The sequence below is a fragment of the Microchirus variegatus genome (assembly GCF_963457635.1).
Source record: "Microchirus variegatus genome assembly, chromosome: 14".
NCBI classification, from domain to species: Eukaryota; Metazoa; Chordata; class Actinopteri; order Pleuronectiformes; family Soleidae; genus Microchirus; species Microchirus variegatus.
The window spans coordinates 15,799,844-15,944,022 of NC_139815.1; the positions used below are offsets into that span (position 1 = coordinate 15,799,844).

The 144,179-nt window shown below is 40.5% G+C and overlaps 3 protein-coding genes across 4 annotated transcripts; all 3 read right to left on the reverse strand.

The window, feature by feature from the left end:
• Positions 1 to 29,349: 29,349 nt before the first annotated feature.
• Positions 29,350 to 47,585, reverse strand: cyld (cylindromatosis (turban tumor syndrome)). Of its 2 annotated transcripts, XM_083900371.1 has the most exons (17): positions 47,420 to 47,585; positions 45,122 to 45,664; positions 43,416 to 43,724; positions 41,733 to 41,838; positions 40,895 to 40,996; positions 40,275 to 40,391; positions 38,676 to 39,064; positions 37,412 to 37,577; positions 37,186 to 37,327; positions 36,063 to 36,185; positions 35,469 to 35,560; positions 35,063 to 35,129; positions 33,866 to 33,998; positions 33,009 to 33,117; positions 32,654 to 32,772; positions 32,040 to 32,256; positions 29,350 to 31,556 (listed from the first exon to the last, which is right to left on the reverse strand). In XM_083900371.1, exons 2-17 carry the CDS (start codon positions 45,611 to 45,613, stop codon positions 31,372 to 31,374), a joined length of 2,868 nt encoding a protein of 955 aa, XP_083756497.1. In that variant the 5' UTR covers positions 45,614 to 45,664; positions 47,420 to 47,585; the 3' UTR covers positions 29,350 to 31,371. The 2 variants fall into 2 exon arrangements, with proteins under 2 accessions (XP_083756497.1, XP_083756498.1); XM_083900372.1 differs by lacking the exon at positions 40,275 to 40,391.
• A 1,283-nt stretch (positions 47,586 to 48,868) lies between these two features.
• nod2 (nucleotide-binding oligomerization domain containing 2) lies at positions 48,869 to 53,114 on the reverse strand (the record flags this gene model as incomplete). Its single annotated transcript, XM_083900770.1, is given in 11 exon segments — positions 48,869 to 48,941; positions 49,055 to 49,138; positions 49,246 to 49,329; positions 49,468 to 49,551; positions 49,625 to 49,708; positions 49,800 to 49,883; positions 49,978 to 50,061; positions 50,225 to 52,004; positions 52,148 to 52,274; positions 52,594 to 53,090; positions 53,093 to 53,114. Coding segments are annotated over 11 exon segments (3,003 nt in total).
• A 13,982-nt stretch (positions 53,115 to 67,096) lies between these two features.
• nkd1 (NKD inhibitor of WNT signaling pathway 1) lies at positions 67,097 to 94,693 on the reverse strand (the record flags this gene model as incomplete). Its single annotated transcript, XM_083901147.1, has 10 exons — positions 94,592 to 94,693; positions 94,450 to 94,482; positions 94,093 to 94,244; positions 77,518 to 77,575; positions 71,500 to 71,603; positions 71,312 to 71,407; positions 69,655 to 69,802; positions 68,710 to 68,791; positions 68,127 to 68,254; positions 67,097 to 67,623 (listed from the first exon to the last, which is right to left on the reverse strand). Exons 1-10 carry the CDS (start codon positions 94,614 to 94,616, stop codon positions 67,097 to 67,099), a joined length of 1,353 nt encoding a protein of 450 aa, XP_083757273.1. The 5' UTR covers positions 94,617 to 94,693.
• Between the last annotated feature and the right edge of the window lie 49,486 nt (positions 94,694 to 144,179).

Below are 144,179 nucleotides of genomic sequence, written 5' to 3' on the forward strand. Positions count from 1 at the left end.
GTTTCCTCTTTCCCACCTTCCAGCACCAACAACTTCGTCCTTCCTCACAGCCCTGTCCCTCTGCTCCAAGTTTGGACGGCACATTTACATATAGGTACGACCGCTTTGTTCCTGTGATCATCAACACTGTTTATCATTTGATCAGCTTTGATTGATGCTCTGTTAATACAAATTTAACTTAGCGTGTTTTCCCTGCCAAGGGACCCATGAAGAGGTTCAATTACAAAGCAATCTCATTAATTCAAGGGCTTGTTACAGAGAGAGGACAGCAGGCTTTTTTTAAAATTCTGGAATGCAGATGTGTAAGGGACATAATTAGTAGATAAGAGTCCTAATTGGATCCTGCTGTGTGGCTGCAGAGGGTGTAGCCCTCGCTATGTTTTACAAGTTCCACAGTGTGGAAGTGCACTTTTTTATAACCTGCTCACACACGCACCATCCATCACGCACAAAGTGGGAGGGGAGTCCTCGCTCCCTGATATTGTTAACACCAGATCATCACTGCAGACATACAGTATGATATATGACACACTTTGCCATCGATTGTGTCACAAAGAGAGGCAGCTCTGTGTATATTATTTGTATTTACTCACGCACAATAATGCTTCAGGCTCGAGCACTTTCATTTTTCATTTCATTTGGATCCCTTTTTTCTGACAAATAATTCAGGAGTAAAAACATCACACAGTGCTGTGTGGCTATTTTACAGCACTGCTGTAATGTTTTTATGACACGGGTCCTTTTTCCTGGCCTTGTCTCCCAGGCCATGTAAAATGTCAGGGAGGTGGACACCTGAGTGAGCCCACAGCGCTTCTCCACAGAGGCATATCAACAGGCCACCCACCCTCTGTCCAACTCATAGAGCCAGATTCAGTGGCCTAGTTAGATGTGTGTGTTATTTAAGCAGGCCTGTCTCTGTGGGCAGACACGCTACGTCAAAATGGGCAACTGCCCTTTATTCTCAATTCACTGAGGGCATAGATACGAGCATGACAGTGATCATCACGGTGGTCCACTCGTGTGTAGAACTCCCAGAGAGTGCACGGTGCAGCAGACTGAAGACACAGCCCCGGCAGTTGTAAGAGCAAGGCTGGCAGGCTGGAACATAGGGAGGAGGCAGCAGCTGGGTGTAGAGAGGAGGGGAGGAAAGGGGAGTAACCCCAGTTCTGGGTAGTGGATGTCCCCCAGCTGTGCCCATCTGAGGGGAAAAGCAGCCCAGAGGAAGCACCATTAGTTCTAGAGCGGCACAAGCCCTGAGTGGCCGATGGCAGCAGCAGAGAAGACACATGTTCTCCCTCTCTCCCAGCATCAGCAACCCACACTCAATTACTTCACAGGGAAAACAGGTCTGTGGACAATGAACACAACCTCTGGAGGATAGATTTATTCTAGCACAAGTTTCTTCTTGTTCTTAATGAAATAAGCTGTGGAAAAAGGTGTTGCATCTGAGAGCAATTTTGTATGTGTTCCCCTTTGATGTGCAGTGTCAAGTATTATATCACTGAAAAAGCAGGGAAGGAAAAGAACAACAGAAAAGGCCAACCCATATCCATATCACTGTTAATTACACATCTCTCTCTCTCACATCCCCGACCTTTCCAGTGTGGCCACATCTCACACATAAAAGGACAAGGACCCAGACTTGTGTCCAGCACTGTGGCCTCTCTGTGACATGGACAGCTCTTATCTATAACATCTGTCTATCCACAATGGAGATGATGTTACAGGATTTTCCTGTGTGAGAAATAATCATTTAAGACGATGTTGCCTTGTTCATGCTCGATATTATGATTTTAACTGCATCTTGTTACTTCACCCCACGGAGTAAGATGGCTCTGTGCTTCTGCACTTGCACTTAATGCTATGATCAACAGAGGCCGCCAGAGGCTTTTTGCGTGAATGGGGTGAAGTCTGCCATTTCTGATTGCCTTGTTTAGTTGTAAATGCACCAAAATGCCTTGTCATACTTTAATATGTCGTCCAAAGTTTGACAAAAAAAGTCATAGGTTAGTATGTCGTCCAAATTTTTTACAAACAAGTCATACTATAGTACGTCGTTAAAAATTTGACCAAAAAAGCAGCACAGTCATTCTTTGGTATGTCGTCAAAAATTTGACAAAAAAAGTCATACTTTAGTATGTCGTCAAAAATTTCACAAATAGGTCACACTATAGTATGTCGTCCAAAATTTGACAAAAAAGTGATACTTTAGTATGTCGTCCAAAGTTTCACAAGAAAGTCATATTTTAGTATGTCGTCCAAAATTTGACATATACACGTGTCAAAGTGGGCATGAGCTCCAGTGGCCTAATGGTTTAGAAACTGAACTCTAAAGCAGGGGGTCGTTGTCTTAAGTCCCATCTGAGGCAGCACTTTCGTATGTTGTCCAAAATTTCACAAGGAGGTCATAGTTTTGTATGTCGTCCAAAATTTGACAAATACACGTGTCAACGTGAATACAAGCTCCAGTGGCTTTATGGTTTAGAAACTGAACTCTAAAGCAAGGGATGGTGGTTCAAGATCTAAAGCGGCACAGTCAAACTTTAGTATGTCGTCCAAAATTTCAAAAAAAGTCAAACTTTAGTATGTCATCCAAAGTTTCACAAAAAAGTCATACCATAGTATGTTGTCCAAAATCCGACAAAAAAGTGATACTATAGTATGTCGTCCAAAATTTCACAAAAAAGCCAAAATCTGACCATTTTTTGAAATTCTTTTTTTAGTCAGAAATCTGACCAAAACATCATACTTTGCCATGTAGCTGTTATAGCTCAGTGGTAAAGTCCTCAGACCTTTCTATGGAGGACTGGGGTTCATATCCCAGTCACTGCAGAGAGAAAAGTTTAGTCCAAAATTTGACAAAAACGTCATACTATACTATGTCTACCAAAATCGGTAAAAAGAAAATTTAACCCAAAATGTGACCAAAACGTCTAACTATACTATGTCGTCGACCTCAATGTCATACCACACTATTTCGTCCAAAATCGGACCATCTATTGAAGTAAAAATTTTGGTCCAAAATTTGACAAAAACATCATACTATACTATGTTGTCCAAAGTCTGACAATTTTTTGAAATTCTTTTTTTAGTCTGAAATCTGACCAAAACGTCATACTTTACCATGTAGCTCTATAGCTCAGTGGTAAAGTATTAGACCTTTCACTGGCGGGCTGGGGTTCAAATCCAAGTCAGAGCAGAAAAAACAATTTAGTCCAAAATTTGACTAAAACGTCATACTATACTATGTCGTCCAAAATCTGACAATTTTTTGAAATTTTTTTTGCCCAAAATGTGACCAAAACGTTATACTATACTATGTTGTCGACCTCAATGTCATACTACACTATTTCGTCCAAAATCTGAAAATTTTTCAGAAAAAAAAATGTTGGTCCAAAATTTGACAAAAACGTCATACTATACTATGCAGTACGTCATACTATACTATGTCGTCCAAAATCGGACGATGTTTTTGAATTTTTTTTTTAATCGCCCAAAATGTGACCAAAACGACATACTATACTTTACTATCCTTTACCAGGAAGCTGTTATAGCCCAGTGGTAAAGTCCTCAGAACTTTCTCTGGAGGGCTGAGGGCTCAAAACCCAGTCAAAGCAGAAAGAAAACTTTATTCCAAAATTTGACAAAACGCCATACTATACTATGTCGTCCAAAATTGGACAACTTTTTTGAATTTTTTTTCGCCCAAAATGTGACCAAAACTTCATACTATACTATGTCGTCGACCTCAATGTCATACAACACTATTTCGTCCAAAATCGGACAATTTTTTGAATTTGTTTTTAGACCAAAATGTGAGCAAAACGTCAAATGATACTATGTGGTCGACCTCAATGTCATACTACACTATTTAGTCCAAAATCTGACAATTTTTTTGAAAAAAAAATGTTGGTCCAAAATTTGACAAAAACGTCATACAATACTATGTCGTCCAAAATGGGACGATGTTTTTGAATTTTTTTTTTAATCGCCCAAAATGTGACCAAAACGACATACTATACTTTACCATCCTTTACCAGGAAGCTGTTATAGCCCAATGGTAAAGTCCTCAGAACTTTCTCTGGAGGGCTGGAGTTCAAAACCCAGTCAAAGCAGAAAGAAAAGTTTAGTCCAAAATTTGACAAAACGCCATACTATACTATGTCGTCCAAAATTGGACAACTTTTTTGAATTTTCTTTTTGCCCAAAATGTGACCAAAACTTCATACTATACTATGTCGTCGACCTCAATGTCATATTACACTATTTCGTCCAAAATCGGACAATTTTTTGAATTTGTTTTTAGACCAAAATGTGAGCAAAACGTCATACTATACTATGTCGTCCATCTCAATGTCATACGACACTATTTGGTCTAAAATCTGACAATTTTTTAGAAATAAAAATGTTGGTCCAAAATTTGACAAAAACGTCATACTATACTATGTTGTCCAAAATCGGACGATGTTTTTGAATTTTTTTTTTAATCGCCCAAAATGTGACCAAAACGACATACTATACTTTACTATCCTTTACCAGGAAGCTGTTATAGCCCAGTGGTAAAGTCCTCAGAACTTTCTCTGGAGGGCTGAGGGCTCAAAACCCAGTCAAAGCAGAAAGAAAACTTTATTCCAAAATTTGACAAAACGCCATACTATACTATGTCGTCCAAAATTGGACAACTTTTTTGAATTTTTTTTTCGCCCAAAATGTGACCAAAACTTCATACTATACTATGTCGTCGACCTCAATGTCATACTACACTATTTCGTCCAAAATCGGACAATTTTTTGAATTTGTTTTTAGACCAAAATGTGAGCAAAACGTCATACTATACTATGTCGTCCATCTCAATGTCATACAACACTATTTGGTCTAAAATCTGACAATTTTTTAGAAAAAAAAATGTTGGTCCAAAATTTGACAAAAACGTCATACTATACTATGTTGTCCAAAATCGGACGATGTTTTTGAATTTTTTTTTTAATCGCCCAAAATGTGACCAAAACGACATAGTATACTTTACCATCCTTTACCAGGAAGCTGTTATACCCCAGTGGTAAAGTCCTCAGAACTTTCTCTGGAGGGCTACGGTTCAAAACCCAGTCAAAGCAGAAAGAAAAGTTTAGTCCAAAATTTGACAAAAATGTCATACTATACAATGTCGTCGACCTCAATGTCATACGACACTATTTCGTCCAAAATCTGACAATTTTTTGGAAAAACGTTTTTTGGGTCCAAAACTTGACAAAAACGTCATACTATACTATGCAGTACGTCATACTATACTATGTCTCCAAAATGTGACCATTTTTGGAGAAAAAAATGTGGTCCAAAATTTGACAAAAACGCCATACTATACTATGTCGTCCAAAATTGGACAACTTTCTTGAATTTTTTTTTTCCCAAAATGTGACCAAAACTTCATACTATACTATGTCGTCGACCTCAATGTCATACTACACTATGTCGTCCAAAATTGGACAACTTTCTTGAATTTTTTTTTTCCCAAAATGTGACCAAAACTTCATACTATACTATGTCGTCGACCTCAATGTCATACTACACTATTTCGTCCAAAATCGGCCAATGTTTTTGAATAAAAACATTTTAGTGCTAAATGTGACAAAACGTCACCTATACCATGTCGCTGTTATAGCTCAGTGGTAAAATCCTCAGACCTTTCTATGGAGGGCTGGGGTTCAAATCTCAGTCAGAGCAGAAAGAAAAGATTATTCCAAAATTTGACAAAAATGTCATACTATACAATGTCGTCGACCTCAATGTCATACTACACTATTTCGTCCAAAATCTGACAACTTTTTTGGAAAAACGTTTTTTTGGTCCAAAACTTGACAAAAACGTCATACTATACTATGCAGTACGTCATACTATACTATGTCTCCAAAATGTGACCACTTTTGGAGAAAAAAAGTGTGGTCCAAAATTTGACAAAAACGACATACTATACTATGTCGTCCAAAATGGGACAATTTTTCGGAAAAACGTTTTTTTGGTCCAAAACTTGACAAAAACGTCATACTATACTATGCAGTACGTCATACTATACTATGTCTCCAAAATGTGACCATTTTTGGGGAAAAAAATGTGGTCCAAAATTTGACAAAAACGACATACTATACTATGTAGTCTAAAATCTGACAATTTTTCGGAAAAACGTTTTTTTGGTCCAAAAATTGACAAAAACGTCATACTATACTATGCAGTACGTCATACTATACTATGTCTTCAAAATGTGACCATTTTTGGAGAAAAAAATGTGGTCCAAAATTTGACAAAAAACGACATACTATACTATGTCGTCCAAAATCTGACAATTTTTTGGAAAAACGTTTTTTTGGTCCAAAACTTGACAAAAATGTCATACTATACTATGCAGTACGTCATACTATACTATGTCTCCAAAATGTGACCATTTTTGGAGTAAAAAATTCGGTCCAAAATTTGACAAAAACGACATACTATACTATGTCGTCCAAAATCGGACAATTTTTTGGAAAAACGTTTTTTTGGTCCAAAACTTGACGAAAACCTTATATTATACTATGTAGTACGGCATCCTATACTATGTCTCCAAAATGTGACCATTTTTGGAGAAAAAAATGTGGTCCAAAACTTGACAAAAACGACATACTATACTATGTCGTCCAAAATCTGACAATTTTTTGGAAAAACGTTTTTTGGGTCCAAAACTTGACAAAAACGTCATACTATACTATGCAGTACGTCATACTATACTATGTCTCCAAAATGTGACCATTTTTGGAGAAAAAAATGCGGTCCAAAATTTGACAAAAACGACATACTATACTATGTCGTCCAAAATCGGACAATTTTTTGGAAAAACTTTTTTTGGTCCAAAAATTGACAAAAACGTCATACTATACTATGCAGTACGTCATACTATACTATGTCTTCAAAATGTGACCATTTTTGGAGAAAAAAATGTGGTCCAAAATTTGACAAAAACGACATACTATACTATGTCGTCCAAAATCGGACAATTTTTGGGAAAAACGTTTTTTGGGTCCAAAACTTGACAAAAACATCATACTATACTATGCAGTACGTCATACTATACTATGTCTCCAAAATGTGACCATTTTTGGAGATAAAAAAGTTGTCCAAAATTTGACAAAAACGACATACTATACTATGTTGTCCAAAATCTGACAATTTTTTGGAAAAATGTTTTTTGGGTCCAAAACTTGACAAAAACGTTATACTATACTATGTAGTACGTCATACTATACTATGTCTCCAAAATGTGACCATTTTTGGTGAAAAAGAATTTGGTCCAAAATTTGACAAAAACGACATACTATACTATGTCGTCCAAAATCTGACAATTTTTTGAAAAAACGTTTTTTTGGTCCAAAACTTGACAAAAACGTCTAACTATACTGTGCAGTATGTCATACTATACTATGTCTCCAAAATGTGACCATTTTTGGAGAAAAAAATGTGGTCCAAAATTTGACAAAAACGACATACTATACTTTACCATCCTTTACCAGGAAGCTGTTATAGCCCAGTGGTAAAGTCCTCAGAACTTTCTCTGGAGGGCTGCAGTTCAAAACCCAGTCAAAGCAGAAAGAAAGTTTAGTCCAAAATTTGACAAAATGCCATACTATACTATGTCGTCCAAAATTGGACAACTTTTTTGAATTTTTTTTTTGCCCAAAATGTGACCAAAACTTCATACTATACTATGTCGTCGACCTCAATGTCATACTACACTATTTCGTCCAAAATCTGACAATTTTTTGGAAAAACGTTTTTTGGGTCCAAAACTTGACAAAAACGTCATACTATACTATGCAGTACGTCATACTATACTATGTCTCCAAAAAGTGACCATTCTTGGAGAAAAAAATGTGGTCCAAAATTTGACAAAAACGACATACTATACTATGTCGTCCAAAATCTGACAATTCTTTGGAAAAACGTTTTTTTGGTCCAAAAATTTACAAAAACGTCATACTATACTATGCAGTACGTCATACTATACTATGTCTCCAAAATGTGACCATTTTTGGAGAAAAAAATGTGGTCTAAAATTTGACAAAAACGACATACTATACTATGTCGTCCAAAATCTGACAATTTTTGGGAAAAACTTTTTTTTGGTCCAAAACTTGACAAAAACGTTATACTATACTATGTAGTACGTCATACTATACTATGTCTCAAAAATGTGACCATTTTTGGAGAAAAAAAATGTGGTCCAAAATTTGACAAAAACGACATACTATACTATCGTCCAAAATTGGACAATTTTTTGAAAAACGTTTTTTTGGTCCAAAACTTGACAAAAACGTCATACCATACTATGCAGTACGTCATACTATACTATGTCTCCAAAATGTGACCATTTTTGGAGAAAAAAATGTGGTCCAAAATTTGACAAAAACGACATACTATACTATGTCGTCCAAAATCGGACAATTTTTTGGAAAAATGTTTTTTGGGTCCAAAACTTGACAAAAACGTTATACTATACTTTGTAGTACGTCATAGTATACTATGTCTCCAAAATGTGACCATTTTTGGAGAAAAAAAATTTGGTCCAAAATTTGACAAAAACGACATACTATACTGTGTCGTCCAAAATCTGAACATTTTTTGAAAAAATGTTTTTTGGGTCCAAAACTTGACAAAAACGTCATACTATACTATGCAGTACGTCATACTATACTATGTCTCCAAAATGTGACCATTTTTGGAGAAAAAAATGTGGTCCAAAATTTGACAAAAACGACATACTATACTATGTCGTCCAAAATCGGGCAATTTTTTGGAAAAACGTTTTTTTGGTCCAAAACTTGACAAAAACGTCATACTATACTATGCAGTACGTCATACTATACTATGTCTCCAAAATGTGACCATTTTTGGAGAAAAGAATGTGGTCCAAAATTTGACAAAAACGACATACTATACTTTACCATACTTTACCATCCTTTACCAGGAAGCTGTTATAGCCCAGTGGTAAAGTCCTCAGAACTTTCTCTGGAGGGCTGCAGTTCAAAACCCAGTCAAAGCAGAAAGAAAGTTTAGTCCAAAATTTGACAAAATGCCATACTATACTATGTCGTCCAAAATTGGACAACTTTTTTGAAATTTTTTTTTGCCCAAAATGTGACCAAAACTTCATACTATACTATGTCGTCGACCTCAATGTCATACTACACTATTTCGTCCAAAATCGGACAATTTATTTGAAAAAAAAATTTTTTAGACCAAAGTGTGAGCAAAACGTCAAATGATAATATGTCGTCGACCTCAATGTCATACTACACTATTTAGTCCAAAATCTGACAATTCTTTTGAAAAAAAAATGTTGGTCCAAAATTTGACAAAAACGTCATACTATACTATGTCGTCCAAAATCGGACAATGTTTTTGAATTTCTTTTTTAATCGCCCAAAATGTGACCAAAACGACATATTATACTTTACCATCCTTTACCAGGAAACTGTTATAGCCCAGTGGTAAAGTCCTCAGATCTTTCTCTGGAGGGCTGGGGTTCAAAACCCAGTCAAAGCATAAAGCAAAGTTTAGTCCAAAATTTGACAAAACGCCATACTATACTATGTCGTCCAAAATTGGACAACTTTTTTGAATTTTTTTTTGCCCAAAATGTGACCAAAACTTTATACTATACTATGTCGTCGACCTCAATGTCATACTACACTATTTCGTCCAAAATCGGACGATGTTTTAGAAAAAAAAATTTTTTAGACCAAAATGTGAGCAAAACGTCATACTATACTATGTCGTCCAAAATCGGACGATGTTTTTGAAAAAAAAAAATTTTGGACCAAAATGTGACCAAAACGTCATACTATACTATGTCGTCCAAAATCGGACGATGTTTTTGAAAAAAAAAAATGTTTGACCAAAATGTGACCAAAACGCCATACTATACTATGTCGTCCAAAATTGGACAACTTTTTTGAATTTTTTTTTTGCCCAAAATGTGACCAAAACTTCATACTATACTATGTCGTCCACCTCAATGTCATACGACACTATTTCATCCAAAATCTGATAATTTTTTGAAAAAAATATTTTCAAATTGTCCGATTTTGGACGACATAGTATAGTATGACGTTTTTGTCAAATTTTGGACCAAAATATTTTTTTCAAAAAAATGATCAGATTTTGGACAAGTTGTGTAGTATGACATTGAGGTCGACGACATAGTATAGAATGACGTTTTTGTCAAATTTTGGACTAAACTTTTCTTTCTGCTCTGACTGAGATTTGAACCCCAGCCCTCCATAGAAAGGTCTATCCAAAATCAGACAATTTTTTAAAATTTTTAGTCCTAAATGTGACCAAAACGTCATGCTTTACCATGTAGCTTTTATAGCTCAGTGGTTAAAATCCTCAGACCTTTCTATGGAAGGCTGGGGTTCAAATCCCAGTGACAGCAGAAAGAAAATTTTAGTCCAAAATTTGACAAAAACGTCATACTATACTATGTCGTTGACCTCAATGTCATACTACACTATTTCGTCCAAAATCTGACCATTTTTTTTTCTTTTAAATGTTGTTCCAAAATTTGACAAAAACGTCATACTTTTTTATGTCGTCCAAAATCGGACAATGTTTTTGAAAAAATAATTTTTTAGCCCAAAATGTGACCAAAACGTCATACCATACTATGTCGTCGACGTCAATGTCATACAACACTCTTTCATCCAAAATCTGATCATTTTTTGAAAAAAAAATTTTGTTCCAAAATTTGACAAAAACGTCATACTATACTATGTCTACCAAAATCGGTAAAAAAAATAATTTGGTTCAAAAAATGACAAAACGTCATACTATACTATGTCGTCCACCTCAATGTCATACTACACTATTTCGTCTAAAATCGGACAATTTTTTAGAAAAAAAAATGTTGGTCCAAAATTTGACAAAAACGTCATACTATACTATGTCATCCAAAATCGGACAATGGTTTTGAAAAAAAACATTTTTTGACCAAAATGTGACAAAAACATCATACTATACTATGTCTACCAAAATCGGTAAAAAAATGTTTTAGCCCAAAATGTGACCAAAACGTCATACTATACTATGTCGTCAACCACAATGTCATACTACACTATTCCGTCCAAAATCTGACAATTTTTGAAAAATGTCGGTCCAAAATTTTACAAAAAAGTCACACTATACTACTTCGTCCAAAATCTGACCATTTCTTTGAAAAAAAGATGTTGGTCCAAAATTTGACAAAAAAGTCATACTATAGTATGTCGTCCAAAATTCGACAAAAAAGTCATACTATAGTATGTCGTCCAAAATTCGACAAAAAAGTCATACTATAGTATGTGGTCCAAAGTTTCACAAAAAAGTCATACTATAGTATGTCGTCCAAAATTTGACAACAATGTCATACTATAGTATTTCGTCCAAAATTTGACAAAAAGTCATACTTTTGTATGTTGTCCAAAATTTGACAAAAAGTCATACTTAAGTATGACGTCCAAAATTTGACAAAAAAGTCATAGGTTAATATGTCGTCCAAAGTTTGACAAAAAGTCATAGGTTAGTATGTCGTCCAAAATTTGACAAGAAAGTTATACTTCAGTATGTCGTCCAAAATTTCCCAAAAACGTCATACATTAGTATGTCCTCCAAAATTTCACAAAAAAGTCATAGTATAGTATGTTGTCCAAAATTCGACAAAAAAGTCATACGTCCAAAATCGCACCAAAATGTTATAGTTTAGTATTTCATACAAAAAATCATCAAAATGTCATAGTCCCTTCACACGGAGTGGAATATTGTTTTTAGTGGCTCTGTGTTCTGTCTGTCAGTCCGTCTGTCTGTTTGTTTGTGCTTCCACACTTGACCAACAATATGACCAACAGAGGCCGCCAGAGGCTTGTTTCGTAAATGGGGTGAAGTCTGCCATCTCTGATTGCCTTGTTTGACTTGATGTTGGCTATTTGTTTCATTTATGGAGCAAATCAAGTACAATGTGTGTGTGCACATGTATTTGTATTTTGTGAGGTCCAAAAAATATATAAAAACCTATCTTTGTGGGTATATTTTGTCTGGGCTTCTCAAGGGTCAAGGTTTTAGGTTTAGCATTAGATTTGGGTTTAGGTTATGGTAATGGTTCAGGTTAGGGGCTAGGGAATGCAATTTGACAATGATGTGTCCTCACTAAGATAAAAAGAAGTTTTTGTGTGAGTGTGATTCCACCTGGTTTGGCTTTGTGTCCGCATCTCCATGCTAACTTGGTCCGTGTGTGTTTGTTTACGTGTCGCGTAAGTCTTGACCAAGCAGTCTTAGCCGGGTTGTGCCTGCTGTGCTGCCTGTCATTCTTGCTTCCATTGACATTCAGACTGAGCAGCAGTGCCTCTTCATGTTTTTCAATTAGACATCACTTCAAACCAGCCTATTTGGAATTTAAAGGGCTCACTTTCCTTGTTTATACACTACAGGAACAGGGGAAATAAAATGCTTTTCATGTTCTGATAAGAACTACATCATATATATAAACAATTATAAGCATTAATTAATTACTGTTAGCCCAAACATGAGTGTAACATCTACTGTTTTGGTGGAAAGCCAATACATATCATAACTTGGGAATTACATTTTGAAAGGGAAAACAATCTTATGATTTTGTAGAAGCAAATATCAAAAGATACAACTTGTCTCAACAGGTGTCGCGTCCAGGTGCTGCAGAGTAAAAATAGCCAAGCACCCAGGAGTGGGACTAAATAACCCAAAAGGGGTTTGCATTTTTTTTCCAATCACAACAAAGGTGTCATTTACGTCCCCGTCACCATGACCTGGACCCAGACTGAGCTCTGAGGAGACACACTATTGATCCACATGCACAGCCAAGAAAGCCAGCTGCCATTAAAGCCAAGACAGTGGAACGTGGAACTGTACAGCGATCGATCGGCCATGCTGGGTCCCCACCATATTATTCATAGAGGAGAGCTCCATCTACTACTCTCTCATGTCTGATAATTGATGGCAAATGGGGCAAATGCTTTCTCCCCTGACCCTGACAAACTGAAAGTCAGATGGATTACATCTAACACAATTATGATTGATATTATCAGATTACACCATGCACGACAAGGCATGCTGGGTGAGCTGAACTGAGTTATTCACTCTTTCGGGATGTCTCGCTTAATTCCTCCAGTGGGAAAAAATCCTGTCTTGGGTGGATGGGCAAAGGTGCATGTGGCTGTGTGTGTGTGTGTTTAATGTGTGTGGTCAAGTGGGAAGTTATACAAGATATCCCAGTAAACGAGATAAAGCTCAGGAATCTGTAGCCTCATTGGTCCTGTCCAGCAGCCTCGCTTATCCATGAGGCTAATACAAAATGTCAGTATCACTACTGTTGTACTACTGAGTTTCCATCAGGTGTGAAAGGCTATGTGGTAATACTTCTGACTCCCCTTCACAAGCTGTAAAACATATTCTGGCTGTTTACATTGCTGGACTCAAACAAATTAAGGGATTTTTTCCTAAAATCCAAGTTGATGATTCCCTCAGCGACGAAATATTCTGTAGTGCAAGATGTAGTCAGATAAAGAGGTCAGCCTCCTTTAGCGGTCATTTAATTATTTCATCTAATTTTGATATCTTCTCTCTGTGGGAATAAATACATTAGTGATACTGCTGTAATAATATTAGCTTAAATTTGGGTCCGAGCCAAAGAGGAAACACAGAATCTAAAGTCGATGCTGAAGGTTGCATGTTTTCATTTTCGGTTAGAGCGTGATTTATGTTTGAGTGCATAGTGTGCAAGCTTGTTCGCGCTGATTTGCTACGAAACCACTGTCGTAGAAGAGATCGGCTTAAAGTGGCTCATTCAGAGAGCTACAGAGGAACTGTCTGTGCCACCGATGAGCAGCCGACTGCTCTCAATCCATTTCTTTATACTGTATGTTATTATTGTGTGGTTTGCTTGCATCTTCCGTCTAATCCAGTTACTCCGAATGACTATAATGCGATTAAGCCATAGTTTATTATTCAATTACAGAATATATCTGTCCCTCTCAAACATGCAATGCTCGCCCTTAAAGCCGCTCCTTATGGTTCAGATGTTTCTGCGTTCTGTGGGGATCATTGTGATTGGGAATTGAATTAACGTGACAGAAGGAGTAGCTCCTTATTAGACTTAAACTGTAACGACAAGCCCGTTAAAATTCATTTTCCACTCTGATTAGATTTAGCGTTATTATCATCGTTTGACAGATATGTCTGTTCTCGGTTCATATTTGAGAGAAAAGGCATAAATCTCGCAAATTGGTTCTTGTCTGTTCTTGTTAAAATGATGGAGATTTATGGCTCAGCTGTAGCTCAGGGTCTCAACCATTTCCCTGTGCTTGCCAACGTCGGTTCCATAACTGCACCAACGAAAAAAATGTCTCATTCGCAAATAGTCAAAGCAATTGTTGTGAAATTAAATTAAATCTGCGTCTGACTCCTGCTGGATTTTTATGTCCAATTCATTAGCAAAACCAACATTCTTATTAGACACTGAGCGAGGATGATTTGCACAGTGGAGCACTGACTAAATGGCTGCTGAGTGTTTTACTATGAAGCGTCTGCAATACTGTAAGTATTTTCAGCAGATGTTCCTTCCTTCCACTTATTATGAGAATATACCGTTTTTTTCTGGATTCTATAGTTTAATACCAAGACTTCTTTAAAGCACGCATTATAAATGTGTATTTTTAAAGGTCCCATATTATACCCTATTTCTCCAAGTTAAAGTAAAACTTAAAGGTGAAGTAAGTAGTTTTATAGTGCCATGCTAGAGGAGAGGTTGAAATTTACAACAAAGAACTGCTCCTCTGCTCATCCCCTCCCTTACCTGAGCGATACGGTATCCTCAGACGGTCAATCGTCGTCCTCGTCGTCTTTCTCCGTGTCAGCAGATGAGGTTCGTGAGGCGAGGGAGAGGGCGAGCTACCGCGGCCGTAGCAGATGAAGCGGAGAGAGAGGAGGCGGGACTTCCGCTACAAGTAAAACGACGCTTGATTTGTTCTCTCGCGTTTGTCCTTACAGGCTCCGGTAGAAACATGGCGTCTCGCTGCTAACAGTGGCAATGCAAGCGCGGCCCGCGACCATGTTATTTTACATGACTTTTTGAAACACTACGAAAATGAAACAGAAAATATTATACAGCGACTAGACAATGCAGGATCACATAATATGTATAAAAAAAGTGGATTTTGGGTTATATAAACCCATAAATACTACACAGTGTCCCTTTAAGGGACAGGAAATCAGCCACAGAGGCTACTGGGAGCTAACAGCAGTTAGCATTTGGAAACGTGATCATTTGCAGGCTCTAGCAGGCACATTACATATAACATGTATCCACTGGACAGATAAATCCTCTGAGGCTGGAAATTTGTGTAGGACTCTGTGCTGCACTGTGGAGCCACGAATAGAACTTTTTTCAGACTGAGCGATCTCCCGTTTGCCCTCGCCAGCACTCTCGCGTGTTTTATGGACAAAGCGGAGCTCCGCGAGACAACAATTCCAGGAATTTAGCATCTTGTGACGTCCCAAGGAGCACGGAAGTCAACATCGCGTTTTATCTCCTGTACTTAGACTGAAAAAAAAGTTGATTTTTGCATAATATGGGACCTTTAATATTCTCTGGTGTTAGGTTTATTTAGAGTAATGATTTTTTACAAAAAAATCAGGCGATGAGCTTCTTCACAATTAAGAAAAACTACAATGACCTTGAGGTCATGTAAACCCATATCCATACACCTTCTATCCTCTTTAGGTGGCGCTGTGCCAATCTCAGCTGACATAGGGTGAAAGGTTTGGTCACACCCTGGACAGAGCGCCAGTCCATCACAGAACCACATATAGAGACAAACAACCATCCACTCTCACACTCACGGTCAATTCAGAGTGTCCAGGTTACCTAATCCCCATATTGCATGTTTAAGGGAGGAAACCGGAAGACTAGTATAATATAATAAAAATAAATTAAATGGGTACACACAAATGCTTTGTGTGTAGCATTTGCGGTGGAAGTAAATTAGCTTGACCATAAGGCAGACATTGGGTCAGTATTTGGTCAACAGCAAAGAAGTATGACCAACTGCAAAGCTGCCTAAATCGGTGTGTCTGGGATAAAACTGTTGCACTGTCATTGTGCTGGTGGCGGTCGTCTGCATTCATCACTGGAAAAGTGAGGATCTATTTGTTTGCCGGTGCATTTAAATTGCAGCATTTATCTTGTCCCTTTGTAATCACGTCCAAATGTCCAAATTAAATAAGGGAGCTATGGATGGAGATTCATATATATGAGCCCATGGTGTGTGCCATTTTGTTCGCAGGTCATTTCCCTTCTTTTTCACTTCTGTTTCCTCCCATCATCTTGCTAAACAGCCCCTCACAGAGATCTCTCTCACCGATGGAGCATGTGAAAAAAAAAAGTGGAAAGAATTAGTGAGGAGGAGCAGTGTGGCAGACTAAACTCTGCTGCTGGTCGGGGCCTTTTGTCTTAGCCATGTGCGTTTTAACACCTGCAGTCCTGGCTACTCCCTCTCCAGCCACCGCACTCTAATGAGTTGTTCAGGAGCTCAATAGGAGCAATTCACCTGATGAAAAAGAGAGGGGGGCAAAAACCAACGTGAGATATTGAGTGTCAGCCAAAGACAAAAAAAATGACTCACTCAAAGGACGGTGTGCGTTACACTCCAGTTAGCCTTCTACCATCTTAATTTAATGGCCTCCTCTAATTTGTGATATTTGATTTCATTTTTCACATCAGCGAAGGCAGAAGGCACTATATGTATGGTCAACATATGGCACATATTAGATTACTCATATATTATGTGTTTTGTTTTGGCAGTGTCATCTTTCTCATGCAGTGGCTTCATGCAACATATGTTCTCTTCCGTCCCTCATATCAGAGGCCATTCAAGCCGATTTGGTGTCTGATAGCAGCTTAAAGTACTTCATATCTGAATGAAAGACCACTGTAGGGAACTAACTGGTTTTTAGAGGTTCTTTGGAAAAACCAAAGCACATGTAATGAACTCGAGTACAGTTGCAATACCTTTTAGAGTTCAGAAGTTATCATTACTGGAACCAGTGGTTTGCAAAATAGTACTAAGTTGCAGAGGAAGAATGGAAGACACTCATTGAGATATCTATGTGTTACATTATTCAGTGTGTATTGCAAGATGTTTTTTTTTTTTCTGTAAATTTTAAGAATTTTATTGTAAATTTTATCTTCTCTTCAGTGGTCGGTTGAATGCAAATGAAGATGAATCTTCTATAGCAAATTTCCAAGTCAATTTTAAAGGGACAATGTGTAGTATTTATGGGTTTATATAACCCAAAATCCACTTTTTTATATACATATTATGTGCTCCTGCATTGTCTAGTCGCTGTAAAATAGTTTTTGTTTCATTTTCGTAGTGTTTCAAAAAGTCATGTAAAATAACATGGTAGCGGGCCGCTGTTGCATTGCCACTGTTAGCAGCGAGACGCCATGTTTCTACGGGAGCCTGTGAGGAACAAACGCGAGAGAACAAATCAAACGTCGCTTTACTTGTAGCGGAAGTCCCGCCTCCTCTCTCTCCGCTTCGTCTGCTACGGCCGCGGTAGCTCGCCCTCTCCCTCGCCTCACGAACCTCATCTGCTGACACGGAGAAAGACGACGAGGACGACATTTGACCGGCTGCGGATACCGTAGCGCTCAGGGAAGGGAGGGGATGAGCAGAGGAGCAGTTCTTTGTTGTAAATTTCAGCCTCTCCTCTAGATGTCACTATAAACTACTTACTTCACCTTTAACTGTTATCACGTAGCAATGGAGCAACATGGACAGAAAAAATGATAATCAGCTCTTAAATAATTATTAGGTCCTAATATTTTCAATTATTTATCAAGCAGCAATGAAGCAAACTGGTGAAATTGGTGTTTTGCACTTTGGGTCACACATTTCTGCAAATTCATTGATTAGAAATACAGTAAATAACCATGGCCGTAAATAACATGGCACTATTAGCATGGGACTGCTGTTGCTGTTTCCAAAGTGGGAAAAAGGGGATGATGACTGCAGGGAAAGCCTATATTTGTCAAACGCATAGCCGGTCAGTTTGAACGTCTGTTGTGATTTGGCAACAGTGCAAAATCCAGGCTGTCAGATATAAGTTAAAACACTTTCATATGTGATGTTTTTATTATTGTTATCATGGACAGATTCAGGTGATTCTTGTTTTTATACATGGTGGCTGAAATGAGATGTCCCTCTCGCTTCCTTTCTGCTTGATGTACCATCCTAAATGAATCATCACTTGTCTATGTCTTCATCTAAATTGTATTATGAAGTCAAAAACGCAGGGCAATACATTTTCAGACCGGCTATTGTGGCAAGTAATTGAACATATCTGTTCACTGAAGACCTAGTTTTGCGACGCAGGAATTGTACATTGACAAACTGATTGCATTTACCTCTTGCTGCCCCGCTTATTATCACTAGCGTGTAATATAAATATGCAAATCTGCTGCTTGAACTTTGCAATCCTCCGTTGAGCCTATTCATCTCCTTTAAAGTGTTCATTTACATGTGGAGAGGCGCCATACATCAAGTCGTGTCATTTTGAAAGCAAATATTAATCAATTTTGCATAGTGGATTGCCCCAGAGCAGTTGGTAATACATGCAGTGTCTTTGCCAGGATGGATGTACATCTCTGCGCGTCTGCACTCAAACTTCTAATGATAACTGTGAAGAGGCTCATTCACTACAGCCAAGCTTTATCATCTTAGGTGCACACACACACACACACACACACACACACACACGCACGCCCCTGCAATGACCAATTTTAGGCTGGCTGCCTCTATAAACTGACATAAGAGCAGAACATGATTTTACCTGCATGCTTTGGAAATTCACCAAGAAATACTGTTCTATTCTAAGCTGTTGGTGTGACATTTCCATGTGATAATTACTGAGCATTTGAAGCACCAGCTGGTTTGTTGGCTCACTGGCTCAGTGGCAGGCAACTGTAAACGGAAGCATCCATATTGTCCACGGAAGACTGATCGTGATACTTCAAACAAAACACACGGAATTCATTCCCGAGTCTCTCTCTATCAGTTGCTGTGGTCAGTTAACACCAGTCATAACACACGAAACCTCCTTCTGCTGGTGCCAAAGCATAACTACTCAGTTTCACAGGAAGTGCTTTTGTCGAGTCTAATGCATTGGAATAATACTGTGATTTCCTGCTCTAATTTGCTCCTTGGTATAAATATGTTGCACTAACGAGCTCCCGGCGTTATGTCCTGTTTTCATCTGGTCGTAACCGAGTAACAGGGTTTTCTGTTTGGTGATGATGAGACTATTATATTTGGCCTTAATCGCTAGAGCATTATCAAAATGAACTCCCCTTTTCAATGTCGTCTTTAATCAAGCAGCAACAAAGGGACGCCTTGTTAAAAATGTAAAAAAAAGTATTTGAGGAATTTTAAAATATCTCAACTTCCACTGCACTCATTGACATAGAAGTTTGTGGACATTAAAGGTACAGTAGGTATAATGTTTTTGACAAAGTCAGCTGAAGTCGTGCAAAAAGGACAAGTGGACACAATTCTGCGTGGAAAAAAATGTAAACGCATCAGTCAAAAGGGGTCAAAGGTCACAAATGTGACTCACTCAGGGAGCTTAATTAGCGCCAATTCACCTGTCATCATCGTTCACTGCCGAAGTTTCCACTGCATTTATTTATTTATTAATGTTTAAATATAAATTCAGGCCAACTTTTTTTTTTTACTCAGTTACAAATGTGTGTAATGTCAATTACAGTAACGTGAGTAAATGTAATTCATCACTTTCCACCTCTGGTGCTGGATGTACTGAATGTGCTGCAATAAAACCTGAAATAAGTAAAGAGTATAAAGAACTGTTTCCATCAAGGGCAACCAAAGCTACAGCGCCTGGTTCTGATAAGGGATGGAACTACAAACACAGTCAGTACAGTCTCTTGATTTATGTGACGTCAGAAAGAGGAAAAAAAAGTGGTGTTTTTCAGTGCAGCCTGCAGCCTTCTGTCAAGCTTGTAGTGTTTTACTTTATTGATGTAGCTGACAAATATTATGTAAATAGCTTGTAATTTCGGTATCCAGCCCTCACATGTCTAATCAGAGCGTATCTTTCAAAACTGTCCCTATAGAGTACGCCCACCTGTTCTCATCTGTTACGAAAGCTCATTTTGATATCTTGTGAATAAAACTCAACAACAGTTTATTCTTCTAGTGATCCCACATACTGCAGCTTTAATGTTTCCCACACACTTTATCTCAATATGACTTTGATTGTGCTGGTTTGATTACCATGAGTTTAACGTGTGCAGTTTTGAGTGAAATGCTTAAAGACTAAATGCAAAACTGCAAATTCATGTTCATGCCATTGTTAGTTTTGTTTATTTTTCTAATTGGGTTTTATTCTTATCATATGAAAAATGTACTTGTCATAGAAAGTGTTTCTCTCAAACATGTATTATTGTCTTCACAGTCCTAGAAATGGACATTTTTATTATTCACCCTATTATTATAATAGATTAGATTATTATTGTCATCCTGCCATTTCAAGTACTTGAAAGTAGCAGCTGTGTGTTGGTACATATCACTCTAATGCACTTTGTGTATATGTGTGTGTGTGTGTGTGTGTGTAAACTGAACAAGGTCCCAGGAGGAAGAAAGAAAATCTTGGGAAGATAAATCTTTTTTTTTTTTTTTTTACAGTGCAGTAAATGATAAACAGCTATCCAGTGAAAATCATACACACCAGTTCCGCGTGGTAATATTTGGTGATTGTGCGCAAACGCGGCCCCAATAACCCGTCAAAGCCTTCAAGCCACAGATTCCTTGATAAGCCATCAGCCATCATACTGAGTAATTCCACAGTCCAGGCTGTTGGTTTTTGTGAGCAGTGTCACAAACCTTAGCAAGCACTTTGACAGGCTGCAACAACAATTCTGATCAAGACAAGCCAGTAAAAAAAAAAAAAAAAAAAAAAGCACATACAGCAAATACAGCAGCCTGGCCCCCATTTCCCTAAGGGCTCCCTCCTACTCAATAGCATCAGACATGGCAGACAAACGATGATAAAGTGATCCTCTCGTGACTTTGACAGGCACGACAGACAGCAGCAGGGCCGGCCCACGCAATAACGCCAGTCAACCAGGCGCTCAGTCAAAGCGCCGCATTGAGATGCATTTCAACTTAAACAATGCGGTCAAACAAAACACCTCCGCTCACAATCATGTCTGTAATTATTGCCATCAGCATCTCGGCTAATAAAAGCACACTGCCACTGTCAGATCAGTAGCACATGGCCTTCATTTATTTATTTATTTTAATAAACCATGCTATTGAAATGGGTTTGGCATGTCAAGTTAAGGTGCAGATTTTTGCTATATGTGAACTAAAAGAAATAAAATAAATGAGTTTTTTATCATCATACCCGTTACAGGTTATTATTATTAATAATAATAATAATAATAATAATAATAATAATAATAATAATAACTATGTATCCCTACAGATGACATCACTTCGCCATCAGCACTGGTGATAAAAGAAAGTGATTGTTGTATTTTTCTTCCTTTTCAGGTAATTGTATACCAAGTATTTACATGAGGAACTACTTTCTCTTGATGATACGTTGGGGTTCCTCATGTCTCACTACCTGCTTTTGACAAAACTAGTGTAATGTAGATCCAAAATGGTTTTCAATTAGCAAAGACATGTCTGTTTCACACAAACTGTAACTGTACCGCATGATTTTGACATTAAAAAAAAGGGAAGAGGAACTCAGTGTGATCAGGAAAAAAAAAACCACACAGAAAGTAGGAAACTATAGCATTCAAGCAAGTGAGAGACAAGTTAATGTTCTGTTGCAGTGGTTAAGATATAATTCAGTGTGGTATTATTGCTACTAGAAATCCAACAGCAACAACTATACTTTCTGTCCTTTTTTTTTTAATCAAAGTTAAATACAAGAAAGCGTCATTTGAGCATCTGCAAGGACAACATTTTAATAACCTCTCAAACTGCAGCTGGAGAGTGACAGAGTCAAAAAGGCTAAGCATGTAAGATCAAGGAGACCGCACACTTGACTCCGGCGCACGACAGCCTCCGAGAGCAGACAACCTCGAGCAGTCTGCACACGGGGCCATCCACTTCGGGGCTCCATTCTAATTATAGTCATATTGCTGTTTTTGAAGACCAGTGTTCCTTAACATATTCTTTGTTCTGGGTGCTTTTCCGTGGCAGGTAATGGAATGCCAGCTCAGTCTGATTCCTGTGTGTGTGTGTTGCAGAGTGTTGATCAAAGTGACCTCTGCACCCCCTCTGCTCTCGCAAATCAATACGCACAGTCAACGGGAGCTGACAGGGCCAGGCACAACATATAATAAATGACAATTCGCCATCACAATGGCCAGAGCATATCTGACAACTACTGCTCATGGCAGTTATTTCCATGTGATGCCACGCTGTTATGTTCAAAATGGAATTCATTTGCCAGAACTGTCTCACACAGATGCTGATAATACAAGGCTGACTTGTAAGCACCACATCCCCCCCCCCCCCCCAGTCGTATATACAATGCCGCCGAAGCTGTCCTGGCCAAGTGCTGACAGAAGCAACGGTATTACAGTTGTATCTTTTTTATTGTTGTTGTCTTTCAAACGGGAGCTCACATTGAAAGCAATTTTCCTCTTAAGGGAGCAAATTGTTCTTTCAGAAAATTGTAACTGCCATTGCTTGGAGATGATTGGCTGCATCTTTTCGTGTTGGCAGCCAAGATTGGAAGGATTTCATATGCAGGAAGAAAGAAAAGGGGAAGAAAAAGAGAGAGAGAAAAAAAGAGCACATATTAAAAGATGTGCTGTGAAAAAGATGAGTGTGAAACTTCACATGCTCTGAATGATGAACGTTTGCCAAAGGGGGAGGTGAAATAGAAATCTGATGTGTTTGTTAACATGCAAAGAGGTTTAGTCGCCATGTTAGGAGATGCAGGTTTAGTTATGAACTATACTTTTTTTTTTTTTACCATAGGTTTGCTCCTGCACAAAAAAACTGCAACATTCTGAGGGTGGCCTTTTCAGTTCAGGTTGTGCTGCTTTGTGGGGATCAGGAAGATTTGTCTCTCCTGGCAGCCTAGCAAACACAAAAGACAATTTAAAAGAAAAAAAAAAAGGACTTCTGGATAGTGTTGTGGCCTTGTAAAGTACAACTACTGCACAAATAACAAAGGTCTGCCGCTTAGAGTCGGATACAAATACATGAATTACATAAATTGTACATAATATGAAATGTGGCACATGGGATTAAACGAGTCATGTGTTGTGATTAAAAGAAAAAAGTGTGAAGAAATAAGATGTACAAACTTTATTATTACCGTAGTTTAGTGGCACTGTAGCTGTCTCTGCTCCTGCTCCACGCACACACACACACACACACACACACACACACACACACACACACACACACACACACACCATCCCCACTAGCAGCGACAGGTCCCTGCAGCTGCTGCTAATTACCCAGTTCCTGACGTTTCTCCTGCTATGGACATAATGAATTATGAAAGTGCCAGATCAGGCACGACCTCCCTCTGGAACACACGCGCACACAGGCGCACACACACGGACACACGGACACACACACCTACCAATAAACCTGTTTGTTTGGAGCCCGCTTGCTCCATCCATTAGTTGTCCATTGTTTTCTCTAACCATGACATTGATTCAATTTAACACCAATCAATTTCAAATGATTCTGACATTCAGATATGACCTTAAAGCCAGACAGACCGGGAACTATGATTACGATTAAACTTTTGTTAATGAGGTGATTTCTCTTCACGTCGGGGGGGAGGCGTGTGACACGATCCAACAGGAATGGTCAGTAAAAATTAGATCAATTATTGTGAACAAAAGCGCTTTAACTTGATTACCCTTGCACCCGTTAATTTGTGTAATTAATAACCTCCTCTCAGCTGCAGAGAGCAGTTTATTAATAACAATTTATATCTGTGCTCCTTAATGAAATGGCAGCGGCTCAGGCCATCCGTTCTGCAGGTAATGTCATAATCAATGGTGTCCAGCACACATGTTAATTACCATAGTTATTAATTGTTACAGTTGGACTTGAATGCTACACGCTGTCAGCCCCTTTTGTCCCCGCTATGTATAGCAATCAGTGAATTGAAAATGGCAAATCTAATTAGCCATTCAGCAAGCAGGCTGGGAATCCAAATGAGACAGTATCAGCCCTGACAGCTGGCAGCCGAGGCGCCGTTCACACTGGGCCGCGAACAAAACCGGCATTATCCACTGCCCCAGGAACAACAGGAAAAGGCATGTATCGCAAACTAATAAATACATTCACAGCAGCGGCCTGCCATATCACACAATGGTCTAATGAAATGCCTGCTTGATGCCTTTGTTTGGGTACAAGGAGTGTTTATGCATTTATCTGTACAGGGTGCACCTTGTACACCCAGCAGGCAGCGGAGAGGCTTTTCTCACATTCTGTATCAATGCTGCTTCTGGTGAAATTATTAGAAGTGATAAAACCTCCTCGTCATATGGGAACTGAGAGAACTGTCCCCCTTAATTTGGGCTATTATTGTATTTCTGAAGATATTAAATAATGTGTCTCTAACCATGTATGTTTTCTTTATCTTTTACTTTATTTTACCTTTGAGACCTGGGCTTTGCAGCAGCACAGTTCGAGTAAAAGTCACCTTTATCCAACAACAAAGTGCATGCGTTTGAGTTTCTGATTTAAGTGTGCGTGCCGGACAAACTAAAAGCCCGCATTACTAATGAATGCTTTCATGAGCTATAACATGTCCGCTGTTGATCGTGAGAAAACTGAAGCGCCCCTGTGACTTATGGTCGTTTTATAGCTCTTTGATCGACACGTGATTATTTGCTTTAAATCACTTCCACTCCCCTCCCTGGGACGAGTCAAGGGCCAGGGTGCCCCTGAGCAAGGCACCCAATCCCCCCCCATTGCTCCCAGGGTGCAGATAAGTGCTACGTCTGGTTTGTGCGGACGGGTTAACTGCAGAGGGCACTGATTGTTGGGTGTGAGAATAAATAAAACTAATTGTAATTCTTCAAACAAATCTGACCATTGCTTAGTTTGTGGGGGGGGGAAGGCCTTTGATGGTCAGGATTATTTAACCCCCACAGTGACTGTGCTCATCACACTAGATGATGTATATAATTCACAAAATTACACATATTTAGTGTCCATCTAAGGCCACGCCCTGCATGTGTTGTCTACATAATGTTGCATATTGTATCCTGTAGTGATTGGGCTTTATTATGGTGAAAGTGATGGGACGTTACTTCACGGGTAACGGAGTAAATAAAGTTTAGAGGGGCGGGGGGGGGGGGGGGTGAAGTAGCAGTGAAAAGGTCAGAGATACACTTCCTACTGTTTGTCCTTCTGTTCAAAGAAATGACTGCACCGGCCTCATGGCATGTGTAGACAGCTGGCTACGATTATTAGTTATGATTTATAGTTCGGCAACTGAAGTTGAAAGAAAGAAGTCAGGTTACGTGATAGGGATTCTCGTCTGACAAAACACAGAACATCTGCACCGAGTCCTGTTCTTTCACCGTGTGATGTCAATAATCAACATTAATTATCTCTGACTATATAACCCTCACGACGATGATGACCTTAACCGTGAGTTTATTATCGCCGCAGTGAGACGATAAAGGTCAGGTCTCACTATCCGAGGTTAAGGACAACCAACCTGTTGGATGTGATCGTTAAGGATCGGTTCGTGGTTAGGAACAAGCCCCTCTCGTGTTATCATGTAAGTAATCTGATATTCTATAGTAGAAACACTTGTTATTATGACATTTGATCTCAAGTGGGCCAGACCAGTAAAATAATAGAACTCGGACATATATACTTAGACATTATACCATAGACATCAGATATAATATTAATATATCATAATACTAATATTAATAGATATAAATAATAATTGAGTATTTCTCAAAGTGCATGTTATCCACCTCTGGTTCTGTCCTGATAGGGTTACCGTGATTAATCTCAATCTAAGCCTCACAAACACCGATCATCCCCTGACATTTATATGTATTTACAGAAGGATGAGAAACATTAATCCTACTGTTTTGACCACTTGGTCGGTTTCAGTCCATAAACGGACATTTCCTGAGAAAAATACGTGCAATTTCAGATAATATTATGCTTAATTTATCATTTACACATAATATGCATTCCAAATTCCAAGTCCGGGACAAAATAAGTGCTCAGCGCAAGAGTTAACATAATCAGACACTTGGTGGCTTTGCTGTTGGAGGCTCAAAGGTCAAGTTTGTGAAAGGAAGGACAAAATCCCTATCGTTTCAATAAGCAGCCTTTTCCTGGAGCCACTGCACAGCGCGAGTTCAGCAGTTTCAGAAAGACGAGTGACCCAAGAAAACTGGGACAGCCGTCACTGGAGACACACAGCGCCGTCTCTCACACTCTTAAACAAAGCGTCACGCACACCTACACATCCATATTTAAAGCAGACAGCAGCTTGTGCCTCCATCAACAGAGCACCTGTAAATAATGCAGTGTTAAAGGTGACAGCCAGGAGGGAATTAGGCAGCGACCAGGTGGATGAACCTCCCCTTACCCCCTCCTCTCTGCACTGACTCACCCACCCATGCACTATTCCCACTTCTATGCAAAGTCTCTCGCTCTGAGCGTCGCCGTGTGTCGTCTTAACACCACAGGTGCTGAGCTCCAGCATGGCAGGCCCAGGGGGGCCGCCGGCCTTTCCTCTTGACATACTCAAAGCAGTGATGGGCAATAAAAACACTTCACACCTTAAGTGAAAGATACGACTTTAAATATTTTACACACATTCTGCATATGCAATTTATCCACACCTGGCTCTTAGGAGCAACAACATCTGGTTGCTGTTGGTTTAGTGGCAATTAATTCTTCATCCGAGCAGTCAGGGTCCTTTCTGAAAATGTGGGAGAGGGACTTACGTAGGTGTTACTTAGATGAGTACAAATGTTAGCGCTGCAGTTCAGTTCGGTGTCATCAAAACAATACAGAGCGGGGACGCGATGCTTATTACGGTTGCCTTAACATACACAGCATACAAGAAGTGTTTCTCAGTTTTTAATTTTTTTGTTCCACTTTATGGATAAAAAGTTTGGAATTTCACAGGGCTGTTTGAGAACGGATAAAACTCTTTGTATCCTGACAACAGTAGATTGGTTAAATGAATGTAATTTAATAAATGGAGTAATTTCAGATCTCCTGATGCTCCGAGAAAAGACTGAAGCAAATAAAAGAATAATGTGGTTTGTAGTGACTGAGCTTATTCGCTACTTTTGTCTGAATAAAACTGGGTTTATCATGATGGAGTTTAAACAACTCTGAAGTAGTATATTTGGTTAAGAGTGATTGGCTTAAAAACATTCTTTTTCAACTCTGTTTCATCTTTAGTTCTGGAAATCACTGCTACAATTCCTTTGTTTACTGCCGTCTGTTCCCATGGGAATGAGAGTAGATTTGGAGTTCAATGCTAAGTGAGAACTGACCTGCATTCCCATGCAGCATTAACAACAGGAAGGGACACCATATTACTTTGTGAGATGGTGTTTACTACGACCATACTGCCACCCAAGGTCTCTGTCCGTGACATAAATGTGAGAACCACAGCAATGAAATCTTGACAAGGTTACAAAAAAAAAAAAAGAACAACATAGGCCTTCGTGAGTGAGAAAGAACAGGGAAGTCAGGTGTTTCTAAATCGGCACCAAAATAAAAGTTTGTTTTGAGAGAATTTTACAGTTTAAGGTCACTGGCATAAAAAGGGGACATAGAATAGTGTAAGTCATAATGTACTTCCTGTCCTGTCCTGTCGTCTCGTCTGTTTGGGTTTGGCTGCTCTTGCGGTGAATAGAAAGTCGAAGCCCAGAGCAAGTGAGGTTAAACTACTGTAATCCTGTTACCACTTAGTTTGCGTGGAGGGTGGGGTTAAGGTGTTAGATGGACAATGGTTGCACTGGCTGTTTATCATAAACACAGCCTAGCCCAGAGAGGTCCATCTGCTTTGATTTTATTTAGTGATTCCCCCCAGGGGCCCAGAGCTGGAGAGAGAATAACAATACTTGAGCCCATCTGTTCCTGTAGAACCAGCCCCAGCTAAATTACCACGCACTACGAGCGGCTGGCATATGCTGTGGCATAAAGCTACAAGAGGGCATTGTGTGCCAGCTGTTCTGTTGACAAATACTTATCTGGCACTTCTGAAGTCAGCTTGCTAAGCTGGTTTCAAGTTTGACTAAAAACTAAAAAGGGGTAAGGTGTGGAGTGGGGTTTCTGTGGGGGGAGATACATGCTAATACATGCTGATTTATCCCAGAGTATCTGTTTGTCAGAGGCTGTCGGCAGAATTAGGTCACCGGACGGATACTTAATCTGAAAAATAAGGCAGAGAGAGAGAACACTGAAACCGACCAAGTGGTCAAAACAGTAGGATTAATGTTTCTCATCCTTCTGTGAATACATATAAATGTCAGGGGATGATCGGTGTTTGTGAGGCTTAGATTGAGATTAATCACGGTAACCCTATCAGGACAGAACCAGAGGTGGATAACATGCACTTTGAGAAATACTCAATTATTATTTATATCTATTAATATTAGTATTATAATATATTAATATTATATCTGATGTCTATAGTATAATCTCTAAGTATATATGTGGCAGGTTTAAATCCCTTTGTAATCACTTATCACTATTTGCACTAAGAGTGCAACTTTAAAAACAAAAACTTGCTGCAGCTACTGCATAGCAACTTTTTGAAGGGAGGGTATGAAAAAGTACAACTGAAAACTTTCCAAATCTCCCTTCATGATAACAAGAAAGCTAGTCTGCAAACCAACAATGTGTATTTAGGAGTTTCCATTTTGTAATCACTCACTATTTATAGAAATAATAATTAAAATTTAAATAATTTGAAGTTGTAGATGCTTTTTAGTTGTGTACAGTCAAGGCCACCACACTCAAAATATGCATCGTGCATCCTAATATTTTATTTTACCACTAATTCATGAAGTGTTTGTCAGTATTTTACGGCTTTGCAAGGAGGAAAGAAATTGATTTATTCGCAAGACGCTGCATAGCCTTCAAAATGGGCTTTATTTCTGTTAACATTTACAGGAACATCACTGACATTACAGTTCCACCCGTTACATACTGTATGTCTTTACTGTACAGATGCAACAGAAAAAAAACGAAAAAAAAACTTCTCCTGTTCTGAGACTTGTCTCACAGTCAGTGACGAGCTTCAGCAGTGCACAAAAACGACGGTTCTCTGTCAGAATCCCTGGAAGAGTGGAAACCAAACAGAGTTGAATGGAAGTTGTCACTTGGAACGTCTTCTATTGAATCTCTTCCACTTATTTCAAGCACTCATCTAAATCCACGATTAAGATGAGATTTAGGAAAAAAATATATTGTTATGTGTGCTATTACCAACAACTGCATTTGATAAGATTGTATCCAATTTTGTGGGCTATTATGCAAAACAACACCCAAAAACTTTGTCATATCTCAATCCACTGTATGATTGGTGTACTTAAAGTATTCTGTAACACTGGGATACAATAGAATTCAATTTAATTTTTAATCATTATTTTGTCTTTACATACATAAACACGTTGCCCCAAGGTTAACCAGCCTTGTGTCACTTCATTCTCCATCCTCTATTAACGCTACACTGTGCCATCGTTCACTATTTAACATTCAGTAGTTGCTATGAGACAGCGTAAACTACACAAACTCACTTCATTTTACAGTGAAAAGAGGACGAGGAGTACCCAAAACATACAGTGTCTTCAAACCCTGTGTCTTTTTTTTCTAACACGAGTTTGTAATATGATAAGATTATAATAAATAATATTATTTGAACACAGTTCTTAAGTTATCTGATGCAAAGCTGGAAACATGGCATGTCGCATCATCATGAAATGCAGCGAGAGTCAACATTTTCTCCACTTATCACACAGGAAAAAAACACACCATTACAAAAAGGCTTCATAAACATAAAATATAATTTAGATTTAGTCATAAACACAGTGTGTCAAAGACTAAAAAAAACACTGCATGTGAATTTCTTCATGTCACCCACACTCTTACTTCCTGTATTTCACCTCATTGACCCTTTGAATGCATGGAGTGCTTCGGCTACCAGCGTTACAACAGGAGCCATTGTACAAGTCTCCCTTTATGCATTTATCTGGCAACTACCCTGCATTAGCAATGCAGCTCATTCTTTACAGCTTACAGAGGAGAAGCAAATTTGTATTCTGCAACACAAAACTCTGATGTCTCCACACCAACAAATGCGCACTCACTGCGACTTCCAATGGGAAAGAAAAAATAAGAGCAAAGCCTAAATGTTTCCAATAAGTCCACTTGGGGGTAGAACAACAGTGCAGCATTGGTTGAGTTGGTATGCAGTAAAAAAGTGAGACTTTTACAATGGCTACATCTGGTTCTGCAAAGTATATACTGATACTGTTAAGACATTAACACAGTGTGATGGGGGGGGGGGGGGGGTTATGCAAAGCAGTTCACAAAGAGCAGAATGGTCGGAGTACAGTTTCGAAAACCGGTGAATTACTACCTGGAGAAACATACGCTACTAACAGAATCCACACACGTTTTGCAGGACAGTACACGCTTTGGACAAGGGTTTGTGCGCTGAAGTGCTTCCTGAACATGGCGTCTGCAGTCTTTTACAGTGATTAAGAATAGTAGGACTCCTATTTTCTTAAGGTATATGAGGTGGCCGAGGTTCTCCCACAAACTCATCTTGTTCGTGTTGCGCGTTCAGTTCAGTCAGCCACAATGTCACGTGCCTTCTCGCCCGTCACCTTCTCCTCTCCCTTCCTCCCGGAGAAGAGAGCGAATTTTCATGAGGCATCGCTTCACCATCATCATCATCCACCACCAATGCTCAGCTGTGAGACACGGGGGAAGCTACATAGGACGACATGAAGTACACAACACTTGAACTAATGCACAGTGCAAATAGGCTTAATCCCCTTATTTCCATCTCTCAATCTTCCAGAGATGAGCAAACACTGAGCAGAGGTGGGGGGGTGCCGATAGGTTAACTGCAAAACAGCGCCCCTGCTGGCAGACAGCTTGTTTTTCTCTTAGATCATTTTTAGAGTTTTGGTCTTTCCTCCCAGGGGGGAAGGAGGCCATGAATGAAGAGACAGGAGTTTGTGGAGAGGATGTTTTACTTGTACAGGCTCATGGTCGGGCTCTGGTACATGCACATGTAGGCATCACACAGCAGCCGTCGGGCCTGGCCTTGGATGCTCTTGGGATCTAGTGCGTGTAACTCCTCCGGGGTCATTTTGAGGTAGGCCTCAACCTCCGGACAGGGGGACACCTGGGGGATGTTGAATCCATTCTGTCCTCCTGCAGAGTCAGATAAATAGTCGTTACAGATGACGGTTTGTAACGGCAAAGTCTCAGTTGTATCACATACAAAACTACACTAATTATGTGTGTTTGGACCACAATAGGACGGAAGTGAGTTCATTTTCAAATGCTTTAAACCATTTTTCCTGTTGCACGTAAAATGTTTAAATAAAACAAAACAAAAACCCTGACTGAATTTCTTTTCTTTTAAAATGTAAGCAAAATTTCTAGTTCCATCTTTTTGTTCTTATAGATTATCATTTTTTTTATTCAGAATTTTCCATTATTTCACTAATCAAACAATTAATTAGTGGGAATTTTTTTGTATGACTGCTGCCAATTAATAAGTGATAGACTGTGTCTTCCTGCTTGGTTCATAAGCAGGATAACATAATTAAATGTGTAGTGATTAATGGACCTTTTTTGTAATCACAAGTTCCCAAACTTTGATGTCATCATAACCAAACACATGACACCCACCATCACGGTCTGCCATGCTGTCAAAGAAGAGCCAGGCCGAATCTGCGCTGCCATACTTGACGAAGGCCACGTAGTGACTGGTTTCGATGCAGAGCACGGCGAACAGCTCCATCCTCTGACGGGGAAAACTGCCCTGTCGACCCATACCTTCTTGTAGCTCCTTGGGAACAGACAGTTTGCCGTGCCGGTGGGTTTTCCTCTTCGGGTGGAGGTGAACCTAAATAGACAGAAGCAGACACACAATCACACACACGCTTTGTCACTATGGTCTGTTTAAGGGTTCCATAACATGTGTTAAACATATTTTATATTAAACACAGAAAATAAAAGGAACTGAAGAGAAAATGAACGTACATTTGAGGATTCATACTGCCAGTAGGCAATGTAGATTAAAATCAAATTTTATTACAATAAACGTACTGATTTGCAAATAAAAAAATAAATGGACCATTTGTTGCAATCTGCTGTTGAAGCCAGTGTTCTGCAACATAACCTCTGCATTCACATAGAATGATTCCTTTGGATTTGGCGCCCCCACATGGATAATCCGGACAGTGTCTTAAAAATCTTATTTTTGTTCATGTGGTGTTACTACAGCGCCCTCTGTTGCTTACCTGTGTATTGCACTTTTCACAGAACTGTTTAATCTTGCCAGCAGTGATATCCCCGTCCTCGTAGCAGTCTCGACACTCATAGAGCGCCAAACCTCCGCAGATTCGACACTCCCTCGGAGCTGGATAATGAAGACACAAACCTTTATTGCTGCTGACATACTGCACAGTGTAGTTCTTCAGTTAAGAGGTTTGAAAACAATAAAAGAAAAGTGTGCCTTCAACTCAACTGAGTTGCAGTGACACATCAGTGAAATTCCATTATCCAAAGCCACACACAGCTCTGTATCAACACTGATGGGTAAAAACACAACGCACATGTACACTGGAAACAAAAAAAACTCTGGCCAGAACTCACTGTCTTCAAGAAGGTCTGTGATGTCTAATTCCAGTGAAGGGAAAATCTTGTTAAACATTTTAAAGTCCTTGCCAAAACGGGGCATCTGGATGATAAGGCAGGAGGGAGCCTGTGAGGTAGGTTGAACAGAGAGAAAACATCATCAACATGTGCTGAAGTCACACAGTTTATTTAATGTCCACCACATTGCAACTCTAAACATAGTTTGAATACATAAGAAAATATTCATTTCTAATTAGCAACTTAAATTCTACCATTGATATTTGAAGCTATGAATCACAGCATTCAACAGCTAAAAAACTGGCTCATAGTTAATGCTTTGTAGTAAGCGTATAGGTGGCAAAATAACACAAATTTTAAAAAAAAAAAGTAAAATGTCAAAATAATAATATTCCATTTTGTAAAAGGGAGTAGGGTGAAAAAAGAAAGATGAAAAAAGAAAGTTTATAAAAAAAATAATAAAGAATAAATCAATAAAAAAACAAACAGAAGTCAGTAAAAAACACATCCACTTAACATCCACTCGTTCAATAACTAATAACTGACACAAGATGGAGCCAATACTATAACACAGACAGGAGACACTAAAAGATTTATGTATTATCAGACATATTAAGAATCCCAAAGCCCAGACTGAACTAATGGCAATTAATATTCCAAGTTCCAAAGTAACAAGTAACTGTAACATCAGTAGGAAATTGAAGAAGGAATAGATATCAGATGTCGTGAGAATCTATGAGCAGTAAACTACAGAAATAAACGGTAATGCATAATTATCTATGAGCTCAGTTTGACAAATGATTCTAAAGCAGTGTATAACCATACCATCTATTTTGAAATAAAATTACAATAATTACCTCGGCAAACTTTAGGTCACTGTTGATGAAGGACCATTCAAGGAGCTGCTGAATCGTAGGAACTCCAACCTTGTCCTTTTTGTCCATGAAAATTTGGTAAAAGTAACAGTCCTGGACCTTCTGTCCCGCTGACCTACACAGTTTCATTCACAGGACAATCACAACAGTTACATGTTGCTTCTTAAAATCAATAAAGTTTATTGTTCCTTTGGAAGCAGAACAAGTGGAAGCTTAAATTGACATTTGACAAATATGTTTACATTTGCTCTATTCCGTTTCTGAGAAAAGTAGGATTTGCTCTCAGGTCCCCCTTCAGTTACTAAATGTTGGATTCTTGTTTGTTTCAAGTGCTGTAAAATATATGTACAAACTTAAATAACTAATGTACAAACAACCATGTCTTCAGACCAGGTATAGCAGCCTACGGTATAGCAGCCTACGGTATAGCATTTTATACAAAAACTAGACCTCAGAAAACTTTGTGTTTTCAACCAGGCTAACATAAACTATGAATGCACATTATTTAAATTACTTAGATTTATGAAAGAGATGGGTGTGTGTGGGGGGGGGCAGCTGTGACGTATGCTGCAAACTACAATTGTGTTGTTCTTTTTGTGGCATTGAACCCAAAACCAGAACCACAACACTGTTAGTAAGTAAATAAGTTGATGTACCATCAAAACAACTTTGGAGACCAGTTGAAGGTTGAGTCACATGGTGGTGTAGTGGCTAGCACTGTTGCCTTATAGTCTGTCACTGCTTGCCTTTAGAATCAAAGGGTGAACTAAGGTTTACTCAAATGTATGCCCACAATCATTTCACAGTGCTGCCTGCTCCTATTATGTAGAATATATGAATGATGCAATCCAGTTTTGCGAGACATACATTTAGCTCATTGGATTGCAACTAGGGAGTTTTCGTTGTTTGACCAAAAGATCCCCTACAGTTGAACCTCTCTGCGCACACAGTCAACCACTTAGTTTCCAAAGTAAGCACTGCAGCAGAAGTGAAACTGTATGTGACTGTATTAATATATAACCATTACAGATTTAGAATCAGCCTGTAGTATTTCAGTGATTTTCAGTGATGTGTTTAAAGCTGTATTTGCAGTCTGGCAAGTAGAGGCATTTAACTGTTTCAATAACTGCATGCATTCAAGCTTGAGTTTAAGTGTTATACTGTAATAATGGTCCTTACCTCAGCTTGAGTAGTGGATCGACCCTCAGTATATGATGGAAAAGAATATTGAGGAACTCTTCTGGATCTGCAGTACAAGATAAGCTCATGTAAATAACACTCCTGTACAAATGCTGTCATAAATCACACATTTAAGTTAAGTTAAAAATTATTTATTTCTCTTTTTGTTTTGGTAACTTACAGCCGTATTATTTAGCCTTCTTTCAAGTTGTTTTATCTTTGAAAAGTTATTTTATTTAACAAGAATAGCAAGGTATTCAATAATAACCACATCACAATTTCACTTTCTGAAAGGAAAACAGTAATTGTAAGAAACAAATTGAACAAACTGAAACAACATCAATGCCCAAACTCATGATAGTGTGAAACGATGAAACACTACTGAAAGGCGTTCTCATTCTCCTACCTTTTTCTTCAGATGTAAACCCAGAGGCAGCTTCTACCTTCTCCAGTATCCTCCTAAGCTTCATCACTTTCGTGGCACACACATACCCATGTCTGGAGGGCAAAGATAGAACATAGATAAATAGCCACATATACTATAGTGATTTGAATTTTGCCATCATTCCATGTGCAAACAAGGCAAGGCAAGTTTATTTGTATAGCACTACTCATACACAGGGCAACTCAAAGTGCTTTACAAAGGCATATAAATACAATAAGAAAATCACAGAATAAAAGCAAGACATTTTCAGCAAAGCAATCAACATTAAAATAGTCATTAACATCACGAGATGTTGTGTTATTTGCCAATACAAAGTGCATTCAAAAGACAAGAATTAATTGATAACTAAGATGCTTAACAATTGAAGAACAATCTGCAGTAAATACTGTTTTCAGGCCTGATTTGAATGAGCTGACAAACAGAGGTTAAACAGCTAAATACAACTGATAACAGATAGTTCAAACATATGATGGCAACATGGAATCAACATCTGTACCAATACTGTATGTATAAAAACCTGCAAAAAAGTGTATGCATTTGTTTTTTGTGACTTACATGCGAAGGGGGTTCACTATCTCTGTGCGTAAAAGCTCTTGAGTCTCTCTGTAATACTCTACATCCGTCTTTGATCTAGGTCTGAGAAGAACAGTGTCCAGGACAGAACTGAAGGAGAAAAGACTGCAGAGCAGAATACAAATAAAAAAAGATTAAAATAATGTCTTTATGAATACATTCTGGGTTTAATTTACACATGGGAAACTGATGCCACTACTTGGCTAATTATAATTTCATTTAAAACAAAAACACTCAGAGCTGAAGTAGGGCTGGGCAATATGGCAATATTCTTTTTTTTTTACAAAATTCAATATCAATATATGCAATATTCTATAATACAAAGCTGCAAACAGGATTTTTCTCTGGGCTCATGAAAAGTTTTAGTTTGAGATGCTTGCGCTTCTCAAATTAGAGTGACAATACACTGTAAATACACTAAAATAAAATATCTAGTGTTTATGTTCTGTTCTGTCATTTCAGATAACATTTCTTTGGCTTTTAAATGTTAAATGAAGGATATTAGCGTGCGTTAGAAACAATGAAATTGACCATAAATATTCTGCAATACTGTAACACAGATAATTAGGCTTAACATTAAAGTATGTATTTTTCAATTAATAAATATTATATTAATTTATAATATTTAGTGCATATCACTAATTTATTCAGTATAATAAATACGATGATTATCATCGCAACAGCCTTTAAAGCCGGGAAGTCATCACGGATACCTTATCACAATATGACGATATCCAAAAAAAAAAAGAGTAGGGTTAGATTTAGGGTCTGATGTCACAATAATATCAATAGATCGCTCAGCCCTAATTTCAAATTATAATTCAAAAGCTCCAATCAAAGAAAATTTAAAAGAACCTCCAGAAGTTTGGGTCAAGCACTTTGTTCAATGGCCCTTTGGCAGCGATAGAGACAATATCAGAGCTGTAAAACACCCTCGAGTCAGCTTTAAAACAATTTACTGATAACCTTCTGCCTTTGGGCAAACACAGCAACATGGCTGGCTGAGGAAGCACCATATAGTCAATCACTGTGACTGCAGATGTCATATTTACCAGCGACACAAACACTGTATCTCATCAAGTATGGACTGTAAAAGAGCACTGACCAGAAGAGGGTAGAATCCAGGTAGCAAGAGTTGTAGTGGCCTTGGATGCCTTTCTTTTTTCCCACCATGACATCCAAACCATCATGTTCTGTGCGAGGAGGCGTGTTCTCATGTACTACTTCACTCAGGTAACCCCCAAATGCTGCATAAACAAAAACAGTAGCAATATAAACACAAAGTATGAATCTAATACCTTTAGTAGTCTGTAGGCCTCAAACTGACTCACCGATGGAGTTACACCTCTCTATGGGATTGGAGGAGTGGTGCAAGGACGGGAAGCGAGAATCAGGTCGGCAGCACTTGAGCTTCACAAACAAGGCTTTTTTGGGTGGACAGGTGAAGTACCGCGTGCCTTTGAAGGTGCCATCAGTGCAACCAGGACACTCTTCTTCCTGGAAGAGAAGGTCAATTACTGGTCATTACTACTATATGACTACAGATGTATACAAACAATATTAAAGTATGAAAGTAAAGGCCTTTATTTATTCGGCTGTAAATACACTCTTAGAAATAAGGGTTCCAAAAGGGTCCTTCTACAAGGGCTGAGGTTTTACCTGGAACCACTTGCTTCTGAAAAACCCTTTTCCAAAGGGAGGGTTCTTGGTAACACTAATGGTTCCAGTAATAACCATTTTGATCCAGAGAACCCATTAAAACCCTTTTCCTGAATAAAGGGTTTTTTAAAGGGGTTCTTGGTGGAACCTTTATAAAAAGGTGGAGCCAAAAAAGGGTTCTCCTATGAGGACAAGCCGAAGAACCTTATATGCTCTACTTATCACTTTAATTTCTAAAAGTGTAGGTGTGCATGATCAGGTGTCTGATATTTTGGAACCAACTTTGTTTACTAATTTGTTTTTGTCGAGTCTTGTGGATACAACAAAATTAGCCAGCAGCAGAGAATCCATAAAGTAATTTATGAATTTTGTACAGATTAAAGGAGAATCAATAAGGAGAATCAATTATTTAGTGCATTTTGAAGGTCTGGTAGGCAGATTTTGTGCCTACTAAAAGGGTTTACACAGATGTTGTAATAGTATCATTTACGTGAGAACCGCAGCGTATTTCTTTATTGAAGGAAAGCACAGCAAAAAGTATGGTACTTTTCTGAAATGGCTTGGGCAACTGAGACGGTGATGGACAGATGGTTTAGTCAATCACCTGCCGAGCAGTTTTTGAAAATGCCAACCAAGGCATTGTCCCTTTTTGATGTCCTACACAGCATTCCCAGATGGTTCTGTATTGCAAAACATCTGGTGTGTTCAGTCAGCATTTAGGATTAGAAACTTAAATAACTGATATATGAACAAAAGCACTCCGGCGTCCAAAGAATATTGTACATTGAGTGCACTATTAATGGTCTGTAACAGACGGTCTCCTGAGGCATGTCTGTGTGTCCCACAGGTACGACACACAGCATTTATCCATATGTCATTTTTGTTCTCCACTAAGTGATACTAAAATAAAATTTTATCATAGCCACAATATCTCACCAGCTCCAGTCCAGCTAACGGCTCCGACAGGCCAGGAGGCAGACCCACCCAACGGATGACACCACACAGAGGAGGGTTCTCCTTCACCTCCACCAGAGAGCCCACCTCCAGGCCCGGCAGCCCACGAGGAGGCGTTGGAGGTCGTGGTGATGGAGGTGCAGCAGGGGATGGGGGCTCAGGTTGGTCTCCCATCACGGACTGGACGGATAGGGAGAGGGGCCCATGGCTCATATTGTCAATAGGCCCGGTTTTACGGTTCAGACTAAAGGGCAGAGAGTGGAACTTGTTGTCACTGGACAGCGACACAGAGGGTGGGGCTCTGGAGGGCGGGGAGGATTGATTGAAGTCGGGAGGCGTGTCAGTAAGTGACTTGGCGGGGTCTTCCCCAACTGCAGGAGAGAAACCACAAAGCAAACCAAATAAGATTTTTGCTGATAATTCATTAAATTTGTGCATTTATATACACGACAATGCTCATCCTCAATGTGACCTGAGTAAAGAGACTTGAACATTCAGCATTATACATAGATGTAAAACAGTGACATGAGCAGTGAAATTTAAATTAAAATAACAAACTTGTGCCCTGACACCGATGGGAATACAACACCAATGACATGATGTGCTGACTGAACCGGTCAGTCCCCAAACACCAGACATGAAGGCTTTTACTAATGCTTTGGTCCACAAATAGTATCACACAGATGTTTTTTTTAATGATATTTTTAAAATGCATCTTCAGCCAGAAAAGGGAAAAATAGCCAGTTAAAGAGTGATTTGCAGCAGTGAGCATCATTGAAAGCCTTATGCAACACCAATTACTTCATGCAGGTTGGATATGACAAGGTGATGAAAGACGAGACCAGTGGAGAGAGTTTTATAGCAAGCTACTGCAACAAACTACTGAGATGGTTTTTCTCTGACAATTATGTTTGAGATAGTGAATAGTAACATCTTCCTTCTCCCAGAATTGTATATCATATAAGATATGAAAGATATATAAGTACTTCTATGTGTAACCAACATACTGTATATTTATTTTAGGGAAATATACAGCTAATATCTACAAATATGTTCTACATATGTTTTACAACTGTCAAGTATATTTACCGGGTTTTGTGTTGGTGGTATTTCTGCCAGCATCGTACAGACTACCACTGTTTCAACTCTGTGCCAAACAAATACATAACAACTATTATTTTACAATTAGAATAATTTTAACTTGCATAATAATAATACCTCCAAAAAACTGACAATCATCAAAAAATGATTATGTGCCAGTGTCTTTTGGAAAGGGAGAAAATTGTTCCCATACACAACACAACTGTACCAATTACTAAAACTACATTATATTGTATGCTACTTAGAGAAACCCTGTAGAACGTGTACCTTTTACAATGGGAATGGGGGAGGAAACCCCAGAGTGTTAGTATATTAAACCTTTATAGCACCAATCAATCAATCTTTATTTATATAGCACTTTTTCATACAAGGCAATGCAACTCAAACATGTGCCAGAGCAAAACCAATTAGTATGTTGCTTGTTGTGAACAGGAGCTTGCTGGTGCGATGGGTGGCATCCCAAAAGTACCCATGTTTTACCTTCATCAATGTACCATGTGCTTTTGGATTTGGACTGGGCTGGGGGATCAACAGAGCTGCCATTTAAAGTATAGTAAAATTCAGACTTGCTCCTACTGCCACACTGATGACCTATTCCTGTAAATAACACAAGTACACGGAAAAGAGACATAGGCATTTGTGTATATGTCTCTGCAAGTGTGTGCATGTGTTTCTCGTTTTAACAGCAGATCAAATGAAAAATATAAAATCCCAAAGAACTAATCAGTTCATCACAAAATGAAGACGCTACTTATCTCCTAAACAAAATAAAACACACATAAACAATCAGGTTAGTGACATGCTTAATTTTTTGTTTTGTGTAAAACTGATTTAAGAGTTCCCGGTTATGATCTTTAAAATATTATCTTTCTGATAAAAGTATCTCATGTGTTGTTGTTCTTTTGTGCTAAAACTGATCATTACTTTTACAAAGGGATTCTATTTTAGCTTATGCTACAAGGATGAGAATGAGTTTTTTTTAAATATTATTCAGAATTACAACCAGACAATTAATTGGAATGCCCCTTCATATCATTATATCATACTGTATGTAAGTATGTCAATTAGGTTTGTATTGCAGTATATATGCAGTGCAGTACCTTTGCTCTTTGGTTTGCTTTGGCCAGAGGACAACTTGTCACTGTTGGTGGCTCTGGGGGCAAAACTGTGCTTCGGAAGCCTTTGGTCCTGCATGGAATATTCTGTAAACACATGCCCATCAGATACACAAGTAAATTAGGTAACGATCACTCAATGCAAAACTTGTTTGTGAATGTAACCATGTCAAAAAACAAACTCCAAAACAATAAACATGTTACAGATCCTAAAAAAAGTGTCAATACTTTTTGTTAAGCTTTCTTGTCAAAGAAATATGTTTATTTTTATGACACTGGCCATGTATGTGTTTTGCTACAGCCAGTGGAGTCATAATGTGACAAACAATATGTAGTCAGTAAACATGTACCAATATGAAGTTTTCTTTTCTCCCACTTTGCACAAAGGCCGAGGCTCACAGAGGACAACATTAACCGTCTACCAGCAGCAGCATGACAAACTGAGAACCAATGATTAGCAATTTTAAATTGGACTATAGATATTAATGCAGCTCCATGTGGTGCCATCCATCTAAAGTGTGCAAACGGAAGGGTTTGTCAAAGATGTTGTGAGATGAAAAAGTTGCAAAATTAATAATCAATGCAGAGGCACCAGTAGCATCCATAAACATGTCAAAACACCAATGTGGAGAACAAAGAGCCTGAGTATCTCACTCGATTTTCAAAAACAAGTGCGCCAACAACACAAAAGGCTCTCTGTTCCCACTGTGAGCAAAACACAAACTCAGAATGCTCAGTGGGAGTTTAGCGCTGGTCCGAGAAATGAGCTGCTGAATATTTTCAGTTCACACTCGGACACTCAGACAAATATTTGATGACTCACCTGGCATTACGTCACAGATGGGGACAAGTCGAGTGTGTTCCAAACTGGCAAAATTACACAGCAGCTTCCCGTCAATCACACCATCCCAGTCCCCGATAGGATTGTCCTGAAAGAATTGGAGTCATAAAAAAAAAACTCTGTAAAACTAATCGAACCTGGCGCCACATACACTTCTTCTCTGAGTATCTTCTTGGTGGTTGATCGGGTATTTTGGCTTATCTAAAACACAATGTTTTGTTTTTAGCCTTTGTACCGGGATGATCCAGTTGCACTCTCATCTCCTTCACCAAAACAACAGTCCTACCACCCAAACACTCTCTGGTCTCTGCAAGTGTAGTCACACAATTTTCCTCTTAAGTTTAGAATCCAGGATTCTGCATGAGCGGGATAATCTGAAAAAAAAAAGCATGAGGCCAGTGCCACCTGCTAAAGAAGATAGGGCGAGGCTGGACGCAGAGTGAGGCAGAGCAGTGGGCTCTCCTCAGCTGCCTGCTGGCCTCTTGCCATGCTGTTGGGTCATACAGCACTAAGTCTTTACCTCACTCCCCGCGTGACTGCCTTGCCTTTGTGTGGGTGGCTCAGATGCACTGAGTGGGCTGCTGCTGCTGCTGCTGTTGGTGCTGTTGCTGCTGCTGCTAACGATCAGCAGTCAAATGCCTCAGTTATGTGTTTCAATCTCTCCATGACTACAACACCATACTGGGCTGACAACGGTAGTCATAGATACGAGCTACTGTGATCCTGGCAACAAGTCTCGTCCCCCCCAACTTACAAAGAATAACCGAAAAAAACAAAAATCCTGACAGAAAAGGTGCCATCAAAACCAACTCCCAATAGTCTGTCTCATTCCATTAAAGAACTCTGCATTTTGGCGCTCTACAAAGTGACAAGGACATGATATTCAAACTACAACAAAGATAAGGGAACATGGGAGGATAGTGCAATTTGTGCAAACATAGACAATGGTCAAGCATATGACATGTTTACCACATGTTTTCTAAACATAAAAAGCCACATATTTTAACTTGAAAGCTGTAGTGCATAATTGTTATTGTTTGTTCTGTTTGGTCTTTGTGAACAAAAAAGATGTAACGTTATTTGTATGCTGCACCCTTCATCTGAATGCAGGCTCTGTCAAGCAAAACTATCAGGCCTGACTAAGGCTGCCTTTGCGCATATAAGCGTTTGCACTGTCGAACTGCCAAACGGCTGGGTTTTAAGAGCAGTAGAATTCCCTTCCTTTCATGGGTGCTTTTTGTGTTTTCAGTCATACTCCAAAACAGTTTGCAGCCCTCTCACTTGACTTTCACAAAATTGATGTTGCCTCCATCTGTCTTAACTTTCAATAAATGACTTCCTGTGTGCAGTGCAGGATAGTCACAGAGCAACACAAGATCTGAACACTGCTACACTGAGAAACACAACGAGTCTTGATGCGATAAGGGGCTTAATCAGCATTCTGTGAAGTCCTGTGACAATGGTTTTAATCTAACGGACAATTGTTGTTCAAAAGTTATGCACTACATCTTTAGGGTATACAATTGAATGTGTTTTTGCTTTTAAATACACCTTGCATGTCAGAGAACTAGACTTAAAATAGAACTTTCCAGATGGTTTAAATTGGTCAGATAGAAACCTGTTCCTGCATCTATGTGGACATAAATGTGCTAAAAATACACTTACCATGTCAACTCCAACATAATAACCCAGGCTCTCATTTCCTGGTAGCAAGTCACAAAAAATGATAGTTCCTCTCTCAGGTCCGTCCCTGGTCTGCACCAGAACCCTAGAGTTTATCTCTAGAGGAGGGAAGTCGTGTTCCTCTTCCACTAGATTGACATGGTCCACCTCCAGCTCGCCTGTTACGTCATCATCATCCTCCCAGAGTTCAAGTTTGTCCAGGGCCACAAACACACCACATTCATCCTCGCAGCGGAAAAGTTGACGGCCCTGGTAGGAACCCTCCGTGAAGCCCTGGCCCCGGCCCTCCTCCTGGGAGAAGCAAGTAAGTGAAGAAGGGTGATGAGAGAGTGAGACAGAGATGGCGGAGTGATTATCATAAGAAGGAGGGCAGTAAGCAAGGCTGCTTGCTCAGCATTTCCAAGTGAAGGGAAGTCAACATCGTAGACCTGTGAGAGAATGTGATCGATCACTGCAGCCTGAATACAGCTTGACTTACTGTGATCATAAATACATCAAACAATCTAGCATGGCACAAGATGTTCTTATAATCCGTACTGTAACATATTGTGCTTCGTCTCTCCGTTCTGTGCCAAAATCCCTATACCTGCTGGGCCGGCATACATTAGCAAAAAGAACACAGTGCTCTCTATTTGTTCGGTACAGGGCACAAAATTAGAAATGTGTCTGACACATATGTGAAAACTCTGAGCTGTTTATACTGAGCTACAGTTTGAATGCCTGAGCTCCATCAGCCCACTCAAGAAGACTACAAGACACAGAAGAATAAAAACAACATTGTGCTGCAATAAGCAATCCTTTGTACTGTGTCACTTGCTGTAGGGTGCAGAATGAATGGTGTTACATCAAATTTGGTGTTGAGTGGGGCAACAATTATTTCAAAGGGTTACATTTGTGGAATATAACCCAAAATCCTTTTTAATCTAACTTCTGTGAATAATAGTCACTAAAACAGTATTCTTTGAGCACTGAGTTGTTGTTGTGCTTCCAACTTTCAGCCCAAATAAGCACAACATGATTAGGATCTTTATGGGCAAACTGGAGAATTCAGATTTTCAATGGGTAAGTGGGAAAGTCCAATGATCTTAAAATAGAACTTCTCACCCCAGAACAAAATAATGTACTTCTCTATATTTCTTACAGTAGAATTAACACTTTAATTACTATGAATAAAGGCAATGTGATGCTGTTCTCAGCACCTAAATAACCTTTTCACTTTGGTCACACAAAATCACCTGATTTTAGAACACTCTTATGAAACAGTCCCTGCTACTTTCGTTATTACAAATGAGACAAAGTGAAACTTAACGTGCAAATGATCGATTCACAACAGGCCCCCTGCCATTATATCAATTCACTTCAGATTACAAATGTGATAAGTTCAAAAATGTATCCTCTGTACCTCTTAGGGTCCTTCAAACAATAAACACAATCATTGTCTGTGTAAACTCATTGATGACTTCTATGTTCAGTTGTACGTTTACTTTAGTTTCCTCTTTTCAAGCTGTGGCACAAATGGAAGCTCAATCCGTTTTGTGTGCAAGAAAAAAACAATAAGTTTCCTGTCGAAACTGGTTATCATTTCTACAATGAAACGTAGCACTTTTCTAATCCTTGAGTTACTGTCTATGATAGGACTTTCATTCACAAATTTTTGAGAGATAGAGCAAACAAACAAGAGTACTCACCAGCAGCTCGACTCCAAACCATATTCCAGAGAGAGCCCTGTCAGGGAGCAACGAGCCCTTGAAACGGACCACGCCAGGCAGAGGTTCATCCCCAGAGCGTAGCTGAACATGAACCTTGGAGCCACAGTCAATTTCACAGCAGCGTGCTAGCCGTGGGTCATTGCAGAGCAAGGCATATCTCTCCTCACAGTTGGTAATTGGGAACAGTAACTCAGCCAGCTTCTCATCCAGTTCCTGAACATCCCGCTCATCCAGACTCAGCACCACATTGGTCTGGTCTAGAATGCGAAGACTCTTCTTGCCTTTGCAGGGGGGCAGTGTTCGTCCCAGGCTATTGCGCTCCTGGCAGGCTTGGCCAAGACTGCCACGGGGGATCCTCAGGGTCTTCTGGGGAGGCTTCTCCACTGTACACTCCTTCACCACCATGTAAAAGCGCCAGTCCTCCCTGAAGCCCCCACTGGGCTTCTCCTGGCTCCATAAGACAGAGCTCATGGCTGCATGCTAGACAAGAGGTCCAACATCAAGGTAAGTCTGACCAGCGATCTGTGGTAAAGAACACACACAACTTAAAAAATATATATTTGACCCAGTTGAGGTCAAAGTCAATAGGTCCCACATTCTCAGTCAGTAACTAGATACATAAATATTCCCAACCACACACAAAATACTCAAATGCAATGTATACATGAACACAATAACATTCGGTGGTTTTCAAAAAACAAGGAACAACAAAGGAAAGGAATGCAGGAAAAAAGTTCTGAATGCAATAGAGTTGACAGAGTATTTTTGTTGGTAATACTGCATATACCTCTCCCTCTCACACTGGACAGCTCAGAGCTAAGCGCACACAGTGACAGCATCAAACAGTATGTTTCCAGGCAAAAACTGAACTTTTCTTCCACCAAACACAACTACAGGGGAAAGTGAGAACCATTAAATGTTGTGCTCCTCTTGCTGCCTCTACAGATCAGAACAGCAAAAATGGCGGATGCTGATGTTCGTGGTGTGGGAGCATGAAGGAGAGAGATAGAGAAACAAAGATTGTGAATGCTCCAAAACCTTTCAAATCTGATAAATTTAATCTGAGTGGTAGATTATTACAAGACTGTTTGCTTTCATTATCCATCCATCATCTACTGCTTTATCCTCCACATGAGGGTCAAAGGGCTGCTGGTGCCATTCCAAGCTGACAGAGGGCGAAAGGTGGGTTACACCATCGCAGGATCAACACAACCATTCACTCTCACATTCACACCTACAGTTAATTTAGAGTGACCAACTAACATCTGCATGCTTTGGGGCTTTGGGAGAAAACCAGAGAACCCCCACTGCTTCCATATCTGTAGCATTACTACTATTGTTATTATTATTATTATCACTACTAATACTACTTGATATCACAAAACACTGGGTGCGGTATCGTGGACCTGTATATTGTACCAGTATATTGTTAGACAGACTAGAGTGATCATGTAACTGCTGGAATAAACAGTGCCAGATACTGGAGAGTGTATCTTACTTTGTGGATCCAAGATACTACACTGAGTGTACCTATTTTAAAAAAGCTCTTTGTTGTTGTTTGTTCCCCCTTAACATTTAATACCCAATCTATAACGAAGATAACTGGAGGTCTGATTTTTTTCCTTTTTACCTGACATGACATGGGATGTCTTGATACTGAGCTGTTATCACATTGCGAGATACTGATATTGTTCCCCACCCTAAATGATCTACTGATTCAATAATTCTAAAATCTGATGATGAGCAGACATGCGTTTCACTCACTCACACCCACGAAAGCACTGGAACCAGACGAATGGATTTCACCCTGATGACACCTCTGATGAGGTGATCATCCACCTGACAGTCAAGAATTCACACAATAGGCACACAACAGAAGCGGATTCACTGTTTTGAGTCAGATGTTTAGTTTTAGATGTGACATTTAAACACCCGGCAGTGTTGTTGTGGCTAACGCCAAACCGAGCTAAATATCAAAATGTAAGTCATGTCAACTTGACTGGCTAACGCTTGCCTGACTGGACAGATATTTTAGCCCGGCTTCAAAGATGACACACACAGACGTATTAAGGGGTTTGTTATCTGTCTGCCACGGTCACTGACAACACGACCATGACTCGTTTTAATGAGCATTTACTCTGACAACCTGAGCTGCGGTGTGTCATCACCGGACAGGAGCTGTCAGTCAAAGGCCCTTCGGAGAGAGGGGAGTAGTTAACTTAACGTGGTCTTAAAATGCTACAAACAGAACCAGAGTAAACAACACATTGGTCTTACCTTTGCCACCGCGGTTAAAGGCTGTATACGCGTGTCATTTCAAATGTCACCCTCCGTTTGACACGGGCTTCAGAAAACGAGCTGGGTTCCTACCGCAATGCCAGTTAGTCTTTGATTAGCTAAATGGCTAGCTAGTGCTAACCAGCTAAGTTATCACGCTAAAGTCAGCTCGGTGAGCTGCTTATGAGCGGGCAGGTTGGCAGTAGAGTGCCGCCCTGTGCAGTACCCTGACAACAGTCACATACATCTGTTCTCCATGGCAAAATCAGTGAAACAACACAGTGTGCCGCTACAGCTATGTGGAAGATGTATTATTTACAGGAGACGACCTCACTAGACTCAATTCGTGACGTCATCGAGCTCGCTGACAGTGATTGGTCATTTGCTCCCTTCTCAAGCGCTGATTGGCTGTTTGTCGTGTCTGTACAAAGGTCCCGCTCTGTGGGGTTTTCCCACGGATGGCAGCTCATGTAGTTAGGTTGCAGATGAGGGCAGAATTTTAAAAAAACGGTCTGGAAGGAGTTTACTGTAGAATTTTTAATTTTAAAACAATTAATAAATTATGAATATATTCTGTAACAGATTAACAATTGAAATGTTGCATAGCTAAAAAAAATAAATTACAATAATCAACAGCTTGTCAGGGTTAGGGTTAGACAAAACATGGACAAAATGGTATGTTGTTTGATAGTACATGTGACAGATATAACAAATGTATATTTATTTATTTATTTATTTATTTTAACTTTACTTATCTTGCTCTCCTTCACTGACCTATTTGATCTCTGTCTTTGACATGTAACATAATACTTTTTTTGTGTGATGGGGTCAGCCACCGATGTTGTGTTTCTGGCCAAGTGTTTCTATCTGTGTGTGTCATTTTGGTGGTGATCCAGATCCAGAATCAGAATTTTTGTTGTTAACCTTAACAGATTGCATTTAGTTTATTGGCAATGTGTAAAATTTTGCGACCTTGGCACTGGCAGAGGCTTGTGCACTCTTAGCACATTCTGTAGTTTCTGTTATTGTATTATAGTGTGTAATAGTAACATTTCCATGTTACCATCAGTTGAGGCAGTGCTGTTTACCACTCCTTCATACACGGCTCAGGGTTTTATGAATGATAATACTAATGTGTCATGCAGTGTATGTTTGAAGATGATCGTATGCTTTGAGTAAAACTTTTAACAATAGCTACCACGTGGCACAATAAGATATACTTATATACTTTAAAATATAAATATACTTTACCTCTTTAAAAAAGTGCATTATTACTACATTGTTATTTGTAGTGGTCATACCAGTGCTCACCGTAACAGTAGTGATACAAATGATATGTGACAAACTGTAGGTAAATACACATATTTTGTGTATTAAAATAAAGTGTAAAAAGCAGCATCTACATTTCACATTTAATATGACAAAGCAATATATTTTCCCTGGACAAAATCAGAAAACCAGTCTCGATTCACGTTGTTTCATCTCCTCTACCTCCTCGGAGCTGAGATCATTGTTTCTCAACCTGTAGTGTAAAGGGAAAAGGCAACATCAGTTAATAACAATGCACAGGCAATTTGGAATTAGAAAGGCAGCCTAAATAATGAAATTCAATATTTTGATATATTACTCACATACCATACTGACTTCACATGCTTATTGTGTTCTAGGGCTTGAATCAGACATTCCACTCCGGTTCTTGTTATGCAGTTTTCTGTCAGCCTTTTACAGGAAATGAAAGAGGTGGGGCAGTTTACTGTATAGTGAGCATTCAAATGTCAGATTAACCATTGAGCCGGTTTAAATCTCCAATTTCATTAGACACTTACCAAATATCTTTCACTGATGTGCAGTGCTTGATAATATTAGCAAGGGCACATGCTCCTGCACTCCCCACACCATTACCTACCAGGCTGATAATAGAAAAAAAAACTGTTTTTTAAACGGATACACACATTATTTGTACATTTTTTGTCATATTTCAACATTTATATTTGTAATATATCATCTACTCTGTGTTTAAATCTACAAATATTTACAGAAAGTCCAACCTGAGCCATGACAGAGTTTTGCTGTTTGCTAGTGCACTGGCCAGGGCCTCTGCTCCTGCATCACCTATCTTATTCCCCCAAAGCCTGAGCATGCAAACAAATGTTAGTGCATTGAAGTGCAACATGGATGCATGGATGTTTCATGGGATGTTTTTACCCTAATAACTGCAGCGAATGATTGAATTTCAGCCCCTCTGCAAGCTGTTTTGCTCCTTCTGCAGTTATATTATTGTTACCCAACCTGAGAGAAAATGGAAACGTATATGGACCACGTTATTAGTGTCATTTCATATTAGTACCACATGTGATGACTGTTGAAATGTGCTTCCGACCTTAGAGCGAGGAAATTCTGCTTGGTCTTGAGAAGATGACAAAAGTGCTGTGTGCAAGCATCGGTCAGCTTGTTGTTGAAAAGTCTACATAGAAGAGAAAATATATAATTTGTACTGTAACAATCAATTGTATGTAACTTATTATTTACTTTATTAATCAGCTTAACAGTATACATACGCAATCTTCTGGAAATTGTCACACTGGATAACTTTAACAATCAATTTGCCGATGCCCTTGTCTGTAATGTTGTTATTTCTGAGGCTGATGGAGGAAAGATAAAGGACACAAGCATAATATATATTGTTTGTGCATTATTACCCTTGATAAATGCTGTTAGAGAGACCTTGTTCACTATACTTCATACAACTAACTGTTTAACAAAGCAACATTGACATAATAAGAATAATTTATAGTTTATACTCACTACAGGGAATTGCAAATGTGCATGCAGGGAAGAAGCTGCTCCACTCCAACATCGCCTACAGTGTTGTTGTCCAGCTGGAGGCCTACAGGATTCTTTAAATGCTGGAGCACGTAGGCTAGTGCAGTGCACTCTACCGGGCCGATGTTACAGTAGGTCAGTTTCAGGTGGTCCACCTCCAGGTTAGTGATAGCACCTTTAGCGATTCTGATCTCCTGCAGCTCATAGATGCATTTGATTAGCCAGACAAAGCCCGGCATTGCATGCATGCTCTTCTTCTCTCCTGCTACAGGTTGGGGGATAGATTTAAAGTGTCTCTGCATGCCTTTGGACAGGCACTTTGAAACCTGCTTGATCTTCTTCTCCATCGTAGTTCTGGGGCAGCACTGAAGCCACATGCTTCGATAGCGTTGGGACAGCAGTCCAGACACAAAGGTGGCTGTGATTTGCAGATTGGGTTTTTCAGCTGCTGAAGCTTCACCCTTCAGAAGCTGCTCTTGTTGGTTAGTGGTGGGCAAACAGGCCCTGAAGCATTTGTTACTCTGACTCTGACTGTCACTCATGTCCTGCAGCTCGAAGAGCTTGATGATGGTTAAGCGGTCAGTGTCAATCGACAAAACAATGTACAGAGCAGCAAAAAAACACTGCAAAGTCACATGAAGGAATTCATATTGTTTATTGTGACAGGAGGACATACCTTTGCTTTGAACAAGAAAGCCCATACAGATATCATTGTGAGTTACACCACATGTCTCCAGGTGGGTACATGAGAAGATATAACAGGTGGTTCCTATCCCATCAAAGGCAAGCTGTCCAAGATGCAAGACGGTTTCAAGGTGCTTCTGAAACCAACCTATCTCCACAGAACTCTTCAGGGGGCAGTGGTGCTGTAAAAAGTGCTGTAAGATCATCATGTAAATGTCTGTGATTGTTTGTTTACCCTCTTCACAGCCCAGAAGTTCCTTATGGCACTGTGAGACAATCCAGCAGAGGACTGGACTGTGACACAGTCCAAGTAAAGCTGTGTTTGTTTGTAGGGACTCCAAAATCTTAGCAGCCACAGTGGAGTCACTGTGATGCTTCTTCACAAAACAGTCAATCTCATTTGGGGAAAATCCTTTCAAGAGGACCTCTTTGCGGAGGTGTTTCCTCAGTAGAGGCCCCACTGCCTCTGGACGACTAGTTACCACTTTCCACACCCCCTTCATCAGGGAACCTTGAATTAAATTAAATAATAGTATGTGAGCAGGTGCACGCTGGGTTGGGCAGCAGAGTCTCTGCTCATCTGAAAAGCTCTGCTTGAGCTCATCCAGGCCATCAAAAGTAAAAAGGATGAGATGTGGGTGGTCCAGCATGAACTGAAAAATCTCTTCCTGCTCCCTGTCTGGCCAGCAGCAATGTTGAAACAGCAGCTCTTGAACGGACAGTTCCCTGTGTTCTGAGTTCAGCTTGCGACAACTGAAAGGAAACAGAAAGAGAAAGTCCCGGAGAGCTGTCCCCCGAGCCCAAAGCAAGTGCAGCCTCTGGAGTAAGGTGCTCTTCCCGCTACCTGCCTCCCCAGAGACAAGCACAGTGTCAGCCTCCTCGTTCACGGTACCTGCCGTGCCAACTATGTCCTCCACGCCCAAAGGTGTGTGGGCTTCAGCACAGTCATGACCTAGTTCCAGCTGGACTTCAGTGTAGATGTCATCCAATGGCATGTGGCTTGTCCCTCCATAAGTACTGAGAAAGTGGGACTGAGCAGATACAGAACTGCTCAGCTTCTTCTGATACTTTAAGAACTCTGTAGTAGAAAGCCCACACACTTGATAAACGTCAATAAAATGAATGGAAATAAATACTGTTCATAATTCACAATCAGCCACAAAATCCCCATTCACTGCTATTTATAACAAACTATTTTTAAGCCTATGATAGGGAAATTACCTTTTGAAAGAGTCAGTTTTTCTCGGGTCAGTGATGATTCAGTTTCCTCATCTTGCTGAACGTAATAGAGTATCACCTTCGCTGCTGACTCGCCTTTTGAGCGGACATGATCCAACAAACGCCTTGCCTGAACGACACGTGAATGACAAAAGATTCATGTTAAGCTGCTTGTACCACCACCACAACTATCTATGTGGTATATCCAAAAATTTAAACTATTTCTTTGAATATATAGCTCTTATTAAAATCCAGTTGTGTCATGAATCACGTCAGAGGAATTTAAAATAATGGCATGTTGCCCTGTGAGATTGAAAATTGGGATGAATTGCCACGAGCATGAAACCAGAAGCAGTTTCCATCATAACCAGATCGATTGCAGTTGTAATGTTGTCAAGCCAAAATGCGTGATTGTAATACTATGCATGAACATGAACTATTTACTGTACCTGCTGAGAGGGAGTATATATTGGAATCCGTACTTCATCGCAGTCCCCTGATGTGAAGTGTCCTGACACCGTTAGAGCCTCTAGAGCACCATCAATGCAGCCTTGTAGCTTCATGATAAGGCTTGGTCTATGAGTCAGAAGAGTCTGAGTAGATGGGCTCTGAGTAGCGTTGTTCTTTTCTGGACTTTCACAGCATCCCGAAAATGTAATGCCAGCGACCTGCACTTCTGGCAGGGCTTGTTTGAGAGCAGAGAGAAAGACCTCACAGGTATCCACACCCTTTGTATAAACCAGGTCAAGCAACTGTCGGGCATTGGTATACAGTGCCCTACCTGGGACTTGGATGCTCTGGTACTCTTCCCATATGAGCTCCCTGTGGGCCAGCAGTATATCCAGAACTCTTTCCAGATGTTCAGCTGACCCACTGCTGCATAATGCATGCAGTAACTCTGTCCGTTGTTTCAGTACAAGCTCCTGGGCAAACATGCTGTCTAATTGCCTGCTTCCGTTTCCAGAGACATCCAATGTGATCATCTGCTGCTTCATTGTCACCTGTCACATATTATCATGTCATTACCAGCCTCCTCCTTCAGTTTCACTCTTGTTGTGCCTTTGCGCGTACAAATTACATCATAGCTTTTTTTTTTTTGCTGTTACAATGTATTGACCACTTTTAGGAAAAGAAATTAAAGAACAGACACCCAAAAAACTACAAAACGGCTATTTTACAGTTATCACTTACGTTTCAGTCGCCACAGCACAAAGGTTTCCCCGCTCCATTTGTCATTTGGCAACAGCACTGCACTACTTTAGACTCGCCTCTTCCTCATTCTACAGCCGAAAACAAAACTTGTTCTGCTACTTAGTCCCAACTGTAAAATGGAGACATAATCCTTCCAGTAAAGTGAACTAACTTTCAAGATCAACTGGACTATCTTGTCATACTCTGTGTGACATCATAATGCAATTATTGACTTCCTTTTTTTTTTTTTTTTTTTTTTTTTTTAAATAGATTTATATTCAGCCAGTAGCTTCTTAATCTTCATATACAAATCTAAATATAGCTTATGTTGCCTCAGTGGTCATTGTTCACTAAATTGCCCTTCCTCTTTCTTAAGGCATAAAGTGAAGTGAATAATTCACTTCACTTGAATTAAAAATTGTCTCTGTTGATACTTCTGCTATTTAGATTGTATAATTATTATACAATCTAAATAGCAGAAGTATCAACAGAGACAATTTTTTCTTTTCTTTTCTTTTTTTTTTAAGAACTGCCTCTAGAAATACACTGAGAGAGAAAGATCCATGTTCGCATAGTAGATCCTTAGAGGTTGTAATTTGCTCATGCAACCACTTGATGGAACTGTTACTTAAATGAACCGCCCTCGTCTGTTCAAAGTCTGGTCTGTCTTGTTGTATTTGCTCCACACAGAATTACAGATGCAGAATTATTCAACTTTTTGGGAGATTTGTTTATTTCCTGGTCTTACCCACACCCCAAGATCTCTATGTGGACACTGACACTGACAATGAGGAATAAATGTGCTGTTTTACCTGTTTTGAAAGTAAGAGAAACTTGTTGAAGATAATAATATATATATATATATATATATATATCCTATTTGTCTGTAAGCCTGACCAGTATCACTTGCTGAAGTGTCTGTGTTTGGGTCCTTTACACACATGGTTCTCCTCATCTGTTCACCTATATGAGCCATGACAGTTTCTTCACTGTTCCTTGTGGAGTAAAAATCCTCAAACACATATGACATGCATAATCAAAGACACATAGGAATAAATCTTTTTTTTTGAGTAAGTTTCTTTGTTTCTTTCGTCTTTTCATGCCTAAGAAACAGCTCTACCATGGGGACCGCAACACAAAGTACTCTCTGCGAGGCATCCTGTACAAAGCTCCAACATTAGGATCTGTCATCCAAATCACAGTAGGGGCTCCAGACAATTTGGATGGATGAGAAAGAAGAAGGCAAGAAATTGTTGATTAAGAATAAATACAGATATAGTCCCAAAATACACTTCTAAGTATCCCTGCTCCCTTTGCAACTACATTTCTAACACTTTGTCAAAGGGGGGAAAAAAACATAGCTCAAACTTCATGTATTTTGACGATATAACCTCCTTCACTCTGACACTCTGAAATATTTGGACTCTTCTGATGGTAGTAGTGAGTCTTCACTTGTGAAGTGAAAAATGTGACAAGAGACACACTCGCACTGAGACTCAGCTTGTTGGATCTACTTCTCAGCTTGTCTTTTATGGGGCTTGTTTCAGTTCAGCATCTCACTAAAAGTGCTGCACAACACTCCATAACCTGGTTTGTACTGCATGTCATTGCAGGTCAGTGCTGGTTTCTTCTCTATTACAAATATATACTACATTGGCTCCAGCTATTTCATCACTGTGGCTTTTGTTTCTGCAAAAACAAAAGCACATGTAATGAGTCCAGGTGCTCTGTACACATAATGCACTGATTGGTTAAATCTGCAAGTGAGTTTAGGTATGCTTTAAATATCCTTCTTGCAACCAATATTTTACACTAAATAACACAACCAACAAGCAAGCCAGGAACACTGTTTTGATCCATACTCGAATGGTAACTTCAAACAAATATTAACCCAGGTGTGCATAACATAGAAATGGATTTTTATCTATATTAGGTGTTGAAAATGTCCATTAATTCCAGCATTAGATGTAGGAGACATTGAGAAAATAGACACCACCCATGTTTATTTCAGTAGTCTATCAATCGTCTTTCCCATTAATCCTTCTCAAACTTGGGACAAGTTATAGAACGTTATCTGTTGCCTCTTTAAGGTGCTTCATTTGCAGAGTACAGTTGAAACAAAGAGAAATAATCGTTTGGCCTTTGTGTATAATTGCTTAAATCTAATGGCGAGACTGCAGATACACATAGCAAATATAGGACTTCTTTATTCCCCCCTCCCTTTCCCAAGTGAGTTAGTGAACCGGGATGCCCTTCACATACCAAAAAGTATGATGTTCTTCTTAGTTCAGAAAGCGTCCACTGCAAAATATTGAAGTGTCCTTGTGGCTGATTGCAGCCATTATCCTGCTGCTGTCGTGGGGGAACCAGTCGGAGACACAGTCCCTATCAGTCGGCACTGATACCTGGCTGTCAGTAGGACACAGAGAAAAAACAGATTGTAGCCACTTAACAAAAGACTCACCTAATAAAACCTGTAACTGCATAATCTCCACTGCCTTCTCACATCATTTGTCACTTAAACCTCACACTTCCTACACCAAAGTCCACCGTTCATCCACTGCTGTGGCCATTAGTAAGGTTAAATGTATTGTTTTCTGACTGTGGTATATATAAAATCCTTCATTGGGGTTTAAATAAGTGACACAAAGACAGCTCCTGTGTACAAGCGAGGCTAAAGACGCTGATTCTCTTTCTTGACTTTGGTGCGGGAGAGTGAGTGGGTTACAGAACTTCAGTTTCTGAGTGGTAAATCTTGTGCCAGTACAACAAATGCCATACGTTAAAGGTCACATAGAGTGGTCCTGTTGCACATATATGTTAGTTATGGAGGTCTACTTACATACATTAAGTTGTTTTTATGGTCAAAAACCTAGTTGCTGTAAACGAGCCGATAGAAACCCTCTTTTCTGACGGTGTTTCCCAGCCACGAGACTTGAGACTCAAATCTCTCAACCCGGAAGTGACATATCAGCACACCAGCTCTCAGAAGCGCAGCTCCCCCCTCTGGAACGGTGGATGCACTGCTACTCATTATCAAAACATTGTTTTAACAATGTTTAAAAATAGCTTCTTCATGACTCCCCGCCGCAGTCCCTTTTATGACTTAAGTGTTTACGTAACTATAACGGGATTTTCGGAGATCTCGCTGAGCCCGAGATTACAATAAAACACAGCGTTCTCAGCAATGGCTGAACTGTTTGTTTCGATACTTCCGGGCTTCATAAACAAGGTAATGACGCAGATGCACACTAAAAAACAGCGTTAATTGGAACTTCCGGTATAGGTCCGCTTTAACAATCTGTTCTCTTACATTACTCTAAAACAGCTGGAATGACGAATAAAGGTAGATTATTTCATTTGATTAATGGAGACATTAGAGGAAGATCAGTATGTGCTATGCAATCCTGTAACAATGAACCATTCACGGCGGAAATCGGAGGATGATAAAAAAAAAAGAACCTCTCGACAGCCAGATAAAGAGGCTCTCAGCAGAGGAAGTGGATCTCTTTTAAAGGTAACTGACTAAAGGGAGCGCGCGTGTGTGGTGTGACCATGTGTGCATGGGTGTGTGTGTCAATCAGGGTTTAATTGACAGGTAGATTAAAGCTCACACTTCTGAGAGCGCCCCCACCCATTTTTTTTTTCTTTCAGGAGAGGCAAAGTTGGTTGGAGCCTGCTCTCCGATATGTGCCTGAGGTTTGGGGGTGCTGCGCTCAAGGTTAGCAGGGGCACCCCCACTGAGTGTGCGCTGTCTGAGATGGGTCCTACTTGTTGGACATTCATTATCAAACTCTGTTTGCTCCTTTCATCTGCAGCTCCGTGCAGCACTCAACGTAAACTACAGAGGCACCTTGCAGCTTGACATCTCTCCATTCGCTCTGTACCTTAAACAGCATGCTGCCACATCAAAGAGCCGCGGCTCCTTTTGATGTTGCAAAAAGAAAGAGCTCCAATGATCTACTAAAAACCAATGCAACTTTCCAGAGCCTTGTTTTATTCATTTTCCATCACTAAAAAGTCTGGAGTCAGTCTCTAGAAGTTCAGAGGGGAGATTTGAAATTTGGAAAGATTGTGCTCTTTGAAAGATGAAGTGAATGGGCAACTGGTGAAAAGAGTATAACTAACTTTGGTGTTGGACATGGAGGAGTTGGAGGTGACATAATATTAAAGAAAAGTTTTTATTAGTGAGTTTTAAAGCATCACACTTCTACGACTTAACTATCGGAACAACAGCGCCCTCCGTACAGGGCGCTCCGTATCATATTAAATCATGTAAAGGCAAGCCTCGACTTCCTGTTTCTTTTTACCCAATGTTTCCTCAGCCACAACTAATTAAACCGTTGAAAGTAAGGTGACTTAAGAGAATTTGACGGTTGTTGGTGGCAGACGGGCTGGTGTGAGACTGTGAGTATTTCAGAAACTACTGATGTACTGGAATGTTCATACACAGCCATAGTTCCGAAAAAAAAGAGAAAACACCCAGTATGCAGCAGTTCTCTGGAATCTGGATGTTTGATGATGCCAGAGGTCAGAGAAAAATGGCCAGAAAAGAATGAAAAGTCAACTCAAAATAACCACACTTTACATCCAAGATACGCAGAAGACCATATTTGGAAGAAACATCCACATTCCCTCAAATATTGATAGTGATATGATCCCAAGTTAAATGTGTTTGACTGAAACCTTAAGTATTATAAATGTGGTTTCTCTATCTCTGACAAGTGGCCTGTTTCAACTCACTCAATGTAATTTTATGGGAAATTAAAAGGTAAAAAAAGGTACAAACTGGAGCAAAGAGAACATTGTATTGAACGGAATCGAATATGCATATAAACGTATAAAATGTGAAAATATTTGAAATATTATTTGCTTAAAGTAACAACGTTTCCTGCAGATGACTATTGTGTTATTGTATCTTCTCTTTCCTCGTTAATATCAGTGATATTTTACAGTAAAACATGAGAAGTCAACTCTCCTTATTCAGGTGCTTGTCCTTATTTTAGAATGCATATTAACGTTGTGTACCGGCGTTTTGAGGTCCTCACTTGCTGATACTTCCTCGTTCACGTCTTGATGATATCGCCTCCACCTCCCTGTCCCCAGCCACCACGATATCAGAGCTGAACAAAGAGACCACCCCACCCCCCATCACGTCAGTGTGTGAATTTTTAATCCTAATTATAATTTCGTCAGACATAACACAGGGAGATGTTGATGGTAAAAAAAAATAAAAAAAAAGTCACATTAAAATGAAAATGTGTCGTACGTAGTGAACTTTAGCACTCCGTCAGCTTGTTTCCAAAACGAACCAACTTGACAATAAGTGAAGAGTTTTATATTCGCCCTTCCTTCCACACATAAAAGACTTCCATGCCAATTGGCTTTAACTGGTGCTCTTGAGGAGGCAGGAGTCGGCATATTCTGATCATTTGCATTATCCAAAGTAAATCTGCTTTGAAGTTTCCTAGATTCTGTAAGAAAAAGGATCCACTTATCCCACATGAAAAAAATGTTCAAAGCTCATAAATTCACTGGAACAGATGTACATTATCATTGGATTTGCCTCCCCCCCCCACCCCCCCCCCCCCCACCCTTTGCTCCTGTATTGGTAATAGACTACCTGATGTCCTTCTCATCCCTTAGCATTTAGAATCCTGCCTTTGCAGAAGCTCGCACCCTGCTGTGCCAGCCCACACTTCAAAGCTCCCTGCCTATCTGCTAGAAACAAAGCACACATAACACATTATGGCAGCCTCTCATTTCCCCATATTTAAGTCAGTATCATTGCTTCTTTTTTTTTTCTTTTTTTGCCAGTGGTTACATACACACAGATTATTTATACCCGAAAGAACATTTGGCGTTACCAGTGTCTCCAAACAACGCAAATGCATCACGCAGAGGCGACTTATGCGTTATAGTTTTCCCTGATGTTGGATTTTTCCATTTTTCCAGTCACAGAGATTTTCATGGGTCTAAATATGGAAAATAAGGAAACATTTTATTATTCTCTAAAATTACAAAAAGGGGGGCATAAATCTGAATGTAAAAAGGTTATTTGTTCTGTGATCATTTCCCATTTCCAGTAGTCTGCACCAATCACACCATCAATAAATGTGTCAAGGTTGGGTCAGATAGGACAATGTTTATGAGAGGAACACTAACCTCATCTCCATCCATCCATCTTCTACCGCTTTATCCTCCACATGAGGTGTCGTGGTGGGCGTTGGTAACAATCCCATCTGACATAGGACGAAAGGCGGGGTACACCCTGGACAGGTCTAACCAGTACTAACCTCATCTCTAATGACGAAATAGTGAAATATGACCACATTATATGAAAGGCATGCCAGTCAACACAGCAGGAGGATTTTGGAGGATAAGTATGACAGTTGCAGCTGGCCAGAAAATATTTTTAAAAAAAGTTAAAAGTGGCTGACTTTCTTCTTGTTACTTTTGATACTGGTTCATATAATAAGATCAGCCATATGTGTAAATCTAAAAAAAAATGTCCTAAATCCAACGCTTAAGTCAGTCAACCATTTTGAATTTATTGTACAAATGTCTTGAATTGCAAATCATCAGATTGAAGTATTCACAGGTTAAAAGTTTAAGAGTTTCTGTGCTTGGTAAGGGCCTCAAAAGTGTGTTATTGAAAAGAAAATTGACACAGAAAATAAATGATTTCCTCACTCTCTGCCTGCTACGGAGCCCCTAAAGGGACGTGAGTACAGCCCACGAGATAGTTTCCCAATTTTTTTTTATCAAACCTATATCAATGATTGATATTCTACTGTTACACTTTGTGTCTGCTTTGACACAGTTTTACTTTGTGCATGTTAAATAATAAATGTACTTTTTTTTTTTGTAACTCGTAATTTGCTGTTTTTTAAGACATTGGTGCCCCAGTGATAACATCATTTCTGCAAAATGACACAAACTGCACAAAATACTTTCACGTTTAAAAGAAAAAGAATGTCTGAATACAAACTAGTTATTCTGGTTCTGTAGTATGAAGGAGTTGTAAGGAATGTATAGGGTTCCATTTTTTTGTAGCTTCTGAAGTGGAACCATATAAGGTTCTTTGGCTTGTCCTCATAGGAGAACCCTTTTGGAGGGTTCCACCAAGAACCCCTTTATTACCCCTTTATTCAGGAAAGGGGTTTTAAAGGGTTCTCTGGATCAAAATGGTTCTTACTGGAACCATTAGTGTTACCAAGAACCCTTGGAAAACCCTTTTCTTCGGGAAAGGGTTTTTCAGAAGCAAATGGTTCCAAGTAGAACCTCAGCCCTTGTAGAAGTTCCCTTATTTCTAAGAGTGTCTCCTGTTGAGCATTTGTGGCTATAATTAATATATAAAATAAATACACAAGTTTACCTAAAACTGTTCTGTTTGAGGAGATAAAGCTCTGCTGTACAGCAACAAACTTTGGTTTTAAAAACATTAGAACAGGTTCTACACCTGTTACTTCTTTTTACAGTGCTGAACTAAAGCGAGTGAGCAGCAGGCTTAAAGACGAGAGGAAGGACACCGTCTCCAGTGCTGTCCTTTCAAAAAGCGTGAATGCATACAAATCAAACCGTTACCGTGCGGTGGAGGAGAACATTTCCATGAACACCAAGGCTATTACCGACACATGTGGAGAGTTGAAGGAGCGCAGATCAAAGTCAGGGTGAAAAAAAAATTAAGAACATGTTAAGACAGAAAAAAATGTACCATGTTACAGAGAAAAGAAGATTTTTTGTTGTTTTTCTTTTTAATCACCTGTTTAAAGATCAGCCAAAAGGACAAAGACGATATTTTCGCTTCGCAAAGGATTGAGTGCATAATCTGGTATTTCACACAACAAAAAACTGTGATGAGAGAAAATCCATCCATTCATTCATTTTCTACCATTTTCACCTCCACATGAGGGTCACGGGGGGTGCTGTGCCAATCTCAGCCGACCTAGTGCGATAGGCGGGGTTCACCCGGGACAGACCACCCTTCCATCACAGAGAAACATTCTTACACCTATGGTCAATTTAGAGTGTCCAATTTACCTAATTCCCAAATCTGGATGGAATGTGGGAGAAAACCCACGCGCGCAAAGATAAAATGTTTATGTAGAAACAGCCACAATGCTTTCATAGTTTAAAGTTTAAAGTCATATTTGTTTGCAGGGCTGAGCGATTTATTTATTTTAGTGCTTTCACATATTTAGGCAACAGGGACGTAGTTCTGAAGGGTGTTTTATCTTCACCTTTGGACTAAGCTGACATGACTTTCAGTGGTTATAGTAAATATAGCAAAGCAGTTTTATACTGTACAGAGTGATATATAAGGTTCGCCAAGTTCTAATGAAACTGTGCTGCTGATTAAAACTGTTAGTTTACAGACAATGAGCTGGAAGACAAATACATGTTTTTTTAATCTTCAGCATTAGCTCTTTTTTAAGTGCTTGTAAACACATCGTCATATGAGGGTTTATTAAAACATGTATTTGAAATTCCCATGCATTTACATTTGCAGACACCTGGATTAGTTTGAATCCCAACTAATAACTAATAACAACCGTTCCCATATTAGTTTAACATTAGATATATTCATTATTTTTCACTGTAATCTTAAAGAAGTGTAAACACCATGTGATTATGATTGTAACCGCTTACTTCACACCAGTGATAACAAATTCTTTTAATAGCTGAAAATGTGTGAAGCAGTATAGTAACAACCTGGTAAGCTGCGTTACGATCGAAATAAATTGTAATGACGATACAAGGCCAGCGCTGGCCCGCTTACACAAATAGACATGTTCGTGAGAGGGAAGTGTATCACGTTGCCGAGAGGCGGCTTCTCTGTGGCTGCCACGACCCGAGGTAAGCTGTTAAGCCACAGATGAAAGTGTGTGTGCGCGTAGAGAGCGTGGCGTGGTGAGCAGCTGTGGTCAGCCAGATTTGGGAGCCTTCAATGACACCAAGGTGATAGTGGAGAGGAGCTTTACTTCACTACAAACACACATTCTCCCCCATAGCCTTCATTACCTTAAAGATTAAAGACAAAAATACAGCGATATATACTCATTTGAAACAGGAGATACTATTTAAGTTAAAACTGAGAGGCAATGTTAAAAATTTGGTACAATTGTCGACCTGAAATTAACGAGGTTTTTTGGAGTGTGGTCGACACTCAGACAGCGCTGACTTCAGCATGTGTGTCGTCAGCACACTGGAAGACATGGCAAGAAAAAAGAAATGACAGCTTAAATCACCTGATGAAAAGTATGCCTGCTAAAGTATGCAAACAGCCTTTTGTAACTGAAAAACCATAGGGATGGGAATCAGTATCGGTCCGATATTGGTCAAAATCACTGGATTGGTTATCGGACAGATAAAAATAGAGATTCCGATACAATCCAAAAGTCCTATTTATCGCATGCTTCACTATGCACAGAACGTAAACACGTTTATTGCTGCTTAGTGCTGTTTTTATTTCTTCTTTTACAGTTGGAGAATCATGTATTTGAAATAATACAGCACAATTGCACAAGTGGTTTGAAATGACTGTATCGGACTCATATCGTAAAACAAACTTCGCCCCAACTGAAGTTTGTGACGTAAAGAGAAAATCTGAGATTTAGCTTGCAGGAACTCAGGAGGGGCAACTGGTCTGCTCCTTAATCCTTTGACAGGTTTGTGTCGCTCACTTCAAACGCTGAAGTCACAAGACGACACATTTTAACTTGGAGAAACGAGAAAGTGAGAGGTTTACAAAGCAACACACACACATACCTCAGTTTCTAGATGGAAAAATCTGTATATTCTTATGTTCACATTGGTTTAGACATGTTGATTTCATGAGATAAGCCTTGTGTGAAGTGGCTTAACTACTTGTTTTCCTTGACTCTTGTTAATATACAGTATACAACTTTCAGTTCCGTCATTCCAATCCCAACACCAGCGATCACGTAATTTGACCTAAAGAAAAAAAGAGATTAGAGAGTATTGCAGGTGCACAGATTCGGTGAAAAGACTGTGATGTCACAGATTAGAATTTCAGCTCTTACTGAGTGGGTCGTGTGCATTTGCAGTGTTTGTTAAATTCTGAATATATTAGCCCTCATTAGCTCATGGACCTCTTCAGGGCCCCCTCGACCCTTGCACAGCACCAGTGAGGACAGAGATGGAATGACGGACGCATTTTTGACATACTCTGAAACTGAAAGGCAAAGAATTAAATAAATACAGCCATGTTCAACAAGAATATGAAGTGTGGCCTTCGCACTGCTATATGCACTATACTGGTGAAGTAAAATGAGTCAAAAAGTCTTCTTTTTTTTAATAAGGAACAGGTTCATACTTTAATAAAAGGGTATTTCCCTTGGCACAGATCTGCTATCAAATAAATAAAGCAATTAATCAAATACAATCTATAAAAACTAAAAGTCATGGAAAAAAGGGGAGGGGGGAGGGAGGGAAAGAACAGCTAGTGCTAAACAATTTTCTTTTTCAACAAATACCAAGAGTGGAGAGAGAGAGAGAAGCAGCTTATAACATGGTCAGAGATGTATTTGTCTCTGCTGGGTCAGATTGGCATGGCGGATACTAAAGTAGGATTATTAGCTGACAGTAGGCAAGTGAGATAGCGTAGCATTATTTATTTGTTGTAAATAAGACTTACTTTCTTTCTACATGATGCTGATTTAACCGTTCTATTGTCAAAATGATATACACCAGATTTTAAAATAATGTTGATATGCCAATATGAGTGGTGAATTAGATACTGTAGTAACTAGAGACATGGCTTTGGATGGTGAATTTCCTACAGGACAGTTCGTATGGCATGACGTTTTATCGTTTCCAAGAGGCATTCATATTCATGAAAGATTAAAGTGAAAACCTGTCCGCAAACAACAATTTGAAATGAAAAATTACAAAAAATATTTGCAACATTGTGAACTTTGTTTCCCCTCCGAAAACATAGAAATGCTGCCACAACGTGACAGACAACAGAAGAGGGATGAAGGGATAGAGACCATGATGGAACCAGGTTTTAAGATCACGTCATTAAAAAAGGCTTAATTTCACGTAAGAAATTAAATCTTATTCCCAACCCTTAACACATGCTGTTCAGGTGTGATTTATGGTTTCCTGTCAGGTTTTTTTTTTTTTATAAATATCAGGCAGCAAATAATAAAAAAAAAGTATTGTATTGTTATTTCAACCTGACCGAGCTGTGCACACATATTCCTCCACTAGCCCTCAATCGCAGTGTCAAATAAAGCCTCCCTGCTTTCCATCCGTCCAAGTGTTTGGGATAAAGTGGAATAAAGGAGTTTACAGTGTTACAAGGTGTCCAGTGGCAAGGACTTCATGTTGCCTAAGAAAAGCAGTGTGTGGGGCGAGGAAGCTGAAGTATGGATCACAGCTGTGATCCCCTTGGGGAATGACATCGTTAAAACCACTGGGTCCCGTGAGATGACCCGCCTGACTGGTGCCTCGTGCTTAAAGGGAAGCATGCAGCTGTGAGAGGAGGACATTGCTGTGCTTAGGACAACATTATTACCGTCATAAATACGAAGCCTGCTACTTAATATCTACCTTAGAGCGAGGCACTTTAAACTCTCACTGCTCCACAGGCTGCAGTAGAATCAACATCTGCACGTTTATAGTAGCACCCATGGACGGGATGAGCCGACAGTCCCTGTTGGCAGGAAAGCAACAGTGATGAATTATGGGTCTAGTGGAGACTGCGGGCCGGGGCTGAGTGTTATCCAGCACCAGAGGAATGAGACAGCTGAAAGAGCCCACAAAGAAAGACCTGCTGACAGCTGCTGGAAAGGAGGATGCCACAGAAACACAGGGAGGACCCATGTGACCCTGGGCCAGGGGCTGCACACGAGAGCCACTGGAGAAAATGTCTGGCTCTAATGTCAGAAAACCAGAAAGAAAAAAACAGGCACATGACAACACCTAGGGGTGTGAACATGATTAAATGCTTGGATTTTAAGCTGGACACTGCATTTTAAAAGCATAGTCAGCAAAACCATTTATTTACACACAGGGTTAAAACTACTCTTAATAAATAAAATGGCCAAACTCCATACTGATAAATAAATACATCAGACACCACGCCATAGAAATGTGCAAAGTGAGATTTGATTCAGAGACATACACTCCTAAATTTGCTATTTTCAAATGACAACACACCAAGCAAAAGTGCCGTCTGCATGCCTGGATCCTCCGAAACTAGCAGGAGAATCTCTGGGAACAACTTCTACAGTGTGTTTACACATGATGATCAACGCTGCCTGGTGAATCTCCAGAGTCATGTGCACGTCTGAAAGCAGCTTCTGACCGACTGAACGTATCAAGGCCCCAGCTTTTATTCGAATGCTCTCTATTATTCTGTTTTTTAAGTGCGTCATGGGACTAAGCCTTTGGGTAAGCAAATTAAACCTTTGGGTAAACACACTGTTATGGTTTATGTTTTTAAATGGGTAAAAGGCTGATGGTGTTGCAAACTTATCTTTACGCGAACACTAAAGTAATTTGCTTTAATATGTATTCAAAAGTATAACCATGTAAATCCTCTGGGTATTTTTTTTTTCTACATAAGCTAGTGCACAGCACTGTGTTGAGAGTTGGGGTTTTAGTCATTCCGCCTTAATTACTTGGTCACAGTCATGTATCTCATCAATGGTTTTGTTGAAATGAAGAGAGAAGAGACTTAAGTGATAAAGTCATAACATCTTCTAGTCAAAATGGGGCTCCTCCTAGTGGTCTTATAATACGTAGCGCAATAAAAGCAAACAAGAGCCTCAGCTTGTGAATACAAAGATATCACATTATCAATAAAGCTTGTAAAATTGATAACAATACATACCTTATGTACAGTAAAAGTTAGTAAACGTAAGGAGCTTCTCGACACCGTAGTACTGCAGATTGTGACGCTTCTTCCAAAACATTACCTCTGAATGCCAAGTCCAAGTCACCATTATAACAACAATTAGAATAAAATTAGAGGTAGCAGCAGATTTGGGATCCATGTTCTTTTCTACATTTTACCACTTCGGCATTTTCCTTCCCATTGAACTTGCTTACGGTTCAGAATCTTCATCATCTTCAAAAAAGAAAACCTGCCTGACAGCCAACTTTAAATAATCACGCACCCATGAGTGCACTTTAAGTGGTTTTAAACAAACACCAGTGTCGTGACACTCACTCACACTCACACACACACACTCACTCTTGCTACAACCACACATTCAAACAGCGTTTCACACACGCACAAGCTCTATGCCCTGCTCTTGTATTACCAATTTTCCTTCATATATTTTCATATTTACACCAGTCTTCCTTCTGCTCATCCCTCCGTTTCCTTGAAAACCTTTGAGCTTAGTGGTCTGGAACGGTTGCGGTGCTGGTTTGAAGCCGTAGAGTTCATCTGGTAGTGGGAAACAAGGTCGTGGGGAGAGGAGCTTCTGAGCTGGTTTGTTGATCCTGTCCATCCATCGCTCCTCCAAGGCCCCAGCAGTGAACCTCAGTCTTGTTGCATACCCTAGCTTATGTATGTTTGACCAACCTTTCTATAACACTGGTTAATGACACATCAGCACTGGATTGCTCCTCCCATCACCCTCCTCCCTGTGTCTTGTGTCACCAACAAAGTCACTCACAGGCTTCCTGCGGAGGAAGCCCACTGCCACCAGTGTCTTCAGGTCTGGCTGGGTCTTGTGGGGACTGCAGGAGTGCTGAGGAGTGTCCAGACAGCGTGGACATTCAGGACTGATAAAAGTGGTGGTAGTGGTGATGGTGTTCATGGTGGTGGTGATGCTCATGCCGCTGCACCACTTGTGCCAGCGCACCCTCGTAAAGCAGCACACTGGGCAGGTCCCTCACCTGCTCCTTCTCCATCACTGGTCCAGAAGCTGCCAGAGGGCCTAAAGCACGGTGGCTCTCCTTGGACCGCTGCTTGTGCTTGCGGTAGGGGGCTGTGGACTGGTGAGGAGGGGTCTGGCTGGGCAGGGCAGGGGGGGGAGGAGCACAGCGGCTTCTCATCACTTTCCCGCTGATCTGAGCAGGAGGTGTGCGGATGTAGGCCTTAGGAGAACGGAGGCCGTGTTTCCCTGAGTCCTGGCCTCGTTGCCGTGGAGGATGGAGGCTTTCCAAAGCAACAGTGTCCACAATAGTGTGCAGGCGGCGGTGGTGGGAATGGGTGTGGCCGTTTTCCGGTTCATGGGAGCGAGAGCGAGTCTGGTTGGATGGCCGGGTCTGTGGCTCTGCCTTTGCCGGCTCTTGGAGAGGAGCTGTGAGACACACATGGGTAATATTTTAGCCGAGATAAACTTCAAACTTCAAAAAAACAAACGATAATTTACTGCTCACTAATAAAGATGTGCTGAAAATCTCCATGACAAGATTCTGGTAGATTAATTTCAGACCGTCTCTTCCTGTCACACTGTGACTCAAGACACATTCCTGTTAGCACTTTCCTAACAAAACAGATATTAAACTAATCACATGTCATCACTTACCATCAGATCAAGGCTTCTTCTTATTAGACCTAATATTTCACTTCTCAACAGTGTGTTCTGTTGATGGGTCTCAGTCTTAAACACTTGACATATTGTGCTTGCCTGAGCCCAGATGTTTGTATTGGCGACAAGCTCAGCGTGCTGGTCATGCTACCTAATGGCTCCAAGCAGGTGCCGCAATAATGAGGGCCCCTGGATGAAGCTTCAAAGGGGCCACGGTCTGTGGTTCTTCCTCCTCCCCCCCCCCTCCCTACCCCTGGCCTCAGTCCACTCACCAGCTCCAAAGCGGGATGTGTAGTTTTCGATGCCTGCCAGGTCCAAGTAGTGGTTCCTGCGTTCCAGGTTCTCATCCACACAGTGGCGCTGGCAGCCTGGCTGGGTGTGGTGGTCACTGTGGTGGCGCCTGTGGACACAAGCGGCACCTTTCATTAGATTGCAGTTTAGGTCAGTTGGGCTCAGTATGGTAATGTTTGGAGAAAGTAAAACAAGTGTTCCTTATGATCAGGCAGCAGCAGTGTAATTGTTACAGAAGTGAGACTGTAACTAGAAAATCATAGGTTTGAAGCTCAGCTCTAAGTGTCTATACAGAGGGTTGACTCTATCCTCCGCTGTCAACGGCTCCTGAGCACAGTGGATGTCACTTTGGGCAAAACTAATTTAAGACTCGAAGAGAAGTGCGGATTCCAAGTGTGTGGAAAAACAACTGCGACTTGAAACTTTTTATGAGATGTTTTCTAGTTTTCAAATAGTTAAAACAAAATAATATAGGGTGATAATAATAAACTTGATATTCTCCCTTTTGTTGACACCACAACTTCTAATTATAGAAACCAAAAATATTCAGGGGAGGTGGCTTACCTTAGGAGAGCTCGAGTCTTCTTGTCTGTAGTCTTGGGGTCTTCTATAGACTTATCATTTTTTTCTCTGTGGTGGGACAAGTCTGTGTATGTGTGAAAGACAAGAGGGCTATAATCAAAGAGAGCTACACAGAGAAGCCACAGACACACACACACACTAACACACATGACAACAGTCACACAAGCCTCAGAAGAAAGCAACCTTTGTTTTGGATTTGTACTTTGAAGGACGATAGAAAATCAAAAACAACAATGCTTCATTTATTCTACTTTCAACTTCCAGCCACTTATAAGGCATGGAATGGAAAAAACATCCAGACTTCAGAAATAGTTTCTTAAGGCTGTGAGATCTGATGGAGTTTGAAATTAGCATGAAGGGAACTGGTGATATTTTCAAATCTTGCTCAATGTAAAATCATTTGATGGATATTTATAGCCGAAACAATAGGATGCAAACAAACAGGAATATATACTTTTGAGAGATTTTTTTTCCACTGAATACTTGTTTACCAAGTCATCAGTGAGAAAAGCTAAGTTGAGCGTTGCTATATTTTCCCAGCAGCTCCGAGAAGGGGGGCAGGAAGAGAGAGGGGGGAGACGGGAGGAAAAAAAGGAACTTTGGAGAAAAGAAAAATGGCTGTGGTTATCAAAAGAGCTCAGCACATCTCTTAAGGTTTCTTTCAGAGTATTTGAAGGCGCTGAGGGAGGGGGCCCACTCTTGGCTCTGTCACTCCCCCCCATCATTAAAAATGAACCCCATTGAGTGGGAGAGATGGAGCGATGCAGAGACTACATGGAACAAAGCTCTGACAGGCCTGAAGCAGCTGCCTTTCTGCATGACAACAAACACATCGCTGGCTGAGCTGACAGCAGGCAACACAAGAGGGACCCTAAAACACCTTCTCTTCCTCTCCACCCCCACCCACTGTGTTAATGCAGGCTTTACCTGCCGCACCCTGTGTACAACTCCTCCACCGCCGGCTGGAATCAGGTGCCACGGAGAGCTTGACTCGCAGCGTCTTGCTGCTGCCAGGCGAATGGTTGACGGAGGCGTCCACGACCTCGTAGATGGTGTGGAGCAGGCTGGTGATATCCTGTGAGGGGAGACACAGAGTGTAAGGGAATGTGTTTCATCTGGACTATTCCATATGCAGCTTCCTTTTATCATAAAGTATAACAAAAATGAATAGTGGTGTGGAAGTTGTTTTTTTTCACTGAAAGTGAGAACATGGTTGAAGACAATTATCACTTTTATATCAAGAGTACCAAATTCTGTAGCTTTGAGCATGTATCTCACTTGCTTGGCATTTAAAGAAGTGACTCAGATGACAGAGAACAGAGAAACACATTTATGTCAGTTGTTTTACTTCTGCTTTCCAAGTGACGGGATCAGACAGCGTGTAGGCAAGGTATAAATTCATAAAAAGAAATGTCTTTACAGAAGCAGAGGAGGCTGACTGAGATGTCAGTAAAGTTACAGCTGTGTAAGCTCCACACTCTCTCTGTTCAATTCTGCAACGCTTTTTCTGACATCACATCTGCATATGGAGCAGCGTCTGTGTAGTTTTCAAATGCATTCACAAAGAAACATGAATGCTACAGTTAACTGTAACATTTCAGGATGATTAAAAGTGGATGGAGGCTGACTGGAGATTGTGGCTGAGTCGGGGTAGGGTCCTGTTTGAACACAAAAACCAGAACGGGGTAACTGAACCATATTTGACTGTTAAACATAAAAATAAAAATGTCTCTTGTGGTATTTAAGAAGAATTATTTGCACTTTTAAGCATCACACTTGGCTAACGGATCTCTCCTGGGTGTTAGCAACAGTGCAAGATCTTTTCAGAGCATATCTAGTCATAATTGTTGTAAGAAATTTCACCTGTAAAATAATCTGATTCACACAGTCTCTAATATCCTGTCAGTGTTTTTTTCTTTGTGAAGCTTCTTCATCGGAGCTCATTTGACAAAACTGCTGAGAGTTAAGCCTGTGCCATTCTGACTCACAGTAAAAAGGACTATTATGAATTCTTCAGGGACTGGTTCCACATACTGGTTTTAAAAACACAATCTTTCTGTATCATTTTGGTTCCATTCTCTTTTTCATTTGTGTGATCGGGTAATACAAAAAAAAGGAGTTAGAGAAGAAAGCACTCTCATGAGCTGTGGAGCCACAGGCAATGCAAAAAAAAGGCGCACACCCAACTACACAGAGGACAGCTCCAGTCTCTCTTCTCCGTTTCAAGTTGCTCTCAAAAAAACACAGGCCTTTCTGGATGTTCTCTCAGATCTGTACCAGACAGACACTCGACACAAGGTACCTCACAGACACAGGAACACACAGACTGTGCTGGATTTGGTTCTTAGGAGAGAGACTGGGTTCAAGGTTTATAACTTCTATCTCCACATTGTTTTTGAGGACCAAAAAAGCCAGAAGAAAGCTAACAATTAAGTTATTGATTCATTTTAAAGTAAAATGCAAATTGCTGACCAGTCTTTTGGCAGTCTCTAGAAATGTGTGCTTAGGTTTAGTTTGCAATTAAATGTATTTAATTTCTCCATTTATTGATTTTCCTGATTAAAACCCAGCAGGTGGTTATTACCTCTCTGGTTACTTTGCCGTTGTTGTCAAAGTCGTAGAGGGTGAAAGTCCACTCCTGTCTGTTATCCTCCTCCACTGACACAGCACACTCGAGCTCCTGAAACGGCACAATGTTGAACCATCAACACCATTTGTAAATGTCCCGCCATTGCACTGGTTTCATCCACGGGGGAAGTAATAAACACTCACTTCAAACTGGAGTTGTTTCTGTGGCCTTGTGGGAGATTGGCTGACCCTCTCGTGCATCTTCCCCTCCACACAGCAGCTGTCTATCTTCTCTGGGGGCAAAGCCACTGCAATGACACATACACACACACACACAAAGATAAAAGAGTGAGCCTGAGGATGGAAATGTTGCGTGCAGTCATAACCTGAGGATATGTCATCGCCTTCAAGTGCTGCTTATGGACTCCTGCTTCTGAGCTTGGCAGCAGGAATTAAGTTGTGTCATACATTCAAGCAATCTCAATCGGATATAAATCTACACGACCATTATTGGGCTATAACTTTATTTTTATTTCAAATTTAACTTGGTTATTTAAAATATTTCAAGGTTTTTGTGTACTTCATACACAGCGCTCACAGCTTCTTGTTGTTTCAACTCTTTTGAAATGCATTTGGACTTGTGCAAGGAAACAGATTGATCTGTGAGGATCAATCTGTTTCCTTGTTGTGGTTATGTAGTGCAAGGTTCAGTAAAACATGATCATAAAACGTTGATGATCATAAAAAAGTGCATCCACTATGGAACTTTTGGGAGAGCCATTTATTTTGAGTGTTGGATGTCAAATACAAACTTGATAACTGCAGTTCAAAGAAGGCCTGTAAGATGAAAACATCAAAATATCAATAAAACAACAGTGAATACTGCTTTGCAGTTGGATGCAACCACGGATATGGACGATTTGGGGAAAATATGTAATTGTGATTCTGTCTTAAAAGTATTGCAACTGCAATATCTCATCAAGTCAAGGCTAAGGAACGAGTTCACTGTGTAATAATACTCTATATTCTAGGGCTGAATTAAAGGTGCCATATGTCAAAATGAGGCCAAAAACTGTTACTACATTCAAATTCAAAATACCAAGGTCTTTTAGGTTTCGTTTTCTGACTTAACTGGCTACCCGTGGTTGCTCGGTAGCTGAGACTCTACTGACTGCAATGACCGGTAGACGGCGGTAGGTGGCGCCACATGCCAAAACATAAACATGATTTGCAGTCTGCAAAATATTTTTTTTAATGCAAATATTTTGGGTGTACTGTTGTTGTTGGTGAGTTCAGGATGTTATATGAACATTATTCCTGAGTCTCTGTGACATATTAGTGGCTTTAGATTTATTACATAATGCACCTTTAAAAAAATAGATTTTTACTATAAAGATCTGATTTCAATCCATAAATTCCAGTTTTTTAAATTATTTATTTATTTATTTATTGAAGTAGGCATGCAACGGACGAGGTCTCCATTAGGCTCGTCCCTGCTTTTCCAAACATGGTTACTTCTGCCTTCAAAAAACTACCTGGCGTCTATCTATCAACTCTTCAAACTTGGCAGGTGACTCACCAAGTACCAACTTTGGCAGTGTTTGGATGAGAATCCCTAAAAGCGATTGACGAAACATAGTAGTTACACTGTGCGATGCAGTGGTCCGCCCAGGTAGATAAAAATAACAAAACTCTCACTGTCAAGACGAGTGCTTATACTTCAGTGTTATGTGTTACCGCTTTGCTTTGAAAGCCAGTGTTTGGAACATGGGACTACAGACATAGAGAACATTTATCTCAGATATGGAAGGTGTACATGTCAGTCATCAGGGAGTGTGTGCATTATCCAGAAATATTTACTTATTTGGTTTTTTGTGTCAGTTCTCAGCCACAGCCCTCGTTTCCTCTCTGATAGTTTCCTTTGCTTTAAGCATCCTGCTCCCCCCAACCGAAGCCCTATAAAGTCTATGAACACACCCAAAACCCCACAGACAACCCCCTCCCCCTCCCCTCCTCCTCTCTCCTCCCACCACACTTTGAAGTCCTATTCTCAAACCTTTTGGAAAAGGATCACACCAGCTGTAAAACAGAATCACTAATTAATTAAGCCAAGTCAAATCTGAAACACTGTTTGTTTGCTCGCCAACAGAGCAGACACAACAGCCCAATTTCTTTCCTCCTGATCCAAGGCAGATCAAAGCGGACCTGTCTCATCCCTGGATATTGGAAAATGCCAGAAATGAAAGGCGTCATCCTGGGGAGCTTTCACCAGCTTTTTGGAGAGGAGCAGCACTTTGGGTCCCGCTGCTTGATCATCTGAGGTGCTTAAAGGAAACATTGTGTGCAGGGGCAAATCTGTTCCGTAGCAGGCTCAATATGGTGGTGAGATGCTTATCTCGGAGCTAATAAAATGCCGGGAGGAGTAACAGCAATCTGCTATCACCCCATGACCCCCCAACCCACCACCACAGACATAAGCTCCCTCTTTATGAGCGAAGCTGCCACAAGGGAACTGGCTGCACATAACATCTGAGGGGCAGGACAAGGGCAGTTGAAGCTGGCAGCGTCCACGCCAAACCTTTTCCAGCAGTCTTACTACACAGTTGTGTGTGCACACACTCGTACACCTACACAAACACAAGTTCTGGCAGGTTGGGAAAGCTGCAACATACTGTGAGTAATCACATCCAGCTTAGCTGCATTAAATATAACCAAGCCTGTCCTCCCTCACAGACAGCACAGCACTAGGTACCAGGGTGATTTTGGGATGGTGAGGCTCAGATGTGCTGAAATAAATATTTTTCCCCTCCTTCAGAAGCAAACTGAAACTGAAAGTATTGATAAAGTCAAGACACTCCATATTGATTGATTTAGCTTCTTGGGAGAAAGCTGTGGTGTTTACCATGTGAATAATCTGTAACTGAGGCCCTTTTCACATGAAACGGAACATAAACAACAGCATCGTTTCAGGAAATGTCGATATCCACACAAAACCACTATACATGCTATAGTACATATGCCAGACCAGTATGTGCTGCTAAACCAGAAACCAAACAATCTCCAAACACAGGAGGAGAACAACGACTAAGATATTGACAGAGAATGCCAGCGCAAGACAGAGATCGGACTATGACATCATTGTTTTCCCAAAGTTGCCTATTGTTTGTCTACACGAAAACACAAGGGTGTCATTTTGAGATTTGCCCACTCAGGACCCATTTCAGGACTCCCGAAACGCCAAGTCTGTGTGGATGAAAATGCCACTGATTTATAAAAAAAGAATAAATAAAAAATAAAAAAACCTTTTCAAACTTTTCACCTGGACTCATTTTCCTGCCCCTCAAAATGGAAAAAGGTGAAAACAAGAGTGCAACTTGTTAAAAATGATGTGCAACCATAAATAATGACAACACGCCAAATCAAATCAAACCAAAATAAAGAACTTTTTCGATAATTGTTACCAGAATATTTGACAGTTTCTCCAACACACAAAAGTAAGACGTAAAACGTATGCCAAATTAGTCTGTGTATGAAACAATCGACATCGACAACCATGGAATAACCAAACTGTTTGTCATTCTGCTTGACTGAACATTTTTTTACTTTTTTTATCATGGAGAATGAACTGCATATAATTTATAGCATCTGTCTTCAAGGGAGGACAAGCTCAGTTCAGCCCAGTGACTAAACATCATTTAAAACTCCATTTATCAGGCATGTTATCTCTTGTCTCACTAATTTGTCTATTATCCGCTGAAACGGAACTTAAAATGCCTGCTACACTTCAAAACTTTGAGCTGGTCTCACTCGACTCTTCATTTCAGCCTGCACCTCACGTCCAACCCTCTTTAAATGGGAGGGAGAGATTTTCTCCTCCTGCGGCTCTTAATCCAGGATCACATCACATCAGCGAAAGAACATGAAGGAGTGAAAGGGAGGCGTGAATGAGGGATGGAGGAGGCGAGGAGGCGAAGAGGCAAGAGGCAAGAGGGGAGGTGAAGGGGGTACCTCATAACCACATTGTTGGCACTTGGAGAATAGATGTGGAGCAGCAGAGAGGAAAGGAACAAGTGCACCAACAGTGTTTTGCATGCTTTCATTCATATTTCTCCAAATTTGCTGTTTACACTGCAAGTAATTTCGGCACAAAGTGAGGCTCAAGGCGCAAGGTATGTTTTGGGTGTACTGTCCAGGGTGTACCCCACCTATCGCCCTATGTCAGCTGAGATAGGCACCGCACCCCCCCGAGACGCTCCAGTGGAGGATAAAGCGGTAGATAATGGATGGATGTTTTGGGTTTAACATCATTTCAACCAAACACAGCTTGTGATTCCCTTTAACCCATTGACGCCGGGAAAGCATTGCCGCACTTCTACCATTGACGCCGAGAGATCGGCTGCGCGTTTTATTCTACCATAGACGGCGGTAAAGCGGATACGTCAATTTCGGGGGGTATAAGGGTTCCTCGGGACATTGTTTTGAAATTACTTCGAGCAAACATGGAGGACTCTGACAGCAGAGAGATTTCTGAAGGCAGCGATTTTGAAGAGTTTCGTCTTCGATGACGTTATCGCTGATAGCTTCGCGCGCTGAAAAAATCGACCTGGATTTATGGTTAAGACATAATTATGTTTGAAGGCGACGAGGTCGGCGATAATGACGATAAATACCACCATAATCGACGGAGTGTTTACAACCGCGCACCAGGGGTGACAGTGGATTTAACTGCAGATGCCACAGCGCTGTAAGCATCATCACCGTCACATGTGAAGCAGACTGTTACAGTCATTACATGCTGTTCTTGTTCTTCACACTTCATCAGGACTAAATCAAGGCACTGACACAAGTTGATATTACAAGTTGATACTTTAATTTTACATTTTTGTATCTAAATAAACTAAATTTCACAGGTAAGCCAGAGGTGTAAGCTCTCAAATATTTTTGAACAGTGTTCCTATCTGCTACAGAGGCTGAGAAATCAGTCATTCAGTAGGCATTGAAGGTTTTAGAGACATTTTTTTCAGGCGCTTCAGGCCTTAATGGGTTAAAAGCCCACCTGTGCCTAGTGCATTGCTATTTAAGTGGCAAGATTGCGAGCAGAATAAATGCAAAATAAACAACCAGAGATGAAAATCAGCCTTTATAAAGAAAGGTTTGAGGAAATTTAAAGAAATGTGCCAAAGGCAGGTTTGAGTCGATGGTGATGGGACAGGAGCGCACGGTCTCACATGATGCGCCACTGCAATACAGATAATTGCTGTTTTCCATTTAAGACAACACATAGTGTCAGCACTAATGTGTGAGAAACTTTGCTTGGTTGCATTCAATTCTCAGCTGAATCAGCAGTATAACAGTTTACTCATGAGGGGAGGAAGAGGCAGAAGGACAATAGCAGGATGCGCTCTTGTGTCTGTGTGTGAAGCCTCAGCAGCCAGCACCCCCGCACTGATGAGTATGTGTTCCTTGGCCAGTGGACCCTCTGATCCTGTGTCCTATCAACAACTACATTAGGCTGCACCAGATAAGGAAAGTGCACCGACATTCAACCTGTTTAACCAATATAACAGATGAAGAAGAGGAGGCGAAGGACCTGAAGCTAACGCCATGTGTAGACCAGGTTTCTGTTGCTCAATGGTGCATTGACTTTCTGCTGCCTTAAGATTACAATGGGCAAATACCTCCTGATCAATACAGATGCTGGGTATAAAAATTACAACTGTGCCAGATGGACACTTTGCCCAGGGTACAAGATAGAGCCCTACATGTCTTTTCTGCTCCTCCACTGACATACAGTAAAACCACACATGAAGTTACCTTGCCTAAAAGAAATAAACAAGGTATATTTTGACTGAAAACACTGAGCTTGAACCACAAGGGGGTTAGGCCCTCGTTTGTAGTTTTCAGCTTTACACGTCAAGTAATAAGTATTGTGTAGAGAAAAATACTGGCTAAGATGTGACTACATGCCTGTACGTGCTGTTCTAAATAAAAAAGTATCCTCTGCTTTCACTAATATATCTTAACATGACACGTCCAAGTTCGATTAAATAAAGAAGCACAGTGTTCACCAATCAATCAATCAATCAATCAATCAATCAATCAATCAATCAATCAATCAATCAGTTTTGATTTTCAAAATTTAACTTAATTCTGGCCCCCTCTGTAATCGAGTTTTAGGTCTCTGACTTTAGTGGTAATGATGATGATGAGCAAAGTGCCTACCTTCTAAGCCGTAGTGTTCATCACCAATTCCCTCTGCACATGCTTCATCCATGGAGTCCTGGAATGAGAAAATCAAAAAGCACAGGTTGAAACTTCAGCATTTATTTATTTACATATGAACATAGTAAAACTGCTGGGAAAGTAACTGTGAGAACTGAAAACTGAAACAAACTCAGCATTGGACTACAAAAAAAACTATCTATCTATCTATAACTATATACCAAAAATCACTACAGTCACCCCTGCAGGGAATTCTTAGAATTAGTGCTGGGCTATTTCTGAAGAGGGCTATCATCGCAGTAATTCATTTAGAGGCTTGTTTTTGTCCCCGACTGTTCTATCTGTATAGCATCTGTGGAATAGTCTAAGGTTTCCATGTTGCATTACAGTCATAGCCTCAAAGACTAGTACATGCACACATATAAGATTGCTCTCGTGCCACTGCACAAAATCTACAGCAACAAAGGCCTTCAGTCAGTACATTAACAGCACACTTATCATAGATGTTGATTAACCTTAATAACTGGAGAAAGCATTCAGAGAGTGCCAACAATACTCAGTTTTCCACATCACCACCAGAATCTAATAATTTGTTCCTAATTTACATACTATTATATTATATTAAAATCTGGCTCTTACTTTTTGAGTTATGCTGCTCTCGGGCAAATCTACTTGGCAGGGGTGATTAATAATTAACCTCATAAACAATAAACACCTCCTCTAATAATTAAGACTAGCTAGATTTTAGTCGGACTAACGTGTTTACATGATATTTAGAAAACCAAATCATTATTATTATTATTATTATTATTATTATTATTATTATTATTATTAAAACTCCTTCAACACTGGTCATAAACCCACCCACACATACATGTGGCTTGTGGATACAAAGACAGCCACAACAGCATAATCCACAATCTTCAAACACCAATCTAAGTAAATATTTATGTAAATATTATCACTGTTTTGCATGGTACATTTTTCCATTGCGTCGCACTGTTTTCTTGTTTGTTTGTTTATGCCACGTTTAAAGATTCTGCAAAGCGAATACAGAATTTTTGTGTCTTCACACACGGTAAATAGTGGCTTCTCCAGGTTCTTCAGTTTCCTCCCAAAGTCCAAAAGCATGCAGATTTGGGGATTAGGGAAATTGGACACAAATTGACCGTAGGTGTGAGTGGCATGGTTGTGGATGGTTGTCTGTGATGGACTGGAGACCTGTCCAGGGTATGCCTGCCTTTCGCGTCAACTGGGATTGGCACCATTGCCCATGTGACCCTCATGTGGAGGATAAAGCAGTAAAATATGACATATATACATATATATATATCTTAAAAATATGGCTTCATGATATAACTCCTCAAACATGGTGTCCATATAAAAACTCTCAGCACGTCTTTAACTGTGGTCTTCTGTTCAATCGTGAGTGACTGCACCTGCTCTGACACTGTTGCCTTTGTTTTGCTAGCAAGCTGAGCTGTCTTTGTCCTGCAAATGTGTCTCACCTGGAAAAAACACACTTTATCTAAAATTCCTAAAGAGGAGGAAATGAAGTAGAGAAGAAGAACAGAAAGAGGAGCAGACTCCTGCTGTGAGGCTGCAGGTGCTGCTGATAAAGACAAAGGAGGGAGAGAGAGAGAGGGTGGAGGACTGCAGCTAAACTAGCTCTGTTTATGTGCAATATGTCGTTAAACTTGTACTAAATTATGAAAATGCAACTTGGGGATCACACAACATACGTCCATCCATCATTCTAAAGTTAATTTCACCACTGAACTACATTGAATATGTGAATTTGACTTCCACAAAAGTCATCAGTTCTGAAAGGTTAGATAAACTCATATTATGGAACTCTCCAAGGTTAAGGGCCTAAAATATCATTTGATCAATTTGAGATAAAGTATTGATTGAGTACATCCTGAACTGTAGAGCAGAATGTAGCTGAAATGCCTTCTCTGGATGCAATAAGATTATGAAATGTTCTTCTTCGCTCATTGAATTTTGCATTAAAATGTAAATGTATATACTGTAAGGAGTAAAACAGTGAGCACATGCTGGCAGAAGTCCCTTGAGTTAAGACAGAAAAGTTTCCTCCAGCATTATCCTTACTCTGGCATTGCAGACATGGACCCATCAGGGACATTTTTTTTTCTGTGTGCCTGTTTAAAGCAAAAGGGTACATTAAAGTTCACGTAATATGTACTTGTATGTGATTGTGGGAAAGTACCACAAGGCCTCTCGGTCTCTGTGTTGTCTGCCTCTACGGCCCACCACAGAGGCTTACAATTTATGTGGCCGACGACAGCTTCCCCTGATCGAACGCCAGGACTCAGTGGGGGCAGGCCTCTGGAGCAATGGCAGCACCACTGGCACTCCATCAAAAACCCAGGAAAAATCTCATTAAGACTGCAACTGGGTGCCTCCTGCTTCACTCTCTACCCGCCGTGAGAAAACACCTTCAGGACGGCAACGTTTAAAGCTCTGCTGCTGACATAAAGTCGCAAGGAAAACACAGAAGGGGCCTATAGCAATGAGCAAGGTGAGACCAGAAGACCCAAAAATAATGAAGACTGGGATGGCAATGGTGCTTCACCAAGATAATTTCAGCTTTAACTGGAATTTTCAATAAAGGAGACAACTGAGAGTACCAACACTGATATAAAAGCCAGCCAGCAATAGAGAGGGTGATATAGAAACCTTTACTGAAACTGATGAGTGGTTGTTCTTACTTTTATACATATTATGGAAATTGATATTGGCCGGTGTGATAATAACATTCAAAAAGGGACAGTTTAAGGCATTCTGCCTGTGCTGTCCTTGTGCCAGGAATGTTAAAATACAGATATAATGTCAACATGCAACCATAACTTGAAGTTTATGAATGACTGATGGAGAAAACAGCTGTGCAGCATGGGGAATGTCTAAAGCTCTTGTGTACACACAGGTTCAATGTTGAAAAGTGAGAAATAAAAAGAAAACAAAAAATAGAGCTGCAAATTAGCTTAAAGGCATAGAATTACTCGCCAAGGACCTCAAGAGAGGAAATACCCATCCCCCTCTATCCTTCCAAAGCGTAAACTGAGATACACCGGAGGCCGTTTCAAAGGACCGAACAACACTACTCCTGGAATCTGGAGCCTTTATTCTGCAATATGTGGTAAGTGTGGTGGTGCCGCTGAAGTGGACCACCAGTCATCGTCAGACGTCAGTTTAAACCTGGCTCCAGTCTTCTGCAGTTCTTTCACCTTCCAGCAACATTTAACAGCCTCATCCAAAGCAGTAAAACATGACGCCCAGAGATGGAGCCAAGATAGAGGGTGTTGATGTGAGGTAGTGAAGCGCTGCCCTGCTTCTGAGTGAAGCTTCAAAGGAGATCAGTTTTCACACATGAAATAAAGATCTCAGATAATCATATAGCATAGCAGCGCTAAAGCGAGACGTTCCAATTTACGTAGGAGGGGTGATGCGGCCAATTTTGAGACAACACCTACAGACTGTCAGCCACTACAAATGAACAGTTCTACATTTCATACATCTGTTTAACTGTAGGATGTCAGCAACGATCAGGCTCACCCTCATTATCACATGACGCATCATATTTACTTGACTTTGCTCCAGTAAAACAGATGTTTGCTTGTTTAAAATGTCAGAGCTTCGCAACAAAGCAACCAAATGAAAAAAAATCTGATCTCATGAGATGTCTGCAGTGCCAAGAGGAAGCCATATCTGCTGTGTGTTTCTAATGCCTTGGATAAGACACTCAGTGCCTTTCCAGAGGTCACACATTGTAAATCCTTTGATGTTGAACCTCTCACATGCGCCATTAACATAGCATGCACTACCTGTTGGATGCTTTTAATCTGAAGCACTTTACAGTACATTAAGTGCACGACTCATTACAATTGTAAGAGCTAAGGAAAAAAAGGTTTCCGTTTAGGGACGAGTAAATATTCTCATGTGGTCACAAATCTGAGAGTGCAACTCAATTATTTTTAGAGAGTATAAACTAAAAGCTACACAATATCCAGGTCTGAATATGGATTTTTTTTCTTTTCCTCGTATCTGAATGTATTTACTTAGGAATTTTAAGTTTGTCAACAACCGGTTAATTGATCATCAAAGTTGTCTGCATCTAATTCATCAGTCATTTACTAATCAATTTTGCAGCCTTACACAAGCACAAATAGCGCACGAATGATGACACCCAAGCTTCTCTGCTGCTCCTCGGCTTTTACTTTTCTACCTATACTTTAATTTCATTACTTTTCTACACTATTGAAGTTCAGTGGACAATAAACCTGCTAAATACTTGGACAAACGGCTCGAAAAGTATTGATGGAAAAGAAAGAGGGCTAATATGTAATTTGACAACTCAGAGAAAGAGTCAAAGACAAACACCCTCTGTGCAGACTCTGCGGCCCCATGTCTGACACCCCTCAGTCACGACACACCCACTTCTCTTCCTGCACCCCCGGAAGGAAATTATAGCCACAGAGTCAGGATCCATCACCAGGCAGGTCGGAAGAAGCTGCTCTGTGATTAAAGTGCACCATCGGCAACACCAAAACTGGAGGGGTTGAGGAAGCTCCACATGCCAGATGGCTTACTGTGTTAACTTCAGTTCATGACACAGGTCATGCAGAGATTCTCCACATAAACAAATGCACATGAACAGCCAAGAAACACTTTAATGAGGCTGATAGAAAACCTGCATGCGGAGCATTTTTCCTTCATGCATCTCACATTGTGTAAAAACTACACAGTATCGCAGAGTAAATAACTCTCTGACATTGCTGGATATGAAATTGTAAAGACATAAAGTAAGACTGGTGTTTTTGAAACTGAATTGTTTTGTTATCACAGGACCCACATGTGCTGCAATTGGACGCCTCCCTTTTTGCGGAGTGACAGCGCAGACACCAGTCATTTCTCTGTGTCAGATTAGCATTGCAAACACTGCTGGTCACATTACCTCACTCACATCAAAGGCTGCCTGCTGAAAGGCTCAGTGGAATATTAGCAAAGATTTCCAGCCTTCATGTCTGTGCTTCGGAAACATGTCGATCTCAAAGTAATCTCCCCTCCCCCTCGCCCCTTTTCTCTGTTTTAAGTGTAAAGTTGGCCAACATTTTATTGACCCATTTACAAAACTTTTACACCTGCAGATAGGCTTTTACAACTCTGCCAGCCCCTCTGGCACAGAACCCTCCCTGTTAGTCAAAGTAATAGCCTTTATTAGCATTTGAAAAATATGTAACCACAGCAATTTACTTTTATCACACTGTTTATCAAAGCCTTATCTCACCAGTAAGGAGCAGAGCGAGAGGATACAAGGTGTCAAGATCAAAAGTCGAGCTGCATGTTAACCCCTGCAGCAATTGAGAGAAAACAATTGCTTTCATTTTCTGAAAGGACCTCATTTCAAGGTTCTCTTAAATCTCTCTGATTCACCAAATGGATGGGAGTGTTGTTTGCCAACATTATAGCTGCAGATACTACTGTAGTCATGTCTAATGTCACCAAGATGCAATTACACCACACGGCACAGTGCTTATAATTTGAAAGGACGAATACAGGTAATTGAATCGCATGGCAACACATTGCCATCGCAAAAGAAACAGAGAGACACTGAGTTTGAATCCCGGTCATGAAAACTTTCTGTGTAGAGTTTGTATTTTCTCTCGAGCTGCAACTAACGATTATTTACAGAATTGATTCATCTGTTGATTATTTTCTCGATTGATGATCATTAATCCTTAATCATAAAATGTAAGAAAATGTTGAAAGAAAAATTTGTCAAAACTGGAAATAATGATGTTCTCAAATGCCTTGTTTTTGTCCTCATACCAAAATGATACAGTTTTAATGATTTCTTTGTTATGTGGAGCAAAGAAACCGGAAAATATTCACATTTAAGAAACTGAAACAATTAGAATTATTGTTTTCAAACCTATTAATCGATAGTTGGTGAGTCATTCAGTAATCGATTAATAATTGAGTAATTATTTCAGCTCTAATTTTCTCACTGTGTGCGTGGATTTTCTCCAGGTTCTTCAGTTTCCTCCCATGTGTCCAAAAATATGCAGGGGTTAAATGGACACTTTAAATTGCCCATAGGTGTGAGTGTGTGAGTGTGTGAGTGAATGGTTGTCTGTCTCAATGTGGCCCATGCTAATCCCAGTGGGCTGATGCATCAGAGATCCTACCCTCACACTAATGACCAAAATCCCAGGCCAAACTCTACAGCTCAACTTCCTGAACTTTTAGCTGACACTGCTCATAAACAGCCAGTCACTTACAGGCATTATAGTAGCAGCATTAGCACAGCCACTCATGCTTTTATCCTAAAGCTTCCTTGTGACTTAGAGGGTTAACGGGGAATCTGAGCCAGAGGTGAATCCTCAAAGCACATTCTCCACCAGCCAATGCACTCCAATTTGGGACCTTACATTCCCAAGAGAAGGCTATGGTCTGGAAGGGAATGGAGACAGCCTGTCGCTTGGCCTTGATTTACAGGTAGTCACCGCCTGCCAACAGCAACAAATCACAACATTATGGCTCTCTGAATTCAGAGCAAAGCTCATTTCCAGAGAATGGGAGAAAGAGAGTCATATACAAAATGACACAGATTGTTGGCAAAAGCTTGTGGGCTTTGTACAACAACAGAATACCTCACCATTCAGAAAGGAAGTTAATTTACTCTTCAATATTTAACTTCCCTGGCAAAAACAGCACAGACGTCCAGCTGAGGTGAAATGGGCTTACAGAATGTGTGCATTTGTATCAGTCACTACTGCAAAAACAGGATGGATAATACATCTAAAAGACATGGTTGACAGCAAGTCTCCTTCCCTGCTCAAGGATCTGAGAGTTGTGTTTTAACAGTGAGTGCGCTGCACTGTGTCTAGAGGGACTTAGCAATTAGTCAAAGCTCTCTTTGAGGAGAGACGCCGCTTCACTTGTCTGGCTGGGTTCAGACGCCAATCTCAAGTGCTGCAAAGTGCGAGAGGAACAAGGTTTTAGTCGTAGAGTCTACCTCGAGGGCAGCATAAAAGTGACAGGCACTTCAACCTTTTACCACAACCAAATGAGAGGAAACAAGCCTGGAAGTTGTCATGTCACTAGCTTGGGCTTAAGGATCGTGTTTTAAAATGGTATAAATATTGATGCTCGGTTACTTATTTATTTTTACATAATTTAATTTCCTTTTTTTTCCTGTTGCTCAAAAAAATAATGTATTCAATGAAGTAAATTCCTCACTTTAAAATCAACATTCTGAGGCAGTAGGTTTGCATCAGTTTAGGATCAGCATCTTCTCTTTAATGTGGTTTTTAATTATTTGAAACAGCCAAGACACACACAAAGCTCTGATGCACCAACAGATAATGGTGTGCACTTCATAGAAATGTTATCGGTCAATTCAGACTCAACTGGGAATGCTGACAGTCACGCCATTATACACACACACCGAACGAGAAACAAACTATTGAGAATCTACATATTTATTCATTATGTTCACATTTCTCACAACTCTTCTAAATGACAAGCCTGCTAAATCTTGTCTGTGCGATTAACAGCACAGTTCCATGTGACAGGTGGCAGTTAAGAAAACCTCTGACGCATGCATGTTGGCCAGATGGGACTGACCTCAACACCAAGGTGGCCATTCATCCTCAGTGGATGTGCAAACACACATTCACACACTCTCCTGCACACAGGAGCACAGCATGTTTGGAGTAGACATCCTGCCAGCCACAAGCCACTACCTCTAAACATCCCTCACATCTGACCTTTTAACTGTGGAACTAAAATCTCTATAATTGTAGAGAGTGTTTCGACTTAGCAAGTAAACATAGCGGCAGAAATAGACACTTCAACTACTATATGCACGCACACTGGTGCCAGAGGCACATTTCTATTCATAGCTGACTGGAATTAGTGGCTTGTGTCACCGCTCACAATAATGAACTTGCAATGGCGCAAATTATTCAGTTCAGACATTCACAGATTAATGTACAAAACAAATTTAACTTGCACACACATCAGCATGCATTAATTTAGAAACACAGTGTGGGTGTTAACTCTGAAGCATTATGTCACTTGACCACTCAGGTAAACTGGGCATAGGTGTGTCAGATTAAACAGGAAGCAGGTATTCTCTACAAAATGCTAATGTCAGAAAGCGCTGCTGAAGAGAAACAAAAATGCTGAAAAATGAGGGAAAGGATTATTTTATGAGACCAATGATAGGGTGAATCTAAAAGTCAATGTGAACAGAGCTTTTAATTCATAGCCAATGGTCAAATTATGACTGATAATAACCAGTTCGGAAGCAAATACGTGAAACTGTATCGTTTTTCAGAGGTCTGTGGAAGGCATGTGTATCTGGAGCAGAATGTATGTTTTTTTTAAACAAAATCATAGTGTGGATGTAGCCTTGCAAAACCTTTGTCTGGGGAAGACAAAGGTTGGGTAATCACTGTACAGTAGTTTCTTTTTAAAAGCATGGCAGGAGGGTCTGGGTTTAACAGACAGGCCAAAAGGCCCCTTCGGAAACAAGTTTGGGTTGAGGTCCTTTCTGAGTTGTGGCACCTGTGGAGAATAAACACACCAGGGGAGGGCAGCTTTCCTTTCAGCAGTGCCACTCCTCTGCTTAGCTTTCCTTACACCAAAAACATCCTCTAACACACAATCCATACCTCCTCCAGCCTGGCGCCACAGGAAGAGCTGAAGAGCCCTGGACCCTCTGTCTGCAGGAGGCACAATGCTCTACCAACTCTGTTTACCTAAATCCACTTCCCCTGTTCCCCCTGCCTCAGGTGGCCTTCGAGCCCTGGTCACCAAAAGCCTCAAACACAAGGAGGATAAATACAACAGCCATGATGATAGAAGCTGTGGAGGCCGTCACTGGTGTTTCCCTACTTCTATTTCGTAAGAAAAACAAGTGGAAGGGAATCACACTGGGGCCTTGCGTCTGTCAGCAGTGATAAATGGATTCACATATTAGAGTCAACAAATGGGTAATGTGTGTATGTTTATTTGAGAAGGCCTGTGTGCTTTCACGGACTCTGAGTGAGCATGCACATTCCTGTGCATGTGCAGTCTCACGAGAGTTTAATCACAGTTTTATGCAGATGTCTCATCATATTTGAGAGCCACTTTAAGTCTTCAGTCAAATTATTCAGCACTAATACCGAACAGGGATGAGCCAACCCATGAGGGAACATGATAAACAAACAAGAGAGAATTATACAGGGTTTAAACACTTAAAACGCCAATTTCAGCAGAGCCTTTTAAGTGGATAATTAAAATGGGCACTGAGCTCCCACAAGAAAGCACGGACGATCTCAGCGCAGCCGCAGGAGTCCCAGTCACCTAGAGTTTCATCATGTTTAAGGTGCAATGTTTATCTCACATGTTTACACAGCAAATGAGATTACACTATGATTTATCAGTCGATTGTGATAGCTGTGTTGGTATGGATGCATATTTCTTGTGAGACAAAGCTCAGTGTTTCCTCTACAAATGTTTTCTAGCAGCTGTGCTTTTGTGCCACTGTCCATACGCCACAACGGCACAGCTTTTAATGGTTTTAAATGAATAGCCTAATAATAATCATAGTAGATAATTCATTTTCACCCTTCTGTATCTTAATTTGCACATTTTGCAAGTTATAAGAGATAATCATTAGTGGCTGGCAACTGTGTCCAGTTTCAGTGTGAAGTGAAGACAAACTGACAGTATCTACATATTAACCTCTGCAGTCAATAGCAGGCTGCAGTGCCTGCAAGTGACACTGAAGAAGGTGGTGAGAGACACTTTGATCAACAGCTATCCATTACTCCAAAGTGAGCCTATATTTGGGGGAAACAAAGCACAATCTCAGCTGCTAATCCCCTGAGATCCAGAGCACACTGCTGCACAAGCCTTTCATCTCAGGAGTGCATTGGAACAGCTGACTGCAGACATGCTGCACACTTGCATAAACAGATTTGCACATTTATGAGCACCACTTCACTCATACTATAAAATGCCAAATACACAATTGTGTTTGTAGTTACACCAAATTACAGATACTCCAAATATATACATATATATATAATTATGTTTCTTTTTTCTTTTTTTTCAAACTTCATAAAAGATTTCTTAGACTTATAAATACTATATTTATTGATAAGATCAGAACGTGGCCACAGGGAAATATTCAAGTTTAAGCACATCAAATATAAAGATGAATAAACCTGATCAAGTGCCTATATGCTCCGAGGCATTTTATTTACTCTAATCCTTAAACCTTACCAATATATTTATCTAAAATGTTGTTCATTTATCGCAGATACTGTGTAACATCATAAATGTGCAAGTACAAACTTTTTTTGCTTGGGCTAATTACGAAATGGTGAAAGTATATAAAATCTCAACATAAGAGAGAAGATGCTCTGAGCCACATTAGTTAATCTCCATTAGTAGTGCCAGAGCCGTGGAACAGAAACAATAAAACATATATCTTATTTATGAATATGAGAGATTTAAAGTCTTGGTATTAGCCCCAAATTCCTGTGTCAATCAATTCTTTCAATTGTGCATAAGTCACCATTCACAATGACTGAGAGTTATCCCGTCTGCTTCGTCACACTGGAGAAACTCCTGCTTTTAGTCATTTGTATGTCATATGATACCAAATGTGACATTAAAGCCACCAGCATGTCCTCAAACCTCCCAGTCCCGCAGCTATACTGACATCAGCAGACTTCCACCACATCTTCTCATGGGGGGAAAAAAATGACAGAGCCCCTCTATGCCAGGTGCTACCCCTCCTCCCAAAAGGCAAAGGCTTTTCTTCTCTCTAGAGTGTGGCTCCAAACTTTTCTCCCAGCCTCTTCAAAGAGCAACAACAGGCCCTCGGTCCCATGGGAGCACAGAGGGGGTAGAGCCCAGTGGGAGAGGGGCATACGTCACACAGCACGCACAAGAGGCCAGCCGGTGGGAAAAGAAAACGCACGGCCAGAAAGGCAGAGAGAAAGAGGAGTGTGCATTTGAAAGATGCTTTCAGATTCTCGGCAAAGGGCCTTTGCTTTTTGAAAGCAACAAGGAGAGAAAAATCACAACAGCAGAAGCAAGAAAAAAAAAAGCTACGGTGGTGCAAAACCTTCCACGTCTTTTATCGGAGTTGGAGGCTGAGGGAATGTGTTTAAAAGCTTTAGGCCCACTTCCAGAAAAAAACCCTTTCTACTCTAAAAAAAAATCAAAGAGCTGGTAACCAACTGCGAGACAATGGAGTTGGGGCAGAAGTTTCACCATGATTCACTTTTGAGTCGAATTCTGTCGTCAGATGTACCTATGCTTTTTGTCTACATTCCATATAAGTTGAAAAAAGAATAGGAGCTTTAGAATTGTGAGAGCAGTGGCTTGGTACAGGTGGAGAGGATGCTCTTGCTCTACTGAAAACAGCGCTTCGCAGCAGAGGAGGAGCCATCAGTGTCACAACTAACAACTCCAAGCATTGCCGACACACAGCTGCAGAGTAAATGCAACAAACAGATAGAGGCTAGGAGGGGAGAGAGGGGGAATCAATAGAGGGGGAGGGGGCTGTAAAACAGAGAGAATTAACTTTGTGAGGAAAAACCATCAAATCTGATTATTTCTGAAATGACTCTTGACATGCAGCAAATATAGTTTGTCCTCTTTTTCCATCCGGTGCCAAGAGAAAACTTGCTAGCAGTAATCTGAACCACGAAGTCTTAAGTTGTGAAAAGCTGTGGCCCTATCGGTATCTGTGACAGCAACATAATTCTGCAGGGCGCATATAACATATCAAATTAATGGGTAGGTGTAGACACGATACAGTACACAGGGGAGAAAGTGTGGCCATGCTCACATGACCTGGAGCTCATGTGCTAAGAGCCACAGTTCCACCTGCCCACACCACTCACTCACTCACTCACTGACTGTCGTTCACGCTGGACTAACACTGCATTTGACGACTGAAACCATGAATGAAACCAGAGTCTGCGTGGAAACGACATTAGGAATTCAAGGCTCTGTGTGTGTGTGTGTGGGCTCAGCCACAATTTGAACAGATATCCATTAATGAAGAAAATAAGCAGCTCTGCAAAACATTGACGTCTGTTAACACTGGCATTGTTTCCACAGGGAATATGGTTTGGAAAAGGTTGGATCAAAAGAATTCCAGGCGTGGGCTCCCTACTGTTGACACCCGACCCACATTCTCCTGAAGCCCGGTTCAGCTGGAAGGGGGGCTTTAAAAAGAGCAGATATAAATAACTGTCTCACCAGGTATCCTATACAATAAACTTGACAGCTTTCAAAGCTAAGCGAATTAACTCGCGTTCTCCAACCTAAGAGGATTCTGTCTTTATCTGAAAAACACAGTGGGGTCGAGCTTCTCCTCAACAGGTGGCAAGACTTTAAGTTTAAATTTGTGATATGGTGTGCATTTTCTTCACAGGAGGCTTCAATTTGAGGAATAATACTTAATCGTAGGGATGCAACGAATCAGCAACAATTATTAACATTGAGTGATGCATAATTGTGTTTAACATGTTTAATATAAACACCGCGTCTGTTTAATTATAAACACCGCATCAGCTAGCTTACGAACATTATTGTGAACATGCTAACACTCATATAAAGGTAAATTAACAGTCCCTGCAGGTAAACAATGAGAACAACAGTGCTCGGACATTGAGCTAACACTTATGCTAAGTCACACATGATTTTATATCAGCACACAAACATTCTAAGTGGATATAAATGAGATTGGCAGTGGTAGCATAGCAGCGTATGTTCCGTGTGAAGCTGTGCAATAAATACCAGTCAAAAACCACGTTCGTGTGCGTTACCCTGAAGTTTTACACCACCTCAGCCCTGGGGCGGTTTATAAGTCTCCCCTGTGCTCCTCCAAGATGCTCTTTGAGTTAAAAGAGTGAAAGCATGTCACCCTCTTTCCACGTATATTTAATTTAATATTGGATGGAAGATAGCATTGTAGCAGAGATGTCTCGGACCAGTTACACATTGGTAAAATGACCAGACTTCTGCGCATTGTGCGATAAATAACAGACGGCTGTATTCGACCAAGACATGCATTCCTTGTTTTTGTTCATGTTAATAACGTAGTGTTTATTCTGAATAAACAGACGTAAGCGTGAATTCATCCTGAATGGACAGATATCCAATATATCCATACAGAAAATAGATCATATAAAACTTTAAGTTTTTGAATCCAGACACCATTAATCCTCGTTTTACAACTCAAACAGTGGAGACACTTGGTTAATGTATCCAGAATGCTCACACCATGTGGGAATACGCTCAACATGGAATTGTCCCAATCTGTAATCAGACTCTCGATTACCCATGTCCATGTGAGCACGAGGCATATTCAATCCTGTAAGCACTGCTGATACAAACCAAATAATGTCCTCTGACACTGAATGGCAAATACAGCAAGAGGCAAATCTATGGTTTGAACGTTTAAAAAAAATATTATAATAATTGAACAAAAGCAAAAACTGCCCAAATAAATGTTAATGGTGGAAAAGACCTTGTTTTTTATTCATTTTCCCTTGGAGCTATAACAACCATTTGCAACAAACTGAACTCCACTAATTCAAAACGACCCAACCATTTTAGAGCATTTCTGCTCCATCCCAGACCAACATTTCACACACCACAATCTCATGAATAGTTCTACAGTACATAGAAAAATAGATGTTTGTTTTTGTGGTAATAAGGTATGGTAACTGCAGCATAATGATGTGGTTTCAAATATGTAAAGTGCCCAAAGCAAATGAAGCCGCAACATGTGACATATTTTGTAGTATTCCTCATTGAGCCAGTCCCAAAAAAACATCCTGCAGACGGCATCTGCTGCAAGTGGGATCCTGTTACTGTATAACATTTACTGCAGCTTTGAGCACAACAGCATTAACGGCTTTCAAATCATCTGGGCGCAACATGTTAAGCTTTAGTAAGATGGCAACCACAGACCAGAAGATTCATAAAAAAAAAACATCACTGCCTCTCACATCACCCACCACGCAACACCGTGGCTGCTCTTCAGATAAAGAAAAGCTATCAAGAAACCTTGAGCACAAGGTAAAACAATGGTGGACTTCATACCTGACTCAGTTAGGAATCAGAAGATATTTCAGTTGCCTAAGACTTCATGTTTGACGGTCGCTTCAACTTCTACAGCATGTTTTCCCAACTTAAATCAGCCTTTATTTAAGCAAATGAGTGACAAAGTTAAACGAAATGAAAATAAGTAGGGCTGCAATGCTTAATTAATTCATTAATTATTAATCAATTACTAAATTAGTCACCACTACTTGATGATCAATAAATTGGACATTTGAGAACATCATCATTTCAAGGGTTGGGAAACTCTAATCAACATTTTTTTCCACATTTTATGCACCAAACAATGAATTAATTGAGAAAATAAATGTAAATAATCATTAGTTGCAGCCCTAAAATAAGTCTATTTGTAGGAATGTAGTTTTTCAAAATGACGAGCCGCTAAAAGACATGTTATGTACTGTATTTCAAAGGGAAAACCATGAAAAAAGAAGGTGCTCTGATGTGTGAAAATGCAAGAGCTTACGGAGCCTAGTGGGGCTGCATTCAATAGACAGATGCATTTCTGTTCGCAGTGACTGGATTGTGGGTGGAGGGACTAATTTTCCTTTTTTTTTCCTTGATGGGCACTAATTCCTCAAACATTTTGCCTTTGAGGAAGGCATCACTAACCAAAGAGGCTTAAGGCTCCTCTGAAGCAGTGCCAAAGGATTTCACCACTTGACAACAAATGCACAGTGTTTACACCCAAGCCAAAAAAAAAAAAAAAAACAAGCATGACCTCCGACATCTCTCCCCTGCCTTTACAATCCACACTTGTCACCAGCCTGCCACACGGCAATGCTTTCAACCCAGACCTGATTTATTGTTACCTGCAGAATTCCCTCTGATAAGTGCAGACACAAACAGTTGTTCCCTTCAAGAGCAGATGCGAGCTTAACCTGAGGGAGTGTTAAAATCCATCTTTTCAGTTTGTCTCCATGAAAAAGACAGACAGGGACAGACACAAGCTTTCTGGGGGGGTATGCATTATGCATTAATGATTGGTAGAAGTGACAAAACACAGAGAACTGAACTCAACAACGCATTATAACGATGTTTAAACTGATTGCAGAGTACAAAGGTGATAAAAATATGAATCCACTTTCAGTCTTTGTTTTTCCTCTTCACACGTTTTCGTAGATTCATTTATGGCCCATATAAACTGCTTTATGCTGTATTCAAAACAATAAAGATGGTATCTATCATGTTCTTTCATGCAGCAATGACACAACACCAGCTCTGGGGAAAAGAGTCCCCACCAGCGTCCTGCCACTGCTGTGGCTCTACGAGAGTAACCGAATAATACACCTGGAACCACTTGGGACAGTGTCTGTTCACTCAAGTATAAGAGGAACATTTCCCAGCACATGAACCTCTGCTTCTCTAGAGTTTGCTGATCACACATGAATGCAGAAGGACAATTTCTGAGCGAGATGTTCCAACAGCAGGAGAATCTCCAATATTTGAGCATGTAGAACGCAGGATACGTGACCATTCACTCCTCTATAAATATTAACTTTGCTGCAATCCTGAGCTGAATTGGATATCAATCATAAGGATGTAATGGAAGAATTTTCTAAGAATCCTTAAGGCGACTTTTGCGATCACACATGCAGCAGCTCTGGGTAATCTCTGGCCAGTGTAGGAAGTTAAGCACATATCTGAGCTATAACACAGTCGTGCATCTCAAGGAGCTTCAAAAAAGCTTAACGTAGCTTAATCATCGGCACATTTCTCATGGACACCTGTAGTCATGTCCACTTCAAACTCTTCAAAAATCGAAATGGAAACCCCAATATTACGGATGCTGTCCGTGTTAAGCTTTTCCCTCTCCATAGGCGCTCATTATAGCGGAAAAAGCTTATCGTAGCTTAATGTCCAAGATCCACAGATGCTTAATGTTGACAGCATCCATAATATTGAGGTTCTGGCTTTGATTTCTGGAGAGGCAAAGATGGACATGACTAAAGATTGGTTATGATCGATGGCTGTTTTGAAACTCAAGACCGAGCCCTTGCAACTTGAAGTGCAATTATAATGTACTGAGATCACTGAAAAACACTTGAGATTTCATCAGAAATGTGCTTTCATTTTGGTGTGGTCACTGCAGCAGGGTTGCAGCAAACTATTGCAACTAAGAAAAAAAAAAGTTACTTGATGTCTTTAATGTGCAGCCAACACATATAGAAGTCAACTCTCCATGGTACCCTCGTGAATGTTTACTAATATGACACAGCCTACTGAGAAGTCAAAAGTCACATATATACACAGTAAATGTCTTCTCTGCATCTCCTCTGTAAAAAAAAAAAAAGACTCTTTGATGGAGCTTGAGTGCTCGAGGCGCCGACAAGCATCACTGGTGTGACGAGAAAAAACACTTTTTCACACGCATTCCTTCTTCTCGCCCGTTGACGGTGTCGTACTCACCCGTGTCGTCAGCCCGCAGCCTCTCTTATGGTGACAGTCCCGCTGCTGCTGCTGCTGCTCCAGGCGAGAGCTCGCGCAGTAGTATTTCTGTTTCACGAGCCAGTCGTCGATGCCCTTCCGCGCCAAACAGGCGTTCACTACAAAACTGTCGCCTGAAACAAAAGAAACGCATAATTACCAAATAAACGTGTTGTCCCGCTGCCCCTGTGGGACAACCCTCTGTGTTTTCTCCACCAACGCCGGACCTTCAAAGAGTTTCGCCGCCGCGAAAACTGCTCCCAAACTCGAAGACTTAAGAATATACGAGAAGTGTGTCATATTGTAACAGAGGAGGAAAAATTAAAAAAGTTCTCTTACCTTCAGGGCTCTCCCTCGGTTTACAAATAGCGGCTTGAGACAAAAGAAAAAGAGAGACACGGGACAATGAATACTGTTACTCGAAAGTATCGCCGCTCACGAACTACAGCCTTGATTTTCGCGCAGCGTTGAGGAGACTTACCATGTTTGGAGTGCAGTTTACCCATTTCTGTGCATCGAGTTGTAGTTAAAAACCATCAGATGACTATAATCCAAAGAAGAAATTAAAAATGAAGAAAAAGAAACAAGCTGTTGTATCCAGACAGAGGAGCGTCGGTGACGTGAGAGAGGAGACTGCGCTCAGTGAGAGACTGGAGCCAAAGCAACCTTTGATCCAGACCCACACAAGGCTCCCGCAAGGAAACACTCCACTTCCTGCCTGTCCTTTCACTATAAAACCAAACCGTTTATGAGACCGTGTTTCCTTTTTTTTTCTTTTTCTTTTTTTTTTTTTTTTAATATTGCATACCATTTTGCAATAGAAATTGTGACAAGATGGATATGACACTCCTGACTGCCATGTTATTTACATTTTTATTTACATAAACGAGACATGTCCCAGAGATATATTAATGCATGAATCACAATTTCATTGTATGCATCTGGGAATCACTGCTATAATGCGACATATAAATTAATAAACAAATACTTTAATTTTTTTAAAAGCAGGGCAAATATTTTCATTATTTGCACTACAATAATGTAGGCTAAAAATGTACTACTGTATATATCTGAAATTTGCACATTTTTGTTTAACTAACTATAATTAGACTGGTTGAGTTTTGTTTTTTTTTGGTTTTTTTTCATTCGTCGTTCATTTTATTCTGAAAGTTTTATTATATCTGTTCCGGTGATGGTCAAATGTTTGTAGCTAACTTGACGCAACTCGTTAAGCTTTCTTTCAAAGTACAGATGGAGCGTGAAAACAGCCTTTGTTTTTTTTACCGCTTGAACATTATTTACACTGAGAAGTTGAACGCAAGTAAGTGCATGAAAGTTTTACGGCGTTTGTTGTCAAAGTTTCCTGAAAGTGTCCCTTCATATCCAGATATTACTTTAAACGTTTAATTTTTAAGAGCAAATAAAATAACACTTTTAAATAAATAAAACAGAACAACAAAACAACACATTACAAAAGGTAATTTAAAGTTGTAAATAAGGTTGAGCAAATCAAGCCTTTCCTACAATGCCCCTAGTAATAATAATAATGATGCATTTTTAAGGACACCTTCCAGAGATAAAATAATAAAAACAATAACAAGAGATTTGGGGTGGGAAGAGAGTCAATGTTATGAAAGGTCTGCGAGAGGAGTGTCAGGCAGGGTTGAAGGCTCTTGACCCCATGCAGGATCAACAAGCTGGAGGAGTTTTGAGAAGCATGGCTGATGATGGTCTGAGAGTACTGGAAGGTGTGGAGGAGGTCAGAGACGTATGGGGGTGCCAGGTTATGGAGAGCTTTGAAGGTCAAGAGGACCAGGAGGAGGAGGAGGATCTTGTGGTTTATGTGGTGTTTGACAGGGAGCCAGAGCAGTTGTTGGAGGACGGGGGTGGCTGTTGTATGGATGGGTTTCTGGTGATGATTCGAGCAGCTGCATTCTGGACCAGTTGTAGTTGTAGAGAGAGTTGCTGTCGATGTGTGAGGTGACCAGAGCGTGGGCCAGGATTGCACTGCTGTGTGGTACTGGAAAAGCCTTCAGTCCAAACTCAAAATTCTCATCCCTTTAATCTATTATATATGGACAATTGAGAAGGTCATTACTGAGAGATGCAGCTGCTCTCTGTCAGTACATTCACATGCACAGTGTGTTAATTGAGCCAAGGCCGTAATCGGACGGAGTCAGGCAATCGGACAACTTGCACAACAATTTGTTGGCTGTGTACGTCTGACTCCGCCTTCTTAAGTCCACATTAATCTTCTCTGACCGTGTAAAAAATTTTGTGCAGCCGGAGACAACGCAGAGGTTCTTCGACAGGCTCTGCGTCGACGCAGAGGGCTCTGCGTAACCTACTTAGAGCACTTTACGCAGGAGTATAAATTGGGCTTTAGGTGGTCTTGTATCTCTCTATAAGCTAGTGCGTATTGAATCAGTTTCCCATTGACCTTTACGTCACAGAAAAACAAAAAGCGAATGATGGCGAGATAAAGTATACATCTAATTTCTTCATCAGTCCAAAAATGGTTCTTCTTCGTTTGTTCTTTTCCAGCAACAGTACTGCAGTCAATACGTGATCGCCGTCTACTTGCAAACTTCTACTAGCAAATTTCGGTGCATCCGCAGAACGCAATGTCCGACTCCAGTCTGACTACTATTTTTATACATGTAAGATTAATCAGACTATAAATCGTGTGTGTTAGTCTGACTAAGACTAGCTCAATTTTAGTTGGACTAACCAATCAGTACAGTGGAGTTTGGAGCTTACACAAAGGAACTGGTTGGTTTTATGTCAAGGCAGTGACATTACCCTAGTAAAGGAAAATGGCTGCAATTCAGGCTGGATTATGAACCAAAACATAAAGAAGCACCCATGAAACGTTTCTGACGGTATTGCTTGACAGGGTTTGGTTCTCTTCAGATCAAGAAGAGAGCATATAAATAATTATTATAGGTAGTTTCTGTTCATGAAGACCATACGTAGAATAACAACATCATCAATAAAGACCAAAGGTTATGCACTGGTCTTATGAAGGTGATAACTGACTCCAGCTAGGTCTCATTTGTAAAAGAGATTTCAATCTCAATATGACTTCCTAGTCCAAGTAATAAAGGGCTGATGGTCCTTCTATGATTAATTAAATTACCTTCATGTATCATACCAAAGCTTTTCAGTAATTTACAGTGAATGAGTGGTCTTAATCAAGGAGGACATGTTAGAAATGAATCTATTAATCTTTGTTTTCATCATGTTTGCCTCCGCTCTTGATCTACAAAGTTGTTCCGTGGAATAAACCTTATCAGCAATAACATACTCAAACTGGCCTCTGTGGTCAGCATTGCATCTGCTTTTGACAGAAGAATAAGGTTTAGAAATCAGAATTCAGTCTTATTGGACCGAGGCAGCAGATGAAAGCAGGCTAAGACTCTTTTGAAGTCTTCAAATATATAATAAAAGACAGAAGCCACTGTGCCATTTCATGCCAGGCTGCCAGTAGCTCAGTGTGACAGTAATAAATACACAGCATGGGCATCATCTTCTGAGAAAGCAAAGTAAAGGGCTAGAGGTTTTTTTTTTTTGTAAGAGATGCCACAGGAATCTTCTAATCATCGCTGTTTATCAAAACATAATTAAAGATCAATCGAGATTCAAAGGCATGTATTTTAACATGCATTTTAATGCAGGGATCTGCATCGAGGAAGTGACTGTTAAATGATGACAATGTAGCGACAATATAGAGAAAGTACATTGTTACAGAAACAGAAGATAACAGCTCTGTATAATGCAATATTCTTTTCACCAAATGACATTTGTGTGTTTCCTTGATTATTTATCCACAAAGAGGTTTCATTTCCCAGTTGTGTAAACTATGAAAATGAAATGTATCCAAGAGAAAATAGAGCTCAAATGTATAAAAAACTGTACATTTAGTACGCTTGGGAGAAAAATAAATTATGCTGTCAGATGGTGCTGGTTGATTAGAAATGCTTAAAAAAAGATCATGTTCTTTGTCTCCTCAGACAAGTTACTAAAAAGAAGTCTTCAAATGCTGAATGTCTACATTTAGAGCAAAAGTGCATTTAGCCATATTTGTCTATGTTAAAACTCTAACAATAGTAATCAGGATACATTTGAAAGCTCACTTCAAATCTGAACGCTAGATGTCTTTTGTTCAAGTGCTACTTAAACAGCCTTTGATACAGCTGGATGGTAATGACTGCTTCAGTGTGGCCCAGGATGCACTTGTGTTCTTGCTGCTCAAAGAATGTGGCCACATGCAGACGGACCACCTGCAATGTGATCCGGTTGGTGGTTGGATCACAAATGCGTCTTAAACACATCTTAAATGTGTTTACATCCGTACTCGCAGCTTTCCACTATTGATTAGTTTATCTGAGATGGATCCAGTATCAGGTCTGAACAGGGCAAGGCACATCAATTTTTTTGGCGTTTGATGTCGGTCTTCCACAAATTCTGTATTTAACCATTCGATAGCCAGAGGTGATACATGCAAATATAACAGAGTTTGTATGATTTCTGGGAAAAATGTAGATCAAAAAAGCAATCTGGCCCCAATTTCCTGAGAAGGACTTTTACATCTCGGCTATACACTGGAACGATGTCCCTAATACATGTCTTCCAGTTGGATTTTAACTAAACAGTGGTTTCCGCATCCTGACGCTATCATTATATGTTGCATCAAGAAGAATCAGGCTAACCCTTTAAACTAGTCTGCCACAGACACAGAGATGAGCTTGTCATTATAGCAAGTCGCCTGAATTTGCTGGGAAAGAAGGCCTGTCCCTCTGACACACTTCCTGTCCTTTGAAGAGGCCAACGGAGAGATGGCTTTGTGGGCCCTATTTCCAAGCTTTGCCTTTGATGCCTGAGAGAGAGGAGGTGGCGCGGGGGCTTAAAGCTAGAGCTCCATCCAACACCCAGCCGCCTATCTATCAACATTATTGTGGGGGTGCATTTGTTTCGCCCTAATACATCATGAAATCAGCGAATAAATGAAGGCAACACTTGGATCTTATTGAGGCATTTGTCAAGCGCAGTGAAGATGTGTCTGGTGGAGACCTGGTGTAGGTATTTCACTGACCTGGGGGAGCTACCTTGGTGGCCAACTTTGGCTCATTCCACCACCATAAATCTCAGCATTTCCCAGGAAACGAGCATAATGGGGGACATTCAGGCATCCAGATTCAGAGATCTCTGCCTGTTTATGTCCTTGTCACGGCGTTAGGGGCCTGATGCCTGGAGAGCCCACAGGAGAAATGCTGCCCGAGAGTGCAGAAGGGGGATGTGAAGCATATAGAGCAAGAGAAGAGCAGCTGCTGGGTGCTTAAAGCTCAAACATGTGACTGTTGCCATTATCTTGGGGAACAAAAGGCCATATATGTTGTAAAGGGGAGAAGACAATCATGACTGAAGTACAGTGTTGATTCCTGCAGTGGTCGTGACTCAGCCCATTGTGGTGGCCCAGCGTGTGATGTGTCAGGCAAAAGGAAGTGGGGAGGAAAAGACGCCTGGCGTGCGTTTGCCATTTCACATGCTGGATGCAACGGGGAGATTTGAATTTGCAATAAGCTAAATTGTATATTGTGAGCGTTTACAGCAATACACTTATTGTTTATGAGGACGTTCTAAAAAAAAAAAGCAAAATTAAACAAAAATCAAAACTTACGTAGCTGCTGCCTTTGTGATCAGTTTGTTTCCAACATGAACATTGGGAATTTATATAGAATTATATAAAATGGTAATGATATCAAATGTTTTATATAATTATATATTATTAAATATGCTAAATCTTTTTAATAATTAATGACGCATTTGTAGAACATGCATGTGTTTCAATAACTAAAAAAAAAAATGCATTTGCAGAAAACAAGAAAATTATTATGCTGCACAAAATCACAGTGAAGGCAAATATTAATATACAATAAAATACAATATTAAAATGTAAACCTCAGAAATTACGGAATAGGTTTGGACTTTCTAGGACTTATCTTTAAAAGTCAATCTCACGCTTTACATCATTGATTTGTGGTGTAAAATATGAGAATCCCACTTAAAGATTCTTTTTCATCTTAACAGCAGCGTAAAAAAACAGACAGATTAGTGCATGAAGCCCACTGACATTTACAGTATTACAGTAGTAGAGTGAACACAAGGAGAAGTGACACGTGGTAAATAAACACACATTTGCAGATTTTAGATGTGTAATTATTCCATATGTAGGCCCCGTATAATCAATACTTTCTGCATCTGTACTTCTCTCTACTATCTACACTTGGCACTAGCAGCTTTTTTTGAAGTGATGGGGGTGCAGACCCATCCAGAACGAGGACACAATTAGTGTATTCAGCCGAAAACAGTGGGGCTCCCCCTTTGATGTGGGGATCAAATGAAGAAGCTGTGTGTTTTTGTCCAAAATGACAGGCTTGCCAGGTTTACTAATGGGTAGCTAATAGAAAGAGAGGTTTATGATGCTCATTAATTACACAGTCTGTCACGTGTTGGAAGGGTAGAATAGAGGAGATGGGGTAAAAAGAGAAAGACTGGGGTGCAGCAGAGGAGGCAGAGAAGAGACTGGGGGTGCGGAGTGAAAAGAGGGCTGGGTGTCCTCTGAAAGGGGGGAATTGGGAATGAGTGGAGTTAGAGAGCAAGGGCAAGGAGAAGATCTCCCTAAAAGATCCGCACAAAACCGGAGTTGATGGAAAAAGGCGAGAGAGAAGAAGAGAAAGAAAGGAACAGGAGTATATAAAATAATCCTTTGCTGAGATAAGAGCAGCCACCAAGACAGGAGCTTCAAAGAGCAAGAGACACTCTCATGGGAGCGTGCCATAAACCTTTTCCTCATCTTCAGAGGAAAAATTCAGTCCCTGATCCGAACACGCCCAAGCTCTCACAGCACCCACCACTCTGCAGGTGCCCAAGGCCCGCTGACTCCAGGGGTGGTGCGCATGCACTTCCAAGCAATGCTGCCTTTGAACTGCTTGGACTCATGTTGAGTGGAGATGATGATCTGCACATAAGGCCCAAATGTGAATAGTTAATGAAGACAGAAAAAAAGGAAAAAAAAGAAGAAAAATCAGAGTCTGTCACTCCCACCACAGGGAAGACTAGTGATTTCTGCTATCAGCTTCAAACCAGCACAACCCATATGAACCCTCTGCAGATGCAGTTTGTCATTTTAAGCTGATACACAATTCTCTGGCCGGCAGTCACCTATGCTCTGTGACAGAGTAGAGGTGGAGCTTGGTGGGATGTTGCTTGTGGATGTCATGGTGAGTTGAAGGCAAACGAGACCGTCATTAACATCGAGTTCGTCCACTGACCTGTGAGAGACCAGGCAGCCCTCATCCCCAAAGGTCCAGGCACCAGTGAGGCCACTTGGGCAGACACGGTTTATTTAGCTAAGCTCTGTGTCTCCCACACATAGAGGCCATGGAATTCATTAGCCCGGGCCGTTACCAGGCCACTGGTGTTTTGAATAGTTTCAGCGGGCTTTGAAATTGCACTCTCTGTTTGGTTTCAGTCACAGAGGCAATGATCGAGTTGCACAGAATTATATCATCTCCTGGGCATTTGGCTTGAGATGCAAGTCTGAGGTCCACACAGGAAAACAATAGCAGGCTAATAGCTAAATATTTAGCAGCACGTTCCACTGCAAACAGACCCGTATTTAAAATAACAGAGTTTGGCACCGTGAGCTTCTTGGATCTTGTTTCAGAAAGGGTCCTTGTCCACAGACCTGTGACCTTTCACAGGAGCACATGACAGTTTCTCCACTTTTTTACAAGATCAGAAAATGAAAATACAGCAGTCTGCTGATAGAATAATACTGTAATCTAATATAGCTCTTACAGTTTGATGCTGAGGAGGACATGCATGAGTCAAGTGAATGACACACACAGGTGTTTGCTTAGAAAATGTGACCAAAATATGAATCTTAGAGAAACAGTGATGGAGAAGATTTTCCATTAAGGCAGATCAGGGTACACTGAAAGAGTCATGAATTCACTGCCTGACAGAAAGAAAAAAAAAACCCACATTACATGGTTTCTGAACAGAACTATTCCAAAGAACATTTCACAACAGTGTGTTTTGACATTGTTCTTTTTATGTGTTTACTTTAAAAAATCTCATGTGGCATATCATTTACCCAGACAAAAGCTACAGAGAGCTGTGAGCAGAAACAGGCATGCCTCGAGCAGCATTGTAAAACAAGTACTTAAAATAATTTTTCCACAACAATAAAACTTTTCTGAGTTGGCTCGTAGGCACCCCACAGAAATCTGCCTGTAGCTGCTTGGCAAGAAAGCAGCAAGGACATTTCAGAAGAAAAGCAATAAAAGCAACACTAATTCTTTACTGGCCGGTTTCTGCAACTATGAAATGTTTCAACGACTGCTTGTTACCACGAACAAATAAATAATAAAGCACAGTGATTGTTTTATAGCACTATTTCTGACACAAGCCAAACTATTGCGAGGGCAAACCGTAACACATAAATAACATTAATGACAGAACAAAGTTAGATTTCAAGTTTTAATCTTAAAGCAGCATTTTTCTTTTTTTTTCCGAAAAAAAGCATGAGTTTTTCCCGCTTCACATCCTCTTACATGCAACATGCAACTCTGTGAATATGATGTTGTGCTTTGAAAACAACAGGTAAAACAAAGGTTTAACAACATTAAATGATGAAAAAGGAAGAATGGTGTGTAGAGTTCAAGAAGGAGTTGAGACTTATGACTCTTTTTCACTCTTTTTGCACGGCCCGACTCTTTGGCATTAGGTATTATCCCTAATGACTGCCACCAATTGGTCAGAGAGTGTCGTCACTGGAAGAGTCATGAACACGACGTCCGACACAAGAATCAAACCGAACAATGTCAAAATGTAGATCAGTTAAAAAGACTTTTAAAAAAAATCCTGAAAACGTCCATCCAGCATATTTTAGATCAGTGACCGGTCATGCAGGAAGTACTGAACTCATCTTTTTAATTAACTGGTTCTAATTATTCCGTACACTGAAAACAACTGCTTTGCTTGTCAGTAGTTTGTGTGTCGCGTATAAAAGGACAGCAGTTTTGCGCAGCCGCGCTGTGGCGACCCAAAACATGTTGAAGAGGTACTTTAATGATGGCGTATTTCCGTAGAGTAGTAGTAGTACTGGAAACAACCAGTAAAAACAAGGATTTCTGCATCATTTCTGCATGTTCATAAGAACCAACAATGAAGGAATGTGGGTCATTTCTGCATGTTTTCAAAGTTTTCCGTTTCTGCCAGTCCAGGCTAAAATGCCACACTGTGGGGTTTTTTTTTTTTTCAAATGAAAATAGAGCCACCAGTGTTCTCCAACTTTTCGGGACTCTAGGGCTAGTGTGGACCACCGATGTATGCGGAGCAGAATATTTTTGTTTTTAAAAGAAAACAGAGCGGTGTGGATTCTTCATACCTTCCATATTTACTCGTGACATTTGGATACAAATACAAGTATGACATGACCAATGACCGGGATTAAGCGTCTGTGTGTGTGACGACCAAGTGGAAATATAAACAAACACTGCTGTATATGTTTGCACCGCTGCTGCATTTAGGTCTTCAAGTTTCCCTTTATTTCCAATCATGAATACAATCTGCCGTCACCTGCTGGAAAGTTATTCCCTCTCACACAGGAACAAAAGTACATGCTTGGTTGCTTGTCGGCTGGATTTGGTGCGATGTGCGCGAGTGCACTTTAATTCCTTGACACATACAAAAATGTAGGATTGCAGTTGGTCACCATTCTTTGCCATCAGCCAACCATTGAGACTGTGTGTCCCAGGCCTTAGACTTTGTCTGTACTAATAAATGAACCTCACTCTTTTAATCGTGAAACAAGGCTCTACTTTCAAATGCACAATGAAGGGCAGAAATTAATCTAGTATAGGTGAGTTTTTAACAAGCACTACAATATTGTTCCAGGTGCTGTAAGGTTGCACAAATAGTATGTTTATTTTGTCAAAACACCATGAGGCTTTTAAAGTATTTCAGGATGTCCAGCACACCGGTACTCAGTGTGGCTGTGAGAGGGTCGTCGGGGCTGAGAAGAGCAGGCAGTCATCCAATGATGCGTTACGCGAAACGCTTTTCAAACAGTGGGTGAAATGACCCCTGAGGGCTCCACCCTCTCCTGCAAGAGGGGGCAGCACGGTCTTCTCAAAAAGACAATTCATCTTTGTAATGAAGTCGTGTTCCCAGAGACAGAGAGGTTGGCCAGTTGGATGGCTGACGGTCTAACACCCGGCTCTGAAGGTGGGGGTGGGGTGGGTGGAGTGGCAATAAAAGGGAGAGAGAGAGGGACAGAGGGTCCACGGAGGCCGATGATGTCACTTTGTCGGTGGTTGCATCTTTTGTTGGTCACAAAGAGGGGGAAAAATGCTGCAGAGGATAAAGAGGAATTTGACAAAGCAATTTAAGGTGCACAGGAAAACTGAGTGCATGATTCAGCGCTGGCACAAGGAGTATGGACTTCACAAGACCCACGCAAACAACAGACGTTGATAAACAACATACCAACGATTAATTTTGGTCTTTTGAAAAACTGTATGAAAAGACATCCTTCACCATTCCAGAAAACCACCGAATGTAATTGAAGAAGAAAATGCATCCGATGATTGATGAATGTTTACTACATGGACAAATATTCCAAGAAAGGGAGAAGGGATGGTACTTGACTGCAGTGACTGCAAAGACTGAACACATTTCTTTGTCTTGTCCTTTTTACTGCCATCAAGGCTCCCAACACTGTACAGACGTATTCCCACGTACAGGATTATTTATAGCCTAAAAGTGCCCTTTCCACCTGCTTTTGGTAGAATAAAGTTTGCAGAGTGGGATCCCATCAGATAGTGCTCCAGTCATGTGCGGTAATCCTGCTGCATCTCTTGATAGATAAGCAAGATTTAAGACAGTCAAGATGGTTTGACTGTTTATAGTCAAAGGCCTGTTCATTCTATTGAACTCATCGAGTCATTTCTCACATTTTAAATCCCAATTTATAAATTAATAGTTTTCAAACTAGTAATGAAACTGATAAGAGTATGTTTATTTGTACAGTAATGACAATAGCTCCATCTCAACTGTGTCCAGACTCCAAGAGGTCGGATGTCTGTGTTGTTTCGATGAAAATGCATCCGACTTTGATGCATGATGACATTTTTGGACCTTTGACCTGAAAATGGCAGCGCAGCTTAATCCAAATACTGGGCATGTTTTCTCAGTATGAACAAATATCTCTCTCACTATCAAAGCAAAATGCTTTGGAAAAAAAATTAAATTTGGCCCAGTCATAAATCTGAGAGTATTAAAAGATGTTGATGCTCAACCAAAAACAGCAACAGTTATGAAAAAAAGCCATAGGTGTCATTCCGTTTTTATCCTCTGGGGATTTTATGCTGTCCTATGTTCTTGGCACAGGACAACGCCAGGGTTCAACTACAAGTCAGTCAGACTGTCCTGCTCATTCTCCCACAAAGTCCATGAGAGTGGGAAGACAAACAACATCGTTCTCTAATTCTTTCTTCCTGGGTGGCTGCTTATTCTCGTTTTCGCTCGCGGTGTCAGAACAACGTAAAATTCCACGTCTACATCTATAATACTGCCTCTAATAATATCCTGTGAGCCCCACTGATGCCTTATTTTGAAGCAACGTGTCATTGGACTACTGCGCACACCTCTACACCTCTCTCGAACTGCTGGTGGCGAGTCTGGTCACCAGTTTGTTTTCTCGAGGTCTCAGGTTGTTTGAAGTCTTTTCCAGTTTGCAGGGCTGTAATTGGGAGCAGATGAGGAGGCCCCTGCATGCCTCCACGGTGATGTCAGCACTGGTGGAAGGAAAAGCATGGTTGGAAGGGTGTGAGGTTTGGAGGTGGAGGAGGGGTAGATGCGGTGAACGGGAATGTCTGACTCTGTGCATCTACAGGTGGGCAGACTGGTAGTAATTACACAAATAGCAAATGTGGAGGGAAAAAAAATTCCTTGTAGACCATATAAAGAGAAACATTAATGGGATGGATATTTTCCCTCAAATGGCATTAAGGTGAAAACAAAAATGATAGCCTCATTATCCAGCTCTGGCAACTGAAAATGCTCTTTTGTAATACAACGCATATTAATATGTTGTACAATGTTTGATTATCTAATCAAAAAGAGACTCGTGAGGCTTTTTTTTTATTTTACCGTGTGAAGCATTACTGTGCGTGGCTGCTTTGTGTTGTTGCTCAGCTCGTTGAGATCCTGTGATCTAAAATGTAAATTCGTTAAGCACTTTGCTTTTATCCTGGTACACACAAACTGTGCCCACCTAGCACTGCCCTGACCCATTTCGCTGCATGCGGGACATTTGCATGAAAGGAATGAAACTCGATGCCAAAATAAACATCAATTAAAGCTGTCAAACACCACCAAAAACAGCTGCAGCTTTGAACAGCTCGACCAGCAGGCTTCAAACGGCGAGCTGTCTTTAAAGGACTGCCTCACATGTACCAAAGGCCAGGCTGGAATTAGCACGACCTGGGTTTTAAACAGAAATCACCTCGACTTATGAACCAAGACAAGTTGATTTCACAAAGTCCTCCATTAAAGACAAAAAAATGATCCTTCTATCATTTTATATTGTACATTATGCACCTATTATACATTTACAGTGTAGACATATAAATGGATAGATAGAATAATTCAAGCAGACATAAGAGTTTTGTCCATTTGAGAAAAATCCCATGGCTTTGAAATATAACCGACGGCGTTCAGGAGGAGGCAAAAGCACACAGGTATTTGCTCCCTCACTGTGATTTTGCTGAAAGCGCCAAATGATCTGCAGCGATTTTGTCAATACAGGTTCCTGTTTGATTTTAATCCATTATGGCTGCTCTCCTCCTGTCCATTTGCTCAAACTGTGCTCCCATTGAGTAACTGCCATGACTCATTACCACCTCAATATCAGAAGCATTTTTTTTGCTCCGAGTATGATATGTGTGAGATCTTGTTTCCTTTCCATGAGCGCTCACACTGTTAGACAAAAAGTACTCTTGACCTGTAGCGATAAAAAAATGATGTAGGATGGAAATAAAAAGAGTTTTAAATCATATAATGTTGAGATCAGGTGTAAAAAGAGCAAGGTAGGAAGCATATTTTCATAAAACCTCAAATGTAATCCACAAATACAAAAAATGGAATTAGCTGTACAAACTGAAGCACGTTTTATTTTATATGTATCTACACTGTTAATTGTAGTAGTATAATGAAAACAGAATGACTGCACTCAATAACGTACATTTAAATAGTGCCTGAAAAGTGTACATCATGGTGTACCGAAGGTGATATTAAGCGCATTCATATTCTTAATGACCAAAAAAAGACATCGGATTATACTAACCTCCAGACACTTCTTCAGCTCTGCAAAGGTAAACATGTTTTCGCCCGTCTGCATGCAGAGTAAAATTACCAAACTAACAATGAGCCAGCGAAACGTCAAGAGAGCAGAAATAAGAGCTCGGCTTCTCTTTGATCTGACGTCCTTGCCGGGAATCTTCTCAGAAAAATGTTAATCTACCCTCGACATTGCACATTGTCCCCCGCCCTTCCTTCAAAATGTGACTGTTCTCAGTTGGTCAAGGTAATTGTGACCCACTTAGGCTGCTTTGATCCGAAACCGCTTTTAACAGCTCCTCCACAAGAGTTCAAAATGATTTTGTCACCGTCGACCACAGCCGCTCCGCTAACAGTTCGAGTGAAAGCTGAAGCTCTTCTAAAGCTGCCAGAGTTGCTGAGAGCGAGCGGAGCTGAAAGCGCTTTCTAATGCTGATGATCAGTGCCTGTGACTTGCTGCTAATAGGTTACAGTCAGGAAAGACGGACTCTGTGTTATACTTTAGGACAGCAATGTTTTTCTTTAAAAGGAAATTGACTCGCATTACATATTAGCAAATCCTTTATTTCACTAGCCTTTTGCCTACAGCAGCAAAGTACTGCCACGGCATCACGCAGTCACAGAAACGTGATTAAAGAATCAGATATCGTGACAGAAACACATGAGATTGTTAAGCGATGTGTTCACAGACTCTTCAGAAGTGATCTCGACGCCTCTTTACTTGGAGACCTGTTCCCAGCAGCACCATACTCTCTGCTCCAGATTTGTTTCTGAGGAGCACTTTGTGCTTACTTCACTCTGAAACCAGCTTCTGCTAAAAGTTTTACCCTTAAACTTTGTACCAAAGATGCCATTTCATCTCTCACTGCAGATGAACTGATCACTCCTTCGCATTTAAGTGATATCACTGAAGTAAAGACAAAGTTTTTGGAGCGAAATCTGTGCTTCATCAGTCGCTCCCTGTGATTTGGCAGAAACACAAGCAGTATGTTTCCATGCACAGTTAAATTGAGCTAGGGTTGTAGCTCGACCATGCCATACATTTTTACTATCGCACTTGTCCCAAGTGTACAAGCACAAGTGGGCAATCAATTTACTGTAATCGCTTAATAGCATTAAGCAGTTCGTGGTTTAGAATGCTGTGCACTATTCCGTCTTCTTTTCATCCATCCATCCATCCATCCATCCATTATCTACAGCTTTATCCTCCACTGGACAGTTTACTAGTCCATTGCAGGGCCACACATGGAGACAAACAACCGTTAACTCACCCTCTCACACCTACGTTTAATTTAGAGTGACTGATTTAATCCCCAAATCTGTATGTTTTTGGACTGTGGGAGGAAGCCGGAGAACCCGGAGAAAACCCACTCACACCCGGTTGGAACAAGGGCCTTGTTCCAACCGGACTCGGGTCTTCTTGCTGCATAGGCAAGAGCGCTAACCACTACGCCAACCGTGTGGCCCTCCCTTTCACCCATTAACTTAAAAATATTATTTATTAAATGTCTTAAATATCCTTCAAGGTAACAGAGCATAAAATCATTCTCCTCGTCAGTCCCAAAAAAATGTGCCAGTCCCAATTTCTTTCACTCTTGTGTTATTCATCTGTGCACCGGCTTCCTCTATTATTTCAGATATTAGCCATGCATGGGTCGGAACAGTAGCGCAAATGCAGAGCTTTCAGGCCAGCTCGAGTCCAACTCTGGTCCAATTAAAAGGTACAGGTACATGCAGTAGCAGCTTGAATCCCAATTGCATTATCTGGGCATGTTAGTCCAAATTTGAGAAATTCAAGTTAGTAAAATTTCTGTCCCTCAATCGTGTTTAAATAGTCTGGGTGAACCCAGCCAAGTCAGCCAATGATTCCGTTTCAAAGATGCCGTTGCAGGGTTGCTGCCATTCAGAGGCGCAGCTTGTGAACAGGCAACGCAGGCAACTGCTTGGGGCCCCGAGCTGATAGGGGGCCCCGCCCCCCCGACACACGGAGCCTGAGGGCTGTTTTTACTGAAATGTGCAGTGACCTCCCTAAAGGGGCCCCACCTCACGTTAACCTGTGTGAAGTTATCGTTCTGCAAGTTGGAAAATGAAGAGGATTATTTGCAGTGTAATGCATATCTTTTTTACTCAGTTTATATATGTTTTTTTCAGTTATTTACAGTATTTTATATTTCTATTGTTTTATAATGTGAGTTCTTTACAGTGTAATGTATTTTTTTTTACTAAGTTTATAGTTTTTTAAAAACTATTTACAGTATTTTATTGGTCTTTACATTTATATTTTCACATACATATTTACATTTGTAACATAATGGTGATGAACACTGGTTGGAAGGGCCCCCTGGTAATTTGTGCCTACGGCCCCTACAGACTCTAGAATAGCCTCTGCTGCTGTTTTAAGGGACTTGCTTCACAGAGCTCCTCAGGGCAAAAGTGCTTACAAGATAGCCATCGCTCCTAGGAAACAAGCAAGTTTCTTGACATGTTTTCCGTTGCTCTGCATACTTCATCAGGATCACTGGTCTAATTGGTTGTAGGTCTAACCAATTGTGTACAGAAGCATTTACATCAACATCCGTTGGTTGAGCCTTTTGAAAGTGGGAGGTGACAAGACCCTTTCCAGACCCATACTCCCTCTTAAAAGTCCGCTTTTAGTTGGACTAAATGTCATGTAAATGTAGCCACTCAAATTCTTCACAAACAAGCTCCCAGTGGTCCTGCTATATTCAGAGAGTACTAATAAACAATATGAGCAGTACACACTGCTGGCAGAATTAAAGGGCCAATTACTTTGCTGGCTTGTGTTATCTGATTGTTATTTACTGCACATGGACATGTTTAAGCAGGTGTCCAATAGCTCTGTGTCCTGTTTTATGTATTCCTGACATACAGGCCTTATAAACATGCTTAAAACAGAGCAAGGAATGCAAGACATTCTTCTTGTTTATAAATTCAACTTTTGGAAAGGGAGTGAAGTGATGGTGCTGGCTGTTCTCTAAGGAACTCTAAGGCATCAAGCTTACACACATTTGATAAATACACTTTTGATGAATAATAATTCATTAATGTTCACTGTCTAGATTTTCTATGGTGAGTTGAATTAATGACATAATTTCATTTCAAAGGATTTGGATAATTTATCTTACTTTCAATAATCTGTTCATGGTTCGGTTTTAGTCACAGTAACATCTGTGGGGACATGTTACTTTGACATATCGGGGAGTGATGAGCATACATCTTAAATCCCCCGTGGAGCCTGCAGGTGGATGCTGGGCCGGTGGTGTTGCTGCTTAATGCATGAGCAGCAACACCAGCACAGGCACACTTACAAGCCGAGGGAGAGATGGGAAAGTATTGACGCTTAAATAGTCCGCCATGTTGAGAAGTCCCACTATGACAACAGCTTGATTTTCAAGTCCCCCCAAGGACTGAAATGTGTCCCATGCTTTCTGTGTGGAAGAAAATATGAGGCTTTTAAATTCACCTCAAAAATGTAAGAAATATGCTAAGAATTGATGTTGCTCCTCTGGGTCAGTTTTTTTTTTCTTGTAGTCTCAAATTAGCCCCTAATTGTAATTAATTGACTCCTGGCTCACTGTGGCAATTACTACAGTTCCTGTTAAAAAAAAATGAAAGACTGAAATATGTTCCGCATCAATAGCATGAACTGCATGTGTTGACTTTATATATCCACTAATGTCAATACAATAGAGGGGGGGAAGACTAGGTTCTTTTATTTTAGCTGAGGTTGCTCAGTGTTGAAATCTCCAAAGACTACTGATCGGGCTTCATTACACTCAAGAAAAAAAAAAAAAAAAAAAAAACTTTCAAAACTGTTTTATGCTAATGTCAAGCTTAATTGGCATTAGAAAATTTGCTTGGGCATACTGAGGGGCTCCAAGTTTAGCCAGAAGAGAAAGAACAAGATAAAGCCTTCAAAAGGCCTATTTCAGAGGAATTATAGTGTCCTTTGAACATCATCCAAGTTTAAAATACATTAAAAGCCTGTTGGCATACATGTAAATTAAGCAGTTCCAAAGTGCTCTAAAGAATTCATGGTGAATCAGACCAAGGGTGCGTGGATAAAATGGTGAAGAAACGTGTCCCAGAGGGAGATGGAAAGGAATCCTGCCATCTCCCACAAGCCTCTCCGCTCGTCCTTTCTCCTCCGTGTCCTTTCTGCCGCGGGCCAAGTGGCTTAACTTAGATGAAAAGAACAACAGCGAGGCGCTCCCTTGGCAGCAGAGCCCTCACGCTGTCCAAAGTGCCAGTAATGAAGCATTGTGTAAAGCACATACAAAAGCCTGTTTGGCAGCACTAAGCACAGAACACCAGGGGTTCCTTATTCCTCTGGCCGGCTGACCAAACACTGGCACAGCTTGGTCAGGATAGGCTTTGATACAAGAATTACTCTTTCTCACTGTCCTGTAACTCATGTATCATGACATAGGCATCGAACTGGGTGTCTGAATGCATCCTTAATGCATTAATCCCACATCGAAGCACCTCAAAAATAATATATTGGAAAGTACATGTTGCTACATGTGAGCACAAGAAAGAGAAAGCATCTGGTCAAAGCTAATGAGCTAATTCAATGGGGCATGACTTGAAGGGTGTGGACTTAAGAAGGTTTTTTTTTACAAAAAGAAAAAGGATGAAGGCAACAGGCACAGAGGAGGTGGAGGCATAGCCGTGTCCAGATGATGAGTCCAGGCTACATCCACATTAGTCTGTTTTTGTTTAAATACACCTGCCATTAGGCATTTAACTCTAACAAATGCTTCCATATATTTGATTGGCTACAAGTTGCCAATCAGCTACACTTCCATTCAGTTCGACCAAGTCGGCATTCGCGTCACACAAATCCTTGCTCTTACTTTTCACCGCCGTCGTTTCTCGTTTGTAAAAACGTCCCGAAACTATACGACGCTGGCAGACAACTGCAGAAGCTCGAATGGTTGCACCATAAATGGCAGCAGGTGTTAGAGTTGGGGTCTCAACAACTGCAAACCTGTACATCTGTATCTCCCATCAACAGACCCGGCAAGTTTGAATGCGACCGAATCTCAGGACAAATTCACTGAGGGACTCCTGGGTCCATATAGATTATCTGTGTTATGTGTCACAAATTGGTTCATGTGGAATTAGGGAAGTTCAGTTCACAACTCAATCTCCACTATTTATACCCATTCCTGGAACAGTAACTAAAGCCTGAATAAAAATGTCAGATTGCGAGATCTTAAGCTCAAAGGTAACTAGTGGGCTGTCTATTTGTAAGACAGGTTATATTTCTACTGAACTGAACAATGAAAGAGAGAGAGAGAGAGAGAGAGAGAGAGAGAGAGAGAGAGAGAGAGAGAGAGAGAGAGAGAGAGAGAGAGAGAGAGAGAGAGAGAGAGAGACTGTGAACGTTCATACTTTAGTTCCACGTATTTGATCAACATGGTCAAGTCATCACGTCTCCAGGAGGATTTACATCTCAAAACGAACTGCGACATGAAAGCTCCGAATCTTCAAGAGGCTAAAGCACTTCATTTAAAGTTAAGAAGATTTAGATCAAAAAGGTTAGAGAGGGGGAAAGAAACTACACTCAAAAGACGACCCTCTGAAAAAAGAAATTGTGGCCTTCACGGCGCTAAGCTGTACAAGTTCACAGCCATGGCAGGACACAGTCTGTTTCCTTCACAGCCTCGGCCAGATGAAAGGGAAGATTGTCCACTCACTTTCATTCAGACGTGGCCAAACAAAGTCCAAAGAATGCCAGGCAAAGTTTATTTTTTTGAAACCTCAAAGTTCTTCTCCATCCCCACCCACCCTCACTCGTCCTTTCTCCTCCTCCTCCTATTAAAAGCCGTCCAGCAGGGAGAATTTGTACAAAGTTAAATGTTAATTACCCTGCCTTGCTATGACACTCAGCCTTGCACAAGAATTAAATTTTGTTCTTGAGCTGTTAAAGGCAAGCACTCCCGGCTTTGTTGAAATACATGGTCTATGGGACGCACTGTGTGTGGCTTTTCCAAATGTAAAATGAAAAGCATAAACAAAAACTGCAGAGATGTAGTCATATAGAAAGCTGCATGGGAATTGTGTATACACGTAAATAATCACATGACACAATGTAGGATAGTCTACACAAGTATTTTGATGGCACATCAAAACCACATTCCTCTTTGTCCATCTCATTCATAAATCAAGCCATTCAAACAATGTGCAGACAATCAACAATCTAGGTTATATAAGCCGGGTTGAAAAAGGAAGCTACGCAATCTAAAGTAGTGTCGTTCTTTTGTGGCGTTTTGTGACATGGTTGTTTGTACATTCAGCTGTATCGTCAACAAATACACGTCACGGTGACATATATTTTATGACAGTTGTAAACAAACACTACGGTTTACCGACTGTAGGGAGGGGGAGGCCCCCGAGAGCAAATCCCACTTAGTGTTACTTTAAATATGATGACTGAAGGACCACATGTACTGTATAACTGGCAATGACATGCAATTGTATCTTACTTGAATAAGGAAAACAACCCACTGGTTGGTAAACCCGCTTTGAAGCCTAAAGTTGTGTATTTAGGACAGCGTCATCTTTATTTTTTTGTTTTTAACCCTAGAACACTATCGCTCAAATTCTAAACACCATCACTAACGTCGGGTGATTTTTACCGGTGATAATAAATAACCCCCAATAAAAAGTACTCAAAATATATCAAAACATGACAATACATGACAAATCTGAGTAGAATTCTTTTATTTTAAACTGTGTCATGTCTAAAATAAATGAAAGAAAAGCGAAGGAGAAAATCATGAGGGGACCATATAAAAATGCTCCAAAATTACTGGAAAATTTGGAATTTGGGAACAAAAAAATAAAAAAAATAAAAAAATGATGAAGATGAAAATTGGTTTTCATGAAAATCACATAAATTGATTTGCTCGGGTGAAAACCACCCAGCAATGGTGTTCTAGGGTTAGACTCCCTATATATAAGACCAGGTTTGGTCTAACGGAGATCATCTCCCTATAGGGTACCGTCAATAACATGTCTACAATCTATTTTACTCTAAATGCGACCCTAATTTACAAAACTGACATCATGCTGCAGTAAAGAAGACATGAAACTAGTGATCGAGACATGAACTTCTCCGGAAAATCTTTACCGATATTTGTAAATTGTGTGAGACGTACAGTTATTTTAGTAGAAGAATACAGGTTCCCTTTCAGTTGATTCAGTACATCCCACCTCATTCATCTCCTTCAGTTTCATTTCAGACACAAATCAGGAGAATACATCCATTTTTATTTTCATCTTATGCGCAAATTTAAGGTCTGCTCCTGCCTGGTGCTGTAGCCCCTCACGTCAAGAAGTTGGACTCTGCACTCAATGCGGCCCCAATAAACCAAATGCATGTCCTTGCTGGTATCACTCCATGTCAAATGAGAGGCAGCCGCAGTGGCCCTCACTCTAAAAGACCAGATAAGCGAATCCCACCTCTTCCACAGGATCACTACGGAGACACCACAGTACTTGCATCTCAAGTCTTGTTGTCACCTTTGGCCACACACGCCCAAGAACAGCCCGTGTCAAAGCAAGATGGAGGGACCAGTGAAAGTCAGCAGAGCCATCAAGGCTCCAACACTGCATTGAAGACCTATCAGATGTTCCCTGGCTACTACCTGCCCTGAGGACAGGCGTAGGATGCTTTGGGGAAACTTTGATCACTGGCGTGCCTCAAACGAGCTGAAGGTCTAAGGACAGACGTAAGAAGAAGGCGGCACACATAAGATTCCAAGTTATTCCCATATCTTAAGGGTCTGGGGTCCGGCTACATGACAAGAGCCAGTATTAGCAGCAGATGAGTTCACAGGTCTGTTCTCTTGAAAGTTCTCATAAGCCACACGTGCAGCTGCAGTAAGAACCAAAGAGAAAGCGTGATGCAATCGGTCACCACCTGCTCGAGGTCACAACAACACTGGTGTGATGTCAAATACATGTGTATATAAGTTGTTGAAAGGAATGCAATACAACAACAATCTAAGATGCACATGTCCACTCGGGAGAGGATATCTGAGAAGCCAAGATGTGTTTGATTGAACACATGTTGTGGGAAGTTTGAGTTCAGTCTGGTTTGATGATGGCTCTGGAGAGAATCACACATTTCTGAAATTCCAAAGCTTTAGATCAGCCTGACAAGGGTAACTGTTTGAAATAAATCTCTCAAATAACTTTCCACGAGAAAGCCCAAAAACCAAAAGCATTTGATTTCAAGTTCTCCCTCTGATGTGTGGCTCAAAGTGATTCAGTGTGAAAGACTTTCTGAATTAATTTCAGAGAAATCTCCAAGTAAACAATAATAGGAAACAATATTTAATCACATGCATTAGCTTTTATTCATGCCTGCATATCAGAGGAGCTGTTCCCTCTGTAGTGGAGGATGATGCAGACTTCAAATGCAGATCACTTTAATTGACATAGTGCTTCATCTTCAAAACTCTGTTGACAATCCGCAATTCATGAGCATAGTAATTATACAAATAATGCGAATGAAAGGCTCGTGTGAGCCCGCAGAGGCTGTGAAACAGCATTATCAGAGCGTACACAGCTCGCTATGATCAGTCTCAGGCTGTTTGATGGAGATGCAAGAGTGAGATAACAGCAGTTTTAAGCTGCCTCCAGTTCTCAAATGCACACACATATACTGTATATATTCTATAACACTAATTAACTTTCACCAAATGAGTTCTTTTAGCTGGGTGATGTTACCGCTCTGCCACTCCCTAGAGATGTTGCATCAATGTGTGTGTGTGTGTGTGTGTGTGTGTGTGTGTGTGTGTGTGTGTGTGTGTGTGTGTGTGTGTGTGTGTGTGTGTGTGTGTGTGTGTGTGTGTGTGTGTGTGTGTGTGTGTGTGTGTGTGTGTGTGTGTGTGTGTGTGTGTGTGTGTGTGTGTGTGTACATTTTGTCTCTGTTTTTCAGCCAAAAAAGGATGTGTTTAAAACATGGGAGCGTGTTTGACGTAAGCATGTAAGTATTGGGGTGTGACCAGTGGTATCAGATTAAGAGAAACCGCCTCCCCAACACACACACACACACACACACACACACACACACAGTTCAACTTTGGATCAGACCCTGGATTATTTTACACAGCTTTTATCTCTACATCATTTGACAGGAGGGATTTAAGAAAAAAAAGAAAAAGCCAAATAGATCAACATGCTGGCTGGACAGCAGTGCTTTAGAGAAGCAGCCAACTAACACACATTACTCCCCCAATTCTCTGAAATATGGTTTCACAACCAAGAGGCTCAATTTTACTGACATGTTTGAGCTGCTAAGGTATAAACTGAAGTGTCCCTGGGGCTGAAAGAGACGTGGGAACACAAGAGAATAGAATCTTGATTCACATTCCAAATTCACACTGTACAAGTGTGCCTGCCTGAGGGCAACAGTTCAAAAAAGAGAGCGTCTGAGGCCAGATGGATCTTTTTAATATCATAATTAGTTAATCACACAATGCGTATAACTTTGGAACATTTTCATGAACACAAGGCGGTGTTCTTCTGGGGGATTTTGGGTTCTACACATTGCCAAATTGTTGTTGAAAATCAGAACCACTGTTTTGTTACTGAAAGAGCAAAGTTAACATTAAAAAAAGATGTGTGTTCAGCTGTGAACACCACAGAAAATAAATATGGCTGTATTTAAGTATTTGGTTAAAGGTGCCATATGTAAGAATGTGGCCAAAAACCGTTACTACATTCAAATTCAAAATACAGAGGTCTTTTAGGTTTCGTTATCTGGCGTAACTGGCAACCCGTGGTTGCACGGCAGCTGAGACTCTACTGACTGCAATGATTGGTAGACGGCGGTAGGTGGCGCCACATACCAAAACATGATTTGCAGTCTGCAAAATATTTTTTTAATTCAAATGTTTTGGCTGTACTGTTGTTGTTGGTGAGTTCAGTTTGTTATATGAACATTATTCCGGAGTCTCTGTGACATATTAGGAGGATTTTATGGCCAGTTGCCTTAGATTTATTACATAATGCACCTTCAAATAAACCATACATGTCCTGTTGCACCACTGCCTCACTGTATATGATGTTTTGTGTTACACGTAAAACTAAATCGAAGCATGACCACAGAAAGAAGACATTGTTGGGATTCTCTTAACCTAAACAGAAAGGCAGCAATGCAAGTAAAATTTGTGGAGTATATCAAACTGTGAAATACCATGAAACTCTTCCTTGGATGAGCCTGCAAGATTCCCCTCACACCTCAACCACCAGCTCAGGCCATCATCAGCCATGCTGCTGTAAGCAGACTCTTGTCTTTTGTTTTGACAGCAGTGACACGTCTGTACAGAGTCAGTCAGGACTTTCCCCGCAGGTTTACAGTGTCTGTCAGGGTCATGGTCTCCTCCTCTGCTCGACCTCTCTGTTCTGCTCTACTTATCCTCCAGTAGATGACGTGACTCACTGTACATTACTTGCATCCGTGATGAAAGATGGCTTGTTGGTTGTTCAAGTCAACTCTTACAGTGTTAGCAGAAGTTGACACTTGTCTAGTAATAATACTTTTTTTATTTTCAATGGGATTTTTAATTGGCATTGCTCAAGAAAACAAACGTAAATCTATGTATTTACATTACTTTAGCCTTCAAGTGCTCACAAAGCTGCGGATGAAGAATGGGTTCTGGTTCACAATAAGGAAATTTTCCACCTCTAGTACAGTATATTACAAGACATATATACATACATACATCCAAGTCTTGTGTGCATTCATTTCAAAAAGAAGAGCTGCATTTCTCCATGAGCTCAAACTCAAATGGAAAGAAGCAGTACCACACGTTATATCTCTAATGGAGGTCAAAACACAGAAACAGGGTGGGGGGGGGAGAGAGCCTCTATTGTTCCATTATGAATTAGCAATTTAATAAAAGCCTTTTATCTTTTTTTTCTCTCCAGACTGTCTTGACATAAGTCTGTTGGAGTACTATGAATGTTTCATCCGCTCACCAAACAGCTCATTCTTCACTCGTTTGATTACCCACTATGGTACCGTGCTCACATTGGGTGTTTTTTGTTTTTTTTAAGATACAGAGGATATCATTTATTTTAGTATAGAAACTAGTGTATAAGTATCTTACCAACATCACCTGTGTGATGACTTTAACACAAGACTGTGCTGACAATAAATAATTATTTTTGGATAATTGTATACATTGCATTTTACCTTGTGTGCAAAGAAGCTTCATCTTTCAGCCAAGATGAAGCTTTAAACCTGCAATAGCAGAATTCAGTCCTGTTACGGCAGATGGAGAACACCGAAAAAGCAGAGCACAGATGGCAGGCAGCTTAAATAAAAAGGGAAGTGTAGTTAAAGGCGGATAATAATTAACAATGATTTTGCAGGTGATGGTGTTGGACTGGGAAGGAGGCTGAAGCCAATCTGAGGCACTGATTCTAGAGAAGCTGGGTTCTAACACGGAGCCAGCAGAGTGCAGGGATGAGGCAGGTGAGAGTGGTGACAGGAGTCAGTAAAGCTGGGGACACACGACAAGATCTTTACCCACAATTCACAGTAGAGCAGAGTCTGCACCAGTCAGCACTACATCGTCGTCATGGCTTGTGGGCACAGGAAATCTGCAGGTTTGAAGGGTAAAGACTCAAATCAGCAAGTGTGAGGGTAAACTCGACCTCCGTTGCAATCGATCAAACTGGACGCAAGCGGGAAGTGTGTACTGATTACCGACCCAACTGCAAACACATGTTGCCAAAAGTCAATGACAAAAGAGTAGGTGGGACACAGGAAATAGTGTCAGGAGACAAAGACGACAGGAAGTAACGGTAATATAAAAACAGTGATGGCAATGAAACTGTCACTCCCGTAGACATGGTCGCTCTCGCGAGAGTTTGCTGCGGTTGGTTTGACAATCCTGTTGTCTGTGATCCCCAGTCTTTCAGTCGTGATAAAAAAAAAATGCTGACATCAGTCGGTTAGAGTTTCTTTTCAAAATTGATAACGTCTGTGAAAGTTGTGTGGTGTGTCCCCAGCTTAACTGGAAACCAGGGGTAAGCAGGGAGTCTAAAAGAACACACAGAATAAGAGATTCTCAAGTGGATGGATAGAACACTGACTGAAAGAACAGTCTACAGGTAGAGCATTGAGGGGAGAACCGGGTATTTGAGTGAGCAAGAGAGAGCGTGAGACTACCAGCTCGGCAGATGTAGAGGCCCTGACATGTCCAACAGGAAATACATTCAGTTACCATTTGATGCACTGTGCTGGATTAACGCGTCATGCTAATGCTTACATCTGCAGTCCATGGATGTATTATATGAACTGGATAGAGCACCACCCCCTCTGCCTTGAAGACAATTTTTACCTGGTGGCCACTGTGGGTACTGCAACAGAAAACCCCATAAAAGCCCAAAAGCCCAAAAAGCAATTTCCCCATTGACCGCAATAGTTAAACAGACGCCTGTAAAAGTGTCCACAGGACCTCGAGACATGGACACAGGCTTTTATAGATCTTTATATGGTAGTGACACTACTGCACATGCTCTATGGGCCCCATAACCCGGAAATAAACCGCAGAAGTCAAAAAACTTTTTTGGCATATGCGCTGAGTGAGCAGCTTCATAGGAATGAACAGAAGCGAAGGGGCGGTGCTCTATCCAGTTCATATAATACATCCATGCTGCAGTCCCATGGCAGGTCAGAACCAGACAAACGCACAATGATCATAATCAAATCACAACAGAGGGTATAGTGCAACATGCAGTTTATACACAGTTGTATGACAACATTGGATGTTTTCCAATAAAGTGATAATGAAATAATTATACTGTATGGTCATTATAGTATTGTTACTGTATAAACTGTGTGCATTTAATTTTAATCTGCTTAAACCGACAGGGTCTTAAAAAAAAAAACAATATTGTCTGTTATCAGCAGTGCTTTGTATACACACATCAGAACATCTGATGATTAAAACAGGCTCAGTTTAAACCAGGTGACACCAAGGTCATTCAAAGTGCTTCACAGAGGCTGACAATGCATTGCAAAGACGTTACTTCAAACACATTGGACTTTAAATAGGATTAATGTAGGATTGTGAAGTGTTGTATAACATTATAACTCACGTAATGTTATACAACTCTTAAGCACTAACACCAGCACTGTTACACACATACTTACGAAGACTGCTCCCATACTGAACACATCTGTGGAATGTTAGGCTGTGCTGCTTCTCTATTGTCTCTTTCTTGTTCGATGTGAATTGATTTTCTATTATTTAATTTATTTTGGGGTTCCATAAATTAAAATCAACCAGAGTTTCCACATAATTTTTTTCCCCCACTTATCAGAATAAACAAATACCTCCTGGTTTAATACTTTTCTTCAAGCTAAACACAATACAGACATCTTTCATGTCATTTTTTTAAAGCCAGGAGGTAAAGAAAGTAGATTTAAGCTCAGTTATTAATGAATATGACCTGTGTTCCACCACCTTCCACTGTTCTTTAGCCATCGTCACACTTTCCTCTGTGGGATTTGACACCGTTAAAACTGCGTTTCGTTTTTTTGACAGCTTTACAAATGTTCATCCTCCAGCAGAGCCGCATCTCCACCTTCCGAATGTTTTACAACACGCGACGTTTAGAAGTGACCGCCGTTAATGGGCTTTCTCTCTTCTGCGTGAGTAAAGTGAATTAAGCAGTGGCAGGTGCCTGCGAGGGCAAACAGTCGCTGCACAAAGAGCGCTGCTGTCCAGGCTTTGTAGACGGGACATTCACAGATGTGGAGCCAGAGCAGATGGCATGTGCGTCTGAAGCAGAGGGATAAAGACACACAGAGTTGGAGGGGGGACAAGGACAAGGGCCAGACACAGGCCTGCATTAAACTATGTGAGCATAGCCATGTGTGTCTGACATTTAGCCGGCCTCCAACTCTCCATTGACTCACTCAGCGTAGCTCAGAACATGCCTGCAGGCCACGGCGCACAATGACCGCCTTCTCCTTTTAGCAGCATCAAACAGAGAGATGAAAATGGTCGCACGATAGAGCGGCCGTCAGAAGTGTAAAAAGCGCAAATGTAATATATGATGAATATAGCTCTGTGGTGCGCCTTGCCCTACAGACCAGTCTTTAAACAAATTGGCCTTGTTCAACCCCCCCCCCCCCCTCTCCCTGACCACCGCTTAATATCTGGAGAATAATTTGTCTGGAGGGAATGTAAGATATGTGGAAAAAGTAATGCATGAAATCAGCAGGGGAGGGGTGGGGGGGGACTGCTCTTTGTACTCTTAGTGTCTTTTTTATTATCAGAGTCCATGTGGTAGCATAACAATGGGACAAAGAGAATATGAGATGAAAGTATGAGAGTGATTTAAATATCTGTGTCAGCAAGTGAACCAGGGAGATGGAGACACAGAGGAAGAGAGTTAGCACACAACAGGAATGAGTGTCACCCAATTAAAAGGTTCAGTGCAGCCTGTGGGAGAGCCAGAGAGAAACTATTACTCAGCTGCAAATACAAAGCCGGGGGGCACAGGGCTTTAATCTTTAAAAGTGATTAGATGCCCTGTCAAGCCCCGTAAAGGCTAATAATGTCAACTCTCATTTGTGTGTTTTAAAAGGTCAAAGATCAGCATGACAATTTGGATTCTGCGTCACAAAACCGATCACATCTTTACAAGCTGTTTAACATTACACTATGAATATCGAGTTATCAACGTCGAAGACAACCGTAATAAGTTTACTGATCTGCATCTAATTCAATTTGCGAACCAGACTAAGCGCTCGGACCTCCGCGTCAAGGTTGCTCAGTTTCTCACAGTGTCAGTGTGCTGACTCTGAATCGTTTCATCAAAATAATTCCTTTTACTCTTGAGTTATGCTGCTCACAGGCAAAAATAAACAACCAGACACACAAACACAACCAATAATATATTAAAGGTGCATTATGTAATAAATCTAAAGCAACTGTCCTCATGCAAATCCTCCTAATATGTCACAGAGACTCAGGAATAATGTTCATATAAACAAACTGAACTCACCAACAACAACAGTACAGCCACAATATCTGCATTAAAAAAAAATATTTTGCAGACTGCAAATCATGTTTATGTTTTGAAATCATGTTTTGGCATGTGGCGCCACCTACCGCCGTCTACCAATCATTGCAGTCAGTAGAGTCTCAGCTGCCGAGCAACCACGGGTTGCCAGTTACATCAAAAAACGAAACCTTAAAGACCTCCCTCCGTATTTTTCATTTGAATGTAGTAACCGTTTTTGGCCACATTCTTACATATGGCACCTTTAAGCTCTTTAGCAAAGATAAATATTAGTTTAATTATGCCACCAGATTCCTCTGCAACATTTTTGTTTTTCTTTCCTCTGTAACATTTTTTAACTGTGTTTTTCATCTTTCACACAATCAAAAAGTCCTCACTGGTGATTTGTTTCTGGTGCGTCTTTACAAAAGTGACCAAAGAGAAACTGATAGAGACACAAACTTGACCTGTTAGCTCTTTTAAAAAAGCAAACAAATAAACGAATGCCATCTACTATAGACAGTTCACACTTTACACTAAACAGGGCTCTATGTCAGGTTAAGACATTTGATTTTCTTTTTTTCCTCAGTGGTTGAAGTTCCTTCTCCGTTTTAGATTTATTGAAAACATTATCTTATGGTTTTGGAGTTTTGCAGCTGTTTGGGGTCATTGTTGGTCTGACCCTTTAGTTGTAGGGCATTACTTGGTTTTACATACAGTACTTTCTTTAAAAAAAGAAAAGAAAATTCTATTCTGCTAAATATTTGACCATGTGTAGCTGTAATTTTGGTTTGAGTTGAGCCTCCAGCAGCCGCAGCGCTCCGGTGACCAGGCAGAGTGATGTGGACAGACGGATGACCACAGTTGGCAGATCCATGGACGTGATTGTGAGAAACACAGGCTCACTGCTGCGCCGCACCGAATTAGAGTTGCACCGTCATATTTACATAAAAAAAATAAACCCTGTATGTCAGTTTGAATGTTGGCTAAAAACAGAAACAAGAGCGGTGTTGCAAAGACATCAGCAGACAGCGCTAGCAGCAATGCGAGAGTCTGAGAGTAAAACACGGCCGGTCCTTCACATTGTATTTTACAGCGCTGTTAATGTCACTCACTATCTCTTTTGACTATAAACAGAAACCTATTGAAAGGAAGACTGATTAAATATGGAATTTCACTCCAATTTGTCTTCAAACGGACTAAAAGTGCTCAATATGTGGGCTCTGCTCCTTCTTGACTATTAGAAAGAGACGTTAGTCATGCCTGCTTATCTCACAACCTTACGAGCACAGGATTAAAAAGATCAAAGGCCGACTTTGGTGTAATAATATAGAAAATGTAAGCTTCTTTTTTCAGACGCACTTTGGACTGCGCCTTTTATCTCTCCTCAATGCTCAGATCAAAATGCTGAAAATTCATATTCATTTCATCCACTGTCCAATGTGAAATTTATGTCCACTCGTCTCATATCCAGGGTGAGGGTGGATATAAGCGGGTACTGATCTTTTTCAAAGAAGACCCTTTAAGTCAATTCCCTGTTGGTAACACAGGCTTCAAGACAGACAGAAATAAACACAGAGCTAAGTTTCAAGAGGACTTTGAAGTACTTCGGCCGAGGGTAGAGACATGCTGATTGGCAGGACTGGACAGCAACGTCTGCCTTAATGAAAATATTCTGTAACTACTCAATTATACACTTGAAGGTTTAGGGTGGTGAGCGAGTGAGGCAAACACAGAGGCTCACAAAAGCCAAAGTTGGGAACTTTCTGTTCGCTGCGGACCAGTCTAACGAGATTGTGCTCTTGTGTGCGAATCTTCAAAGCAAAAGCAACTTGACTCTCTGATCGTCTCATGCTCATTATTCCCAGAGGACGGCGCGTCCACCACAACAGTCGACAATGCAGACTGCAGTACACAGTTATGGAAAAAAAAATGTCCCATTCAAGAAGATGTGAAAATAGAAAGAGTGGCCAATTGTAGTCAAATCTGTTTCAAAGTGTTTGGTGTTGTGAGGTTCAACACTCTCTCTGGCTCCAAACTCATCTTTTTGGACTTGAGGCAACATGTTTGCATGCCAGCGTCCACGTGCTCCTCCTGACGGTGTTTCATCAGAAACCAGCTGTGTTCTGCTCCTCAGAAACCAGATGAAGAGAACAGCGATATAAACAACGAGGTACCAGGCTTTTCTGCCGGTCCAAAAAAAAAGGGTAACTCAATCAGACTCAAATTTGCTTTTTCCCCTACCAAACAACTGCAAGTGGTGTGATTACTTCATGTACTAATATGTTCGTTTTTATCCAACAAAGTGCTGGGCTGTTAGGTCTTTGGTGGAGGAATGTGGTTTTACATCAACAAAAGGGTGCTAATCTTGATCTGTTCCAGCCGAGATGGTAATCATTTTTCATTTCCAACCCATTTTGTTGATTTGCTCTTAAGAAATAAATCCAATGTAAAATACACCCCTCAATCTAATGAAGCTCCAAAAGCTAATCAGATTGTTTAAAAAAAAAAAAAAAAAAAATGCCATAATTTAGTTTGTGGTAGACACTTTTATTATCCTCTCCTAGTGCTTTTCTACAAATCCCCACATGGTCCACGTTATCTAGGAGAGTGCTTCGGGGCTCAAAATGATGATGTTTTCATGATAACTGTGTTAATCAATTTGTTTATATGTATAATCAGTCAAATCATTAAAGGGATCACTTCTTTAGTGGCAAAGCAACAGAGAACGATTGTGCAACTCGGCACCTCCCCTCCCCTCGACAGAGCAGAGCATGTGTCAGTCTATTGTTGTAGTTTTACAACCTCGAACACAATGCTGTTTTGTTTCACTTCTACAGATGTCATCAGTTTCGTTTCCAGCCAGAGCAGTTTCCGACTTTTGCAAGTGGAAAGTTCTGACAAATCCCTTCCAATTCTTCCTGCCCCGGCACCGAATTATTGACGTACACGGATAACCCGAAACAGAAAAGACCATAAATTCACGTTTGACACAAATACAACAGCGGATGTTGATAAATGCACCCTAGATCCAGATAAACCAGAACAACGTAATAATACATCACATGAACCAGAGAGAGGTGTTATCAACAAAGTGTTGACAAGTATATTCATGTTGTGGTTCAAGTCAAGTGATTGTTTTTAATCTGTTCAAATCCGCCTGAAGGCACCCACGTTTGTTGGAAGGGACCAAAATCTGGCCAATTATCACTCAAGTGTGGGTGAAAAAGTGGTGAAGAGTGTGTGTAACTTGAAATCTAAAGTAACTGGCCATAAAATCCTCCTTATATGTCACATAGACTCAGGAATAATGTTCATATAACAAACTGAACTCACCAACAACAACAGTACAGCCAAAAAATTTGCATTAAAAAAAATATATTACAGACTGCAAATCATGTTTATGTTTTGAAAATCATGTTTTGGCATGTGGCGCCACCTACCGCCATCTACCAATCATTGCAGTCAGTAGAGTCTCAGCTGCCGAGCAACCAAGGGTTGCCAGTTACGTCAGAAAACGAAACCTAAAAGACCTTGGTATTTTTAATTTGAATGTAGTAACCATTTTTTGGCCACATTCTTGCATATGGCACCTTTAAAGACTCAAACTGCAAGAGTCAGTTCAAGAATCAAATCAGGCCCAACAAGATCAAGAGTGAAGTCCTTCAGACATCAACTGGGAAATAAACAACAACATTTCAAACTTAACCCATTTAGGCCGGGAAAGCATTGCCGCATTTCTACCATTAAAGTCGGGGGGCGCTGTTGCGTAATTCGACCATTGAGAAGGTGTATCTAAATAAACTAAATTTCCCAGAAGGCCACAGCTGTAAGCTCTCAAATACTTTTTGATTTTTGTTCCTATCTGAGAAAGCAATCATTTAGTAGGCATTATTGACACAATGCTGAATTTGAACCTCAGGTTTTTGAGGTCCTTTCTGAAATCACCCATAGGTTTTATAGGCATTTTTTTCCCAGGTGTTTCAGGCCTTAATGGCTTAATAACAATAACATAACAATTACATAATAACACTCTCACTATTCACAAGCATGACACTCTTAAGTTCATCGAGCTGGTGATCATTCGGTTTACTTGAAGAAGATGCTTAACTTGGGTGATATAAAAAGAGTTAGGAGTCATTAGCCATGGTGACATGGGAGCGCAGTGAACTTCACCCAGTGTTCCCTCTTGTTCTTTGGTCTTAGATAGATACACTTGGACCCATCAAGATAAAGAAGCAGACCGAAACATGTACGCAATTACCTTCAGTCCCTCCAGTGCCTCACATCTGGTCCCCTCTTGCTCGGAGAGAGCAGACATGCCAGCGAAAGCCTGCAGGCCAGAAATGTGAACAGAAGGGGGGGGGAGGGGGGAGCGTTGAGTTTTTATCATACCGAACATTCAGTTCCCTCTCGTTCATATACATTTATCAGTGCACATCCAGTCTGGATCATCTTGATCCTAACCTGAAGTGGCTGGACAGGAGATGATACACGCTGTGCAGTGAGGTTCAGTAAATCTGTCCATACTGAGGCCTGTGCTGCAGGTTGCACCGTGTGAGTGAGTGGAGGAAGAGCAGAGAGACAGGCCTGGCTGGAGATCATTAGAGCTTGTTAGTGTTTCCCAATGCCCGAGGCCTGATGAGGGGGCCACCATTTGGGGGAGACTCTCCGCTGATCCTACTGAGAGTGGACCAACATGTATGGGGGGGGTTATGGAGGAAGGCTGAGGGGCAGACGCAATGGAGGTCTTTGCCACTTACGGCACACCAAACCCTGGAGATGTCCCAGCAGATCTGCAGGTCTGACTTTCATCCGTCTCATCTCCAAAGCCATTAGACAATTCAACCGGGAAACAGCTGCTAAAATATACATCCGTCTTGGTGTCAGCACATCGCCGCTCTCCTCAGCCTGCACGCTGCTGCCGCTCGTAGATTCAGTATTTAAATCATCAGTCTCCTTAAGCGTTTGATGTCAGCTACTAACTAGCTCTGTCTGGAACACTGACAGGCCTGTGGATAGAACGGCTGTTTACTGTCAGGGACGGAAAACGCTGCCTTCCATTGTTTCATCACTCGTCGATAAGATCCAATGAGACCACTTTGTTTGAATAACTGCATAAAAGGCTCTTCAGCAATTCAATTTCGCTCTTCCAGCAATTATGATGACACTTTTGCCAATGCTGGATTCCTGTCAGAATCAAAGCGCCGGCGTCGTGTAACATCAGTTGACGCAAATCAGTGGTAAGCGCTCCAATTTCATCACAGTGCGAATATTCTGTTTATTCAAAGCGAGAGGAATATTCTGTTTCGGCATAGTGACGTTTAGATTCAGGTTACTGCGTGCACGATGGGGTGCAGGTAAGTCTATGAATTATTAAACAGCTCTTTTTTTAATACATTTTTGTTTCAACTGGTGTGATATCATTTCTGTTGGAACACTCCACCGCTTTTAAGCAAAATTAGCATTTACTGTATTTTTTGCACAGTTCTTCTTCTTCTTATCCTTTATCATTCCCTTATTAGGGAAATTCAAAGTAGAACATCATATGGATTCCTTAGTCTGACTTGAATGCAGTTAACCTTGTGCGACAATGTATTATATTTGCATGGATTAATTGTATATTTACACACTTCTATTTTTATGTTTTATGATTCGCGTAATTATGTTTCATCTGTGGTGGATTCCACACGGAGTCCCTTCAGTTCTCCTAAACGCCCGGCATTCAACATGCAACCCCTGCTGCTCTGCTGGCTCACACGACACAACATTTGACCTATGTCGATGTAAACCTTTAAAACCTGCTATTTTCCACAGAAGCTGTCACCAGGGGTTCCCTGCCTCCCCCCCACATCCCAACATACATATCATCATTATGGGCTCAGCTCAGCTGTGCAGCTCATGGAAAAGATGGGAAAAACATATGAGATCTTTGCAGGCATACTTATTGAAACAAACCGTTAACTTACAACATCATATTCCATCTCATGTTTGCTTATTACCATGTCAAGTAGTGATCGTTTTAGTCGTAACAGCTGTGTAACAGCAGGGACACATACATTTTTTACAAGTTTCTCCAGTTGGTACTAAACCAATGCAGCGTCAGCACTATGTTCATGTACACAATTTAAGAGATCAGGGTCCTAAAGGTACATTGTGTAATGTGTAGGGGGGTTTATTGGCAGGTATTGCATATACAACAGTAAATAGGTTTGTATAAGCGTATAAAAATGGTTTGGGGTTTTTTCAGCCTTTGAAAATATGCGTTGCATATGTATATTTTAGGCATGGAGGCCAAAATCTTACACTGCCATGTTTCTACAGCAGCCCGAATAGACAAACCAGCTAAAGCATAATATTACAATGTTCTCAAGCGAACTCTGACTACGCAAATAAAGTCAACATTTAATCAATCAAATGAAAAGCAATTTCAAAAAATTGCCAAGAATAGAAGTTTCACAGACTTCTGGTTTTCGGATACCGTTGCCCTCGCCTGCACTCTCGCGTGTTTTACGGACAAAGCGGCGCTCTGCTAGACAGCAGTTCCAGTACTGAGACTGAGGAGTACCACTAAAACACGAGCGAGTCATCTTTTTACACACTTTGCCGACTGATAGGACCTCCAGAGTACCAAATATAAGTAAATGATTTTGCATAATATGTCTCCTTTAAATCCGTCGACCTGGAGGCAAGAAACTGAACAAAATGAGCGTGACATGGTGTAGCCCACCAATGGATTCCGTGAGGTAGAAGGCAACACAGTAAACAAAGGGAGGACATCCAGCATTTCATGGTCTTTCTTCTTGGCATTTGGCTGTTTATTACAAGAAGAAGCCAAGCTTTGTTTAAGAGAAGGCTGCAGGCTGCATGGAAAAACACTGCCGTTTTGTGTTTGACAATTCTCCGTCGACAAATCGACGGACTGCAGCGCGTCTAGCTCCACTCTTTGGGAGCCAGCCCCCTGTGCTTGGTACCCTAACTGAAGGGGATCGATTATTTTTGGTATCCTTCTCAACTTTTGGTGGAGACGGGGCTTTTGAGCGTGAACTGCACAACAATCCTCCGTGTTAACTTTGCGTTAAAGGAACACGATTGTGATCTCACTTAGGCGCAGCTTCCCTCTGAAACAAAACCATTTAGTCTCCGTCACGAACCTCGCAACCCCCCGTAACAAATCCAGCTTCTAACCTTCTCATTCTCCTCGCCCATGCTGCACACGTTGCCTAATTTTCAAAAAGAGAAGGAATTGGTCTCTGGGGGAACGTGTCGTCCCACCTCCCAGTAGGATCTCTCCCTCGCTGTGGGCCTCCCCTGAGCAAAAAGGAAGATTAAAACAAACAGGACTTTAATCAGTCGGCCTCACTCTCTCTGCTCAGCTGCCGACAGAAGGAGCCCTCTCCAGGAAGGCTGCCTGAAATCAAAGCTTCCTGCTTGCCACTTGCTGCTTCGCCGATCCGTATCACAACAACAAAACCAGCAGAAACAATTATTTATTCCTTTTGATGTAGGTTTTGAAGTTACCCCACCTCTTCCACTGTGCCCCCCCCCCCCCCCTTTCCTTCCTCGCCCATCCCCTCCAGCTTTCTGTATCTTTTACTCCCAAGGAAACAAGGTCATGCCAGCTTCTCCATAAAGAAGGCTGCTTTGAAGGAGCAGCGGTTCCTTTTTCTTATTTTACACCAAGGAAAGTGTCGTCAGCGTTTGAATAAAAGTTGACGGGCTGTTCCATTCAACTTGCCGTCACCCTGCGGAGTGCGTCAAGATGTGAATTTCATTTTCACACTATAATGCGTTACACATTACTGAAAAATTCTTTGAACTAGATTCAGTTTCATGGCATGATGTGATTATTTAGATACTTTAGTATTCATATTCCTTTAAAAAAAATATACGGTATATAACGCAAATACGTGCTTGAAAATTACATGTGATTATTGATTTTTGGTAAGTATATACTGTACGATTAAAAGGTGGAAAATGTGTTTTTTTAAAATACAAAAAAACTTTATTTGTTAATTTGTGTAAAAGCATGTGTATCAACAGCCAATTTATTAGGTACACATGACACCTAATAAAGCGGCAGAAGAAGCATCACGGAGGTCTTCTGCTGCTGAAGAAAATCTACTTCTCGGTTTGATGTTGGTCATCTGCATACCTTTGTTGTAATAGTAGTTATTCTCCGCTGACATCTGGCATCAACAAGGCATTTTTGCAAAGAGAACAGCCACTTACTGGATATTTTTTCTTTTTCGGACCATTCTCTGAAAAGCCGAGAGATGGTTGTGTGCGAAAAAACCCAGGAGATCAGCAGTTTTCTAAAATACTCAGACCAGCCCCGTCTGGCAGCAGCACCCATGCAACATTGAAAGTCATTTAAATCACCTTTCAGTCTCATGCTCACCCAGTCTAATGCTCAATTTGAACTTCACCCTGGTCAGCTACTGCCATTACAGTCATTGGCTGCTTAGATGTTTGTGTTAAAAAGCAGTTGAACAAGGAGAACCTAATAGAGTTTCTGATGATTGTAAATCGCAACATCATCGTATACAACAGTACAACCTACAACATCCAAAAGCAATTAACAATGGTGAGTTCAACTGAACATAGAAAAGTGTTGCAGTTGTATGAATGTTAAAAGTCCAATTTTAGTCTGACTAAGACGATATGTTTTTCTTAATGTCGTGTAAACACATTAGTCTGACTAAAATCGAGCTAGCCTTAGTCGGACTAACATACCTGGACAACGCGATTCATAGTGCGGTTACTCCTGCGTATATATACTTAGCTGGACTGGAGTCAGACTTGGTGTGCATGCACCAAAATTTGCTCCCTGGTCTTTGACCCAGAAATAGGACTTGGCAAATTGTCTTAGTCAGACTACGGCCTTAGCTTGATTAAACCGTGCATGTAACCGTACTGAATACGAGGGCAAATAAAGTGTACGGCATGTAATCTCTTCCCTCTCTGTGCCGCGAGTGTGCAAGCCTTGTATAGTTTGAAGCCGATAGTGTGGTTCTTTACAGATATGATGCTCGGATTTTTCAGAGAGCAGAGAACAAGGTGCTGAGATTGTAACAGATCTGAACGGCTGTCAGTGTCGCAGATCCCGTTTAACTATTTATTCGATTCAAAACGTACCACTTGAGAACAATCTCTCAACAAGGAGCGAAATGTCTGAGAGCTGCTTTTCAGCTCAAAATGCCACAACATCTGCTGAGGCTGTTGGCGAAGTCTGGAGCCTCATCAAAAGGATTGGCAGAGAAAGAGCTTTTCTAAATGTGCAGATGGTAATCACGTTTTTATCATTTGCTGAAAGTTTTGATGCTCTGTAATTGAGGGGGGTTACCTAATTTCCATCTTTAATGTCTGCCAAGTTGATTTTTGACAGTTCACATATTATATGTTCTGAAAAACATCTGCAATATTGTGGGTGTAGAAGCTGAATATTGTCACTTTGGAAACATATGTCCCTGTGGTACATTTTTCATAGCTGGGTGGTTCTGTCTCCCATTTTCACCACTTTTTAATGGGTTGAGAGATTCCTGGTATAAAAATGCACGGAAATTGCCAAGATCTTTACACTGCCTGAGTACGACTTAACAGTCCTGTTTTAGTTATATTGCAGGATTCATTACATTCCCACTGGTTTTCTTTTTGTTTCACTATTCCCAAATGTCAGCTATGCATTTCGATGACTCTCAAATCACTGTGATGTAGGAACCTGTTTTAATCATTGTCAAAATTAGCACCAATCTTTATGTGAGAAACGCCTTTCCAAAAATTTTAATTCTGCATTGTGTGTGTGTGTGTGTGTGTGTGTGTGTGTGTGTGTGTGTGTGTGTGTGTGTGTGTGTGTGTGTGTGTGTGTTGCCACTGCAGTGATGACAAGGAGCAGAACAGCCTGCTGCTATTTGGACTCCCTCTGGGACAATTAGCCCCAGTGAGGGTACACAAGCTCCTGTTTCTTACTTATCTTAATTATAACACACGTTAACAGAGGTGTTCAGGTTACAGCATGAGAACGTTTTCCTATTTAGATAGAACTCAACTTACCCAACCTATTATTATCAACACATTAACACTGACTTCACCACCAACAATGTGTTTGCCACTTTTTGTCACCGTTAGTCAGCCTTTTTCCAGCTGGAAACTAAAGTATGGAAACCACATGAGAAAGAGAAAAAAGAAAAACTAAGGCGCACAGGAGTTTTTGATTCATTGCTGCCTTCATCGACAAATGGAAGTGGGTGATCTTGTGACTTTTGTGAAATCCTTAGTTCAAATTCACTAAAGGTGATAAACTTACTCAACAAAGCAGCAGTAGACCAGCAGCTACCAGTGCATTTGCTTAAACTGCTTAAACCATTTGTTCAGTTTATTTTAGTGTAGGTGACCAAGTAGTATAAAAATTTCAATTTCCAGGCTGAAAAGGCTGTGTAACAGTAAGACAAAGGAGGGAACATATTCTTAAGAGACCATGGACAAAAGTATATTTGATTAGATAAGCCAGTTGTTAAGCAGTTACATGCTCTTCTTTCTGTCTCTGTCTTCTACCAGTCAATATGTTTACATGCACAGTTTAATCGAGCTAAGGCCGTAGTCTGACTAAAAGCCACATTATACTTCTACAACTGCTTAATGCGTAATCCAACTGCGTAACCACGGAGACCCCTCGAGCCTTCATACTTCTCCGTCGTGGTGCCGGATATGCACTGCAATTTCCCGCCCGATCAGTAGGGGTTGCTATGCAAGGTTGCTGCAGTTTACGCAGGAGTATAAATTGGCCTCTCCGTCGTCTCCAACTGCACAAAATAATTTTTAAAGTGTCCGTCACTCCATCAAGGGACAAGGGAGATGACAAGGGCTGCGATTGGTCCTCAGCCAGTCTCTGGGCAGCATCACCGGGCATGTGGTGGGTGCCCTGATGATTAATATGAGGTACCACACAGCATAGAAGTTCCAATTTGCCAGCTGACATTTGGAAGTACCTGAGGTGGGTTTCTTCGTCCATGTCCCTCATTGGTCCAGTAAGACTGTTAAATTCACCTGCCATCAGTCGCGGTATATTTAGTGGACGTACCACCTCCGGACACATCTCCTCAGTCTTTCACATGTCCATTTTTGTATTAAAAGTATCTGTGTTTCAATGTTATTCAGCTGCAGCTGCAACAACAACAGCAGTCTTTGTCTCTCGGACGCCATTGCTCACTGTAGCCAGAATCACAAGAACCTTGCATAGCGACCCCTACTGATCGGACGGGAAATTGCAGTGCGTATCCGGCACCGTGACAGAGACGTACGATGGGCTCAAGGGGTCTCCGTGGTTACACAGTTAGATAAAACTTGCAGAGTTTGAGTAAACATGCAGAGGGGAAAAAAAATGTTATTGGCCATATATGTAACACGTTTACATGACAAAAAAAAACAGAATTATTGCCTTAGTCCGACTAAAATCAGACTTTTGACATGCATTTAAACACACCGAGTATGAGTGAGTGTCCTGGTTTCAGGGTGGTTCACGGCACACTTGGCAGTGCGCTAAACAATGTCAGTGTTGGAATTGTGTCAACATCTGCAACTAAGCCTCAAAAAACTGAATTATCCCTTTAAATATGTGACAGCACTAAGTGAATCTAGTATTTATGTGTCAACAAACAAGGGTGAAGCATATCTAAATCTTTCTTTGGTCTAATCGCTATACTATAAAGCATGATGATCACATGGAAGCATGCACTGTAACACAATTTTAATGAGACTAAGGAGGCGACCGTGTCGTTTTGACACATATAAAGTGGTTAAAGCTGTTATACGTAATGATCTTAAAAATAAGTGTGATGCAGTAAGATTGTGGCAGGTTGTAAACCGATTTTGTAGTCCCTATATTTCAATAATAGAATCACAGATTTGTAATAAAAGTGGCACTGAAGCCACACGGTGGTAAACATGCGCACTGTAAAGGTTTGCCATGTAAATTAGGTTCCTGAATGGTGATGCTGAGCTTGTTAAGCATCTTATTTTCTGTTTTACAAGTCTTTAATTTGTCTTTTTGTCTGACCTTTTTTTCCAAATGGGCCTTTAATTAAACTCCAGTTAATTACACTGCTCTTGAATGACTTTTGTGTCCCCCAGCTGGGCGTAGGGAGGAGAGGAATCTGGCAGAGCTAAAAGTAAAACAGCAGCTGACACCCAGACATTTAATACCACCCTAACTTAAAACCAACGCTTTATGGACACCGTCCTCATCTGCAGAGGGTTTGAGCTGGTGTTGTCCATGTGTAATGTTGGCAATCTGTGAACCTAACTCATGATTGTGTCACCAGATGCCCTCAAAGTTCACCAATTATAATTCAGGGAATGGAAGTAATTTTACTGAAAGGTATTCAGGATATTTAATGTAGGAAAACTAAAAACATTTTCTTTGAACAATAATGAGGGCGACAGCATCATTGATGGCATCACCATCCAGTTTGCAGGTAACTTAAGTTTAGGGAAAACTTTACAATGAATCATTATAAAGACAAATTCAACAACTGAATTAACTAAATCTGATATTCAGTCAGGTTTATAAATACATTTAATGTAGTACAGTATAGTGGTGGTATTTAAAGTCATAATTACAGCCCATCCTATTAGGAACAGGAACCTCGGTGCTAAATTTAGGCTAATGGAAACATTTGGGAATGCAATCGTCAATTCACATCATCAAATTAGATTTATGGCACTTCAGGACGTGGTCTACGTTAGATATCCAATATGCGGCCGCGCAACATGAGTGAGGACGGTTACATCAGACATCACAATGTGGCTTTTTGCCCGTAAGCATGCACCGAGTGTTGTCGTCATTGGCCTCAGACGCTGGCAGACCAACAAAGCGAAACAACAATGAAAGAAAAGGCTAAATCACACACACAATTTGCCGCGATAGCTTTCATTTCTGACCCACTTCAGTACGTAGTTGTCCCACAAATGAGACATTTTCTGCTTGTTGTTGATGACGTACGCAAAAAGGAATTAAAAGAATGAATTAGAATGAGTTAATTTTGCACACACATCAATTAGTGAAATTTGACCTCTGTATTTAACCCATCCTTCTTACACACAACTAGTGAATGCACAAGCTTTTGCACAGGAGCTGTGAACAGCACTCATCTGCGTCCGGAATTATGTGCCTTGCTCAGGGGCAGCCTAGCCCTCCCAGTACTTGAACTGGCAACCTTCCGGTTATGAATGGATTATTTACATGTGCCATTTCAGAAGTTTGTTTCACATGAAAGTTGGATGCAAGTAGATAAACAAAGGCCAAATCTGATCTATTAGCTGGTAACGTGACAGTAGTTTTATACAGTGCAATTTCCAGACTGTGGGTTTTGTTCAAACTTTCTCACTTTATTCTCTCCTTCGTCTTAACAACACGTCTGTGATGTTGCGGGGGTTACAGCCTGTGACTGTTCCCTGAAAATCAAAAGTTTGACAGGACTACACAGTCCAGTGGGTTGTCAGAAACAACTGGCTCATGTGTTGAAATGGAGAGCGGTCTGGTTGCTCTGGAAGCATAAAACAAATCCCCCAGCTCTGGAGCTCAGTGGGGGTCTGCAAGACTACGGGCTGATCCACGCTCGCTCCACTGAACTCGGCCCTATCACACACAGCAAACTGTGTGAGTTCCTCAGGGACCTGTTAGCTATCTTTTCCCCTCACACCATGTCAGGCATGTGGAACAAAAGGAATTCGACTTATTAATCCATGACTGATATAAGTGATGTTGCTTTTGTAAGAAACCGAGTTAGACGTTGTTTCCTGGAAAGTATAGGGACGTATTGTGCTTTTGATATTGTTGCTGTCAGACATCAGCGGCGCCTAGAAGGAGACGTGAACCTGCAGTGCACTCAGATGTCACTAAAAAAGAAAGAATTGATTAATCCAAATGAAAGGATTTGGCTCCTTCCTGGGCGATAAATGAACGCAGAAAAAGTGTGCCAAAAGAACCAACTTCCTCTGATTAATGCTGCGGCTGACAGCGAGCGCCAGGCCTGACTGACACATCCGAGCGGAAATAAACATGGGGAGCTGGAGACATTTCCAACAAAAAGAAGTCCTCATCCTTACTTCATCGTCACTAACTTCACCCCATACTCAGCGTTGACCATTTAGCCGGAATTGAGTCGCATTCAATAGGGAGGAGAGCTTTGAAAGTAACTCTATATCTTGTGTGATGCAGTTTTTCCGGGAACACAAAAGACTGATGAGTCAATTTATCTGTAGATTCTATAAAGGAAAAAAAAAAAAAGGCGAGCCTACCTGATGTTTTCGCTCTTTTTCACGAGGAACTGTCTGTCCCTTTATCTGCCTTTCATTAGTGCCTCGCTCACACTCTTAGTAGGGCGGGTGTCTGGGAGACAGTCACTTTCTCCCAGCCTGTGATGTTTCTACAGATTACAGAGGGCCTTTGAAGCTACTGCACTGCTCATTGCCAGGGCCTCAGACGAGCCCATGCCATCTGTCAGATTGATGGCAAAGTGGCGGAATGGAGCCGAGACACCCTCTGTTGATCCACACTTTTGTCTTTAATGTGTCACATTTGGATGTCAGCCACACCTTTGTAATCTGCCGCCGGAAAAACCGCCTGAAAGACTGGCCTCCGCACAGCACACAAACACACACAGACAGGAGAGGATAATGGTCCTCCGTAATTACTTTTACCTGTGGGCATCAGTCCCTAAATGAGACAATTACTGTCATCCCCTCACAGTGATGTCTGGTTTCCTCCCACTTTTTCCGAGGCACTGGAAATCACTGTCGTGTGGTTCTTTTTATGCCAAACCAGTGGGAAAGATTCGATTGGTCACAAGCGTATAGGAGACGAGTTTGTCTGTCACAATCTGAACAATACTGCAAAAAAAAAAAACAACAAAAAAAAAACAACCTCCAACAGCTCGTGGTTTACTTTACCACAAAGTTCTCAAAGTCAATTTTCTCTCAACAGTAGAGAATGTGGACCTTAAAAATCCAGGCTGCAATAGGATATACTGTTGGATTTACTACTTAAAGGTCCACTGTGTGACTTTATGGAGAGTTCAACTGGCAGAAATTCAATATACATATAAACAATTTTTTTGAACTTTTCATAGCATTAGAATAAGCCTTTTAAAGGTGCTTTTGGGTTTCATGTTTAGTCTGAAGAGAAACCATCTGCTTCAAGGTTTGGCATGACGTGAGTTCAGAAATGGTCTTCTGCAAACCTTACTTGTAACGAGTGGTTATATGTGAGTTACTGTTGCCTTTCTATCATCTGCTGCTCACTGGATATTTTCTATATTTCGAACCATTCTCCATAAACCCTAGGGATGGGCGTGTGTAACGGCTTCAAATTACTCAGACAAGCCCATCAAAATCACTTGTATTAGTATGTTTTATCAATTCCTTACGTGTTTACTCGCGTGGCTCGTTGTTAAAATGCTCTTTTAAGGTCAGATACCACAGATTTATGTCGGTGGCAGACAACACAGCAAGATTTGAGTTTAACTTTCTCACTTAAGATGGGGGAAGAACACTTGTCAAATCAGTTCTAGTTCCACTTCCAACAAGAACTTTTAAGGCAATGAAGCTTTATTTTTTACAAAACAAGAAAAAGGCCTTTGTATTAGCAGGTTACAAACAGCAGCGTTGTATTCAGTGGACTACGGCTCAGAGGGATGACGGCTCCTGTTCTGAGCTACCTTGTGCATAAGGGCCCAGATTTAACAGTGTTTAGGGGAAGAAGAGGTCCCAGATAAACCTCTGAAGAAGAAGAAGATTACAGGCAGCGTGTTACCACCTCAAACGGTGCCTCTCCCTGCACCGAGATGATAAACTCTCATCGAGTTTGCAGAGACCATTTCTCAGCGGCTGTCTTTCAGTTTATATGAACTTTTTCAAAAGGCAAAGGATCTGACGGAGGATCGTCATCAAGCTCGCAGGCTTTGAACATCTCCCCTGTGTATTTTTTCCCCACCCCACGACCGCTGTCTTCAGAGGCTCGGGGAGAATAAAGGCTCAGATCAACAGAAATCAGCAGTCGCCCCCCTCCCCCCCCCCCTCAGTTCTTCCAACCACCTTGCTCGTCCCGTCACACATGCTCACACCGTCACACACTTGGAAAGTTACGATGCATGTAAGAATTCTGATACACACATTCATAACACACACAGAACGAAGGTCCCCTGTGGAGTCACACATCAAACCAGCCTCCTTAAAAAAAATCCATTATAAAAGAATAAAGACAGGGTGACGTCAAACTATATATATACAAAAAAAACTATGCAGTCCAAATTAAATATACATTAGCGTAATTGGAACATAAAAGTCTGGCCGACATATGGAGATTTGCCAATGTGAAAATATAGTGAAGAGCCACCAGGGGTTTCAGGTCAATAGCACATGTCAATTTTGTAACTAGCCTACGCTGTCGGGGCCGACAGCAAGGGGTATATCCGCAAACTTGTCCAATCCTCAACTTTCCAATATACCCAAAGGATACGCACTCGCACCTGCCACTTACTGTTTTAATTTTTAATAAATTCAACAAAATAACTGTTAAATATTATGATATAATGCTGACTACACTTTATACACGTTCAAAGTATCCATATAAACTCGATATTGAACACAGAATACCTGAACTTATAAATTTCTCTCTAGTTTTTAATTAAACTAGTTAACCTATTATACCTTGTTAAATATTATGAATATTAAAATGCTAACCGAACCTGCCATATCTTCAAAGTGTCCAAATGTCATGAAAAAGCATACACTATGTTTATTAAATGTCATGAAAAAGCATACAATATGTTCAAACTTTCCATTCAATGCATTAATAAAAGAATTGGAGGCGTAACTATTTTTTATATGATAATTAATAAATTTATATTATAATGTAATAAATATTATGAATAAGTGCTAAATAAACCCATGATATCCTCAATGTGTCCAAATGAGCTCAATAATAAAGAAAAAATGCCTTAACTATTTTTTTCCTGTGTTCACTAATAAGTTAACCAGTTAACTTATTATGTAACTATTACCAATCATAGCCAAAGTAATAATGATTGTACTTGTAGATAGTTGTTACATGAATCATTGTACAAAATGTGAAGGCCATATCTCCATCAGTCTGGAAGATAAAGCTGAAAATGTGTTTTTAGCATAATAAATTAATTATTTTGCTTATTAATAATAAAGCTACAAAGATAGGGATAATTCTCAGGTGGTATGTGATGCCCATGCAAAATGTGAAGCCAATACCTGCAATACTTTGGAAGATACAGGCGAAAATATGGTTTTTATATCATTAATTAATTAATTAACTAATTAATAATAATGGTAGACAGCTCAAAATCAATAGGGATCGATTCCATAATATCCGCATTTCTCGCGGATATAATGATGTGCCTATTGAGAGGGAATTGACTGATATTGTCCAATAGGAGCATGGGAGGTGCCAATTAGCACAACATGCGTTTAGCCTTTTCTTGAATAATTTATCAAACGTGTCCTGGAAAGAGCTGGTTTTCCGATTCAATATGATATTAGTTAACGAAATTGCAGTAAAAATATGCCAGAAACCTTAAACGATAGTGAAATATTGTGATATTTTGCATGCCGATTTTATACTTTTGTATGGTGGCCTGGAAGTGCAAACCATTATAAAACGTGGAACACTTTTACAAAGCTCGATACAAATTTCCCAAAACAGGAAACAAATCCCAAAACAAATTTTGAACCAAATTCACATTGTATAATTTACATTTGAACATTTGTTTCATGTTTTGTAAGTTAGCTTTATTATTTTTAACTGATGTTGCAAATGAACATTTTGTGCGTCACAATAAAAACATCAATTGATGTCCACTAGATGGTGCCAAGTTCTCCTAGAGCTGTTTTGGGAAAATTAAATTAATGTGCCAACAAAATTTAAACCAAACTTCTAGAAGGTAGAGGAATAGACTGAATCCTTGATTTTATCGATTGAAACGAAAGAAAAAAATATCTTGATGTATCAAACTATATAACGTCACAATGCTCAGGATATTGCAATATCGTACTGTGTTGTCTGCCGATTCCCACCCCTCGTCGACATATAGGTGGTCTAAGTGAAGTCATGACTTATTTTGAACCTACAGGACATTTTCATCACTTTGCCGACTGTCACTTTTCTATAAAAAAAAAAATCTTCTCATATAACATACCTGGGTGTGGGACCACAGGACTAGATCAGCAGAGACTGATAATCAAAGCCACACACATACTCAAAGTGTTTTGGCTGCAGATAAAAATAGAGTTACCCTACATGTAATGCTTTGACAGGGATGAGTGATTGATGCTCAAAGATGTTGCCATGACATACTGGCAGGCGGGAGAAAAACAGTGAGGCAGAATGATTGGTTTCTCCTCTTTGATGTTTCTGTCTGACTTACTTGTGATGTCTGGTTACATCTTCAAACCCATTCTGAGTTGACAGTTGTAATGACCCCAAACATTTCATCTGTCATCTCCAAGCAGCGCTCTGACAACTTCAGGAGAAAAGGATGTACTTCTATGGCCAAAAACTGACTCCGTATTCTCACATCCATCCACGATGGCGATGAGTCACCGAGACGCCGACGTCACAGGCTTTAAAGCTCGATGTAATTACCCACAGCAACTTACACTGAGTTTAACGTTTAAAAACCAAGGATTTGAACAGAGCAAGATACAGCTCACGTCAAACGTATAAAACGCAGACAACGTCGTAAATATTAATGTAGAGTTTATCAGCTGAATGTTAGAATAAATCAAACTTTTTTAAGTCCAACTGTGACACAACATGAATATACTGCCCATAAGTTTGTTTTGTGACAGGGTAAATACTTGTCACACAGGTTCGTTAATACCACAGAGACAATGAGTCTTCAGGGTCATTTATTAAGTAATTTATTCCATTTTTACCAAAGCTTTTACATAGTTGTCAGATGTGATTATGTATCTTTATATTTTATTTATAAACCATTTTTATTACCTTGTTACGGGTGCCTCTGTTGATTTACATTATTGTTTAAGTATTTGTTTGATATGTATTTGTTTATTTTATTTAATGCTGTGTTTTTTACATATAAAAGTCAAGTCGTTGTATTACAGGAGTGTATTTTGATTCCCCCCCAAAGATTGTGCACATTTTGAGATTTTCAAACCAAACCATATTTTATACATTATTTTATTTGTTTGATTTTATGTATTGATGCTCTGTGTCGCCAGTAGGGGGAGTTGCTGAGTTTGCCAAACATTAATTGAAAGATTTTTCTGTAAGTTTGCAAATCCAGTGTCTGCTTCCATGCAACAAAAAGTTATCACATTTAGTTTAACAAGTGTATTTGTGACAGAGTATAATAGCTTTAGTCTAGTAGATGTGTGAATGATCAATAATCATTATTATTGGCAAGGGCCCCAAAATCAAATTTTGCTTTGGGCCCCATGGAGGCTTGGGCCGGCCCTGGCTGCAAAACACTACAGTTTTGCCAATCACCTGTTTTCATACCCATTAACACAGTGGCCAAAGCATGTACTGTAGACTAGTGGAGCCAGCAATCAAACGTGCAACCTTTGAGTTCATAGACGACTCGCTCTACAGCAGCAGGTGAATAAAGGGTCCAAACTAAACCACCCATGGCACTGAATACCAACCAAAAATGTGATTGTGAAGAAAACACCACCACCAGGAAAGCAGACTGACGTCTATAGGCCCACAGCACCTGTCCAACAGAGAGGGACAAAACAGCAATGAGACACCAAACAATTAACATGGAACTATGAAAAATTCAAATTAAATAACGCAAGATTCAATAATAAGTTAATATTTAAATAACAAAACCAACCACGACAATAATAAAGTATTAACAAAACAAACTAATCAAAATCTGCAATAAACGTAAACCAAACAAACTAATCTTAATTTACAACAAAGAAATATACAAAAGCAAAATTAGCAGCAAATTGTACGTAAGAGGATTAGGGCCACAAACAGACCCTTTAAAATTATTTGCACATGAAGCACATTCACAAACAGGCCTGAGATCAAACCAACACCAGGAGCAAAGCTAAAGGCCTAAACCAAGACCAGCAGCCAAATCCAGGCTGTGGTGAACAAGCTGCACCACCAGCAGAGCTTCTAACATAACAAAGGCGTATAATCAAGTCATTTAATTAAAAGAAAACTGAGTGATTGACAATCTGCAATTAATTTTTACATACATTCCACTCAGGCGATGGTTCAACCACAGAGCAGCAGCAGCAGAAAGCGCACGGCAACAATGAACAGCGGAGCTCAGTGAAGGACAAGAAAACGCAGACCTATACCTTCCGAAGGAGAAGCTCCAGAGAAACCATAGTCCACCCTACAACAAGTGGAGTGGAGACCGTGCAACACCTGTACGCGGATCACGCCACACAACTGTTCAAGCGTCAATCACCACGTGACTAAGGAAGGAGAGCGCCATCACCACACCTGTGTATATAACTATAGGTGTATAATTGCTTTAACATAAAAAATACAATATTTGGGTTTTCTTTGCCAAGAATAAGCCTTTTTTCCACAGAATGCCTGGTCTGACCAACCATCCACATAGAGTGGCCATTTCCACCGCACCATAAAGGAGGACACAGACTACACTACAGTACAAGTGTGTCCATGATAATGATGATACAGTGACTCCAAGATGCTCTGTTCATTGCACGATTATTTAATGTATTGATGTATGTGTAACAGAACAGGAAGAAAGTATTTCTTCACAGTATTTTCTTATTATTATTCTTCACAACTGAGCGTCCAGCTGGACAGTGTATTTAAGTACAGACATACGGCCACATCTTGAAGCAGAAGTTCACTGCAAAAATGAGGAAGAACAACCTCCTTCCCGGATGAAGGCTGTCATATAGTGCCCTGGTTCATTTTGGGGAAGGAGCAAATGTTCTCCATTTTGTCATTGCGAATGTTTCGACATCGACCTGGCAAGATGGAGGTCAGCAACTCAACTATTGTAGATAACAGCATTTAAGGTCAAACAGGATCGTTCTGGCACTTTAGAATGTAAGAGATCGTAACGCTGTGTCTTAGCGACCAACTCACATATTCTATATTCAGTACTGGTTCAAGTCAAACCATGTGCAGGACAGATAAACTGTTCAAAGCCTGTTTATGTTTTGTTGTGTATATGAGGAGAGACCAGACGGCCCAGTCCCATCCAGTCCACAAAGTGGGAAGCGGTTTCCCATGGTTCTACGCGGATGCGGCTTTCATGTGGAAATAGTCTTTGGGTCCCTTTAGCCCCTCTCTTGTGACAGCGGATAATGAATTTCACAACATCTGCCATTTGTTAGGACCGTTTGGTGTAGGCGATCTCCTTTTAATCCATGAACTTTCAAAGTGCGTGCAGCTCCGCAGCTGGAATGAAGCAGATGGATCCCAAGGCCTCTCTGGGGCTGCAGCAGTCTGAGGCTGAGGCCGGAACATTCTGCCCTTCCCCTCCTCAGGCTTCAGACACAGAGCGCTGAGGTTCCCTGCCTTTGACCGCTGCTCTGTACTCGCT

Bases quoted from the DNA above. Each gene is read 5' to 3' on its own strand.
- cyld (XM_083900371.1), bottom strand. From the start codon at position 45,613: ATGAGCTCTGTCTTATGGAGCCAGGAGAAGCCCAGTGGGGGCTTCAGG. The intron at 43,725-45,121 runs GTGAGTACTCTT...TGCTTCTCCCAG, and splicing joins GGTTTGGAGTCGAGCTGCTG to GAGGAGGGCCGGGGCCAGGG. The intron at 35,130-35,468 runs GTAGGAGAATGA...CTTGTACTGCAG, and splicing joins GTTTACATCTGAAGAAAAAG to ATCCAGAAGAGTTCCTCAAT.